This window comes from Lygodium microphyllum, chromosome 19 (assembly GCF_053477565.2).
Source record: "Lygodium microphyllum isolate KBCC chromosome 19, Lygodium_microphyllum_v1.1.10, whole genome shotgun sequence".
Classification (NCBI taxonomy): Eukaryota; Viridiplantae; Streptophyta; class Polypodiopsida; order Schizaeales; family Lygodiaceae; genus Lygodium; species Lygodium microphyllum.
Genome location: NC_141153.1, coordinates 45,058,861 through 45,203,039, shown reverse-complemented (window position 1 = coordinate 45,203,039; position 144,179 = coordinate 45,058,861). Strand labels below are relative to the sequence as shown.

The 144,179-nt window shown below is 41.7% G+C and overlaps 2 protein-coding genes across 3 annotated transcripts; one reads left to right on the top strand and one right to left on the bottom strand.

The window, feature by feature from the left end:
* Positions 1 to 21,672: 21,672 nt before the first annotated feature.
* On the bottom strand, positions 21,673 to 26,316 carry LOC148019813 (microtubule-associated protein TORTIFOLIA1-like). Its single transcript, XM_087700833.1, has 6 exons — positions 25,397 to 26,316; positions 24,968 to 25,159; positions 24,698 to 24,794; positions 23,753 to 24,519; positions 22,505 to 23,521; positions 21,673 to 22,161 (listed from the first exon to the last, which is right to left on the bottom strand). Exons 1-6 carry the CDS (start codon positions 26,138 to 26,140, stop codon positions 21,982 to 21,984), a joined length of 2,997 nt encoding a protein of 998 aa, XP_087556959.1. The 5' UTR covers positions 26,141 to 26,316; the 3' UTR covers positions 21,673 to 21,981.
* A 13,867-nt stretch (positions 26,317 to 40,183) lies between these two features.
* Positions 40,184 to 109,599, top strand: LOC148019812 (WD-40 repeat family protein / notchless protein). Of its 2 annotated transcripts, XM_087699989.1 has the most exons (13): positions 40,185 to 40,427; positions 50,292 to 50,373; positions 50,449 to 50,538; positions 56,013 to 56,138; positions 68,187 to 68,314; positions 104,982 to 105,181; positions 105,864 to 105,927; positions 107,199 to 107,309; positions 107,474 to 107,611; positions 107,707 to 107,849; positions 108,939 to 108,993; positions 109,091 to 109,147; positions 109,226 to 109,599. In XM_087699989.1, the coding sequence occupies exons 1-13, from the start codon at positions 40,284 to 40,286 to the stop codon at positions 109,307 to 109,309; spliced, it is 1,422 nt and encodes a 473-aa protein (XP_087556115.1). In that variant the 5' UTR covers positions 40,185 to 40,283; the 3' UTR covers positions 109,310 to 109,599. The 2 variants fall into 2 exon arrangements, with proteins under 2 accessions (XP_087556116.1, XP_087556115.1); XM_087699990.1 differs by lacking the exons at positions 108,939 to 108,993; positions 109,091 to 109,147; positions 109,226 to 109,599 and adding an exon at positions 108,418 to 108,856 and having other exon boundaries at positions 40,184 to 40,427.
* Positions 109,600 to 144,179: the final 34,580 nt, after the last annotated feature.

Sequence of the window (144,179 nt, the reverse complement as noted above, 5' to 3'; positions counted from 1 at the left end):
TAGCTTGTGACAATTTTGAGTCTATGATCTACAATCAAGGCTATGCATAGCAAGTTTTTCTTGATATCAAGTACACAGAACAAATCTAAAAGCTTTGTAGACTCTCCATTCAATGTCCAAAATGAGATAAATGTAGCTTTTCTACCACTGCTTCCATCTCACAATTGCTTAGTTGTGTCTTCTCTACTAACATGGAATTGAGTCCCTCAAATGTGAGACCCAAACATGGCTTCTTTGGAGGTGTGGAGAAGAAGGCTGAAACTAGAATTAGATGCACCAGTAGCAATGCTGTAGAGTGCGTCCAAGTTTCCTAATTTTTAGGAACTAAAAATAATTAGATTAGGTGGAATTCAGTTGCTAGGGATTCCTTAGGTCTGGTGTTGTAATTGGCTTGGCATTACTCCCAAAACTGTATCTAGGAGATCATATGAGTTCGAGGTGGCACTAATCTTGAACTTCCATCAAATTTGCCTTGTATGAAGGTGAGTGGACAAATTCACAAAGTTTGCATTAGGGTAGCCACATTGTTGCTTCCTCTGCTATTACCACCACTTGTCAACATCACTCTTAGCCCAAGTAGAATGGAGGGTAGGAGAAAATAAAAAGTTTATATTGTACCAAATTGATACAACTAATAGTTTAAGGCTCTATCCACTCGTGCTCTCTTGCGAGCTTTAATGGTGATCTAGATAGGTTTTGGGCAGAGAGTGAGTGTAGAAGGCATGAGTGCTTAATGGCTATGATGTGCTGAAGGGTAGCATTGTCTCTGTATATATCCCTAGAGATTGGTTGGTTGTAGACACATATGAGTGGTTTGCCTTGACTCATCTTCCACACAATCAGAGTGGCTCATTGGCCATTGCCTACATATATTACATATGATGCTCTAAGGAAATGAATATTCACTATACCATAGGCCCAATAACTGATACCCATAGATCCTCATCAAGGGGGCTGTTTATCTCCCTTAGGACCCTCAAATTGAGGCTAGCTTGAGACCCTAGGAATTAGGCACATCCGATAACTTGTTAGTTGGTATAAATCACTATCTTCATCAACTTTTTCACACATGACATATTAGTAAAGTCCACATATGCCATTTCATAACCATATGGTCTACAAGGGTAGACCCCTTCATGTATCTAAATTTAAAACCATACTAAAACGCACTATTCATGGTCTACAAGTATTTGAGAGGTGGTTTGACCTCCAACACCCCCTTCAATGTCTACTTGAAAGGGCATGAGTTGCTCAAGACAACAATGAGTTGATGAAGATGTGAAGCTAACTAATCACTCCCAAGAGACTTGGTAACAATTTCCCTTGTAGAACAATACTTCAACTTAGGAATTCCATCCTCAATAAGCTCCCACACATACTGATATGAAATCACTACAGTAGGCATGAAACAAATGGTCCCAATCACTACTCTAATTGTCCCAGTTCTTGATGATCAATGGAACTTCCCATGTCTCCCAAATTTGTCCTTAGATAAATTGCGTCTTGATTAAGAAGCAAAACATGTTGCCTTGTACTCCGTCAAGATAATGCATATTATGGGTCTTTTCTTGATGTTCCAAGAGAATATTTTTTATGCAAATGAGAAGCAATATAAAATTGATTTTCTAGACTCAATACATCCTCCCCAATATAAATAATAGTTGCATAAGCCCAAAGTAGTCATTTAAAACCTAGAACTTAACTTTCATTGGTCTTTTGAAATATATGCATGCATGATCTATTGTGGTGATTAAGTCATCTCCATATAGATCACCACTTAAAAATTGCAATGTTTCCTAAACATGCAACTTAGCATCAAAAGCACTAAATTGAGTAAACTAAAAACTTTTGAAAATCTATCTATCCTTTGCTACTACACATTTGGGGCCCCTTTTAGCCCTTATAGTGTCTTTCTAAGCCTAGAATCTTGTTTACTTGAATGGGAACCTCAAACTAAGGTGGTGGTCACATATATCTTCTCCTTGAGGTGTCCATTCAAGGATACATATTCATATTTATTTGAAAGATCGACACCTTCTTATGGGCAACGAATGCTAGCCTTGCATGAATAGTGGACATCCTAGCCATGGTTGTAAAGGTCTCTTGAAAATAAAAAACTTTATATGTGAGGAGCCTTTTGTACAAGTTGAGCCTTGTACTTCTCCAAAGACCCAACAGATTAGTACTTGGTCTTCTAAACCTTTTTTGTACCAATCACTTTCCTATTTCTTGTTGATCAACTAGGTCCTAGGTCTGATTTTTTATGATGCTACAATGCTTTGGTTACAAGGAAACTTTCCACTTTGGGTTAATTGTAGCCTCATCAAAATTTAAACTTGTATTATCTTAGCTAGCAAGGCTATATTGACAATGTGTTCAAGAGCTTTCTTTGACCTTCATAGTCCATTGATAGGTGGCTCCTCCTCAATTATAAAAGTTGGATTATTTTCATCAAAGGGCTACTTTGCTTGATTGAGAAGTGGCCTCCCTTGTAGTACATAGTTAGTTGTCTTGGTGGATGAAGTTCATCATTTAAGAGCTCCCCCCCTCCCCCATGGCGCAATCCTCTTTCAAACCCCCTTTATAGGGACTCCAGTGTTTGGTGTAGTAGTAGGTTAAAATAATTCTTTGAAATGTAGAGGACCCTTTGTCCTCTAGCACATGTGGCTACTCTATGAATTGGTACCACATCATGCTTGGCAATCACCTTCTTAGCCTCATAGTTAGACATTGGTAAGCTTTAGATTCTTAGCTATACCAAGAAATACAAGTCTCTAGATTTTGGCTTCTAGTTTGATTATTTTCTCATCTAGAACATGAACATATAAGTCTCACATTCAAATGTCCTAAATATATCAGAGAGGGCTTCTTACCACATGAGGTGTTTTTTCCTTCAATGCCTTAATGTAGTTTTGATTGATGGTGTATATTGTTGTCTTGCTTGCTTCACACGAAAAAAGAATTTAGCAATACTTTTTCCTTTAACATGCACCATTGGTGAGATGTGTAGGTAGTTGCAAGTTGGGCTCGGTGGCATTATCCTTCAAGTAGCCAACAAACTCATTACAAGTGCTCTCTCCTTAACGATCAATATGTAATTTCTTAATCTTCTTGCCACTTTCATTATTCATAAAACTATGCTACAATTTGAAATTTCCAAATACTTCAACCTTATCTTGAAGATACACCCACACATTTCTACTATAGCCATCGATTAAATAGCATAAAACATGAAGATCATCTTAAAGCTTGAGTCATCATCTTGCGATAGAGATGAACATATACAAGCTCTAGAGGAGTCTTTGCTTGATTGTTACTCTATTTTGGAAATGAGTTTCTTTGTTTCTTCACTAGGAAATATAATTCATATGTTAGAAGCATTTTAGTAAAGTTAGGTAAGTGTGCAACAATCCCAAGCTTTGGCATTTCTTTGGGCACAACAAAGTTGATGTGACCAAATCACTCATGCTAGAGCTTACTAATGTCTTTCCCACTAGTAGCTATAAGAGTTGTGATATCATATAGGTTGTCTTGCCCCGCTCATTTATTGAACAAATTACCAGCACCATCAAGAATCTTTGTTAATAAAGGGGGAAGTTAGTTGGGTTTGTTTGATAAGTTAGTGTAGCGTAGTTAGTTAGTTACAATAGTTAGTAGTTATCTAAGTCAATTAAGTAAACAAATAACTCATAAAAATAATAGCAAATAATATTAATTATATAATTTTTCATTAAATAGAAAAAACCTTAAGTTAGTAAGGGAGGAGCCCCCCCTTAAGATCTAGTAAAATTAAATGTTGTCATGCCCACCACATCCCCTCCCTTTTTCTCCTCCTTGTGTAGTCCTCATTAGCATGCCCACCTCCATCCTTGTTTGCATCCTCTTCTTTGTCAACTTCTCCTGTCTCCTTCTTACACCACTCATCCCCCTAATGATCAAGCCACCACACTTAGAATTTAGGGCAGCATTCATGGCAAAGTTGTCTATAGATTGGTTATAGTGGGGTAGTCATAGCTTTGTAAACAAGCAAGCAATGGATCGGTTAAAATGCTTTCCCACAAATTTACAAAAATCCATCAAAATTCAAGTAGTAAGTGGAGATGAGGAAAGTAAGTGGAGATGAGGAAATCAACACCTAAATTTGCTCACATATGCCTTCATATTTGGTTAAAAATTATGTTAAATTGATAGATCTCATGGCCTTGGAATCAAGTCCCATAGATATTTTTTTGGGTTGTGATTGGCTTTTGTAGTTAGGCAAGATCACTATGGACTTTCCTTAGCCTTGTATGGAATTTATGTGAGATGGATAGGTGATACATCGTGAGGGAGTCCAAAATATAGATTTTTAGCTTATAATAGCCAAACATCTCAAAAAGTAGGTCAAGAAGAGGCCCCAAATATTTTTCTTGCATCTCAATAAAGAACATGCATATCATTCCAAGGGTTCAAAGGAAGCCGTTAAAGCATTATTAGGGGAGTACGAGGAGGTATTTCAAGTGCCAACGTCCCTTCCTTTAAAGAGAGTAGTTAACCATCCTATTGAATTTGAACCTAACTCTAAGTTTTGTCATTGATATGTTAAAGCTCTTTGGAAAGTGCTTTTCTTATAATATCCTTAGCACACATCCATTTTCTTTTCTTGTTAAAATAGTCATTACTAATCAATCAATAGAATTGGCTAAGAAAATCAAGGATTGCTAGAAATGAGATTCATATAGCCAAGTTCTTCGCAATATGCCTCACTGGATTTTAAGGGGGAATCTTTCTACTATAGGACCCCTACCTAAGATATGATCAATTGCCACATTAAGTAGTTCTCATTGGCTTGGGGTGATGGGGCTACAACAAAGCTCTAAGAGAGGTGTATCACCATTATTCCAATCTAACAACAAATAGAAGCTTAGAATTAATAAAAAATTATATATCATTTTTTATTTTGGAAATCACAACCAAATTCTAATACTAATTTTGACAAACATTCCTTCACAATAAGTTGACTTTGTCCCATTTTTCCATATAATAATTCAAAAAGTTGTATTATGTTTGTGCTAGCTTTTACATGTAGGTTTTAGTCTATAATTTTTGTTTTTAGGGTCTCACACACGTGTTTGGTTGTGGTGGTGTCATTTGAGTGCCAATGAGAATAATTCCATACTTGCTATTTCCCACCCTCCATTATTTAGACTTCATCATTTGTAATTTGTAGATGGCTACAATAATTTTAAATAAATTTTGATAATAACTTGCCTATTTTTCTCCCCCCCCCCCCCCTGGTGGACATATGGCTCATTTTATAAACATGTTTTACTGTTATATTTGTGGGAAAACTTTTCCTTAATAAAAATGTGTTCCAACCCATTTTTATTGCTCCTAATGAGTTTGTATGGATTCTTACGTTTGAAATCCTTTTATTTTTATTAACATTGATAATCCCTTTTTAAACATAAACGAAATGAAGATTTATTTCTAATAGTACTAGCTACTTTATTAATAAAAATATCTCACATGTATTAATAACTACCTTAAAATTTTTATATTTGGATATACATGATATTATATCTTGTGATAAGAAATAAAAAATATAATTCATTAGTTTTAATTTTGATTATATTTTCTTGAGTTTATCCTTTAATATATTAATTTTAGCATTAATTTTAATAAAAGTATCAATCCTATAATTTTAATTATGAATATGATAAATTTTATAAATCAAAAATTATTTTTAATATTATTACTATCAATAATTCTAAAATATGAATGTTCAAATCAATGTGCTAAGCACAATTTGCATGATGACCTAGGTCCTAAACATCATGAGTTATATTCAGTGACTTGATTCATTATTCATTGTTGATGAAGAACCCAAGATATTGATACATGTGCAAGGGACCATGATAATGCCAAGAAGGAAAGAGAGAAAAGAAGAAATCTGAAGATAAGGTTATGTGTGTGGTAGAACCCTGCATATAGACTTGGGTGTTTGCCTACTTGACCTTCTTTCATATTCATTTCTCTTAAGTGCTTTAGAGTTGTTAACACACAGATGAGAGACCATGTGTAAAGGGGCCCTTTAGTGAAAGTGTGTGCCATGGGTTTACACACCAACAATGACAAATGCTTGGGCTCAAAGGGGGGCCCATTGAATGGTGCCCCCCCCTTTGTTTTGGCCTTCCATAGGGCGAGGGATCTTGCCCACCCTATTTCATCTATCTCCTCCTCCACCAATAGCGTAGATTGTGTAAACGGGAGGCGGGGGGGTATTGAATGCTCCTCCCGCCCTGTTTCGGCCTTCCATAGAGGCGGGGGAGCTCCTATGTCTAAGTTTGTTCGCAGGCCTCTAGGTCGGGTCCCTCCATCTCTCTCACCAATCACCTATAGCGTGTCGGTTCCCTCCCTCTCCTTCCCACTATGAAGTAGCCGTTGTTGACACTGCTGTTGTATAAACATGGTGGGAAGCCATGCATGTGTTTATCTCTCTTGATTAGGTGGGAAGCCATGCTTGTGATTTTTTTTGCATGTTGTTTGTGCAGTCCATCTATGTTGAGCTAATGCATGGCTTCATTTTTTCTGTTTGTAGGTGCTTGTAGGGTGTGATCTCATCTATCACATGTATGCTCTCTCTCTCTCTCTCTCTCTCTCTCTCTCTCTCTCTCTCTCTCTCTCTCTCTCTCTCTCTCTCTCTCTCTCTCTCTCTCTCTCTCTCTCTCTCTCTCTCTCTCTCTCTCTCTCTCTCTCTCTCTCTCTCTCTCTCTCTCTCTCTCTCTCTCTCTCTCTCTCTCTCTCTTACATGCATCATGCATCAATGTTTTGAATCCCTCTAAGGAAAACATCTAAGGCATCCATTTCAGGTAATGTGCTTGCAAGATTTCCATCAATCCCTCTCCATCATGTAGATTTATAAGCTACCTTTTTTAACAGGGTACCCCTTGTCATCTCACATTTGCAGTAGCCCCTATCAAAATTTTGAAAATAACAATAGGAAGTCATTTTGTAATGAATGCAATAGTGAGAATACATGAATTACACTTTTGTTATTCACTGAATTGAGGACATGTAAATATTTGATTTTGGAAGTCTATTTGATTCATATTGAAAGAGCCACCCTGCTTTAACACTAGGTAGATTGCTCTTTGATTTCCCTTCAGCTAATGAATATGTTTCTAATTTTTCATAGCTCAAAGTTCAGTTCGGAATTCATGATGACTATTGAAATTTATCCCCATATCTTTACTTTTGCTACCATCATCATGGGCTGAATTGGACAATATATTTCTATAATTTTTTGAATTTAGGACATGTAATTGATGTAATAAGACTTAAGACCAGATTTTGCCTACTTATTTCAAAATCTAGATTGCCTTCTTGTAGTGGTGCTGCCTTTGCTAGAAGTCTATTTGATTCATATTGAAAGAGCCACCCTGCTTTGATACTAGGTAGATTGCACTTTGATTTCCCTTCAGCTAATGAATACGTTTTTAATTTTTTATCGTTCAAAGTTCAATTCAAAATTCATGGTGACTTAAATTAATTGCTACCACCATCATGGAATGAATTGGATAGTGTTACAAATGTTTCAAAATAGTATGTGTAGGTTTGTGTAGTAGGTTGTCTCTCTTGCATTGGGGTTGTTGGATTGCATGACCAATCCATACATATCTACTTTTCAAGTATTAACCAATCTAAACGTATTGTCCCCCATTTTTTCTCTTGCATTGGGATCAATGGATTGCATGATTGATCCATTAATGAATTGATTAAGGCCCAATTTATAAATTGAATGTTGTCGAATTTGTTGTGCATATATTGATTATACATATCTACTTTTCAAGTATTAACCAATCTAAACGTATTGTCCCCCATTTTTTCTCTTGCATTGGGTTATCTTGCATTGGGGTCAATGGATTGCATGACTGATCCATTAATGAATTGATTAAAGCCCAATCTATAAATTGAATGTTGTCAAATTCATCATGCTTCTATTGATTATACATATATTGATATTGTACAAACGGGTTATGCTTCATTTGATTGTGTCTAGACTAGTCTTGCATGATTTGAATGTGTATACACCGATTATGTATACACTGATTATGTTTAGATTGTCATACATGATTTGAATATGTATACATTGATTATGTATAGATTATCATACATGATTTTGTATAAGCTGATAATGTGCATATTATGATACCTAATTTCAATATGTATACACTAATTATACAATGATTATGTATATAGATTGTCTCATAAAGTTATGCATACACTGATTATGTATAGATTGTCATACACGATTTGAATATGTATACACTGATTATGTATAAACTCATTATGTATAGATTATCATACAAGATTTGGTATAAGCTGATAATGTGTAGATTATGATACTTGATTTGAATATGTATATACACTAAGGCCTTTTTTCATATTGGCTCCTTCCTATTGGCCCGTGGTGTTGGTGGACTTGGGTGGCCACGTTTGGGTGTGTAGTGGCCCTAATTATACAATGATTATGTATATAGAATGCCTCGTAAAGCTATGCGTACTCTTATTATGCATACATTGATATTGTCTAATAAAGTTATACATACACTGATTGTCTCATAAAGCTATGCATACAATGATCTTGTATACAAATTGTCTCATAAAGTTATGCATAAAATTGTTTTAGTTTAAGCATGTTTATTCATGTAGACATTACGATCAATGTTACCAATGCTAGATCTATAGATTGAATTGTTCCAAATTGGTTATGCATACATTGATTATGCATGATTTAAATCCGTGTCTCATAAAGTTATGCATACAATGATCTTGTATATAGATTGTCTCATAAAGTTAAGTAAAGAACAATAATGGATCAGTTATTTAAAGAACAATAAATCTCTTAGTCCATCCACATATTGTAAATAACTATATTGATAAAAAACAAGTGAATGCATGGAGCATAGTAAAGCGCTACAACTCGTTCCTTTGTAATTATTTTCAACTATACTTTCCACATTATAAGCAAATTTTAAAATAATTTCGTTATTTTCATGCGTAAGATGGAGCTGGATGGATTCACAAGAAAGTACTCCCATGGAGGAGTTGCAACAGTTCGTGTCTCAAATGAGCTAGGATGCAATAAGCAGTAATGACGTTATGCACTTTTCAAGCCAAAGTGTGGGTGTTCCAAGCCACATTCCAAGCCATAGTGTGGGTAGTGGTATTCCTCTAAATGTGTTTCCAAACCACCCTCCTTTAATCAATCTTTGTCCTCCTCAATTCACACTGTTCCCACGACCAAGATAGTTAGGTATAGAGGAATCCACAACAATACACAATAATATTATTCTTCATCCAATTCCACATAGTCCTCAACATGGCCCCTTGGCACACCACAACAAGAACCTCAAGCAGTAAGTTCACGTGATGCAATCCAGGACACATGTAACAAGGTTAACATGGTTCAGACCCAAGTACCAATGGTGCCACATTCTGAAAATGCCAACAAACAACGTCCACCATGGTGAACTTCATCGTAGTCTGATGCACCAAAAACTCCTAAACCAAAGAGGGTGTGGAAAGGAAAGAATCAGGGAAGATGCACCCAAGACAAAAGATCATTCAACAACCACAAAAAAACAGTTTTCTCAGTGGAAGGATGCATAGACAATACAACTCATTCACATCCGAGGATCCATGAGTGTAGAGTTCTCAAAGCCATTAAAGCAAGGAGTAGATATATGGTCCAAGGTAGCCACACATTTAGCATTGCTATTTTTGGAGTTCGACAAAGATGGTGAGGCATGCAAAAAACGTTGGGGATGCGTCTATGAGTCATACAGAAAGGATAAGGCCCACAATCCATCACTTACCAATGGTATGATCTTGTGGATGAATATATGTGGAATCGTGCCAGTGTTGTTAGCGATGCACATGCCTCATCTATTGGTGGGTTGTCTTCTCTAGAAGACAACACTACATCGATCTCCAATGATCCAGGTGAGCACACTCAAGAAGACATTGGCTCCAATGAGCCTTCGAAGATCAAGCAAGATCAAATGACTAGCCAACTTCGTTTACACAGTTGGTTGTTCTGGACTTTTGCAATGTACTGGCTGCATCTGGATTGCATGGTATGTACATAAAGTAGCCAACATCACAACAAGTGCAAAAATATACAAATGCATTTCACCTTTGAGGTATACTGTATGTTGTTGGTGCAGTAGATGGTAGTCATATACCCATCATTGCCCCAAGAGAAAACCACAAAGATTATTTTAATAGGAAAGGCTTCCACTCAATTATTATGCAGATCAGTGTGGCAACCAATTGTGTTGCTTGGGACTATGATGTTGGCTAGGCAGGTTCTATGCATGATTGGAATGTTTTTCAATGTTCAAATCTAGGAAAATGATGCACGGACAAAGCTTTGGGACAATATTGTCTACTAGGAGATTGTGCTTAACCTGCATGCTTTTGGATGCTTCCTCCTTTCAAGGGTAGTAAGGATGGATATTGTCTTTGTGAAAGATACTATTGTATGCTCACAAGATATATATGAAACTTTGTTACCTCTTATTAGTGGTATGCCATCATATGTAGTTCCAAATGAGGTAGTTTTTCAACCAATGCATGTTTCTCTTGATAATGTAGATTAGCGTATTTTTGATGCAGAGATGAATGATGCACTTCTTGATGAGAGAGTAGAGATTGAGCAATCTAGTACTATGCTAGAATGGCTTGTGTAAACATTATGTGACAGTAAGTTGGATGCATCCTTGGCTAATCACTCATTTAGCCTCTCATAGTGCGGTGCGAAGTACTTTGTCACATTTACTGATGATTATTCACATAAGGTTTGGGCTTATCCCATAAGGAAAAACCGATGTCTTGGCCGTCTTTCAACGTTGGCTTGATCTCACAAATAATCAGTCTGGGCATAGGCCGAAATGCCTAAGGATCAATAATGGGGGTGAGTACATCTATGCCTTTGAGCAGTTTCGTAACAAGTAGGGTATTAAGCGTTAGTTGATCACCCCTTACACCCCTCCCCAAAATGGTATGGCTGAGCACATGAATAGGACTGTCCAAGAAAGGGTCCCCGTAACATGCTTAGCCAGACTAGCTTACTGCAGCATTTTTGGGCTAAGGCAGTTTAGTAATGTTACATATATCATTAATCAATTTCCTTGTAGTGGTATTAACTTCCAAGTTGCAAAGGAGGCATGGATAGGAAAGCCTTCCTCTTATACTCATTTGCGTGTCTTTGGATGTGAGACATTTTGTCATGTGCCCAAGGACAAATGCAATAAGCTGGATTCTAAAAGTGTGAAATGCATTTTCCTTGGCTATGGAGATGCAGGTGAGATGGGATATCGTCTTTGGGATTCGCAAGCATGAAAAGTGATTCGCAACCATGATGTTGTGTTCCATGATGAAAAAATGCATAGGCAGCTTGAGAAAGTTGATGCGATACATAGGGTTATTTTTCAGGAGGAGCCACCTGCTCCCGTACAACTAGTTGGATAGCCTGCAATAGCAATTGATGCTCATGGCGAGGATGTTAGATAGGATGTTGGACATGCAAGAACACCCTGGATTGAGGCATTCTACTAGAGATAAATGACCTCCTGACCGTTATGAGCCCTCCATAAATTATGTATTGGTTACATATGCCAGAGTTCCTCTCACCTATGATGAGGCTATGCGCAGGGGTGACAATCAGACCTGGGAGAGAGCTATGCAGTCTGAGATTGACTCATTGCATAAGAATCATATATGGAATTTGGTTTTCTTGCCTAGTGACAAGAGGGCTTTGCCTTGCAAGTGGGTTTACAAGCTAAAAAGTACCCTTGGATACCCTAAGCCGACATACAAGGCCAGATTGATTGCAAAGGATTTTAAGCAGGAGAATGGTGTTGACTTTGATGAGATATTCTATCATGTGGTTAAGATGACCACCCTATTCTTAGTCTTAGCTTTGGCTGCACATCTGAACTTGGAATTGTATTAGTTGGATGTCAATACAACTTTCTTACATGGGGACTTGCATGATGCGATATACATGGAGCATCCTAAGGGCTTTGTAGAGCTTGGTAGGGAACACCTAGTGCGCAGATTAAGGAAGAGTCTTTATGGCTTGAAGAAGGAACCTAGGAAATGGTACCACAAATTTGATGCATTCATGCAATCCACAAGGCTACAGCCGTAGTGGTATGGATCCGTATTTGTATACGAAGAAAGTCTGTGATGGTTCATTACTGATTTTGGTACTTTGTGGATAACATGCTTTTAGCAGAGACATGGAAAGCTCATGATGAGTTAGATGCAAGAAGAGCTTTGAGATGAAAGATCTGGGATAAGCCTCTCATATACTTGGTATACACATTGCACGTGACAAGGTCTCAGGGAAGTAAGACTACTCTATCTGCCACATAGAAGGAGTATATTGGATGTCCATTACCTTCTCATGTGAAGGTATCATAGGCCGATTGTCCATAAACAGATGAGCAGAGGACCGAGATGACCAAAATTCTCTATGCATCTGCAGTGGTTAGTCTTATGTATGCTGTGATAGCCACCCGTCCAAATATTGCATTTGCAGTTGGTGTTGTGGCACACATATGGCTACACCTAGCAAGAGGCATTGGGATGCCGCAAAGAGTATCATGAGATACCTGAAGGGAATTGCTGATATGTGCATATGTTATAGTAGCTAGGATACACGAGTCATAGGATACACTGACTCTGACTATGTAGGACATGCAGATAGAACAAAGTCTACTTCTAGCTATGTGTTCACTTTTGCTAGAGGTGCTATTTCATGGATGTCCAGGGTGTAGAAACACATGGCCCTTTCTACTACCAGAGGTCGAGTATATTGTCGCCACTAAGGCTTGCAAGAAGGCCATTTGTTTAGGTCATTTGGTTGTTGACCTTGGTATTGCAGTTGCTATCCCTACACTACATTCGGATTCTATGAGTGCTATCTAATTAGCCAAGAATCTGGTCTTCCATGCGAAGATGAAACACATTGAGGTGAGGTATCACTTCATTCGTGAGGTCATTGTGGACAGGTTTGTTGACCTTGTCAAGATCTCAAAAAGTGACTAGAATCCTATAGACTTACTCACGAAAAGCCTCTCTACAAAGCACTTTGCCTTCCTTAGGAGGTTGATGGGCATTGGATGAGATGACATCTTTCCTCATCCTATTGTATCTATGTATATGTTGTACTGTCTTTTATTTTTCTTTTTTCCACTCCTCACTAAGGTAGATTCACCTTTAAGTGGGAGGTTATTGGGGATAAAGACACCTCTCTCTAGCCGTCTGTGTATTACTACACTGACAGTACCCACATATGTACACTACAGGTGATGGGCACCCATCATTGTCACTTCATTGTTTATTCTTTCAGTGACATTTAAATAAAGGAAAGATAGATTACACATTGTGACTGTTGGAGTTCCCACATTGTGTGTTTCTCTCTCTCTTGCTCTTGCTCCTTCCACCATAGCTCTTGCTCTCACTTGTGCTTCCATTTCAGGGCTCACCTCCCTTCAAGCATTACATAAGAGAGACTCCACTCAAGCTCAACTATATAATCAAATGTGTTGTAGTGCATCAAAGTGTTAAGTAGTGGCTCCCACTTGAACAAAATTTGAATGCCAAATGAGCAAGCAAAGCTCAAAACCTCATGTGAGTGGCATCCATACATCCAAGGTCCAAGTAGTAGACATCAAGACCATGAAACCTAATGTAGTCAGTAAAGCTCTTAGTATAGAATCCAATGAGATAAGTGATAGCCAATGTTATGTATCCAAGCTCCAAGATAGCTCAAGTGCAAGTCAAATGCAAAGTTTAATGTCCATCATAACACACATAACACAACCAAGAATGTAGCATCCATATCAGAATACATCTAACTAATTGTTCATGTATCATCTAATGATAAGATGCATAAAGTGTCTCAAATGAATGCTTGCTATGAGAAATGACAATCAAATTCAATGAGACCGAGATTCAATCTCAACCCAAGAGCATTCAAAAAGCATAGCCAAGTATGTGGCATCAACCATAGACATCAATGTAGCATACAGAGTAGTCAGTAAGCATCAACAAGCAATAGGCATGAAGTTTCTCTAACAAAATAGCATTCAACTGTGCTTATTACATCTTTGAAAACCTCTATACAACTGAGTAAAATGAGTTGTCAAATCAGTCCAATAGCATTCCAAGACATTGACATAGCATCCCCAAATGATAGGCATCAAATAGACATCCTGAGAAGCACAAGTGACCTCTAGACAATGAGTGAAGGGTTGTCCAGAATTGTATTACAATAAACTCTCATAAACTATGAGCTAATGGTTGAATCCAGGAGCTCTAACTGATGCCAAAACTCATGCCAAAGGTTTCGAGTACGATACCAAGTGATTGCCCAAGGCCAGGAGCAATGCCAAGAGCTGAAGATGAGGTGGGATGGATCAAATCTGAGAGGGGAGCTCAATGAAGCTCCGAGACATGCCTAAACTAGTTGGGAAGCAAGTGAACCATAATACATGCCACTTCAAGCTGAGCCATGGCTACCATGAAAACTTTGAATTGTAGGTATTCTCCACAAAGTTGGGGTCCGGGGCTTGAGCTCTCAAGGAATATGGCTCTAATACCAATTGAAGGGAGTGAGCCCTGAAGTGGAAGCACAGAGCATAAGCAAGAGCTATGGTGGAGAGAGAGAGAGAGAGAGAGAGAGAGAGAGAGAGAGTGTGTGTGTGTGTGTGTGTGTGTGTGGGAACTCCAACAATCACAATGTGCGATCCGCCTTCCCTTTATTCAAATATCACTGAAAGAATAAAGAATGAAGTGATCGTAATAGGTGCCCACCACCTGCAAGGTACATATGTGTAGGTAACTAATACATAGTGCGGGCAATGTTAGCGTACGTAATATATGAGTGGCTAGGTACATGCACCTTTACCCCCAATAGGGCAACCATGATGGATTCAGTCAACATTTCTTTATTAGGATGAGAGAGAGCACCTAAATGTCGACATCGTTGAGCTCAACCTATAATTGATTTCCTCTCAAGGATATAACAACCTCAGTGGGGATCTCTTTGCACAACAACATGGTCACATACTCATCAAGGATGGCACGGTTGTGGTACATGGACTCTTAGGCTTGGGCATGGGCCTGGGGCTTATGGGATGGGGGCATTTGGTCATGTGACTCAAGCTTGTGGGACAAGGGCACTTAGGCCTTGAGCTCAGGCTTGTGGAACACTTAGGCTTCAAGCTCAAGCTTGTGGGGCTCGGGCTCATGGGGCTAGGATTGGGCTCGGCCTTGGACTAGGGGTCAGTGGGCTCATGGGGCTAGGATTGGGCTTAGGGTTGGGGATGGGGCTTGGGCTGGGCCTTGGGCTAGGGGTCAATGGGCTCACGGGGCTCGGATTCAGGGTTGGGGATGAGGCTTGGAATCATGGGGCTTAGTGGGCTAGGTAGGCTCATGGGGCTCAGCATGTTGGGGTTCTATCCAGGGACTGCGGTGTTGTTTATGTTCTTTGCAAGTGTCGATGCAGTTTGGTGGGCTCTGTCTTAGACTTGGGCTCTTTTTCTCTACTAGTGATCTCTATAATCGTATATCCCTTTGATGTCTATCGAGGGATCTTGGCCTAGCTCGTCGTTGGCAGGGTAGTAAGAATTTCCCACATGCAATGGCCTGAGATCTCCATAGGATTTAGAAGCCTATTATATTAGAGTCTCAAGTGGCGCAACTTGTCAAAATCTCTAGGCATGACTGTCAACCTATGGAAATGGGTTGTGAGAAAAATATGTCTTAAAGAAATTTGATGAGAAAGTCTTTGGCAATCTCTTGTGAGTGTGAAAATTTCCAAGATGGTCCATAACATGTCTATGGCCCAACGATCACATATTTCCTAGGCCAATCTTTGAAAGGGCAAGTGTGGTATTGCAAGTTGCATTTGTGTCTCTATCTTATGTAGCTTACTAAGCACTGCGTGGTGAGCCTAATATCTTTTGCATCCTCTACGGGAGGGACCTGGGCATGCCATGAACCTTGAAACATAAACCTTAAAGAGTCACCATGGAGCCACAGAGATTGCTACATTATATTTATGGACCGCTTAGTTGTGACCCTCGAAGACAAGGAAAAGGATGAGGGTCACCACTAAGTGATAGAAGTTGTGCTTGGGAAAGGGTTTCCATGAAACCCTTGGTGATGACCCTCAATGACAAGCACACTAGATGAGGATCACCATTAAACGATAGAGACTACCCCTAGGTAAAGGGTCACCACGAGCCACTTGGTGGTGACCATTGAAGACCAAGACATTGAATGAGGATCATCATCAAGCGATGAAGGCTACCTTGTGGAATGGGTTGCCACGAGCTGCTTGGTGGTGGCCATAGAAGATAAGGACACTAGATGAGGGTTACCACTAATAAGCGATAGAGGTTGTCCCTAGGCTAAGGGTTGCCATGGGCCGCTTGGTGGTGTCCATAGAAGACAAGGACACTGGACGAGGGTCACCACCAAGTGATAGAGACTAGTCCCTAGGCAAAGGGCACCCCAAGCTACTTGGTGGTGGCCATCGAAGACCAAAATACTAAACGAGGACCACCACTGAGTGATAGAGGTTTCCATGTGCAAAGAATTGTCCAACAAGCCACTTGGTCGTGACCATAGAAGATAAGGACATCGGATGAGGGTCACCACTGTGCGATAGAGGTTGCTGGGAAAAGGGTAGCCATGGCTGGTTGGTGGTAACCCTCGATGATAAGGACATTGGATGAGGGTTACCATTGAGCAATAGAGGCTACCACTGGGCAAAGGGTAGCCATGAGACGCTTGGTTGTGACCCTCAATGATAAGGACAATAGATGAGGATCACCATTGAGAAATAGAGGTTACCCCTAGGCAAAGGGTTTCCACCAAGAACTGCTTGGTGATGACCATTGAAGATCAGAACACTAGACGAGGGTCACCATGGAGTGATAAAGGCTACCCTTGGGAAAAGGGTAGCCTCAAGGATAATAACACCGAACATGCAATAAATAGATCATGACAAAACAAAACAAGGCTTTATAACATGATTGATACTGTCATCACATAGTTACTTCTTTTGGGGGTGGAATGGAGGGCATGAAAAGTTTAACAAATGGTTGGTAGACTCCTAGCATCAATAGTTTAAATGGGCCCAATGGAGGGTACAAAGGCTCAACAAATGCGTATGGAGTTCATTTTAATGAAAAAGAGGTTAGGGTATGGGGATTAAGGAGGACTAAGTGCTTTTCATTAGTGGATTCAAGGTGAGGGGATTGAGTATCGAGCACTTTTGCATTAATATGAGATATTTTTAAATGATTAAAGTACTTTTTAAAGTGCTCCTTCCATGGAGTGCCATAATTAAAGCATTTTTAATGATGCAAATAATAATTTGTATTAAAAAGTATGAAAGGTATTGCTCCTAGTATAGAAGGCCATTACATTCCATATCATAACATTAGTTAGGAATTTTTACATATAGGGAAATTTGGGATGCATATAGGGGAATCTAGGGTGCTTGTGGGGGAACTAAGAATGGGGGAATCCGAGATGCATATGGAAGAATCCAAGATGCATGTGGGAGAATCCAGGATGGGGAAATTTGGGATTCATATGGGGGAATTCAAGATACACATGGGAGAATTCAAAATGCTCAAGTTGAGGGGGTGCACATCAACTGCATTGCTACTAGTATCATGGGCCAATTGGATTCTAGGTCGGCCTAAAGTTGAGGCAAGAGAAATAGGTACATCATTCCATCTAAAGTTATCATCCGCACAATGTTTGGCGAGTTTATCTTACCAAATCCTATATAATATTTCAAGTCTCTCCCTTCTACTCACTAGTTGAGAAGTCTAGGGTTGGAGTTTTGTACAATTGGTGAAGTTGATTGGCTTCCATGCAAGCAAGGGGCCGGTTATCCATTGCTGAAATTTTCAAATGTAAGGGGGATTGGTGGAGTCGTTAAGGTATCAATATATAAGGGAGACCTACGAAGGCTATCATGCAACGAACCTCCATCTAGAACCTTGGAGCCAGACAATGATTCCTATCAAGATGAGAGAAAGATTACCCTTGATTGGTAAATGATGAGCATAAGAGATTGCTGGGGGGGCATAGGGCAGAGTAACTAAGTCTCATGCTATCTAAAAATCTAATGGTAGTGTATGTGATACTAGTAAAAAAATGGCATATATCATCTCGAACAAGGCATATCATTGACAACTAGGCTTATAAAAATACCAAAGATACCAAAAATAGGAAAAATAGCTATCAAAATTAGGCCTTGGTCTTCACAGGGTAGGGCCAAGAGCTTCAAGGATACAACTGAGAACGACAACCTCTACCATTGCCAATATGGTGGTGTGATGGGAGTAAAAGAGCATGTGGATTAGCCACATGGCGATAAACAAAATGTAATAAAAAGTATTGCAGGTTGATAATCCTAAGCCCCTTCCCCCCATACACACACAAATAAAAAAAGAGAAGAGCCTAGAAAAGTATCCCTTTCATTAATTCTAGATTCCAAAACCTAGGGACTAGTAATGTAGCTAAAAGGGATAATCACATTAATTTCATGGAGGGGCCATTGATTGTACATGTGTATTTTGCACTACCAAGGATTGCTCAAAAAGGGTTTAGGGTTTAAAACTTCAACATATGCTCTCCCTACTACACTCGTGCTCTTCCAATCTCCTTTGATCACACGAGCTCTCTTGATCTCTCTTGTATTTGCTCTTGTCTAGCTCTTGCCTCACCCCTACACTCTCATCATTGCAATAGAGGCACAACAAATCAAGGATCTTTAACCCAATGATGGATGCTAGCTCTTCCCATTAGGTGCCATTCAACAATGCAATAAGTGTAGGCTATTTAAGACTTTATGCTATTTCTAATCAAACTAGATAGCAACTTCATACATTTAGATGCTCATCAAAGGGATGTGTAGTTTTCTAAAGGCGATGCTAAGGTAGGCTTGTTTGGGACCCTCATATGGTGTAAATCCACAATGGGTCACCACCAAGTGAGATGCCTCCACTAAGCAAAGAGTCATCATATTTCTCTCTGATAACCTTGGTGTGGATTGAACCCAAGCTGGCTATAAGAAGTCAGAGAAGCCCCTCTCAATTGTGGAGGGTACCAATATCCAATCATCGAGGCCCTTCTCAAGCTCTTTCTTCCATTTTAGCAACAAGAAGCAAGCCCTATCCATGTACTACTGTTCAACGATGGAGAAAGGCTGATTTCCCCTCTTTCTTCTCTCATGCTGTAAAGAAATCAGTTCTTATCATTGCATAATAGATAATGCATGTGTGTTTGTACATCTTTGCATGATCTTGTGAGAGTGAGAATTACTTCTCCTCACTCTCAGGTTGATTGTAACTGAGCTCTTCCCTAAGGGACTAGGGTTGAGCAGAAATACATTCCTTCGGGGGAGGGGGGGTTTGCCTATCTTCAACCCTCAATCTTGTCTCCATTACTTTTATATTTTCATGGCTGTAATTTTGTGAGTAATTTTCATTTTCAGCTTTAAGTGTTCATTCTCTTTTACCCTCATAATCATATCCCAAAATTCTTTGTCACCATAATTTGACTATCCACCATGGAGCTAATAATTTTGTGAACCACCAAAGTTACAATGGTTAGAGTAATTCTTGTCAAAGGAAGCCTAAGGTCTATCTGGAATGGGTGCTCTAGTGGCAAAGAAACCACCTCCACTTGCATTACGCAAATGGTCATTATCCTTATGTAAAGTCTCACCTACCTTGTAAGTGGCATGGAGAATACTCCCTAGATTATACATTTTTATCTTTAACAATCAACAATATATGATTTTGAGAAGCAAGCTATAACAATAATATTAAGTCTCAATCAATTTACAGTGTGCAATTACTAAAGTAGTAAATTATGCTGTGTTATCAATCAAGGAATAAGGTGTGAGAAGCTAACAACAATATAATCTAGCTCTAATTTGGCAATGTATCTAACACAAAAGTTTCCCATAGACTATGTCGAAGCTACCAATGCCTTAACCAACTTTAAAGAAATCTCACACTTGGCTTTCCCATGGACAAGCTCCATGTTGCCAAACAATGTCGTGCATCATAAAGCCAATATAATATGTGGTAAGAAACTAGATAAAAGTTGGTCAAAAGTGCTTTGAAACTTTCATTTTAGCGAAATTGTAAGCTTTACGATTCTTGTTTGGTACATTTTGCTAGGATTGAAAAGATAATGAGATGAAACATGCATGCATGCAATTGGATATAAATGCATGTTTATCTTCTTAGGACTTGGGATTAACCTTACAAGCCTTATTCTACCATATTGTGAACGTGGAGGAACTAAGGGTATTGTGCAATTGTGTACATGCACTAATAGGTATGTATACACATTGAGTTGCAACTTACAAAGAGTTACCCATTAATAGAGCTTTTGAGTCAAATATTTTGCTTGAAAAGTCAAAAAGCATGGATTCAACTAGAGATTAGATTATGTGGGTTTCCAAAGTTACAATAAGGGGCATTAGGTTTGAAGAGATAATAAGAAGCTTTAATTTTATTTTTTATTTTTTGGGGGAAGAGGGGGGGGGGGGGGAGGCATACACGGGGGCACACACACACACACACAGTCTTCTTCATAGAGTAGAGAATTCATCGCCAAAGTAAAAAGCACTACCAAATGTAGATTAAAACCCTTATACTTTGATTGCTTCAAAATCCATGCCTCCACGACTCCACACACACACACAAAAATATTTCTTGGTTTATCAATCTCTATATAAGATAAAACTCCTTGGTATATACATGTCAATGCATTATGAGTTCAATTCTTCCTCAATTTCTCTATATTTTACTTCTATATCTATGGTAAATTATAAGCAAAATCATGTGTTTTGTTGTATCAAACTATTGTGAGTACTCATCTAGATGTGTAAAAGAGAACAATAATGTATTTTATGTGCTTGAGAACTCACATACCTTGCCACTATTTATGTTTAATTATGCTAATATACATTATATATTTTAATAAGTTTGCTAATGACACGAGGAGAGAATAAGAGAGGAAGTGTCTACCACATGGAAGATGTTAAAATGGGAGAGAAAACATGATACGATCAATCTTATGAGCTTTATTCATGAGCATTCCTTGATCATGGGATGGAGTTTATGGAGCCAAGCATTTTACATCCATCAATAGTGCGCCAGAATGACATCTTTTGTGCACATGTTTAGGCCATCAATTTTTTTCCCCCTTTTTTTTTTTTGTTGGGGGGGGGGGGGGGGGGGGGGTGTTTCATTTGTGGTGATAGTGGATGTGGTGGGTAGGTGGTGTTGTAAGGGGAAGGGGGTTGGGGGAGGATTATACATTCACATTGCATTATAGACACATTAAAGACCCGCGCCTATGCATGTCTAGTATGTAACGCTAGTATTACTAATTGGAGAAATTTGATAAAAAGAGAGTTCAAAATTTTGTTGAAGTTTTATGCTCAAAATATTGTGCTTGTTATATGCATTAGTATGAGCAAATATATGTGAAGACAATTTTTATCTTCTCATTTGGTTCCATTTTTGTAGCAAGTTGCCAAATTAGCAAAACATATTATTAAATGTTGGACTCTAAAATAAGGCATTCCAGTCTAACTTTTGCTTTGAGTTTTACAATCATTTTTAGCTTACAAAAGTGATCTCTTACTAGTTAGCATGAGCAAATCATGGCTCACCTCAGCCACTGCAGATGATTTATGTGTGCTATTAAACATTGATGAGTGTGCCAGGATTCACCATTCGCTTTGATTAACCTTGACCACTGCAATATGTGACTTGTGGCTTCCTCCTTGGGGATTAAGACGTGTAAATTCATGCTTGAGCAGATCTGTATGACTGAAGAGTATGTAGAAACTCAACAACAGATATTTAAATTACCTCAGTCAAGATTTGGCCAAGCCTGTCCCAGAATTGAGCAGAGTTCTTCAACAGAGTTGCCAGACCAACCTTCTGGGACATCCCTGTTGCGTGCATCTTGTACCGACTGGAGGAGATCCCTTCTCACATCTGGTGAAAGATCTAGGCCTTCTGGCCCCATGTCCACAATCAAGTCCACAACCTGAAAGCACAAATAGATACCCTTTGATTAGTTTCCTCATTTTTAAGAGCTTCAAATTTGCAACATGGAACCTTATTGCACAAAGTTTTAGACAAACTCCCACCATTATTCCCACATTGTAAATTATGACAACATCATGAGCTACTGAGAGGGAGGGCTCAGGGACTATATATCTATCTAGGTGCAGTTGGGGGCTGTCGCCCAACTACACTTGCTAGGTATGTGGTGCCTCCCAGACTTCTTGGATTACACTCAAACAATGAGACGATTGAGAATCTGTTTGAGAATCCCACACTTTTCCCCTGAAACATTGTAATGCATGCATAGACTGGTACAATCATACCTGCTGAATCCAGGGTAAGGTGAAGTCAAAAAAGCTTTGCTGTGCCAACACAAGTGCAACAGTATGTAGCATCTCATTTGCTGTGGTGGCAGAAAGCTGACTGAGGACGGGACCGGTTTTGTTCATCAACCTCATGAGCATTAGCTCATCACCACAATCCAACATTTCCTTGTACGCCAAGTCCATGTTCCCTGTCCTGACATAGTCCACAGCACGGCTCCAGAGCCGCAAGTAAGCTCTCTTCTCAGATCGGTCTTCATTCCTACCAAGAGAAGTATTTGTATCAGGAGCCGGAGGAGCTTCTTGCATAGATCCTGATTGCTGGGTTGAGGTTTGCTCGTGGTCAGATATGGTGTTTTGATCAGTTTCAGCATGAACTGTCCCATTTTCTCCAGCTCCCCGTATTGCAGCAAGAGTAGCTTCATCCTTTGCAGCCTGCCACACACTCCTTGCAGAAGGCCCTTCCCCAAGCCTTAGTTTTGGTAAACCAGTGTCCCTATCCCAGACTCTTCTTGTGAACACCATTTTCTGCTCTTCTTTGTTATCTTCTTCCCTTGTCTGAAGAAATAACTCATTGTGGTTCTCATCACTTTCCGGATAGGCATCTATCAAGTGCATTCTGGAAGGGCTTCCTGCTCTTAATGGAAATTCATACAAAGGCCCATTGGGCCATGACTTTTCCTGAGGCACCATTGTAGCAGACGGACTCCAAGACATCATGTGATGGGCATCTCGTGTTCTTACCTTACGTTTAGGTGGCGTGCGAGGTACTACTGAAGGATAGCCATTCATCATTGACATGTTTTCCCTTATGCTAGAGTGCATTATGTAATTGTCAGAAGCAGGGAGTAGATATTTGCTGTCAATCATATTCTGATCATTTTTCCTTCCATAGCCATTCGTCATGAAATCCGATCTCATTTCCAAATCTTGTGCTGCATCTTCCATGACTCTTTCCAGCATTTCAATTCTTGTTTGCAATGCAAGCATACTACTCTTTGAGCTGCCCATGAACTCCTGTGTTCAGAAACAGCCACAAAGATCTCATTTTGTGAATGGGTTTGTCAACCAACTTTTTTTTTTGGGTGGTGCTTAGTATATTAAGTGTTTGTTGTGGTGAAATATTGTCAAAAATAACATATTCGTGCATTACATGATTTAACACTTATGGACCAACCACACTTGCATGAAAAAGAAAAGTCCCAATAAGTTCCACTTAACGAAAGCTGTAGCAACACCATTATTTACCTGAAGCAAGTCTAGGAGATTAGCTTGTTGGAATTCTAATTGAGATATCTGCCTTTGAATTAACAGCCAGTTTATAGTAGACTGACCATCTGATCCTCGGGTCCCATTCATTGAAATGTCTTGTGTAGGGTCAGTAAGATTCCAGTGATTAGTGAGACTTCCATTTGCTTGAAAATGAGATGCCTGCAAGAACAAGCTTCTATTCATACCTTCTCTATCTTCTTGTACATTCTTGTCTGCATTCCATGCAAAATCGCCATCCTGGCTCTTCACATTGTTGTCTACAAAACCTTCAAACTCGTTGAGGAGGTCCTCCTTATTAGGACAATAAGGATTATAAGCTTCATTGTCTTCTTGTAATGAGGTATAATCTAACACATTCTCTGTTTTCTCATGCAAATTCTCTGCTGCAGTTAGCAGCTTCATTTCATCAAGGCCTTTAATATCAGCAGAACCTGCTTCTTCTGTTTTTATACCTATAAATGAGGGAGGGCAGCTGCGAGGGACAGCCACCTCGATGTGCCAGTCATCACAACCAGCTTGTGCTTGAATGTCAAGCTTATTGAAGAAATCTGGGTTTGGTTTCTTCTCAGCCAGCCCTGTTGCACCCCTTTTTTTCAAAATACCAGGAAGCTTTTCAGCCGCAGAATTTGTGTCACGATTGCTCACAACCAATGCTTTAGCTGATGAAGATGATCTATCACTTAAAGGACTTGGACTAGAAGATTCTATATCTAGTAAATCCAACTGCCCTTTGCTGGAAGCCTCTGATCTCCTTGCAAAAACAAGCTGCAGTTGTATAAGAACTGTTGTGATCTTCTTGTACCACAAAAAGTTAAAGGACTAACACTAGTGACCTGGTGTAGAACAAATTTGCTTTGTTCTTATGGTCATCCTTAGAGGGGAGCAACGAAGAACCAGGAATGGAAGAGCTATTAATCTTACCAGGTTTTTGCTGTGTTGATAGGATATCTTTCTCATGTCCTGGGAGAGTTCTCCAAATTTGAATTGCATCTTGTACCAAGTCTCGGACTGGCTTAACCTATCAATGTCAATTTCACCAGAGAGGCAAGAGCAATCTGAATCTAAGAATCGGATTTAACAAGCTAATTGAAGGTGGAGTTTCAGTTGTGTTTGATAACCTTGTCTTAACAAGGTTGTTATGAAAGTTTTTCTTAAACGAATCGAAGTTGAGTTTTGGTTGCGTTTGATAACCTTGTCAAACCTACACGATTCCAAAATCAGGAGTGTCTGCGACTTAAAGTTTGTCAGAGCAGGCCCTAAGCTGGAGGCCATGCGAATAAGAGTTTCTCCTGCTGCCTTGCGGGTTGACCAGTCACTGCTTTCTAGAGCCTCGTGAACACAAGAAACCAAAGGAGCTAACATTTGCTGATTGACAGCCCCAACCTGCCCATCATGCTCCACTTTAACCAGACACTTTCAAGCATCATTTCAATACTCATATAGCATTCTCCTTGTAATTCATGTTGGTTATCGACCAAGTCTCAAACAATAGAACACCATCATCATAACTGTTATCAAGTATGTTATTATTGAAACAAGTCTCTTACAAACAAGTGAAACAATGAAACATTATGAAGGGATCAAAAAACAGGATTAGTTAGTATCCCTAAGACATTTTACCTGTGAAAGGCTAGATATAACGGGAAGCAAGGCAGCTTTGGCAAGAAATGTGGGATTGCTCAGCAGTTTGCAAACACGCTGACAAAGGCGACCCATGCTTCCAGAGTTTGGATTTTGATGGTGATTTTTGGTGCATAGAATCACCCGGGCCAAGCACATAGCTGCACCGTTCTGCACACTCTTATTCTGCTCAGTCAAAGCATCAAACAAAGGTTTGACAAATGCAGTGAGCTCCATGGCATGTGGCTGCACTGCTACTCCTGTTGTACCTGTGCTGCCTTGCTGTCGGGTCCCTCTGTTTACCATACCCAAGCTAAAGACATTCGCAGAAAGCACTCCCATGGTATCAACACAAGCATCACGGACACTCGTGTCTGGATCTTTAAGCCTGCGCACGATGGTGGACACAATTTTTGGCAGGTGAGGCACCAGAAGGCTTCCATGGATGGATGCAAGTGTTCCAAACATCTTAATGCACTCCTTCTTGACAATGCTCTTTTGTTGTGTGTCTGTGTCGTAAATGCAGGAAAGGCACATGGCAATGCCTTCAGGGGACAGGAACTCAACGATTTTCTCAAGGTCATCGACTGCAAGCTGGTGTGTATCTCTGTCGGAGAGCTTGCTGAGAGCAGCAAGGATGCGATGCTTGAGCTCCATGAGCAGCAAATGCGCAGGGGGACCACCACCAGAATAACCCTTGCTGGACGATGATATTCGAGTCCTGAGAGATTTAGTCTGAGCCATGGCTTCAGCAAACAAGCTTGGAAAATCGAACTCTCTTTGAAATTGAGCTTGCCCAAACAAACTCGGAAAATCAATGCCACAGGATGATTGCGGATGACCAAAAGGCTTCTACGAGTGCTTGCATCTGCAGGCCGCATACATGCAGGGACAAAAGGCCTGTCTTGCTGTTGTTGTTGTTGTTGTTGTGGTTGCCAGGCTTGGGATTCTTATTAGCAGCAGGCCATAACAAGAAGCATCGTATGCTGTGACCAACAGGCAGTAGCCATGCGGAAGCAAGCTGTGTTGCTGTTGCAATGGAACGATCGTGTTTGGATTGCTGTTTCTTGCAGTTGCTGCCACGATATCTGCATGTGTGGCTTCGCGTTTGATTTCTTGTGCATGCGTGGCTTGGCGCTCTGAGAGATGGGGAAAACCCTAGAAGAATGTCCTGGATTGGCTTTTGCTTGCATGCAGCGCGGCACATCCTCGATGGATGCAGTCACGCTAGCTCGTATGTATGGTGCCAAGAAGATGCTCTCTCATTCGGTTGGTGGTGGGGCAAGAAACAACCGATGTGAAGGTGGTCAACACACTTGCAACTCCTACACAAGCTACGAGGCACTCCCCCTGCAATAAATAATACTAGGCGCTCCGCGCCTAGACTCGCCCCGGCACCGGAGTGGGCGCGATTTTTGCAGGAGGGGTGGGTGCTGGATGCGTGGCACCCGCCCCCGTGTTCTCTTTTTTTTGTGGGGGAGGTGGGGGACTCCCATGTGGCACCCGCCCCCCACCTCTCTTTAACTAATAGTATAGATAAAACAAATACAATAATACATGTTTGTGTGTGTGTATGTGTGTTAGCTTTTGGACAAGATGTATAATTAATATAATATAAAATATATATAATAATGCATCACTCAAATAATAATAATAATAATACTTATTATATACTAGAAATGAACAAAACCCTATTATTAATATAGGACAATACATTTTATACAATATACTATCTATTATATATAATATTAAACATTTTAATAGTACAATCTCATAAAATATGCATTTTTATGAATGTAATATGTATATGATCATATGTTAGTATGATATGCTTATAATCATATACTGTATGCAATATATATAATAACACAAAAAATTACTTTTGATATAATCAATGATATTTTATAATGCTCATATAAATAACATAGTATTGATACTATATGCATATGATATTTTATATTATTAATATGATAAAATAAATTATTAGTGCAGTGATTGTCACTTTACATTACATATAATAATATGTTATGTATTCTATCTAATTATTTAAATATTATAATAATATTTAAAATATATTAATATACAATAAAGTCATATATATATATATATATGTATATATATATATATATATATGTATGTATATATATATGTATATATATGTATATATATATGTATATATATATATATATACATATATACATATATATATACATATATATCTACATATATATATACATATATACATATATATCTACATATATATATATATATATATATATATATATATATATATATATGTAGATATATATGTATATATGTATATATATATGTAGATATATATGTATATATATATGTATATATGTATATATATATATATATACATATATATATACATATATATATGTATATATATATATATATATACATATATACATATATATCTATATATATATATCTTGTTAATGGTATGCGTATTGTGTGGCCTTGTGTAATCTTTTGTCTAGTGTGTTCGTGCTTTGACACCTCTCTGCAAATGTTTTCAGATGCTACTACCCTATTCATAGTGGATGGTTTTTAGTATTGTAACTTAGGGCTACCATTCTTCATGATTTATGTTGTGTATTAGTTCATGCCCCTATTCTTTCTAGGTGTCTATTGATTCTTCAACATGCTAAAGACTACTAGTTGTTTCCTACATCTCTGTGTTTGGTGCTTGATCATTTTCATGCTCATTTTTATTTGCTAGTTGAAAACATTCTTTATGTGTATATGTTGTTTGATCTTCATGTATATCATGTTGAAATAGAGATGGTTTTATTAGGTAGAAGGGCTTCATTCTAGAGACATAAGCTATTGTTCTTGTTTTTCTCTCTTCATGTTCCAGGAGGTATGTTGTTTTCCTAAGTTGTTTAATCACCTTGTATGGACTTAACCATTGTGCATGAAGGATTCCACAAGGCATTTCTTTGTAATAGGATAATAAACACTTGTTCCCCCTATTGACTATGTCCTTTGTCATTATTTATCTTTTACCTTTGTTGTGCCAGCTTCAAATTCTTCTGAATGTTACTAATCATCAGCGGTTGATCCTATTTTGAATGAAGATACCAATCCATAGCATCTTGTCTTTTAACCTTCAATTTGATTATTTGCAGATCAATTGGTAGTTTGGGATCCCGACCATACATTGCCCAAAAGGGATTGATTTTTGTGAAAGCCTGAACTTTGCCATTTCTACAGGCATGTATTAAATAAGGTGAATACATGTCCACTATTCATGAATTGGATCCATGTACATTGCAATCATTCCCTTGATTGTTCTATTTAAATTTTTTGTCAGGCCATTCATTTTTGGGGGTGGTTATATGGAGAGGTAGATATTTGTTTGATGCCCATGGCTTAACTTATCAATTGCATGACTTAAGAAGTAAATTGTTTTCCAATATTAGAAATATTTTGGTTAGGGAATGAATGACATGTTATGACCTCTTCCATTAAGAAATTAGTTACTTGGTTTGCTATTGCTTGGGGATGGGTTTGGCCTCCACTATCCAACCTCTTAATTCCTTTGTTGGTATCTTATATTCCTAAAATTATGCACAAGCCTATAGGTAGGTGGTTATTGAATTCCTCATTTGTGGTCAATAATATCTAGATCTTAACATCTCCAACACTTTCCTTGTTCCTACATGTCCAAATGAACGATGACTATGATAATAATCCATACAAATATGCCACAATTGCTTTGGTATGTAAATTCTTGGTGATTGGCCTTATTGAATGTAATGTAATGCACCTTTTGGACTATAAATTTCTTTTGATTTGCATGTAGGTTTTGTTACTTGAGATTTTCTAGAATTTTAATTATATTTGGATTAGTACTTTGAGCTATTATTGATTGTTTTATTGATGTAGGTAACTTAGTATGCATGATTCCATGGCATTGGGTGTTTTTTAGTCTTGGTAAACTCCTTCTCAAAGCATTTGCTATCACAATATTACTTCCTTTACAATGTTTAATTTTGAAGTTATATTCTTGTAGTGCTAGGGCCCATCTGAGTAATCTATCTGGTGGGTGCTATTTATTTATCAATTTTGTCAAGGGATGATTGTTAGTCTCCATTGTCACATCTAGTCCATGAAGATAGGGATGAAGTTTGTGACTAACTTTGTGAAACTTTTGCTAATGTAACAAATGGGACGTTGCCATCCTTTTCCTTCTTTCTCTTGCAATAGAATTGCTCCAAGTCCCACATCTAAGGCATCTATCCTCAACAAAAAACACTGTAAAATCATAATATTGTCAAAGAGAAGTTTGGCATATGTGCTCCTTGATTTTATCAAAAGCTTTATCACATTCCATAGTCCATTTGTACTTTTCAAGTCCATTTGTACTTTTCACATTTTTTAGTAGCTTTCTTCTAAGATGCAATCGATGCTACATTAGGTATAAATTTTACTAAAATTAGCATGTGTTATGAAATTATATTCATCAATGTATTTTATTAAAATTTACTATATTAAAAATAATTTGATTTTATTTTTATTATGGATTTTTTTAATTTTTTGCATGATCCATGGCTTATCGCAATAGACACACGTGTGATACTAGTTGCATTATACTAGGCAAATAGATGGAAGAATACTAATGAGTTTTTTGTTGTGGTGAGTTAATTATTAGACTAAGTTATGTGAAATTATTATTTTGGGATGTGCATCTTAATGCTAGAAATTATACGCATAATAGTGTGGAAATATTATTGGAAATCATAAACTACACAATGTGAAAATATTATATTTTGTATGCATCCATAAGTGCAAGGACTTTACAAGCGTACATATGCAATAGATTTATTTTGGATATATTTATTAAAATGTCTTAAATATTGTTTTTGATTATAATGCTATTTAAAATAGGGTGTGTTAGATTTATTTGCACAAAAGTAAGTCATGCAAAAAAAGGAAAAGCAAAATACAAAAAGATGCCTTCAATGTATTTTGAGAATAAAAGCTTAGTTCAAAATTGTAAATACATGCATAGGGAAGGTGCTCACCCATGCATGGGAGGAGATTGCAACCAATCTTGTGTTGTGCAAGTTTTGTAAATTTATCTTCTCTCTGATTGCACCCAATCTTGTGTTGTGCAAGTTTTGTAAATTTATCTTCTCTCTTGTACTTTATTCTCTTTATATTTTCTCTAAATTTTTGTCTATTGTACGATGAAGGCTAGCAACATTGGTATCAGAGCACAGTTGATTAGTGGACGTGTCAACATCGAAGAGGAGGCATCCATCCATTTTGAAGGTTGCTCCATCATCCACATGAATCATCACTTGAATATCCATTGATTGAGGGCTTTGCACAGTGGTTTCTCTACTAAAATTTGGGGTCTCCAAGAGTGTTGCTATTTCCAAGAAGCAAAGGTTGAAAAATACTTATAAAAGACTTAGTAAAGATTTATTTATTCCATACTCCCCAAAACCACTATAGATTGATGCGAAACCATTTTAATAGTGGTCTTGTTCGAGAGTTAGTGGTTTTGACTTCAAAACTAAAGGAAAGTGATCAAAGAATATTGATCTCATCAATCTTTATTGGCAACCACAAAAGCACTTATAAACTTAGCTTGACTGGTAGATATGGATCGCCAATGAATGCATGGCACCATTGTGCCCTAACTATGCTATTTTCTTAATGTTGTATTTGCTAGACCGACACTGTGCTACCTATTTGATAAGGCTTTTAGCTTTATAAGCTAAAACTTATAATCTTTAGAAATTTAAAGCTTCTAAATTATAACAAGCGCCTCTTTACTTTGAAGGGAGGGGGAGCATTTATAAAACCCCTTTCCCATTAAATATCCTTTCTACATTTCCCTCTTGCCTTAGAAAGGCACATTTCCTGCACAAAACTCTTTTTTTTTTTGGCACATAGAAAGATCTTCAATAGTCTCTATTTCTATGCAATGAAGAGTAGATAATATTCAATAACCAAGACCCGATTCACATGCAGTGAATTTATTTATGCGGGCTTTCTAGAAGATTGTTCCTATGCTATGGGATTTATTAAGGGTTATTTTTGTGTATCATATTTATTCTACAATGTCGAGACCTTTAAACATTGATGAAGTAAATATGGAAAAATTGGAATCACCACTTCACCAAAATTTCTTTGCAATAAAAAATTGATCTTTGTCAACATAATTTGAATGCAGTTACAAGGGTACTTCAAGAGTGTGATCATCAACAAGATTCCATGACGCAAGATGAAGATGATTGTATTTCTCAGATTCTAAAAGGCATTTTTGAGATGCAAAAAATCAAGAAGGCTAGAAAATAAGACACAAGTCTTTCCAATTTTCTTAATTTGATGAAAAAAGCATGAATTTTTTAAAAAAACTTAGTCGACTCAATTTGATTATTATTTCAATGAAGAAGCTTTTCCCAAGAAGGACAAAATCAAATGTGCAACTAATTATTTGATGAATAAAGTGTCCCTTTGGTGGAATGTTCTTTACCATAGTATTGACCGGCTGAAGACATGGATTGAACTTTAAGAAAATGTTATAGAATATTTCCTTTTACCTTAGTTTCATCTTCAAACAAGGCCTAATTAGTCAAATTTATATTGGTAAGAAGATGATAATGTGACTATCTATATGCAAAGATTCTGGCAAAGACTTTTGCTATTGTACATGCTCGAGGAACTTTCAAGAGCATGTTGCAACACAAATGAAAATACAATCTTCAATTAGGCATCCAAGCTAAATTGAATTTTCTTAAACCTACTTCCCTTCACCAAGCTATTTCCTATACCCATGATGTTGAGAAAGAATTTCAATCCATTGCTTAGATACTTCATGGTCAACAATCCCATTCATCTTGTCCTTTCAATAACAAGTGCAATCCAAAGAAACCTTTTATGCCCTATCTTCCTAATATTTTTCCACCTAGCAAGTCATCCAACTTCCAACTAAGAATTGGCAATGTGCAAAGATATGTAAAAAAAAAGATACAAACGATAAGGTAAAGTGTCAAATTGCAAATCTCACTATTCAAAATAAAGATGAACGATTTATCGATTAGGATAAGAGCTAGTGATTACATCTAAGAAACCTTATTTCTATTATTTAAGATTTGACATTGTCGCATTGGCGCCAACTTTACTTTTCATCATTGTGGAAAACTTGTACATTTGTCGAGTTCAACTACCACCTAATAATAATCAAAACACGGCCTAATTGCACAATATCAAGGAGGTACTTAAGTACGTTGCTGATTGGACTATTGATACATTGTAGCAAGAAGTCATGTCTGAAAAAAAACCAGGTATGCCTATTTGTTTACATGCTTTATTGAAGATGAAAAGTTTTATGCATGATTTGGATGTGATTATATGGCGATGGTGGTTCTCATGATTTTATTGTGAAGAATTTGGTTATGCATCATGGGATTTCTTCGTGTAAAGACACGGATCCATAGCACTCCGGCTGTAGCCCTGTGATTGCATAAAGGCATCAAACTTATGATACCACTCCCTAGGTGTCTGTTTCAAGCCATAAAGACTTTTCTTTAATTTGCACACTAGGTGGTGCCTGCCAGGTTCTGCAAAGCCCTTAGGCTGCTCCATATAAATCTCATCATGCAAGTCCCCATGTAAGAAAGCCGTCTTGACATCCATTTGGTATAAATCCAAGTCAAGTTGAGCAAACAAAGCCAAGACTAAGCGTAGGGTGGTCATCTTAACCACAGGAGAAAAGACCTCGTCAAAGTCCACACCATGCTCCTGCTTAAAACCCTTTGCTACCAATCTAGCCTTGTATGCCAGCTTGGGGTGTCTAGGGGTACTTTTTAGCTTGTATACCCACTTGCATGGTAAAGCCTTCTTGCCCGTAGGTAAGGAAACCAAATCCAAGCGTCATTCTTATGCAGGGAGTCTATCTCAGACTACATAGCCTTCTCCCAAGAGTGATTGTCACCCCTGGGCATAGCCTCATCATAGGTGAAAGGCTCTCCTGCATCTCTAACCAATACATAATGCATCCAGGGCTGAAATCTATTAGGTGGACGTCTGTCTCTAGTAGACCGTCTCACGGCAAGCTTTGCTGCCTACCCAACTGCCTGTCCAACACCCTGACCATGAGCATCTTCTGCAGCTGTAGGCTGTCCAACTGGCTGTGCGGGAGCTCTCGGCTCCTCCTGAAATATGACCCTGCGGATCTCAACAACTCCCTCAAGCTGCCTATGCATTTTGTCTTCATGGAAGACTACATCATGACTGCAGATGACTTTCTGCGCCGCCTGCAGATCCCACAGACGATAACCCATCTCAACTGCATCCCCATAACCAAGGAAAATGCATTTGACACTCTTGGGGTCCAGCTTACTTCTCTTGACCTTGGGCAGATGGCAAAATGCCTCACATCCAAAGACACGGAGATGCGCATAAGAGGGAGGTTTTCCAGTCCATACCTCCTCTGCAACCTAGAAATCCAAAACAATAGAGGGTGATTTGTTTATGACATGTATAGCTGTACTAACTGCCTTAGCCCAAAAGCTTTGTGGTAGGCCTGTATGGATAAGCATATTGCGTACACGCTCTTGGATTGTTCTATTCATCCGCTCAGCCAAACCATTCTTGGGGGGGGGGGGGTGTAGAGGGCAGTCAACTGACGTTTAATACCCCTCTCATCACATAACTGCTCAAAAGAACGTGAGACATACTCACCCCCATTATCTGTCCTTAGACATTTTAGCCTATACACAGACTGGTTCTCAACCAATGCAAGCCATCTCTGAAACACAGTCAAGACATCGAATTTCAGCTTAATGGGATAAGCCCAAACTTTCCGTGAAAAATCAACTATGAACGTAACAAAATACTTTGCACCATCCATAGACTAACAAGGCATGGGCCCACAGACATCCGAATGTACCAATGCCAAGGGCTCACTCATGTGTGGCCTACCAAACTTCTTCTGCGTAGACCTAGTCTGCCTGCCATAAAGTCAATGCTCACATGAATCAAAACATGCATAATCAAGGGGCGGTAAGTACTGCAAACTAGAAAACATTTTCATTCCCTTCAAAGACATAAGGCCCAAATGGGCATGTCAAAGAGATACATGTGGGATAGAACCCACAGACAAAACATGATCAAGGGAAGAAGCTGATACAATCAAGGGGTAGAGACTGCCAGCCTTGGCACCTCTCGCAATCACAAGTCTGCCATGAGTGATCTTCCATGCAGAGTCTCCAAAACATACATGATATCATGTGTCATCAAGCTATCCAGCTGACATGAGACTGCGTGTTAAAGCAGGTACATGATGTACATCCTGCATAATAAAACTGCTGCCAGAAGGAAACTGCAGCCTAACATCACCAATGCCCATAATATCAAGAGAGTTGTCATCACCCAAGCGTACAGAACCTGAAACAGTACGGTATGAATGAAACCACTCTCGGCAAGGTGTCATATGAAAGGATGCACCTGAGTTCAAGAGCCAACACTGTGCATACATAGAGTGTATCTTTGTCATCTGCGAAGCACTAGAAGAAGCTGCTAGGATATAATCATCATTATCAACATTCTCAGGCTACATAACATTGATCTCTTCAATTTTAACACTGCACTTTGCAGGTACTATGCTGAGATCAGAAGACTTATCCTGCACTTTGTCTTTCCCCTTATCTTTGCGCAATTCATGACATTGTGGTCTAATATGGCCCTTTTTTCCACAATGGTGACAAGTAACATCTGCATTCCTACCACGGGATTTGCTACGTGACTTGCCACGAGACTTGGACTGAGATTTCTGAGAATCCCATCCACGGGCACTACCACTGCCATGCTTTCCATATCCATCATTCCTGCCTCTAACTGTCATAGCATGAGACACACGAGAGGCATCCAAATTCTTACGGTTAACCTATTCGTGCAGAAGAGCACTCTCAACATCAGATAATTTCAAGGTAGCAGTAGAGGCACATAATGAAGTGCGGAATACATCCCATGACTTATTAAGAGTACCAACCAAGAAAAGAGGAGTGACATCCTCTGCAAAAGTGATATCCTGCGAAGTCAAGTTCTTGAGTATAGCATGGAACTGGCTCAAGTGAGCAGACATAGTCACATTCTCCTTCATGCGCAGATCCATAAGCTACTTTGGCCAATAGATCTGACTCGCTGGACTTTTCTTGTCATAGAGATTTTTTATCTTTTCCCACAACTGCCATGCACTCCGTTCTTCCTCAAAGACATTATAGTGAACCTGTTCTGTGAGAGACAATACAATAGTGGACTTGCATAACTCATCAAGCTCAAGCCATTCCTCATCTGGCATAGTTACAGGCGGATGCCCGCTTAACCTCAAAGGTTTGATATGTGATTTTTACACCAATACCTGGTAAATCTGGCTCTTCCAATAAGAGTAATTCGTACCATCAAGCTTAGTGATGTTGAAAATAGCATGATCAGTGGATGAACTCACCATAATGCAGGCTGGAAGACTATAGACAGTTCAAAACTGCTTGTTGTTTACTGCAGAAATGACAAAAAAATCACCAAAATCGAGGAAAAATGGCGAAGAAAGTGGAACCAAAGCTGCTGCCCACCAAGTACTAGTGAAAGTACATCATTTCAGAGTATTTCAGCATGAAAAATCCATGTCAGTCCATACATATATGCTTGCTGTAATAAATTTCAGATTTCAGTAAAAGAGAGCTAACAATGCCAAAATCGGATCCCAGGGCAATCAGATACTGCCAAGACCAAAGTCGGCAGCATGCGGGCTTAGCATAAGCATATGACGGTTGATAAGCATGAATCCAACACCCAAGTATATCATACAAACATCTGCCAGTGAGTAGGCACACCCCCCAGGCAACGGGGCAAAGTGTTCCTGCCACTACCAAAACTTGACACAAGTAGGTGTGAGTTCACAAAGATACAGATCCAAAACTGAGACTTAGCTCATAAGCATACAGTGAACCAGGACATATGATGTATCATCCCAAAAGGTAAGAAGTCCCAAAGTCTCAAGTGTCTATAATTGCTCAATAGCATGTAACGGCTCAATGCATAAAAGTACCACTTGCTCAATGTCTGATAAGCATTCAAGAATGCTCCCACTGGCACAAAAGCTATATGTATGGGCTCAAGAGCTCAAGCCAAGGCAAGACACAGTGCCAATGACATAAGTCCAAGACAATACATCAATAGTACATCCCGAACATGTAGGTAGTAGAGGATCCGTATGTAGCATCCATAAGCATGTAAGACATCAAGTATATCCCAAGATACGACTCTGGCAAGCCAATAAATAGCTCAAGTAAGCTGCGAGAATCCAAGGTCAAGCCAAGACCGAGCTCTAGTAGCAATAGGCTCCAAACAATGTAACTAGCATGTAGTAATGGCATAGGCTAAGCATGTCAAGACTGGCCATACATAAGCAACATACATGCCATAAGTACATCCAAGACGGAGCATCCAAATGCTTTGCAAAGCGAGCTCAAGCTCAACCAACAATCCCGAATCAAAACCAAGCTCTATGTCGAGCCCCAAGTGTCAATACATCACCATATATGTCCGAAACATAGCCCGAAAAGCATAGGCATAAGTATACATGGGTAAAATGACTTCAGCCCAACTGTGTACAGCAGTGATTTACTGTTCAAAACTGAGAATTTCAGCACCAAAATCAGCTCCAAATGTTTGCCAAACAATAGGCATACATTCCCCTAACATCCGGGCATCATCAAACGAGACTAATCGGGCATCAAATGACAATGCCAAACAAGCTGTAGCATCAAATGTCAGTGTAACACTGTCATAAACTACCTGTGGACTGTTATGACAGTCCCAAAACAGTGTTAAATCAGTCCAAATGCTATGCCAACACATCAACCATCAAAACCAAACATCAAAGCATGTTCATATGCCCGAAACGGAGCCTTTCCAAGTGCCAATGGAGGGGCAGAGCTGCTATTGTGATTGTCAATGCTGAAGACACATATGAGAGGGCTACGTGATTCTGCCAACTGTAAATGCTGGTCCTGGGGCTGCAAAAAATGGTGGCCAAGCTTCAGAGGGGTTCGGTTAAAGCCAAGGAAGGCCTCAAACAAGCTCTAGCAAGTCTTATTCATAGGCAAGTGAGATATGAAGCAAGGGAGATTCAATGGTGGCTGCCCCAATCTTGTTTACAGCCTGTGAGACCTGAGAACTAAAGTAAACCCTGAAGAAAATGATCAAATACCTTTGATGTAATGCCCTAAAGGTGCCCAACAATGCCGGGAAGGTGCTCGGGAAGCCGGGGAGTGACGAGAGCTCGAAGGAGTCGGATATGGCTGTCGAGAAGAAGACCCAATGCAAGTAGGGAGTCGATGGGATGTTGAGAATGCCATGAATCAAGCTCAAGAGTCGGAAAGCAAAGCTCTGATACTAGTTGGAAGGGAGCGACGGATCGAAGGTTGGACTCGAGAGCTATGGCGGGAGAGCAAGAGCAAGAAAGGGAGAGACTAGAAATGGGAACTCCAACAGTCACAATGTGTGACCGGGCCTTCCTTTATTCAAACTGTCACTAAAAGAATAAAGAATAAAGTGACGGTGACGGGCGCCCGCCACCTGCAGTGTGCAGTGGCGATGATTGTCAGTGTAGTAATACACGGGCGGCTAGGCAGAGGCGCCTTTACCCCCAACACTTTTCCATGTGGATAATCTTGGCTTAGGTATTATTTTTTCCGCTTGGCACACAAGAACATTGAAATAGCAAGGCTAGGTCCTCTAAAATCTTTGAAATCAGTGTGATTTGAGAGAAATTTGCCACTTGAAAATTTCAAAGTCACGAGCACATGAAGAGGCTTTAAGGTGATAGTTATAGGCTAGTCAACCCTCATTGATTACAGGGTCTTGTTGAGCAGTCGCATCTCGTGTGCTAGGAGATTGAAGCAAGCCCAAATGGTGTCTAGGGGGAGCCACTCGTGGAGCTCAACATTCCATATGTCACCCCAAATTCTAACTCCATCTACATGGAGGGATCTGGCCACTTTTGGAGCTCTATGCATAGGGGCCATGGATGGATGAAAAGCGTGGGGGGAAAGTCATATATTGTATAGTAAGGAAAAATTTATTGCCCTGTTGTTCAGAGAGGACTAATGTGCCTCTCAGAGGATGGATTTCCAAGACCTAACCATGTCATATGCAGCCTTTGATTGGGGAATTCTAATGCTGAGATGTGAACATGAGATGATGTCCTGCTAGTTGGCCTTAGGCCCCAAGCCAGGAGTGGCCATAGATGTTACAAGTCTGCAAAACCAGTACTTTAGGAGCACAGTCCATGGTTGATCTTGATACAATTTTTAAAGCAAGCTTAAAGACATTCTTTTTGGCTTGTCATCCAATGCTTCAAGCCCAACATCACCATCATTTTTGTGAGCAGTGTTGAGGATTTCCCATCCAATATGAGAAGATTTCATCCTATCACTATTAGACCAAATGAATTGTTTGAAGAGCTTCTCAATTTGAAGCCAAGAAGATTTTGAAAAAGCAACAAGGGATGTTGTATAGACAATAGTTGAGGTTAAGATGCTTTTAGTGACAATAATTTTGGCCGTTTGGGAAATGTGAGCTGACAGCCATTTACTAATCTTGCTTCTGAACTTATTAGCAAACCATTCAAACCTTTGCCTAGCCATGATGTTGATGCCAATGGGAGTTCGAAGGTACCTCATGATTTCGCCAGGTTCAACGACTCTGAAACCATATTGATAAATCCATTGAAGGGGATCACCCCATGTGAGGTAGAGGAGCTTGGCCTTGGTGGCATCGATCCTCAAGTTAGAGAGTGTAGCAAACTTTGTGTAAATATGGAGAAGAGCATCCATAGAGTCCTTTTCAGTAGTGAGGCATTGCCATTTGCAAAAACTTGGGCTGACATTTTGTCACCATTAGGAAGGGGAAGCCCTTTAAAGGGCTTGGCTTGGATCTTCATGTCAATTTTGCGTAATAATGGATCAATTACAAGGGCGAAAAGGAGGGGTGATAGGGCACTTGTGTGTAATGGATCTTCTTAAGAGAAAAGGCTTCGATATTACACCATTGACATTGATTGTTGCCAAAGCATTCTTCAAGAGTTTAACAACCATGCTTATAAAGACATGCCAAATTTGAATTCCTTCAACACCCCCAAGTTGAAGGACTTGTTAACTTGGTCATAGGCCTTCTCTAGGTCCATGTTGACCTACACAAAGGCTTGTAAAGACAAAGCATAATGTACTGAAAAGTTTAGATTAATTATTGCATAATCAATGTGCCAACCAAAAACAAAACCATATTACCTTGGATGGACAACTTTAGTGAGCAAATGCTTTACTCTAAGAGCTAGAGTTTTCACAAACACCTTATAAGAGAAGATGGAATGAACATTGCAAAATAGTTTTTGTAGCCTTCAATAAAAAATAGTTGGAAAGAATGTTTAGATTTTATGAAAATAAAACAGCGTCAAAATGGAATGTCAAGTTGGATGCGGGCGGGGGGGGGGGGTAAGGACTCGAAAGGATTGACAATCCTTTTTGTTGTGACGTGGATGTGAGATGGCGGAGAGCTATTGCACCATTTGAACAAAGTGTGCCACATGTCATTTTTTGGTTGGGGGTGGAGAGCTCGTCGCTAACTGCTGGTCCTGTCTGAACCTGCCCTAAATTGCCAGTTGGGAGGTTGCAACACTAAAAATGAGGTGGTGCGACCTAACTGCTAACAAGGTCTTATACTTAACTAGCTCTCTAGATGATAGTTTCTTTCAAGCACTGGTTGGACACCGGTTGGTTGTTAAACCCTGGGAAGGGTTCTACACTGAGAGAGAGAGAGAGAGAGAGAGAGAGAGAGAGAGATGGCGGCGGGCGCACCGGTGGTGAACAACATCATCTGCTTGCTGTCCGACCCTGAAGGCAATCCTCTCGGGAATCCATTAGACATCCCTCAAAATGTCGGCCCGGTCGAGCTGCAGGCTCTCGTCAACAACCTTCTCCAAAGCGTGAGCTTCTCTCGCTTCTGCTGTTCGTTGAATTTCCTCATCTCGTTCATGGCTATGGCAGGGTTTTCCAGGTTCAGGCGTATGCGTGTTGTTTCTTACTCTACAGTACGCATATGGTCTTCTAGCTGCTGTGTCGTGTCTAACTCATCGACTCATTGTTTAGAAGACGTCCAGCAGTGTTTGATTTCAGAGTATGCAAAACGCCTATTAAGCTGTCACCGTCAACCTTGTGTGCTGCTGCCTTTGTAGATTTTCTGTTGTCGACCTTGCATGTGTATATAATTGACAGAGTTCCTGCGTTAAGCAATGGCTTTAGCTGCCTTTCTAGATTAGTCGCCGGGATTTTAACTATTTCCCTTATAAAAGTCATTGAATTGATGACAGAGGTCCTCCGTTAAGCAATGGCTTTAGCTGCCTTTCTAGATTTGTTGCCGGATTTTAACTGTTTCCCTCATAAAAGCCTTTGTAATCCGAAATTTAGATCACCTTATTTGCCACAAGTCTTCAAGAATCCACTACATGTAGGAGTGACGTTGTTAACCTAGCTCAAGAACTTCTCGGCAAACAGAGACATTGAGCAAAGTGTCCTCAAACAGTAGAACTCAGCCATATTCTAACATCTTCTTCGGAAGATTTGAAACTTGTTTGTGGGCCCAACTTGTGTGTTTTTTTTTTTGGCAAAAATAGACGTGTCTAACTATAGTACTCAGAGTGATGCATGGAAGTACATGGTCCTAACAGCGTGGATGGAACAAAAAATTGCTAGAGCAAAACATACACATGGAAGTACCTGACAGCATGGTTGGAGCAAAAAGTGGCTAGATCAAGATATGCGTTGTGAAACATTTGTGGGAGCTTCTAGCGGTGCTGAGAGTCTCTGCTCCTTGCACTTGGGAGAGAGTGAATGATGGAAGACCAGAGCTCACCAAAGACCACATGGTAGCAATGTTCCATAAGTGTCATCTAGCAAGGCTCCCAATGAGCTCCTGAACCTCTCGTTGTGCTGCTAAGGGCTCCAAACTAGTTGTGCAAGGCCTTGAGTCCCACAGGTATGGAAAAAACAAACTCAATGATAAAGATCATATCTTCCATCTTAGCCTCGTAGAGTGAGTACCACTAACCAATCAATAGGAGGGTGCCCATGTGGTGAACCTGAGATTTAGCTTTGTGCCTCTTCACATCAACCAGCATGCCTTGTATGTCCATAGGCACAAGGACTTTTGACTTGTGTATTTTGATCCTTAAGTTGCTTTGCTCCAAACATCTATGAGGTAGATCTGGGAAAGCTCTTCTATGCTACAAGCTCGTCCTCAATCAGTCTTCAGCTGCGATCAGCCATGAACACTCTTAACTATGGATCATCAATTTCTTGAACACCCTAGTTTGCTGACAGGACTCCTCTTTGTTTCTCCTCATGTTAGGCATGAATGGAAGGAGAAGAATATCACGTTTGCTGATCATGATGATTTGCACTGATGCCTTGACCATGACCATGATGCCCTTTGCAGTTCATCATAGTTGCTTTTATCCCTTTCTGGAAAACGTGCAGTTGACACAAAATAAAGCAACCTGACATGTTATTTCTGATGTCAAAGACTCATTATTTTGGTGAGTTTGTCATGTCATTGCAAACAAGTAAAAACTGCTCTACAAACTATTGTGATGATTGGCTTTTTGATTGGTCAACTTGGTACACAAATGATTTGCTGCCATGGCCCATTTCCTTGACCTGCATTGCTACATCTTGGTGGTTGCTGCTTGATGCATGAGCATGTGTATGTGGGTGGTGTCCAAGTGCATCACATTTTCCCTAGAATTGTGGCTGTCCCTGGTCAGATAGCCTCTTGGTAGATCCAAAGCAAAGGCAAAGAGTGGCTAACCCTTGAACTTTAGCAAAATTGAAGTTCCTTCCTCCGTGTACCCTTCTTGTACCCATGAAGCGGCACTTGTTCTGGCACAACCAACTCCTAAAGTCATCCATTAATTCTGGCTTCTCATGCTCTGGTGTTGCTATAGGAACAGGACCATGATATTCCACTAGAGTATTCACATCAATATTGGACGCATCTTCCAATTAGAGGGTAGGTCCAGCGGATAGGTCACATCAGTTAGCTTCTTCATAATGTGACAAGGCTCCTTCTTTGAGGTGCTAGCTCAGGAGAAAACTCCCCAAATTGCTTTAAACACTGCTTTTGGACCTAGAGATAGCACCATTGACCCTTGTGGAAGATCAACTCAGCTTGATGTTAGTCAGCCTCGTTTTGCTGTGCACAGAGTGTGTATAAGAAACATTGTGACACTGAACTTAAAAACACAGAAAGTGAATGCAAGAATGCATCATGTACAATCTTGATACATGGAGTGGCCTTAACGCCTGCATTGAGGTGAGCAATGCTGAGTCAATGATGCTAATCGTAGCTTGGAGATGATTGCACTATTGTGGTTAATCAAGTGGTAGCACTTCTGGATGAGGATGCTATGTGGAGGGAGCAAAACATAGTCCTTTGTGCAGGGGGATGCCGAAGAAGATAATGGGTGATGATGGACAGCAGTAGAGGGTTTTAGGACTGATGGTTGTTATCAAGAGGACTGCTGGGCAGTCACAATGGGAGAAAATGTAAAAGTGCTGATGAAGTCTCTCTGAACAAGTGGCTGCAATCAGTCAATTGCTAGGCAGCTCTTTTGGAGAGGAAAAAACTGAAGTAGATGAAGAAGGGGCCTGCTGCAATCAAATGTATATAGTGATGATGAAATGGTAGCTGTGTAAAGTCATCAGATGCTGGGCGACCAGGTAGGATTGCAAAATGCAGGGTTGGAGATGATGCTGAAGACCATAGGCAGCAGGTGGCCTGTCTGTACACTGAACAGAAGAGCTGAAAGCAGGGTGACAGTTGGGAAGCATTAGGAGGGCAGCAGCATACAGGATTAAATGCAATGTTGGAGAAGCTGCCTGTAGCTGAAGATTCTATTGTACAGGTGGTGGCAGATTGGGCAGCCGCTCCCAACTCTTGGAACAGCTCCATGAACTGAGATGTCCTCTTGTAGGTTCTGGGTTGTTGAGTGGTGAGTAGATGACTAGGCTGATTAGGCATAGGCCTGGTCATTGTACGAGTAGCCTAGTGTGGACACTGGATGGATAGATGCACGGTAAGTAGAGGAGGGGAGTCTTTCGGTTCAAGCGGGCCCTAGAACATGTGATGGTGCACACACAGAGAGGATGGATGCCTAGGGCAATGAGGGGGATATCTAGCATAGACTATCCTAGGAGAGGCAGGTATAGTGTATACAGGTGACATTCCCAATAACAGAGCACTAGGGTGCAAAGTGGCGTGTACTTGTGAATAGCTAATATATAGAACTGAAAAAGGAAATGAACTAGAAGCTGAAACAAAAGATCCTAATCCTATTGTACTCGACTAAGAATTGGACCTAATGTGGATGATGCAAGTGTTGTCTAATCCTAAGCTTCTAATCTTAAGCTATTGAAAGCAAAAGAAATAGAATCTAAATTATTATGAGAAGTGGGAGGGGATGGGAAGAATTTGGGATTGATTAGCACCACCAACATGCTCAATTGAAGGAGTTCACAAGTGATGCAAAATGGGATGGGGGATGGGGAGGAATTGCCATTACTTGTGGCTACATAGTCACATGGAATGGGACATGGGATGAAAAGAAGCTACCTTGAAGTCCAAAATTGGCTGTCACTTCTGATTATTAATTATGTAATTGGTACTCCAGAGCCTCCTCCATGGACATTAAGATATTGATATCACTCATGGTCTCCATGATAACTTGGAACTGGATCCTGCACAATATAAGGAGCAATCGAGAAGGGTTTTGCTTCATATTTATGAAAAGGATTATAAGAACTTGATATCGGGCCTTGCTATGATGAAGATGAGGGTTCCGCAATTAGCCTCAAGGCTTCTAAGGAAGGAGAAGCTTGAGAAGACATGATGGCTTCCCAAGAGTAAGGTGTCTTAGCTATTGTGAATTGGTTGCATGTCACTTGTGTATCTCGCACAAACCAAGCCTTCACAAAAGCCATAGGATACTCTTCAATAGAGCACCGAATTTGTTACTGTATGAAGATATGCTAGGATTCGCACTAACAAAACACAAAATGTATAAACACAATTAGAACACAATAACTTAGACAAAAATGCAAAATGCCAAATAGGGAAGAATGAAGATGAAATTGAAAATGAATAATGTATGCTGAATGAAATAGTTAATGTACTTAATACTCAAAGGTAAGAGCAGCCCAACAATTGATGACTCTTTTGACAGTGAGTTGGGGAGGTGTCAGAGTGTGCCATCCATTGGAGACAAATCTAACCAAGTGCAGTAACCTTGAGTTAGAGCAGATGATGTTGTATGAAAGAGCTGAAAACTCATTTAAAAATTACCTGCTGAAGATGCAAACACAAATCAACCTAATGTAGGTACTGAAAAACTCGAAAATGCAGCAGTTGAATGTATGGATGATGATCTGGGAGTCAATGGGGCCTGATCAGCAGTCGCTAGGAGTAGTCCAACAACTAGGGGCGATGAGAGTTTTAGAGATTCAATCACGGACGTGCATAGGCAGTGTACTGTTCTACAATTAGCACTCTTGGCAGTGTACCGTTCTTGGATATAGGTTGGACCATTCCATGCAGTTCATCAGTTGGTTTCCAGCATTTTTTGCAGTCAGGCAAGCCACACAAGGTGTGTAGGATGCCATTTGGCTTGGGCATTTTTGCACGGCATTTTTTTCTCATCATTGCATTGCTGTGATCTCATTATGCAAGAGTCGGCCAGTTTTAACTGGCTGACCTGATTATTTATATGATTATTTTATTACCCATTTATAGGTTGGCCAGCCTATGGTCATATTCTCTTCTTTTTCAGGTGGAGAGAGAGATTGTTTGATAGAGATATACTTGACAACCCTTATACATATCTGCCTCCTTAATTTAAGTGTTCATTCATTGTAGGTTTTCACATTCTACTCCCTCTCTCTCTCTCTCTCTCCCCCCTCTTTGTGTTCATTCTCTTTCAGTCTGGTCATATGCTTCAGCATTCGTTGCACTTTGACATGGTATTAGAGCAATGTTGAATGGTTGATCGATTGTAAATGGACATGAAAGGGAGATTTCAGCATGACAAAAGTTTGCATTTTCCACATTCGAGGGCGAGCGGGAGGGTTGTGCATCGACACAAGGCTGAGACAAATAGGTGAAGCGGGTGAAAGGAGAAAAGCCGCTGTTTTTTAAAGGTTTTTGCTGTTCGTGAAGGAGAAAAGGTTGCGTTTCAGCCTTTTGGTGAAGATTTTGTGTTTTCATTATCTCCAGTGGTTGAAACAAGTTTGGGATGAGTAGAGGAAGCCCTAGCAAGCTGACTTTTTGGAGTTAAGAGGGGGTTACCTGTGTTTTTGGGTAGGTTATGTAGGTAACAATGTCTTCTGAGCTCAATGTGGAGTTTTAGGCTATTATGGACCATAAGGTCCTCATATTACCGGCTCTTCCTTTACATCAAAAACTCGATGGGGAGAATTACTGCATTTCGCAGATGATGATGCTTGCCATCTTGGAGTCCTATGATCTAGCGGAGCTCGTGATCAAGGCTGTGATGTCTCCAAAATTTCTACTAATGAGAAAGCTCAGTCGGCGAAGTATAGGCCCACTGGGACAAACTTAATACTTGCATCCGATTGTTCCTATTTCTCTCTTGCACTTTGGTTGTGATTGCTCACATTGAGCATTTGATTGTTGCTTGAGAGATATGGTTGGAATTGGATTAGCTGTGCAATTGAATGGTTGTGATGAAGCGGGTGTCTCTGGAGGTAAAGATGCGGACATTGAACCGGTTCAAGTCTGCTTCTATATGAAAGCATGTCAATGAGCTTTGGCAATTGCAGATGTAGATCTAGAATGCAGGAAGGTGATGACCTCTGAGGACACAACGATAACTCTTTCCTCACAATTTCCACAGTGATTTAGTGCATTCTACTCTACCTCGATCACTTCAAGACTGATGGATAAACTTAAGTGGGAGGAGTTGGTTCCGATGGTCTTGGATAAAGAGGAACAAATCAAAGGCTAGAATGCTCCCAAAACGAATGAGAACAACAACAAGAATAAGAAGAAGGACGAAAAGACGAAGCAAGATAAAGCCAAGGAGTCTACTTGTCACATTTGTGGCAAAACAGGTCATTAGAAGAAGAATTGCCTCAACAAGGATATGATGGACACCAAGAAGGAGAAAACTACAAAGGAATAAGGAGTAGTGGCTGTTCCTTCATCGGCCCCCTTTCTCCAGTTGCTGGTGATTGAGGATGCTTCTCCAGTAGCCTCTGATGCAGTGATAATGGTCCCATAGCCTTGTGAGTGGATTGTGGATCGTGATGCTTCCTGCTACATGACTCCTTCTTTAGATGGTATTTCCTGCATGTGTCTTTTGATGCATGGGCAAATTCTCATTAGTGTGATAGCTCTTCCATCCCTATTAAAGGCAAAGGTGATATGCAGTTGATTCTTGATGGGCAAGGTGGTCTTGCCACATTAAAAGTTCTCTATGTGCCAATTGTAGGTCAACGCTTCTTTTAGTGAGCAAGATTTGTGCTCTTGGCTTATGGTTGAGTTTGATAAGGACTCCTTTTGAGTTCTTGATGAAGATTCTCAATAGTTCTTTGTGTAGTCATGAGGAGAATGGAGTCTAGAAAATGTGGACTTCATCAGTCTTTGCTTTTTTACTTCTTTCTTCACAGATTTAGACCGAATTATGGCATGCTTTGTTTGGCCACCTCAACTATGAGTACCTTCAGAAGGTAGGCCGTAGCTCGTAGTCAGCTTGTGCATGGATTGCCAGAGATTGGGGTGAGCCACCTGCCATGTGTGTCTTGCATTCCTGGCAGATAGCATAGAGAAGCAATTGCCAGCAAGGCTTTGCATAAGGCTAAGGAACCCTTGGAGCTTGTTTTGATGGATTTATGTGGACTAATAAGAATGGAGTCCCTTAAGGGGAGTTCATACTTTATGCTAATTGTAATTTGTTGATGATTTTAGTAGGATGACATGGCGTATTTCTTGAAGTTGAAGTCTAAAGCATTCTCACACTTTTTAAGGATTGGTTACTCTTTGAGGATAACAGGTCTAGTAGGAAATTTAAGACCTTGCATTTCAACAAAGGAAGAGAGTTTGTCTCCAACAAGCTAGCTAGGTTTTTTGTAGACATGGCATTCACTAGGAATTTGCCAACACAAACACACCTTAGCAAAATGGCAGATTGGAGTGGAAGAATTGCAGTGTGATTGAGATGGTGTGGACTGAGATGGAGCATCGATAGATACCTTGGTGTCTATGGGCTGAAGTAGTGGCCATTGTTGTCCACATCCTTCAATCAATCCCCTATATCGATTGTGGTTGGTATGATATCTTTTGAGTAGATTGGTCACTCCAGTGAATGGGTAGCTTGTTTGTTTTGTGATGGATTGGATCTAACCATCCCTTCTCATTCTCTTGTATTGTACAATTACTTAACCGACCACCAACCATCTCTTTAAATACCCTTATATTTATCTAAAAGAAAAAAAAAACCACATAGTTCATTGTGGTTCCATCCGCCTTTGTAGGACTTGATAGGCCATTTGGTAGTTGACGAGCGCCCTTTATCCGATGCCTTGTTTTCTTTGGGGTGACTACTTGGATTTCCTTGGTAAGATATCCATTGCTTCTATAGTCTTGGTAGGCCATTGGGTAGCCACTATGTATGCTTTGTCCGATGCCTTGGTTGCTTTGGGGCAGGACGCTTTGGGTAAACTGGGGTTGGCCTTTCTTTCTAGCCCTGTTTTGGGCTTGAGAGGGGGTGTTGAGCTAAGAAATGCATTCCATGCTGATTAGCCTTTTAAACAGCCCCAAAACATGCTTTTTCATTAAACAAAAAATTGGTGCACAGTTTGAGAGAGTTTATGTGAAACCCTAATTTGGTAGGGTTCATCCACAGTTGTAAATAGATAGGTTGCCCCCATTTAGTCTTTATCCCTTCTATGTAGGGTTTTCACAATCACATGAAGATCTTTGCGATCAACCCTCCTTCACATGGCTGTCCAGCTTTTGTGACAGCTACCACCACTTCTGCTGTTGCTCGAGCCCTTGGCGACTGTCCTTCCAATTGCTGCTTGCTGCCTTGCGCTTCCTCCACTCCTGCATTTGACCCTAGACAGCTATCGCTAGCCCTAGTTGACACCTCTTCTGCTGTGTTTGGTAGTTTTAGCCATCACTGACATCCTTGTGCATCTCCACTACTGTCGCCAAGCATTCTACTACGTTCGGTGATTTGCATTTTGGTCTTCTACACCCTCCAACACACTCTGACTGGTGGTTATAGTACTTGGGATTGGTCTTTGGTGGACGTCACAGTCCGACACTCACCACTCCGCTCTTAAGCATTTTGTACACTCTTACATTCATTTACTGCATTGATTTGTTCACTTCAGAGTTCTCCTTCTCTCTCTGTTTGTGTTAGTGTTTTTGTGTTTTGCGTTTTGTGTTTAGGGTTTGAGTTTTGCACATCATTGTTTGTGTGTTTGTGTTTTTGTTGTGGTCATACGCATTGTGTTTCCTTAGTGCAAACCCTAGTAGTTTCTTCACAGGGCGTCCTGTTTTGCTGTAAGCACATTAGTCCACTAGGTTGTGTTGATCTGGGTGGCAGCTAGTTGTTGACAGGGGCTGGAGTAGTCGCAAAGGGGGCTAGAACGATAGTGACAGGAGCTGAACCAAATGCATGTGTGGGCAGCCTTCAAATGGTCATGAGAATAGCTGGTAATGATAGGCAGACAAGATTGCAAAAGGGGTGCAAGCAACCTAGTGCACACTCTATTTATAGCGATGGAATGAACTAAAGTTTAGGATTTTGCTTATGGGACCGTGAAGCACACTTGTGCATTTGAGTTGTGTGGCTGTTTAATGAGCTTAATGAAGGTCTAATGTGTAACTTGCATTTTTTACCTTAACATTCTCAGTGTTCTCACCCATCTATGATCACATTTGGATTTCAGCTGCTTTGTGTATGCTCATGCTTTTGCTTACATGTCTGGTTTAACCAGCTCTTGTAATCTCCTTCGCTTTTCCTTTGTTGTGCTATCTTCTTGGGAACTAAAAGATCTATGGGTTGGTATGTTGTACTTCATATCTTGATCCTTTGGTTCTAGGGTGAAGATACACTTGATTAGGCTTAAAGGAACTTTACACTGCTAGGTTTTATTATTTATACTTGACAAGTAAATGGACTGGTCGCAGAATTTTAAAGTAGATTTTGATTCTAAGAATTGTTTTGAGGCACATGTGGGCTTGGAAGGCTAAGGCGAATTGTTTCATGGATAAGGGCTAGGAAGATAGAGAAGAGCATGATAATATATTGTTTTAAAAAGAACACATGGAGTATGTTTTGAAGTTCCTTGAGTGGGCATGTTGATTATTGCTTTTGTTGGTGGATGGCAACTTGGTGGCATCAAGGACTACTTCCAAACCCTACTAATCATGGCTGGTTTGAAGGAAGTTCATAATCCATGGATGTCATAGCATATCAAGCTTGTATAGGTTTTAGTAAAGATGTGAAATGGGGCCTCAAAGTTTTTTTTAATGAGAGATCATAAGAAACCATTTGTCTGCATCTCCTAGTATGTTACCCCTATTTGTAATCATTTGCACCCTCACAACCTGTGTGTTGTCCATGCATATGTTAATATAATTAATTAGTTTTATTGCGTTTGTATGAACAGCTTACAAATGGCTTGTGAGCTTCTAATTTGATTGATGTATGCTTTTATGTTTGTATTTGATAAGTAGAAAATTTGAATAATAAATAACTTTTTAACAGGAAGAGAAAGTTCCTTATGCATTCTATGTAAACGACCAAGAGCTTGTAGGGCAACTTGGAGCTTACTTGTTGCAAAACAAAGGTTAGCTATTTTTCGAAGTGACATGATGCCTATATTATAACATATTCATGATTTGTACAATTTATGTTTGTATAGTATCGGTTGAACAAGTTGTACGGATTGTATATCAACCGCAAGCAATCTTTCGAGTGCGGCCAGTGACTCGATGCTCCGCTACAATAGCAGGTTGGTTGCTCTATCCTCACTTTCCATTCTCGTCTTTCCTTGTACTTTTATCTTCTGATTTTACGTCAGCAAGTTTGCTCCTAGTTTCTTTTTTACGTAAAACTATTGTACTTTTTAGTTGTATCATGTAGATGGTGAATATGCAAGAGAATTGGAATGCTGTTGTCCATGGCATTCAATATTCAAACTTTACTTGAACATCTTACTTACTTTATATTAGTTAAAGGTCAGGTAAATACTCAACCTTCCCCTGTTAACTTGTGTGTGTGAAGGTGCACTAGGATTCTGTAGAGAAAACATTTAATGTGTATGAACAAGACTAGAACACAGCGAACTGAGACAAATACAAAATGCAACAAAAAGAGAAGTACTTGATGAATAAATGAATGTTGAAAAGAAAATGAATGAAGAAGGTACAGATGTGTGGGTGCTTAAGGAGTAGAGCTGTCCAACAATCACTGTTTGTCTTGAGAGTGGCCGAGGGAGATGCCAGAGAGTGTCGTCCTCCGTAGACAGAACTTGAGTGCAGCAAATCCACCTATCAGCACCTGTGATTTGCAGTTTTCGGAGCCATACACCTGCAGTCAACACCTTTGCTGTTAGAGATCACAGCCTGATCAGGGCCAGCAGGGCAGGTACGGTGGCAGAGTGCAGTCGGACAGGTGTGCAGTCGGACTGCCACGTGGCAGTCCGACCTGTGCAGGCAGTCGGCTGCATTTAATGCAGCCGACGGTATTTCTGGCGCCCTGTTTTGTCCAGATTTTGGCTATAAATAGCCGACATCTTCAGCAGTCTCCCACACTTCTCTGCTCGCAGATTACAGACCGGTGACACGCGCAGATTCCGTCTCTGTTCACAGATTTCAGACAAGAGACAGTGCAGACTGCAGCGGACTTCGAGGTGAACAGCAGGTTGCATCGTCGAGGTGGAGACACGCAGTCCAGCGCACTGTGCCCGTGTATATATCTGCATATCTTTGTATTCAGCACACTTTATACAGCAGATCTTCATCTTCCACTGTCTCTCTCTCTCTTCTCTCTCTGCGTTCTCTCTCTCTCAGTCCTACGCTTCCGCACCGCTGCACTCTGACATGGTATCAGAGCAGTGTTAGAGGGCTGACTGAGCGTAGAATCAACCTGAAGAGGAGTTTCCATCGCGACACAAATTTGCGTTTTTTGCGTTTTTTGCGTTTAAGGGCAGACAGGAGGGCTGCGCCTTGGAACAAGGCTGAAACGAGTGTGGGCGCGCAGGAAAGGAGTCCAGGTGGTGGATTTGCTGCTGTTTACTGCTGTTTGACGCGGAGGAAGTTTGAGTTTTCAGCCTACAAGTGCAGGTTTTGCTTTTTCATCGCCTCCGGCGAGTGAAGAAGGTTCAGGACGCGGAAGAGCCTTAGCAGGCTGAGTTTTCCCAGTCAGAGGGGGCTGCTTTTGCGTTTGTGAAGGCATTACAGGTGAAGATGTCTACAGAGATCGACTTGGAGTTCCAGTCGATTATGGACCGGAAGGTGCCTGTCTTACCGGCTCTTCCTGCAGATCAGAAGCTCGACGACGACGACTACCGCATTTGGCGCGTCATGATGTTGGCCATCCTTGAGTCCTATGATTTGGCGGAGCTGGTACAGGAGATCGACCGGCCCTCGGTAAGAGATGAGTCCAAACTCTCTTCCGATGCTCGTGCGGAGTTGGCCAAGGCTCAGTCTCATTGGGACAAACTGAATGCCAGGATTCGTTCCTTTCTCTTTCTATCATGTACTACAGCCGTGATCGCTCACATCGAGCACTTGACGGTGGCTCGGGAGATATGGCTGGAGCTTGATCAGATGTACAATTGGATGACCCTTATGAAGCGGGTTTCTTTGGAGGTACAGATGCGGACCTTGTCCGTAAACAAGTCTTTTTCGCTGCGGGAGCACATTAACAAGCTAAGGCAGCTTCAGATGCAGGTTCAGAATGCGGGGAAGCCGATTTCCTCCGAAGACATGGCGATCACACTTTTGTCCCAGTTGCCGCCACGATTCGGTACATTTTACTCTGCCCTTATTGCTTCGGGGCGCGAGTCTACTCTTCGGTGGGAAGAGTTGGTTCCTATGGTCTTGGACCAAGAGGAACAGTTAAAGGGACAGAATGCTTCCAAGTCGGAGGCGCTGACAGGTCAAGCCTCTCAGAAGAAGGGGAAGGACCAAAAGAAGAAGAAGGGGGATAACAAGTCCAAGAAGGACAAGGAGAAGGACAAGAACAAAGAATCCACATGCTATATTTGTGGAAAGACTGGCCATTGGAAGAAGGATTGCCCTGACAAAGACAAGAAGGACACCAACAAGAAGGACACCAAGGATTCTGGAGCAGTGGCTGCACCCTCATCAGCTGCATTTCTTCATCTAGCTGTCATTGAGGACGCTTCACCGAATGCTTCTGATGCTGCGATGACGGCTCCCCAGGCTCGAGAGTGGATCGTTGATAGTGGTGCCTTACGGCACATGACTCCTTCATCAGATGGTGTTGCCCAGTTGCGACCCTCGCGTGGGCAGATTCTCATTGGAGACAGCTCTTTAGTGTCTATTGCAGGTCGGGGTAAGATGCAGCTTATTCCCGATGGACGAGGTGGTACCCATACCTCAGAGGTTTTGCATGTACCAGGCTTAGGGTACCATCTCCTTTCAGTTCATAAGATTTGCTCCCTTGGCCTTTTGGTGGAGTTTGACAGTACTACGGTGCGAGTCCTTGATCGTGGATCGAGGAAGGTTCTCTCATCTGGATATGAGGAGAATGGCATTTATAAACTGAAGTCTTCCACCGCCCTCTCTACTCTTCTTCTTACCTCTCAGTCACAGTCAGAACTATGGCATGCTCGGTTTGGTCACTTGAACTATGATTATCTTCGGAGGGCGTCACGTGGACAGCTTGTTCGAGGGTTGCCGGATATAGTGGTGAGCCAGCAGCCATGTGTCTCTTGCATTCGGGGGAAGCAGCATAGGGATGCCATTCCCCACACAGCTTCGCGGCGGTCTACTTCACCGATGGAGCTTGTATCTACGGATCTATGTGGCCCTATGAGGAATGAGTCCTTGCGTGGGAGCTCGTACTTCATGTTGATCGTGGATGACTACAGCAGGATGACATGGGCCTACTTTTTGGCATTAAAGTCAGAAGCTTTCTCACACTTCAAGGATTGGCTTCTCTTTGAGGAGAACCGATCGGGCCGGAAGTTGAAGACCTTGCGATCCGACAAGGGCGGTGAATTTGTTTCTAATGAGTTTGCTCGGTTTTGTGCAGATCAAGGAATTCACCAGGAGTTTGCCAATACCAACACTCCTCAAGAAAATGGCATTCTTGAACGGAAGAACCGCAGTGTGATCGAGATGGCGCGCACCATGATGGAGCACCGACAGACCCCTCAGGTTCTGTGGGCCGAGGCTGTGGCTACTGCCGTCCACATCCTTAATCGATCCCCTACTTCGGCCGTGGAAGGGATGACCGCGTTTGAGGCTTATTTTGGGACGAAGCCAGATGTTTCTTACTTCCGGGTCTTTGGGTGTGATGCCTATGTTCACATTCCCAAGGCTCACCGTGATAAATTTGAAGCACTTCCCGAAAACAGGTATTTGTTGGCTACAGCTCCCAGTCCCAAGGCTATCGATTGTATGATCCCATCAAGCGGGATGTGTACACTAGCCGCGATGTGCGGTTTGTGGAGGTTTCGGCTATATCAACGGGTGAGGAGCATCCCGTTCTTGGAGATCCAGGGGAGAGTTGGGCTCCTTCTACAGTTCCACTGGAGCCCGTGCCTTTTGATTATGATTCTGTTTCTGACACAGAGTTTATTGTTCCACCGGTCACCTCAGAGGAGTTACCACTGGTGGATATTCCAGAGTCTTCTGCTGATGGAGAGAGACGAGGGGAGGTTCGGCCTCCTCCTCGCTGGGCCCGTGACACACTCCGTGATTCAGGGATCGAGGGGGTTCCTGAGGAGTGGGGACCGCAGGATGGTCCGCGGCGGTCACGGCGGCACCAGGCACATTCTATGGAGCTTGTTTGCTCTAACTATTGTTTGATGATTCGTGTTATGTAGGATCAAGAGCCCACCTCCTTGAAGGAGGCTTTACAGTCCGCACCATGGAAGAAAGTTATGGAAGCTGAGTTGGAGGCTATTGAGAGGAATGGCACTTGGTCACTCGTGCCTCGCCCCCCGAATAAGAAGGTGATTGGCGTCAAGTGGGTTTTCAAGACCAAATACCTTAGCGACGGTTCTTTGGATAAGCACAAGGCTCGCCTTGTTGCTAAAGGTTTTGCACAGCGCCCAGGGATTAACTGTCATGATACTTTTGTCCCCACAGCTCGTATGGCGACCATTAGAGCTGTTCTTGCTTTGGCTGGCCATAGGAGATGGCCTGTTTACCAGTTGGATGTGAAGTCGGCCTTCCTCAATGGTGATTTGAAGGAGGAGATCTATGTTGAGCAGCCTCCTGGCTTTGGATCTTCAGATGGGAAAGTCTACAGGTTGAAGAAGGCCTTGTATGGCCTCAAGCAGGCTCCGCGTGCATGGAACGAGAAGATTGATTCGTTCCTCCAGTCTCAGTTGGAATATCGGTGTTCCAAGGCCGATCCGCAGCTTTATGTTCACACTTCCGACGAGGGTTGTGTGCTTTTTGTTTCATATGTTGATGATTTGATTGTCACAGGTGATGATGCACAGCAGGTCCAAGAGACGAAGTCAGCTTTACATCGGACGTTCGAGATGACGGACTTGGGTCTACTCCATTTCTTTTTGGGCCATGAGATTTATCAGTCTCAGAGGGGGATCTTCATCTCTCAACAGAGATATGTTCAGGAGCTCTTGGTGTCTTTTGAGATGGAGGATTGTTGGGCCCTCTGCTGTGGAGCCCATGGATTTCTTTATTGTTCCCTTTGTGAAAAAAAGACCTGCAGACCAATAAAAACTGTCAGCTGCATGGACAATGTGTTAAGGTAGGCCAAGGACGATTGATATACCCAAATACAGGGAATGAGGACAGAGAATGGGGTGGTTTAAAAGTTATTGTATGTGTACATGTATGCATGTATGTATGCACATATGCATACATGTACAGTATCAATATGTATGTTTGTGGGATGTAGGTATCTATACAATGTGTGTATATGCATGCATGCACGTGGATGCATGTAATCCAAATAGAATATATTTTTGAGCCTAATATGGTATCATGTTCAGTTTCCTTTATCTATGTGTTGGAGCAAACCTTTGTGTACTTATAATATCTTGCAATATTTGGTATAGTGATTGTCTTAGATATATGATGTTGTTTAATGCAATGGCTTTAGTTCTGATATTTATGTTGGTGCACGGACTTGATATGGTTTTGCCTTCTAGTTTTTGTTCAAGAACCCATTGCAGCCAAGTAATGTGGGTTTTGACACCTGCAAAATAACTCCATAATGTTTGAAAGGACAAAAAGCATTTTCTTCTCCACTTTGCAGGCCATACTGAGGCGGTATTGTCAGTATCTTTTAGCCCTGATGGGCAACAATTGGCAAGTGGATCAGGCGATACAACAGTGAGGTTTTGGGACTTGAGTACTCAAACTCCTCTCCACACGGCGAAAGGTATGTATGGAGGATTTGGTTGGATTGTTTATGAGTTTTCTATCTTGTTGCATCTCTCTTCTGATAAATTAAAAAAGGTGGTGGCTGTATAGACATCTTCATTGTCATATTTACATAAGCATAGAGTTTTATGGAGCTGGTACATAGGAGACACATTAAGCTAAGTCATAGGTTATAGAAGCTTCCACCTCAAGTCAACAAGTCAGCTTCTTGTCTGATCAACTGTGATGGATACTTGCTTTCATATCTGTCTTGGCTGGAAAAATAGTAGTTTAATGAAATTTAAGGTTGCATGCATAATTAGTTTCTCATTTTTATTCAAGGAGCATAATCTTTGCTTTCTTTGGTGCATTGTGTGATTTCTTCTACAAATTGTGATGCCTGTGAGTAAACATGCTTAGTAGAAAGCTTGTTCTTTGTGCAAAAATGGGAATTTATCAATCATCTCATTCACACTAATCGGATACCAATCCTTTTTAACACTCATCTCATAGAATTGAAGCCAATTCATTATACCTTGACAAAGAAATTATGTGCTCTTCATTGCTAGGCTTCTTTTAGAGTATTTTCATGTCTTAAGTGCTAAAAGTAGAACTGGTTAAATAAGCTGAAAGAGGTATGCTTCTGCTACCACCATCGAGACCATTCTTGGCAAAAGTAGGGGGCATTTTGATTCTCCTAATCAAAACAATCTCAAAGCAGTTCTGTATTGGGCTGAAAGATTTTGGAAAATACTTTGATATATAGGCAGAAAACATGATTCACGGGGATTACTGCACTTGGATAAAAACTCTCAGTAGGTCCATAGTATGAAGGGTGCTCGTAGAAAGTTATTTCTCATTGAAAACTTCAACAGTTTTGATTCTACCATTTGTTAAGTCTTAGAAAGTGTATTTCTTGGTGAAACCTGCTCAACAGCTCTGTTGAATATGATTTGTGGGAAGATAAATTACATGGACAAAAGCTCTCCGTTGATCCAAATAGCCACAATGAATGCTGTTTTGATCTCGTAGAAACTGTGTTTTTTGTTCAAACCTGTCCAAATAACTTTGATTCTACCTTTTGTCAAGTCTTGGAAAGTGTCTGTCTTGTTGAAACCTGTTTGCCATTTTTATTCTACCATTCTTAAAAGTCTCAGAAAATGTTCATGTTCTTATGTGATTTTATTGTGAAGTCACACCCCACTTATGTGCCCCAAAGCCACTTTTGTGCCCAGTTACAAGATTAGTGTTAAATGTTGTCGCAGTTCAAAAATTGCTGTATATGGGGTGCCCGTATTTTTATTGGACAGTATCATGCATATGTTGGCATGCTACTGCTGGGCAGGACTTAATGTTATCTTATGGGGGGTTGATGAGTTTTGGCTTTGGCCCCATAAAAACTAGGGGGACAGCTGTATGTTAATAAAGAAAGGTTATTGTGTACCATTTACAGACTGGGTGGAATATAATTTTTGAAGTGCAGTCTTTAAACAATCAAGCTTCCCTGTGGGGCAGATTGATTACTACTATTGAGGCGCAGAGATTCAAGTCCTGCCTTTGAAGGTTGGGTAATTAAAATGCCTTTTTGTGCAGGAAATATCCGCTGATGACTTTATGTCTGGCCCGCTTTTTTAGGCGCACTCACTGTTTTGCCACTTCTCCTTGGACTTCCACATGGAGTGGTGGTGTAAGCAGCCTTAGCTCATAAAAATTACACTTATTCTGAATGTTGGATATGAATAAGCTTGCAGAAGTACCTTGATATATCTTGTGTATCTTGGGGAAGTCATCCTTTCTAATAATTGTAGTTTGTTGTACATGATTCTCCCAATTTGAAAATTTGGCTCACTCATGAGATTGAAAATAGAAGGATAGTGTTGTGCTCCTTCTTCTCCTTCCTAAGCTTTTCTTCTTTTTCATTTTAAATTCTTGTTCTTAATGCTTTTCTGTTGCTGTTTTGTGGACTGCCACTCCTTTTTACAAGCTACAGTGGACTTGCTATCTTTCTACCAGACAGCCAGGTCAGCGTGTGATGGCAAGCCCAACAATATGTTTTCCACCCTCTGGATTCACATGCATGCTCTAATCTAATTTTAACTGTTCTTAGCATGTAGTGCTTCGCACTAGGGGCTAATTGTTTATAGTCTAAGATGGAGAAAAATCCACTACAGTATGACAGACCAGGCCTTGAATGTTGCACTCGTGATCCCAAACCACCCTAAACCATGGTGATCTTTTGGGTGAGGGCCTCCACCAAATAATCTACCTGTTTGATTCTTACAGGAACACCCTCTGGCTGGCTAACATCTGTCTCTGTCTGGACCACAACAGCATCTACCTGAACCATAGCTATATCGAGTTGGCAAAGTCTTCATGCCACATGGTGATAGTGCATAACTACCAACTAACAACTGGTTTTCTCCACTTTCACCTTCAATTCTCAACACTAGCTTGAATGATTGGAACTGCACCAGTTGGCTCATCAAGAAGTCATGGGCCACCTGTCCATACATAAATGGGTTAGAAGCTCTGCCACCTGCTGCTGCAGTTGAATGTGATAAAGAAGCCCATGTAATGTTCATGTCAACACACGGGTGCAAGTCCTCAGGTGGGCCAACTGGATAGTCAGAATGCAGCCGAGGCATAAAGTCGAATATCTTGACACCTTTGTTGACAAGGCTTGTGCAACAGCTAGCAGAGAGAAGTGAAAGTTAAGTGACCCTGTACAATAACATACGTGCTGGTTGCATCTCCTCAAATACTTGCACACTTTGCATACTTATATCGAGTAAGTATGTTCATGCACTAGGTTGACACCCTGCTTTTAGCTCTTATAACTTGCATGGCCTGATATGGCTGTGATAAACCTAGTACATGAAGACAATGTACATGTAGGACTGCTGCTGAGGCTTTGACAGCTTGGAAATCTAGGGAAACTTACAGGAATTCTCTGGAAATCTTGAGTTTTAATTCAGCAAGATACTAGAAATTTGTGAAAGTCAGCAATGATTGGTTTTGTTCTTACAGTTTCTTCAAAATAGCATGCAATCCTGGCAGCTGACTGTCTGAGTTCTCCCCTTGCATTATAGCAATCAAGGTGCAAAGTGGCATACACTTTTTTTTTTGGCGGAAAAATGTTGTATTACCAATCAAGGTACAAACTGGCTGAACACTATAGCAGAGTGCAGCCTATAAACTTCAAAAGTTCTCATGCAGATGATCATATTGAGGTCTATCCAATGTTTTAGTGACAAGGTTTTCAGAAAAAGATTGGTGCAGAGAGATTTTGAAATAATTGTATCGGTCAAAACAATGGTCTTTAATTCAACCAAGTTGTGGAGTTTCCAAACAGTCAAAGTGTCCAGAAGTGCACCTAGGCAAAAAAAGTAGCATAAGATTTTGATCTACCTAGTATCTGGGAATGAACCAAAAATCCAAACAAGCCCACTGAATTTGAAAGAAGGAAAGCAGAGTCATCTGACAGAAGTAGAGACTCTTTGGATCAGCTCCTACGGTCGAGGACAACTCAAAAATTATATGTGGAGAGGTCTCATTTGAGACGCCACATCTATGACACATAACATAAGCAATCCTTCTGGTGGCAAGTATTGAATCCGAAGGGACAACACCACGCATACATCTCCAAAAGAAGAGATGCTCCTTAAGTGCAAGTCTGGTGGCCTAAAGTTTAGAAAGTCCTTGACACCATGAACAAGAAAATCTGTATGATGCCAATGTGCCTTGGCATGCCCAACTATCCAAGGTTGAGATTGCAATATGACACACATTTGCTTGGCTGTAATGCTATGAAGAGAATAGTTCTTGCCAGTGTATGGAATGCTCTAGTCATGTGATCTGTCTTTAGAGTTGAGATAGGTTCAATCATATATGAATGAGAGTCCAAAGATGCTTGTAATGATGACCCAGAGCATACATTGTTTTAGCTTGAGGGAAGTCATAATGGTACCCTGAGGAGAAAGCACATCCACCACTCTCTGGAATTGCCTCTCAGTGCTAAAAAGTTTAACCTTTCTTGGTTCAGCAACAACCAATGGAGGATTGAAAACTTTGCTCCAATGTAGACTCTTGTTAGGAAGGGAATAACATTCAAACATCAGGCTTGCCAACCCATTTAATACGAGAAAGAGCCCCTTTCCAACCAACAAATAGAGAGTTTTTGGCAATTGCATTCCTGCAGATCATTCCATCAAATTCGTCTCATGCTTGTGGTGGTGCTTAAACTTCAACTTGAGAAAAGAGAGAGGAATGGTAGACAATAGAGCTCTAACTACTATCTGTCGGCTCAACGGGGTGTCATACACTTCTGATATGGCAGCATTTTCCCTGTATTTTATTTACTTTCAAGGAAAAATTTCAGATATTTTTGTCTTTGTTCACAAGCATACTTGAGTTATATATTTCTAATGCTAGTCTGACCTTGTTCAATCCCTAGGGGTTATTTATGGGCCAGTCATTTCACTTGTCACCTCTCCATTCTTCAGTTTCGGGAGTTCAGTCTTGTACTTCAACTCCCAGATTCAGCACAACAGATTTGGGCTTGAGCCCTCTGCCTTTCACTTTCTCAGTCTTCTCTTGTCACGTGAGTATTCAGCATGCACTCCATGCAGGCCATCTGCAGATTGGAGATTCCTACCACGCGGGCAGTTGATTGCATGGGCTCAAAAAGCAGAGATGTGAATAGAATCTCGATGGATTTCTGAACAAAAATCTCTGAGGCATCAAAATCGTAACATATTTCAGGTCGAATTGCCTCCGTGTTTGAATTGTCTTGCAAGAGGAAGATAAAACTTCACCTATGTCTATCAAGTTGGGGGATTTTCAGATTTGGGTTGCACTAAAATCTGAGTGATATGTATATAAAAGAACATCATCTCCTCTTGATGTCCGAGATTCACTCCCATCCCTGTTGTGAGATATTCCCATCCCAATTGGGCTCCCATTCTTGCCTCAATGTCCCATCCCATCCCTGTCTCATCCCTGTTTTCAGGTGTCCCCATCCCAATGGGGTCTCATCTTGTCTCCATGCCTCATCACATCGGACAAGGATAATATGGGTGACTAGTTACTGCAACCTGAGGGGATCATACTTATAAGTTGATAGTTGAACTCATCTTGGAATATTGGATTATTAGATCCATAACCATAGTCCTTCAATGCAAGCCTTTCCACTGGACAATGATGATAGGAGGCCTTGGTACCAGCCGATCCTCCTATGGCTAGAAGGGTCTTAGTGCGCATCGGATGTGCCTTATTGCCTTGAGCATAAAAATCTAAAAGATGGTGTAGAATAAACTATGTGGCCCAGAAGGGAGAGGTGGCACAATGAGTGTTTGGGGGTAGATGCATATACTTTGCCAGGGTAGGGAGCAAAGGTCCATGGTGGCAAGCATCGGTGGAGGTTCCGATGATGCAAGAAGAGGAGCACCCAATGGTTTGTCCATTTGCGTGTGGAAAAGTCATAGCACCGGGTGGGTGGGAGAGAAAGAGAAGGATATCTCTATCTCATAGTGATGCAGTGGAAATGAAGGGGGAAATCAGTAGATGATGCCAAACTCGCAACCTGTTTTCGCCTTCTTTGATGAACCGGGTCTTTAGCTCTCTGAGCTCCTACGCTTTGGTACCATGTCGAAAATAGTGGATATGCTCTCATGCCGTGTTAAAAATAAGTGACAGTGCAGAGAGACAATAGGGCTTGCAGGGTGTAACACAAAGTGTGTACGGCAAGCAGTGAGGGAGAAGAGAAACTCAAAAACACAATAAAAACACGGCAATGATGCACTAAATCATGTTATGAGAAGAAAAGCTGATACAACAGAGCCAAAGCTCAGAAGATAACTGCACTATCCTGTTTAAAATCAGGTGGCAGCACGTGGGAAATCTGTAGAGTGAAGGGAGCAAAATGCAGTCCTCAGGGCAATGGGCTATTGAAGTAATCAATGGAAGGTAAAAGACAGTTGTCGAGGGAGCTGACAGTAGTCCTCTGATGCCGTTAGAGATGTGGAAGATGATCACTAGTCGTTGAGTGAGCGAACCGCAATCCTCTGATGTTGGGGAGTGACTTGGGCAGCAAAACGCAAATCCCAATGTGTCGGAGCTGTCCTATGCAAGGATATCAGCCTAGATGCTGAAGCCAGGTGGATAATGATGATGCCAGATGATGGAGGATGAGCTGGCTTGCAAAAACGCAGGTCTCACCAACCGCTGTGAGAGACAAGTAATGCCAAGTGATGGAGGAGGAGCCAGGCTACAAAAACGCAGGTCCCAACAGCATTTGTAACAAATGAGTGACTCTAGGTGATGGAGGAGGAGCCATGCTACAAAAATGTAGGTCCTAGCAGCCCCTTGAAGGGAAGAGCGCGCAATGGAAGTGCGAGTCAGAAGTGGAGCAGCGGTGTTGAGAGTGAGAGAGAGTGAATGTCAAGATGAGTGTATCCGATTATATGGGTACACAAATGATAAATAATATATTTATATGTAAGGATACATGTTAGGGTACAAAGAAGGGTGTGTTTACACTCATAACTTTACATGGAGACAAAGGGACTTTACTTTACACCCAACAACCTCCCACTTAAAGGCCCGAAGTGGTATCTTTAAGCTAACCAACTCTCACTAATCGGATGCAATGCTCATGTTGAGCCTTTGCAAGACTCTTAGTGAGAACATTTGTAAAGTTAACTTGGGTTTTGATCTTAGTTAGTGTGACAAGACCATCATCCAAGACCTGTTGGATAAAGTGGTACCGAACATCTATGTGTTTGGTAGATGCATGGAACATGGCATTCTTAGCGAGACATACTATAGCTATCACAACCAAGCATTGGAGTATGTGAAGAAAGACCAAAATCCTTGACAAGACGGCCAAGCCAAATAGCTTCCTTAGAAGCTTCTGTGGCCGAAATATTTAGCCTCTATAGTACTTAGTGCCACAATTTTCTGCAACCTTGAACACTAGAAGATAGCCCCATCGGCCAAAGTAAAGACATATCCATTGGTAGATTTCCTAGTGTTAAGATCTCCTGGCTTGTCCAAATCAATGAATCCCTGCAACTCTAGCGTACCCTTTCCATAGCATACGCACTTCTCTTTTGTACATTTTAAGCATGTGAATATACATTGCATGCGTCCTAATGTGGTTTGCCAAGGTTAGACATGAATCTACTAACAACTCCCACTGCATGAGCAATGTGAGGGTGAGTTGCAACCATGGCATACATCAAAGATCCACAAGCTGGTGCATAAGGTATGCAATGCCAAGGTGAGTTGCAACCATGGCATACATCAAAGATCCACAAGTTGGTGCATAAGGTATGCCCTTCATAGCACTAGTAGTTGCATCATCTTTTGGGCAATTAGTTTTGCTAAGCTTTGTATGTGACGGTAAAGGCACACCAAGAGGCTTAGTATCAGCCATATTAAACCTATCAAGTATTTTGCTAATGTATTTGTCCTATGAGAGAAACAACAAGTGATGCGCTCTATCTCTTTTAATGTGCATGCCCAAAATGTGTTCAACTACCCCCAAATCTTTCATTGAGAAGGTTGAACTCAGCTGCCTTTTAAGAGCATTTAAAGTACTCTCATGCTTTCCTACAATTAGCATGTCATCCACATATAAGACTAGTACAATAAGGCTTTCATCATCTTCTTTTTTAGTGTATAAGCAGTGATCTGCATGATTGCATTTAAATCCATGGTTGAGCATAAAGGTAACAAACTTTTTATACCACTGTCTAGCGGCTTGTTTCAGCCCATATAAGCTGAGTTTCAGCTTACAAACCAAATGCTCTTTTCGTGGAATAGCAAAACCTTCGGGTTGTTTCATGTACAACTCTTCATCCAGGTCACCATGAAGAAAAGCGATCTTCACATCTATCTGAGCCAACTCTAAACCCAAGGATGCAATGAGAGCAAATAAAACACGGAGCGTAGTCATCTTTTCCACTGGTAAAAAAACCTCCTAGAAGTCTATGCCTTCATTTTGTGTATGGCCCTTAGCAACTAGACATACGTTGTTCTTGGGCTTTTCATCAATGCATTTCAATTTGTAAATCCATTTATTAGGGATAGCTTTCCTATCCTTGGGCAAAGGTACAAGCTCCCAAGTGTTATTTGCATACAATAACTTTATCTCTTCATGCATAGCAACTCCCATTGTCTCTTGTTTTCACACGACCATGCCTCTCTAAATGTCAGAGGCTCACTCTCATCAGTCATAAAAATGCAATCCAAAGATGGCTGAAACCTCTGTGGCTGCCTTTTGACATGTGCAGACCTTCTTACCCAATCATTTGTATTATCGGGCAATGGGCCTACATCCTTAGGTACGTGCACATCATCATCAGGTTGCTGATATTCATCATTCTCATGTTGCTGTAACCTGTTTTTAGCATGTTCTTCTTGCTGTCCTATTCCATTTTGTGCACTTATTTGCTGCCTATTATCTTCTGGCTGTAGCACAATTGGTTGCTGCTAATTTTTAGTATCAAAATGGACACAATCTTCAGCTAGGGGCTGAAGATTTTGGCTGTAGCACAATGGGTTGCTGCTCATTTTGAGCATAAAAGGGATAGAATCTTCAGCTAAGGGTTGTTGCATGGTGAGCTGTTCATGCTGAAATTTGATATTCTTTTTGTCAAGGTCTCCTCCTTGTGTAGCATGCTTCAGCAACTTTCCCATTAAATACTACATCTCGGCTGCATAATATCATCTTGTGTCCTAAGGAAGCCAAACTCTATAACCCATCTCTCCCTCATCTCCATATCCCATGGAGATGCCCTTGATGGATGTCATGTCTAGTTTGGCCCTTTGATATACAGGTACATGCACAAAGGCACCACAACCAAAGACATGCAAATGGTCTTATGAAGCAAGTTTGCTAGACCAAACCTCTTCAGGAATGCCATTTTCTAATGCATGATTTGGGGAGTGATTACATATATGAACTGCAGTTTTAAGAGCCTCTCCCCAAAATTGCTAGGGGGGATTAGTTGTTGACAACATGCATCAGACACTCTCACAAAGTGTGTGATTATATCTTTCAGCCGCGCCATTCAATGTAGGATTATGAGGGGCTATCAGCTGCCTTTTAATGCCATGCATCTCACAAAACTTTTTGAACTCATCAGAAACATACTCACCCCCTTTATCCGTTCTTATAGCTTTTAACTTAAGTCCTTTCTATGTAGTAACAAAAGTATCCAACACTTCCTTTTTGCTCTTTAACACATATACCTATGAGTTTCTAATGAAATCATAAATGAAAGTGACAAAGTACCTTGCATCCTCATATGAAATAACAAGCATAGTGCACACATCAAAGTGTGTTAAATCAAGAGTATTGGACTTCTTAACGACATCGGAGTAATAAGGAGACTTCACATGTTTTCCATATATGCAATCATTACAAAATTTGAGACCAAATTCTTTTACATCAAATCTCCCTAAAGAGGAGAGAATCTGAAGGCCCTTTTGCTCATATGGCCAAGTCTTTTATGCCAAAGATCAATCTGTGAAGGAATTTTAGCGACAGCCAAGAACTTGCCAGTAAACGCTTTACAATGCAAATAATATAAAGTTTCCTTTTTACTGCCTTTAACAATCAGCATAGATCTCTTGTGGACCTTCCAAGATCCACCACCAAATGTAGTAAAATAGCCTCTTGCATCAAGCTACCCAACTGATAGTAGACTTTCCTTTATGCTAGGTACATATCTGACATCTTGTAAAATCAGCTCTTGGTTGTTTTCAAGAACCAGATGAATGTTACCTACATCCTCTATCTCACATGCATAGTTGTTGCCCAAGTAAACCTTGCCTAGGCAAGTTGTGGTGTATTCAAAAAATGACTCCAAGGAGGAAGTAACATGAGAAGAGGCACCACTGTCCACTATCCATGATTGGGACAGCCCATCATGAGCTGAAAGTAAGGTATCAATTACTTCCTTTTTAGTGATGTGCATATCACCTGTTGTTGCCATAATGTCTACATTGCATGAGGCTGCAACAAGTATCTCCAATGTCAAAGAGCTCTTCAATGACCACACTAGATGCAACATTTGTCTTTGCAACTTCTTTTGAGGGAGAGCTGGTATCATCTTTCTTGTCATCCTTCTTTTTCTTTCCCTCCTGTTTCTTTCTTTCCTACTCTTTCTTGTAATACCGGCACTCGGGCTTTTTATACCTTTTACATCCACACTGATAGCAAGTAACATCTTGCTGTTTGCCCTTGCTTTCACTTCTACTTTTGCCTTTATTTGTTGCATTAACCCTCTTCTTTGATGTACCTCTAAGATGATAAGGTGAACCACTGCTTTCTCCACTGGACTTTGTTCTGATCTCCTAATTGAGAATAGAGCCCGTAACACCATCAAAGGTTAAAGCACTATTGTTGCTAAGTGAAACAACCAAAGCCTCCTAGCTCTCAGGTAAAGTCATTAACAAGAAAATAGCTTTCACGCGCAATGGGAGTGTGAGTCAGAAGTGGAGCAGTAGTGTTAAGAGTGAGAGAGAGTGAATGTCAAGATGAGTGTACCAGATTGCATCGGTATACAAAGGATAAATAATGTATTTATATGTTAGGGTACAAATAAGGGTGTGTTCACACCCGTATAACTTTACATTGATACGAGGGGACTTTACTTTACACCCAACACCTCTGTGATAATTGAGTGATGCCAGGTGATGGAGGAGGAGCCAGGCTGCAAAAACGCAGGTCCCAGCAGTCTTTGTGATAAATGATTGATGAAATCATTGATGCTCGGTGATGTAGAATATTCCTAGAGGCTAGGATGTTGACGCCAAGCTAGAGATGATGACACCAGGCAAGGAGAAGATCTCCACACTTAAAAACGCAGGTGAAGGTGGAGCGTGATGGAAAAGGGTGTTGGTGCTAAGCAAATGATGGTGACACTAGGTGGAAGATGCTCCAAATGCAAGGCTTGATGTTGGAACAAGGCGCCTAAAGCAGAAGAGGAAGGGTGAAGGCAGCCACGAGCCATGAATGGCAATGTCCTCCAGAAGGGGTGTGAGGTCAGTGGAAGGGGCTAGTGAGAGATGGGAAGGGTGTCTGACGACGGAGTGGTAGGAGTGGTGAATGAATGAGGGGATTGCCTATTTATAGGCATAAGCTGTCCAGGGTGGTGCCCCAATGTTTGGGCGGCCATTGAAAAAGTGGCTAAAATGTGGACACTCGCCCTTTTTGGAGCAGTCAATGCGAAACCCTAAAGGGAATGTGTGAACTCAAGTGGTTTCTCAACAACTAGTTACAGGTAGTCGAACCAGCTTTGTTGGGAGGGACACAGCTGTTCCCAATCAGCCATGACTTGCACACAAGCAGGAGGAAATTCAGTGTAAAAAGCTCTGACACCATGTTAAAAACTCGGAGACTGCAGCACACAAGAACAGAGTAAATGAACAACAAATGATATTAGACCAGCTAAAGTGAAGAGTTTGGTATAAGTAAACACCAAGCGCTTTCAAGGTAAGCACCAAAGCACACTCAAGGAAACCATTGAGTGCCAAGACTCTGGAAACAACTCCTAAAAGGCTAGGATGTCTCAATGTCTGCAGAGACTCTGGATCAGGTTAGTTGTGGAAATGACTTGGCAACAGCATTACAATCTAATGCTCCAGTTTGTAAGAGCTAATTGGTTGTAGGAAAGCTATATGTGAACTATATGCTACATGATCAGTTCTTTAAACTGTTTTACTGAGTGTACAACTTCTCGTGCACTATTGCTAGTGCTGGAATATTCAGAATGCTGGTAAGCCTTTCGAAGGGTATGATGGTCTTTCTTACTTTTCTGGCACCTGTGCTTCCTTGGGTCTGCATTCACATGCTACATTGTTGGTGCAATAGCATTGATGAATTCGCTGCTACACCTTGATCATCATGTCTTTGATCGATCTCCACTTCTGACTATAACAATTTGCCACAGCACTGTTGTTCTTCAAAGGCAATAAAGTGATTTCACACAACACCTTCCATTTCAAGAGATTTTTGTGATGAATGGAAACTGATGGTTTTCTGTCTTGTGTTTTTCAGGGCATACAAACTGGGTGCTCTGCATTTGTTGGTCTCCAGATGGGAAACAACTTGCAAGTGGGGACAAGGATGGGCATATATATATTTGGGATCCTCAAGATGGGAAGGCCAGTGGAAATGCCCTGAATGTAAGTTGTGATTTGTAATATACTTCAGTCAAGCTCACCTTTAAATGAATGTATATTAACACAAATGCCAGTAACACAGAGAGAGAGAGAGAGAGAGAGAGAGAGAGAGAGAGAGAGAGAGAGAGAGAGAGAGATGTATATTTTACGAAAAAAAGAGAGAGAGTTGTATAGTATTTGGGTCAAGTTGAACATAAATAAGAATGTGTGATAACATAACAGAAAAGATAATAGGGGGAGAAAATGATGGACTCAACTATTAAATGATCAGCAAATGTTTGAATTTTCAAGTTTCCATGGTGCAAAGGTTTCAGGCATCTGTGTCCAACAATATAATTCTGGAGCAGATCACAGTATGGTAACATGAAACAAGGAACCTGCAGAGTGAATTACAGGCATTATGGTGGTATGACATTAGCAACAGACAGTGATATATGGTATGGCCAAACAAGTAGCAAGTAGAGGAACCTGCAGAGTGAATTACAGGCATTATGGTGAATTACAGGCATTATGGTGATATATGGTATGGCCAAACAAGTAACAAGTAGAGGAACCTGCAGAGTGAATTACAAGCATTATGGTGGTATGATATTAGCAACAGACAGTGATATATGGTATGGCCAAACAAGTAACAAGTAGAGATTGTCTTGGAAAGCCTGAGATTTTATCCTTTAGAGAAAAAAGCTTTTCTCAGGCAAACACAGGTGAACTTGAATGGTGCATTGAAGTGTTGTAGGGGACTATCTTCAGGATGATCAGAGACCCAAGCTGCTCTAGTTTAGTTGCTACATATCAGAATGGATGCTTGATACTCAGGTGTGACAGATACTCTTTCTAGAGTCCATGGAAGCATACAGAGACTAGCAATTCTCAAGACTGTGCCAAGGGGTCTAACTTCGGATTATACTTGTTAGCCCTTGGAGCAAAGATTGTTGAGTAGGTCCTCAAGACAAGCAAACTCCACTAGAGAACCCAAGTTGCCTTCTTTGGATTCCATGGCACAACCTGATTAGTAGCCACACGCAAGGATGTGTGTGTCAATGATCCTCAGGTCCATGGAGTTGATTATGGAGAGCTCTTTAGGTTTTTTGTTATGGTTTTGCAGACCTGAATATCTGGCTGTGTATTATACAAGTACAATAAACAGCCAACAGCATGCTAATAAAGAGAAGCATCAAAAGCTTCTACTGCATCCTCAAGTATAAACCTGCGGCTTGTCTCAATGGGAGTGGGGATAGGCTTGCAGTCTTGCATCTGAAAACACTCAAGAACCTACCCAATGTATTTAGACTGCTGCAAAATAATGCCTTCCTCAACTGCACTAAATTTTATGCCAAGTTAGTAGTGCAAGTACCTAAGATCTTTCACATCAAAAGCATGTGGCAATTCAGCTTTTAAGGCTGAAATATTTGTCTCATGAGCAGGGTTGTCCACGTCCAAGGGATGGGACAACTCGTCCGATCCATCCTATCTTGGTTGGAGCCATCTGACAGTTTTGGCGTCTCATTGCGTGTGCTGCCCCATATGCCAATGGTCACCTTTTTTCTGCACTTTTCTTGCTTCCTTTTCTTTCATTTCTTTCTTCTCTCTCTCTTCTCTTTTCTTTTTCTCTTCTCTTTTTTTTTCTCTCTCACACAAATAGAATATTAAAGTTTGAACTAACAAGTTTAAAAACTCTCTCTCCTTTTCTCACCCTCTCTCACATATACACAATGGCACAATGCAACCATCCTCTCCCATGGGCTACCATTCAAAATTTAAATTTCAAATTTTAAAATCTCTCTCTCACATAGCAACAGATCATGCTATTTTGACATTCATGCTCTCTTGTATACATATGAAACATGAAACACCATGCCTCCCTAGACATCCCAAATACTACTTTACAGAAGACACCTCACACATCTACAGTGGTTCTCTGCAGACCAGTTTACACGATTTGGATTTGAGTAGATCATTGGAAGAGTGTACAAGGGATTTAGCAGAGGCCATACATGGATCAGCCATGTATGCATTCCCACACACCTCGCCCTGAGGTAGACCCACACGATCTATTGCTCCCCAAAATAGTTGGTATGATGATGAGTGTAGAGTCACCTGAGCTCACTTACAGAGAGAAGTGGAGCTAGGCACTCAGACACATCGCCAAGCAAAGGCGTTCTTTAAACGCCTTGCGCGAAAGAAGAAACGAGACTACTTAGTGAAAGCAGAAGCAAAGATATATCAGCTATTTTTGGGGCGGGATAGCAAGAGCGCATGGAAGATGTTTCATGAAAGACAACCCCCCATACAGATTACATCACTAAATGCTTGGCTTGACTATGGGAGACAAGTGTATGACTTGCCATGACAGCCACCTATGCAGCCCCCACAAGCTTGTAGGCCAACATAGTGGTATTTTTTCACATGGAAAATGGTGAGAGATGCAATTTATAGATTACAAAATGGGAGGGCACAGGATGAGGATGGACTAGTAGCATAACATTTCTCACATGCTTGTGACATATTAGCACCCATATTAGCACATATGTTCAATAGAGTAGTATGTGAAGGTTTCCCTATGAGTTGGTCAAACAATACTATAATCCCGCTATTTAAAAGTGGTGATCCCCTGATTCCTAGCAACTATAGGACTATCATGATTGGTTATGCTTTGGCCAAGATATACGGATCTATATTGGAGCATGAACTCAGTGAATGGGCTGAAATGCAAGGCAAGAGAGCACAAGGACAGATAGGTTTCAGAAGAGGATATACCATGCTGGACCACATTCTTACACTTAGAGCCATTATTGAGGAGGGTTGAGCCCGAGACAAGATGATCTATTGTTGCTTTGTAGACTTTTGCAAAGCTTTTCATACAGTGCCTCGTACACGAATCATGTAGAGATCGCAGGACATTGGAGCACCAGAGGGTATAAAACGGGGTGTCTATGCATTATATGAGGCAGTTACAGGTCATGTACGAGCACCTGGGGGGCTATCAGAGAGGATTGATAGTACCATAGGAGTGAAACAAGGATGCCCACTTTCACCCACATTATTTGTTCTATACATAGATGAAGTGTCTGATTACATAGACCAAGGAGGAGGAGTTAGAGCCAGTCTGGCAGGGGTGCTGATACCGATATTATTGTATGCAGATGATATTGTTCTCATTTCAGACTCACCGGAGGGATTGTAGTGCCATCTAGACACTTTGCACATCTTCTGTAGAGACAAAGACCTCATAGTGAACCTTGGGGAGACCAAAACCATGGTTTTCAATACTTAGCAGCATGGGTGACTAGATCTATGTACCAGTTCACATTTGGGGGAGACATATTGGAGTATGTGAGGGAATATGTCTATTTGGGAGTCACCTTCTCTAGCCCACGTTTTTCGTTGAGGGGAGCATCAGAGGCACGTTTAGCACGTGGATACGTAGCACTAGGGGCACTCGAGAGTCAATGTGCTCACATATAGTTCCAGGAGCCCCGCACCAAACTCTGGTTGTTTGACACCCTAGTCACACCTACATTACTATATGGAGGAGAGGTATGGAGTTGCAGCTTGTACCACAGGCATCTTAGCCCACTCACTGATCAGATTGGAGTAGAGAGGGATTATTATGATGGTTGGGATAGCATGGAAAGGCCATTGATCATGATGATAGCACACATGATTAGGAGTAAGCCCTCCACCCATATCCCATTGTCAGAGCAGAGCTAGGGGGAACACCTACAGTTACAGAGGCACTCTTCAGGGCAGTGACCTTTTGGCACAGACTATGGGAACTTCCACGCCATAGATACTCTAGATTGACACTAACATCATCTAGACAACTAGCAGTAGGGGGCGAGAAGAATTGTTGGTTTTCACAGATGGCTATTTGGATGAGCCTACATGGTTTGGATATTGACCGTCTTCCACCTTTGGATTATAGCCTTGACTGCCCTACACTTTCTCTCAGTCGATCAGAGTTGAACCAGGTGATCAGAGCTGATATCTTGAGGATTGAGACAACAAGGACATGGATCCATCTACCACTCCCTCTAGGATGGAGGATGGAGTTCTACAGGAGTCATTTATTGTGTCTCTCTAATGATGGTTTCACTATTCGGCCAGCATATATGGACACCCATCTCTCCCATAGCGTATGGGTTGCTATTAGACAGATTCACACCTCCTCACATAGGCTTTAGATGGAGATAGGGAGATGGAAAAATACCTTAGCAGAGAATAGGGCTTGCCAGCTTTGTGGTCGAGAGCTTGAAACGGAGGAGCACTACATATGCAGATGCACAGTATACTATGACATACGAGGACGGTACCATTGCCTCTTCCGTGATGGATTTGGACCTCTTCATCACCTCATGGAGTACGAGGACTAGAGATACCTAGGTCTTTTCCTCTTGGAGCTCGAGAGGCATTGAACCGCACTACTACAAGACAGGAGGCCAGCTCATCTAGAAGGACACACACACAGAGCAGTGACAGACTTCTTCTACAGAGCCGACCCTACTAACACTACCAGCCTAGTAGAGACAAAGCCACCCCGCCAGACACCTTACAGGCCACACCATGGAGTCACATTGGATAGAGCCATTTCCCTTCGTCGAGCACGACGACCCCATCTACTAGGACCATGTCTGAGAAGGCTACACCAGAGTCGGATAAGAGCCATTATCACGAGACACCGAAGACTCACCACCAGGCATATTATTGAAGCACATAGGAACCGCATCATAGTTGAGATCATGTGCAGATCTTGAGATTAACTACAGCCCATAGTCTCCACCACACTTTTTGTACATGGCTCTATGAGATCTGGTTCTCCTTTCCTTTCCTTTCCTTTCCTTTTCTATCGATGGAACAACACTACACATGGTTCAACCCTAGTATAGTCCCACCGTATAGTTATTTTCAGTATTGTTTCATAGGCCACCCACTTCTTTGTAATGTTATCTTTACCTTACTCATGAGATGACATTAGACATGGATGTACTTTGGATTTTGTCTCATAGGCCACATTGGCCTTATGTAGACGTTAATATATCTTTCTTTCTTTCTTTCTTTCTTTTCTCTCTTTCTCTCTTCTTTCTCTTGCTCTTCCCTCCCAACCCTAAATCCCATAGGACTTTCCCTTTCTATAAAAATCTCTCCCTCTCCTTCATCTCATTCATCCTTTCAAGTTTTCCATCCCTCCCCCTTCCTCCTTTCAAGCTCTCCATCCCTCCTACTCTCTCAAGCTTTCTCCTCCCTTAACTTCTCAACTCTTCCAAGTTTCTCCTCCATTAAGCTCTAGCCTCTCTACTCCCTCAAGCTCTCTACTTCTTCAACCTCTACATCCTTTCCACTTCCTTTTTCAATCATCTCACCCTCCACCCGTGACCCTCTCTCCATACATTATCAATGGTACTCTCCCTTCATGAGTAACCACAATGGATGGAGTGACCACAAAGAAGGGGGGATCATCAACATCCTTGTCTCTTGCTTGCTTGCCACATAGTGTTTATAAGCGGTGGATACTTGGACAAGGGAAAGGAGAATCACGGGCTCCTTTATGTATCAACAGATACGGCAAGCCATCATTAAGGTAATGCTTCTAAATCCATTATTTTGCAATCTCTCTTTTATTTTAACCTCCCAAATTTATTCTATCTTCATTGTGTGTAATCTTATAGGTTGGTCCACAAAATGTGGTGTAAGTTGTCACAGACAAGGCCTCAAATTGTGCATCTATGGGATGGAAACTCGAGGTCCGAGTTCTTGTGGTCTATCGCTCCAAAAAACAATCATATCTAATAAATCAAAGGAGTGGCTTGAAGGGAAGTCCACATCAAGCCAAGTGGAAGTAAAATCCATTCAACGGCTTTGCTTAAAGGAGGAATTTTGGATGGACATGAAAGGCATTGTCATTATTGTCACTTCCATCTACAAGGTGCTTTGCATGACGGACATGCAGAAGACTACTATTGATCTCCTTTATTATCTTATGGTGGATGCGATAGAGGTGATACAATCATCCAACATCTTGGATGGGTAGGCCTTTTTTTCATGGTATTCTTTTTATTTTCTTAAAAAAAAATGATTCATACATCTTTTTAGTTTTAGAATTTATTTTTCACATTTTCTCATCCTCTTTTTTATCACCTCTAAATCTACTTCTAAATCTTTATCCTCTTACACCCATGTAGTGACATCTTGGATGCCACCCCTAAAACAGATGATATTTTCTTCTTGACAAAGAAGAATGGAAGTGGATGAAGTGACCTATCCATGGATTCATAACACTCTTGCATCTTGCCTTTAAAAAACCCTCTCTCTTCATAGATGCCAATGTCTTTGCCGACCGTGGTGCTTTTCTTCCAAAGGCTTTGGCAGAAGAGCACTATGGTGCCTTTCTTCAAGAGCTCATAAATTATAGTGATCAAAGGGGCATTGCTTTTACATCCTGTTGAGCTAAATTATGCATTACTTGCTAATTAGTCTCTTAAACAGTTCCAAAACACACTAAAAAATGCTCTTTTAGAGTAAAACCCTAAAATGGGAAGCGGTTCGAGAGAGTTCAGTGGAAACCCTAAAATGGGGAGTGGTTCGAGAGAGTTCAGTGGAAACCTTAATTTTTGGGGCGCCCTTGCACATCTATAAATAGACAGGTTGCCCCCATTTAGCCTTATTCCGTCTGTGTAGGTTTCTCACTCAACGTGCAGATTTCAGCCATCACCCTCCTCCCACGTGGCTGTCCAGCCCTCGAGACTGCTGCCACTCCATCCGTGTTTGCTTCTGTTGTTGGCGCCTTCACCCATGTTGACGTTAGCTGCTGGCGACATCATCATTTGCTGCAATGTGATCATCCAGTCATCGCCAGCCACATCAGACACTGTTTTAGCCTGCTGTTTACAACACCTGTGCACAGTTTCCAACCTCTGATCGACGATACACTGTTGCATTTTGGTGACCAGCTTGCTGCCATTCACTATTCAGCAGTCCTACACTCCGACTGGTGGTCACAAACTTGGGATCCGTCTCCGGTGGACGTCACACTCCAACATTGCTCTACTCTTAAGCACACTGTACACTCTTACATTCATTTATAGCATTCATTCACTTCAGAGTTGTGTTCTCTCTCTCCCTTCTTCTGTTTGTGTTTGAGTTTCTGTGTTTGAGTTTTGAGTTTTGCATTTAGGGTTTGAGTTTTGCCCTCTGTGTTTGTGTGTGTCTCTTTGTGTTTCAGTCGTGGTCGTACACTCTTGTGTGTCCTCAGTGCAAACCCTAGCAATTTTCTTCACATGGTATCAGAGCCGGTGCTCTTGTAAAGAGTATCTTGCGGATATTGTGGAGAGATAGTCTTTGTGCGAGGCTCACAATATGACTCGTAACCGAATCACAATGTCTCAGACACCTTCTTCTCTAGTTTCTATGATGTCTTATCAGACTTCTCCATCATTGGAGGCCCTAAGACGGCATTATGGACTCGCTGAGGAGGTTGATACTCCACCTTTACCAGATTTCACTAACATGACAGAGGAGGACTTTGAGGAGTACTATCGTAAGAAGTACAGTGATGTTTACACCCCTCCTACCAGTTATGCTACCACATTCGGACCGGTTGGTGAGGCTGGCCACCTCTCTGATCATGGAGGACATACGGCATCAGAACATCTAGCGATCCATCTTCATTACTCAGCCAGGTCCAATGTCAGGTTTGCACAATTCTTTTGTGTTGCATAAATTAAAACCCTTGCTTGTTTTTTCTTTTGAGGTACAGGATCTGGATGGCTTTGCATATGTGAACTTCAATAGTGAGGGCTTATGAAGCAGATAGAATTCAGGTACATCTCTAGCTTCTGTTTCATTTGAGCATATCACACACACTTCTCACTTCTCTCCCATCCCACCCTCTTCTATATCACACCTTGATTACCTCTCATCATCTTTAAAAAACCTTGGATTACACTCCACATCTGCATCACACACCCTAGGGGTTGGATCTTCCATCTATGCCCAAGCACCTTTTCCTTCTCCACCCCATTCTCTACCTCTTTGCACCATGATACTTCATTAGGAGGAATGCCACCCTTTAACACAGTGGCTCTCACCTTTCAGCAAAGGAGAATAATAACTCTTGGGTCGACTGTGATGGGCATCCCCCTCCCTATCCCCAGCTTCATATCTTCCATGACCACTCATACGCAGGGGTTTTCATCCTTAGCTTATGGTGCGTGTTTACACTCTCCTTGGGTTACACCTACGTAGGGATTCTCATCTTCTGATTCCCGTGTTTCCATCTCTTCTCCTTGGGTTCCTCATGTGGCTACCATGCCCATGCCTAGTTAGCACATCCCTACCTATGGATCCACCTTGCACACTACCCGCATGCCTGGTGGGCACTCTGGGGCCCATTTTCAAGTGTACTCCACTCCCCCGTCCTACCCCCACTACACTTTTTCACACTATCCATCTCCGAGCACTAACACTCCTGTTGCAACGGCCAAGAATGCCTTCACGGATAAGACACGTTTTATGCCACAGCCAATGTTGAGCTGATGTAGGGATTGCTTCCTGAGTTTCACTCTTAGTTGCAGCACTTTCCGCTCGCGTCAGAGCGTTGGAGTCACCTTCTCGACCGCTATGCGGCTCGTGATCGTACTCGGTGCATCAATCTTGACTTTGAGCTTCAAGAGTTGTCTATTAAGGAATGGGATGATCTGAAAGTCAAGCTGGCTGAATATAGGCGGTTACTTGCCGAGTTCGCCACTACTGGCTCTCCAAAGGTAGATGATGATCAGGTTACATTCTTCTTGAATAAGTTGCCCGAAAAGTACTTCAATTTCATTCAACACATCATCTCCCAACTTGATTGCTAACCTTCTACGAGTTTGAGTGCCACCTTAATGCATAAGTAGACAATTTGACTCAGAAATTGCAAAATTGGTGCACATTTGCTCGTGAAATTTTGGGGTTTTTTCACATGCCAGTCAACATTTTTTTTAAAAAATTTGATTTAAAAAAAAGTTTCCTTTCCTTACCAGTCGTTCACGCGTACAAGCACAGAATACAAATTTGTGCACATCCGCTCTTGGAAAATTGGGGTTTTTCTCGGATTTGGGGACCTTAATGCATAAGTGGACAATCTGACTTAGAAAGTGCAAAAATCGGTGCACATTTGCCTGTGAAATTTTGGGGTTTTTTCACATTTCAGTGAAATTTGTGCGCACCAGACCCGAGAAATTTAGGGCTTTTGTAGAATTTCATCAATTTGTGCAAGAATTGCTTGGTATATGTGCTTGGGTACTTGAATTGATGCAATCTGAATGGATTATCCTCTAAAAATTTGGGGCTTTTGATCCAAATTGCTGAAAATCAGACTAACAAGACGTTAAAATGCCTTCGCTCTGACAATGGTAGGGAATATGTGTCCAAAGCCTTTCAAGACTTTTGTGACAGCAAAGGGATTAAAAGGGAGCTTACTACTCCTCATAATCCGTCCCAAAATGGTATTGTAGAGTTTATGAATAGGACCATTCAAGACAAGGTCTGTACAATGCTGTCACTTGCTGCTTTACCTCATGGTTGTTGGGCAGAGGCTGTTATGATATCCGTACATTTGATTAATTGGTCACCAAATAGGTCTTTGGGGTCAGGCAAGACACCTTAGTATGCACACTTGAAAGTGTTTGGTTGCGAGGTATTTGTACACATCTGCAAGGAAGAACGCAGCAAACTTGAGCCAAAGTCCTGTAAATGTATTTTCCTAGGATATGGTGATGAACGTGAGATGGGGTATAGATTATGGGATCCCGAGAAAAGAAAAGTTGTATGCAGCAATGATGTCATCTTCGGGGAAGATCACATGCACAAACAGCCCGAAAGAACAGAGGAGGTCAGAAGGGTTGTATTGTAGGAAGATGTACCAATAGGACAACAAAGAATGCCCGTTAGACAGCAGCAAATACCTGCTGTAAATGTCCCTAAAAATATAGGGAATGAAGCTGAAAATCATCAGCAGGATCTTGCCCATGATGTCCCACAAATTCAGCAACAACATGTGCACATGGAACAACCTGAACCAGCTATATAGCATGTTGAACCTGCAGAATAGCAAGCTGTTAATGCAGATTTGCAGGCTGAACAGCTAGCAAATTTTGACCACTGGGTCCGTAGGTTGACCAGAGTGCAAAAACAACCAAATAGATTTGTTCCTAGAGTAAACTATGTGGCTGATTATGTCATGTTGACAGATTGTGGTGAGCGGTCATGCTTCCAAGAATCAATTTGGACAGGCAGAATAGTAAGAAATGACAAAAAGCAATGCTATTAGAAATGGAATCTCTCATGAAGAATGACACTTGGGATTTGGTACATTTACCAAAAGGACAAAAAGTGTTACCCTGCAAACGGGTTTACAAAATGAAAGTCACCTCTAGTTCTTTGCCCAAATACAAGGCACGCTTGGTTGCTAAAGGATACAAGCAAGAACATGGAATTGATTTTGATGAAATGTTTTCTCTTGTAGTCAAAATGACTACTTTGCGAACCATCTTAGGCTTAGTTGCATCTGAGGATATGGAACTCATACACATGGATATAAAAACCGCCTTCTTACATAATGATTTGCATGAGGAAATCTATATGTAGCAGCTTGACGGTTTTGTTGCAAAGGGAAAGGAGCACATGGTATGTAAACTCAACAAAAGTTTGTATGGGCTGAAGCACGAGAATGGTATCACAAATTTGATACATTTATGCAATCTCAGGGATTTTGTCATTCTCAAGTTGATCACTGCTTATATACCAAGAAGGCAGCAGATGACAACCTTATTCTCTTGGTTTTGTATGTGGATGACATGCTAATTGCAGACAAGGATTTTCATGCCTTGGACTCCTTGAAGCAGAGTCTACACAATAGCATTGATATGAAAGATCTTGGTGATGTAAAGCACATTCTTGGCATGCGTATATTTGGAGATAGATCAAAGGGTCTGCTTTATCTATCACATCAGGAGTATATTACGAAAGTTCTGCAGTGTTTCAATATGGAGGGGGAGAAAGCTATTAGTGTACCATTGCCTCCATATGTGAAACTTAGTACAGATGAGAGTCCTACATCAGATGATGGAAAGGCTGAAATGGCCAAGATACCCTATGCTTCAGCTGTTGATAGCTTGCATTTGTGGTGGGAGTGATTAGCAGATACATGACATATCCTGGCAAAAAGCATTGGGAAGTAGTGAAGGGTATCATGAGATACCTTAAGGGCACAAAGGATTTGTGTATCTGCTTTGGTAAGTAGAAGTCATCTGTTGTCAGTTTCACGGATGCAGGCTATGCTGGCCATCCTGACTGCAAGAAGTCCACTTCAGGATATGTGTTCATGTTCACAGGAGGAGCAATCTCTTGGATATCTAGGCTGCAAAAGTGTATTGCATTGTCTACTATAGAGGCAGAATATGTGGCTGCTACAGAGGCATGCAAAGAGGCTTTATGGCTTTTACGTCTGGTGAGAGAGCTTGGGATTATAGAGGCTTCTATCCTCCACTGCGACAGTCAAAGTGCTATCATGCTAGCACGGAATCTTGTCTTTTATGCAAAGACAAAACACATACACATGAAGTATCACTTTATCAGGGATGTACTTGACAACAAAGGTATTGAGCTTGTCAAGATACGTATAGATAATAACCCTACAAACCTTCTTACGAAGGGTCTTCCAGCCAAGCGGTTTGCTCATTGCCGCCAGATGATGAGGGTTGGATAGTATATGTGTCTTTCAGTTTTGTATATGCATAGACTTAGTTCATTCTTTCCTCTCTCTTTAGGCACGTTGTTGTTGGGAATAAAGGCTCACCGTGCCTTTTACCGTATTTGGGTGTGAACGTACCCTTAACTTGTTATACTTTATATATATATTCTAAACCTAAAAGTGGTACACTAGTTTTTTGTACCAAACAACTAGTGTCGTGCTCACTCTCTTACTTTACTGCTCTCAACTCTTTGCATCTTCACTCTCAGCTCAGAGAATCTGCACAATAGCTTCAAATTGGTTGACAAGTATCTTTGAAGTAGACATTATGACAGCTTGGAATCACTTGAATTCCAAAGACTGCAAGAACTTGGATCAGTATAATAAGAAGTTTTGGGATGCATTGCTGTTAGTTACTTCTTATCGCACAGTACCCCTCCATGAGCAAGTGGAGAAGTATATTTGTAGTTTGCCAAAGGCTACCTGGGATTTTTGCATTAAGTCCATTTGTTCCAGCATGTCTTAGCTTATAGAAACTGCTATTACAGCCGACACATTGCTGTGTGGAAAGGATGTAGGATTCCACGATGATGATGCCAAGTCACATGTCAAAGAGACAAAGGTTGAGAAAAAGGGCAAAGATGAAAATCAGGGAAGGTCTGAAAATAGGGCTAGAAAGAGAAACAAATCGTAGAGAACGAGTGGGAAAAGTGATGCACTCGTAAGGAGCTGATGGCTGTAAATAAATGTTATATTTGTGAACAAGAAGGGCATATGGCACATAGCTGTCCTAATAAAAGTAGCAAGCTGAAAAGGATGATAATAAGGGAAAGAAAGGCAAAACCATTGTTGGTTTAGTGCTTAATGTAGTGGCAGATTAACCTAATCAAGATAGTACTGAACTTTACAAGACATGGGGCAAAATCAGAGATCAGTATGCATTGATTTTTCTTGATCCCAGGGCACGGTTAAATTTCATCTCTCTTGATATGGCAGCCCGTTTAGGCATCAAAGAGGATGAGAAGTATGGCCCATGGGTGAGATTAGTATGGCATGCAAGGACATGTAGAGCTGGTCACTCCTATCATTGGAAAGCTTCGTTTGCACATTCAAAGTTATGTGGACAGTGAAGAGTTATTTATTGCTCCATTGGAAGGATGTGATGTCTTGGTTGGTATGCCTTGGTGTCATCGTATGCATGCAGTGATTGATACTCGTGATAAGATTGTGACCCTTTTCCATAGAGGCAAAGTTCATACTTTGGATGTAAAATTGAAAGGTGAATATGTCCTTGTTGTATTTGCTTCTGTTGCTTCCAAAGTAATGAAAAATCATCTTTCACCTTACTTAGTTTTCACTAACGATAAAAGTGATAATGGAAATGTTGGGAATGTGACTACTTTGGATAAAGATCGCATCTCATTTTTGCAAATGTATGTTGATTGCTTTTCTCAGTCACTTCTAGGACACTTGCCACCTGAAAAGCCTGAGTTGGTGGTAGAGGGTGGTAAGAAAGTACCCCCCTATTTTGCACACAAAAGATAAGATCTTTGAGGCTGATTGGTATGTGGAAAGACAGGATGCAGCTTATCAGAAGGTTAAGTATGTACTTCAAAGATCACAGGATGAGCAAAAGAGAGTAGCTGATCGTCATAGGCGTGCTTTGCACTTTGCAGAGGGCGATTATGTATTGCTGTGATTTGAAAAGGCACCGCTGAAAAAGACGAAGGGCAAACCACATGATTAAGTAAATGTTGCACATGTGAGGTGCAACTAGAGTTAGAGTAAATTTAGGAGCCCAAGACCCGAGAAAATCACGGGATGTCAAAGGCAAAATTTGCTATAAGTTATGTTGCAGAGGTACTTGCTGGTATCTGGTGTTAATTGTTAGCCTAGGTCATTCATTTAGCCATAAGTGTCAGTTGGTGACACTAGAGATGTGGCATTTAATGATACCTAACACCGACCTAATGGTCAAAGATGACATAGAGAGACTCGGGAGTAGAAGATGCCTAGCCAATTTATTTATTGACTAGTCAGATTATTTTTCAAGGCGTCAAAATAATTATTAGATTAATTTTCAATAATTAAAAACTGAAAATTAATATTTAATGATGGATAATGTTGGAAAAACCATTTGGGAAGGGTGCCACTTGGTAAACTTGCCCATACAGGCTGGTAAAAGGCTGAAGAAGAGGAAAAACGAGATCATTCTTGGAGTAGCAAATGTGGGAGAGCTGTGAGCAACCATGGCCAGTCTATTTTCAGCCATTGCAGCCAGCCTGAGTGAGTTTTGAGGAGGCGATTGGAGATCCGGATCCTCCACAGTTGGGCAATTGCATGGAGGTACAAGGTGATAACTAATGTGGATGTCTCAGCTGTAGGCTACAACATTTAATGCTGTTGTGGCAGGGCACCAACCGCATTTAATTGATTTTCAGTCATTCTTCGCGACAAAACTCTGAATTTTCTCTCTCTACAGCTTTCTCTCCCATCTCCTAGCCATTTCACAACCTTGCTCCAAAGATCTCAGCATTTGGACCCTTGGAGGCTGAGAAATTGCAAAATTATCTGTTGTAAACCCTAATTTACCGCAGAAATTAGGGCTTAGCAACAGCCTTGGGAAGCGTGTTAGAAATTGGAAGCTCCAAGACTTGGATTTTTCAATGCTGAAGGTAAATTTCAGCTAAATTCAAGTGGAGGACTAGCCAGCCATTGAATTTGGGGCATTTTCTTTGTCTATGAAGTGGGTGAAGGCCAATTAAGTGCTCAAATCAAGGGTCAAAATAGATTGAAGACTTGTTGGTCACTTTGGAGAGCAAGGGGAGTTTGGATTGCGAAGGTGATCGGGAGAATCCCATTGTAAATCAACTTCTTCTTCAAAAAAGATAAAGACATACCGAAAGGGGCGCCAATTTTGGGGCCAATCGAGTGTGCATTGTCCAAGATTACTAGGTAAATTTGTATTTTCAGATTTGCATTTATTGTTTGCTGCTGTAATTAAGTTGTAATCAGGGATTTACCACCCATTTATGGAAGGAAGGTTGGTTTTAGCTGCCCCCTTCTGTATGTTGTCACTTGCATCAGAAGGACCTTGGGCTGCTGTCACTTGCTGCTGCAGGGCTCCAAATTGCTGTCACTTTTTGTAGGATTGGTTGATGGTGGCTGCAAATCACATTAGCAACATCTCCTTGCTCTCTAAGAGCCTTCTTCTCTCTCACAATGGTTAGAATAGACTCCACGAGCCCCTAAAAACGTTTTTTTCATTTGCATGGGCAAGTTTTGCCAAGTGATAGCCTTTTAATTTCATTTTTCAACATTATTCAGCTTATTAAATTAGTTTTCAGAATATTATTAATTTTACTAGCCAAGAATTAAATTGGCTAGGCCAGTTTGTCTTTCAAGTATCCTTGAATAGTTATTAGCCTTTAGACTAGCATTAAATAATTAATTAATGCCTATTCTCTAATATCACCACCGACATTAGTGGCATACGAAACATTATTTGCACATACAATCAATCCCCTCTTTTATACATTTATATACGGTACAAAGAAGTCACGAAAGGATATTATGTGTTTAGAAGCGCATAGTCAAAATACCATGTGTTACAATTTTTAGCAGTTGAAAGACCATGCTCATGTAAAGAAGGATCTTACAAACAATGCACAACAAAGGCATAAGATTGACCAATATCCAAGCTTGCCAAATGTGCGGTTGCATTGTTTACATTTGCTAAATTTTTAGCAACACTCATGCTCGATTGTTTCTTCTTGTCGCTTGCCATTCTCTTTTTGCATTCTTCGATAATATGCCCTTTTTTCCTACAATAATTGCACCTCTTTTTCTTAGCACTATCATCCTTGGTGCTTGATGAGTCCGTAGAGGAAGCTATTTTGTCTTTTCCTTTGAGGTTTGAGGGCTACTATGACTTCCCTTTGTTGCGATGGCTAGGTATAAATTCTTGATTATCTATACTTATATTAGAGTGATTTAGCGTTGATTGCTATTCTTGCAACAATAGTGATATCAATGCATCAAATGTGTAAGCATTAGCATCTCTCTTTGCTAGTAAATAGAGTGTAGTGGCAAAACTTTGATAAGCATCAAGTAGATAAGGCAAGACGTAGATAGAAGAGATGCATCAGGAATGATTTCATCCATATTAGCAAGCTACTTCGTAATTCCTTGACACATGTGATATACGTATCCATAGAATCGTCCTCTATCATATGCTCCATCTCAAGTTCCTTACTCAAAAAGGACACGAGTCTCATTGCGTACCCAATTATCCCAAGCATTCTTGGCCGTTGTGTTATGCAAAAAGGCTCACGAGTCTCATTGCATACCCAATACAACGAAGCAAGCTTATCCCAAGCATCCTTGACCATCGTGCATGACCGAATATGCGGGATAACCTATCTCTTGCATGATAGTGCAATCAAAGCATAAGCTTGGGTATCACGTCATCCCATTTCAACTGATTTGCTGCGGGAGGTGCAAGAGGAGCTGGAGCTGAAGACCCACTGGTGATTGTTGATGAGCTACAAGAACTTGTGGCATTTTGTGTAGTAGGGCTTGTAGGCCTAGCTTCTAAATGTTCATGTTGTTTGTGCTCGTCTTTAGGCTTTTTGGACAGCACCTCAGTCAGCTATAGTAGCTCCATTGATTACTTTTGGTCACTCAAGCAAGCATTGGGCATTGTTTGGCCCCCTCCCTGACATCGGTAATCACCGTTGAGCATTGGTTTTGAGCTCATATGCTTGAGACATTCACTATTTGAACAGGGCAGCATGATTTGAATCGTTACTCTTACTTAGTCGGTTGTACATTTGACAGTTCTCTTTTATTCCTCCTGAGAGCTACTACATGCATGATATCTATGCTTACTAGATGTATGGTTTATTGACACATTGAGGTGTGACAGATCTTGGTATTGATTGTATGCATCTTCATTGCTAGTTGCTTTTGTATATCCTGTTTGTTGCCAGATATATCTAGTAGTGGAAGCTTGGCTTTTCTTTCTCGATTGCTCACCGTTGGTCTTGGATTCATTGCTGGATTCATTATAGCAATACTGTAATTGCAGGTTCATGCACTATTTATGAGAGTAGATGCTTTGATTTGACAATTTATTATTGGTAGTTTATGGACAGCCCTACGTCTTGGTATTTTCTTGCGTTTAGACTTTGTCTTGGATGTGATTTGGTGCTGATTTATAGTTGTTTGCAGCAACCCATTTTCTTGTACTGTGCTTTCATTCATTGCCATGATGGTTGGTGGATCAAATGATAGTGCTATCTTTAACATTGACAAATTGGATTGCCATTGAGACATGAGGGTGTCAAGCTCGAACGCTTTGATGTGCGGCAGATTGAGCTGAATTGGATGAGTTATGTAAATCTACAATCATTTGTCACTCTCTAAGTACCATGCACAGTTGACGAGCGTGGCAGTCGACGTGACGGGAGTCACACAGCCGGATTAGGCGCCATTAGACCTGATGGGTCAATGGACCCGTGATTCCGTGGGTTTTCTTTTTTTCTTTGTAAAAACCAATATTTTTCTTCAAAATCCTTTTTTGAAACTCCTTCCTCTAAACAAAGGTCACGCGCTGAAGGCACAAAACTTAGATTTGTGCAAATCTACTCTTGGAAATTCGGGGCTTTTTCCAGATTTTGTGCCAAACACATGTGTCAGTGACTCCTGATCTATAAATTGCAAACATTGAGTGCACGGGTCTTAAAATTTTTGGGGATTTACAAATGCAAGTGAAATTTTTTGCTTGTTTGAGCCAATTTCTTGGAAATTGTGCACTCTTGGACCTCAAAATTTGGGGCTTTTGCAGAAATTGTGAAATTTCTGCAACATTAGCCCGTAGTTAATGCTCATGAAGATGTATTGATGCAATTGGAGCAGATTCACTGCAGAAAATTTGGGGCTTTTCACATTGGTGATGTATTTTGAGTCAATTTGAGACTGGACAACGAAATTTGCAGCGGATTCACTACTGAGTGGGAGTCTTTTTGAGTTTTGGATGCTTCAAATGTTGAAAAAGGGTAGCTTCTCTTAGTACATGTATTGCTGAATACTCACTATGCAGTGAAACAGTGGTAAATACATCATTTGGGAATTTTGGTGATGTATTATTGAAGTGGGAGTTGTATTTAATGCAAATCAGTTTTGATTCATGCATATACTGTAATCAATACTTGAGACTTAAATTGTAGCTAAACATCTGCTTCTTGGACACCTTGGAAGTACAAGAGTGTGTACTTGCTGTTACAATTCAGCAACATTGCTATTGGCTGAAAGCATTCAGCCCTTTATTGTAGTTGTGTATTGTTGAAGATGACTGGTAGTGCATCTACATCTGACACAAAGAATCTCTTTGAGATTCGTAAATTCAATGGCATTGGTTTTGATCTTTGGAAAGATCGTATACAGGTTATACTCTTTCTAAGAGATTGTGATGATGCTTTAGCAGAACATAAGCCTGTTGCTTTGTCAGATGAGAATTGGGATAAAATGAATAAAAAGGCCATTACTTACATTAAAATGGCTGTCACAGATGATATCTTGGTTGATATAAAGAGGCTTTATACTGCCTATGTAGTTTGGGAGAAACTCATGGCTACTTATGAGAATACAACTCCTGTCAATCAATTACATCTTATGCGGAAGTTGGTAAACTTGAAGCTTGATGAGTCCAAGCCTGTCTCAGAGCATTTGAATGCTTTCACTGGTATTTTGAGTCAGTTATAGGATCAGGTTTGCCAGCTTTTGATCCTAAATTGAGGGCTATCTTCTTGTTCATGAGCTTGCCTGATTCATGAGAAGCATTGGTTGTGCCGTTGAGCAATAATCCCAACTTGACATTTGATGGTGTGTGTGGTTCTATTCTCAATGAAAAGATTAGACGCAAGGCAAGTGGGGAAAACAGTGGATCAACCTACAATGTAAGAGGAAGAACTGAAAAAATTAATAATGCTATAAATAAAAACAAAAATCGCAGCAAAAGCAAGGAAAAACAGTAAGATGTAACTTGTTATGAATGTGGTCACAAAGGGCATAAAAAGCCCAATTGCAAGTACTTTAAAAAGAAACAAGAACGCAAGAAGCAGGCTAATGCAAAAGGCAAAAAGAATGACAAGGATAGCAGCTCTACCCCTAAAGAGACAGAAAAAGTAAATGTGGTATCTAGTGTTGTTATTGAGGAAATAGAAGATGATAAAGATGCCAAGACGTGATAGATACTTTATTGTCAGCTCATGATGGTTTGCCACAATTGTGGATTGTTGATAGCAGTGCTTCTTTTCATGTAACTCCATCTCTAGAGTGTTTTTCTACTTATGCAGAAGGTAAACTTGGAAAAGTCTACCTTAGCAACAATCATGCATGTGATATTGAAGGAATGGGCACCATACACCTAGCTCTAGAAAATGGTCAGGAATTGATTCTTTATGATGTTAGGTATACTTTCTGTTGGGCAGCTAGACAACAAAGGTTACTTCACTACTTTTGGTGGTGGTATGTGGAAAATATAGAAAAGGATCTATGCTAGTCACTAGAGTTGGTAAAAAGGGGACTCTGTATTATCTCTATTGCAAGGCACTTCCTGGAAAGTTTGTTGCAGTTGCTGAAGTACAGCCACACATAGAGTTATGGCATAAGCGTCTTCGACACATGAGCCAAAAGGGTTTGCATGCACTTTCTTCACTTGGAAGAGTTGATGTGAGAAACTCAAATCTTGACTTTGGTGATGATTGTGTTCTTGGTAAACATGTGAAGAGTCCATACTCTCATGGAGCCTCTAGGAAGGCATGTATCTTGGATTTAGTCCATTCTGATGTTTGCACTATGCCAATAAAAACTCATAGTGGTTTTTGCTATTTTGTGTCTTTTATTGATGACCATTCTAGGAAGCTATGGGTCTACTTGCTTAAGCAGAAAAGTGAGGCATTGGATACTTTTAAAAGGTTTTATGCATTGGTTAATACTCAAAAGGATTTAAAGTTCAAATGCATAAGAACATATAATGGGGGAGAGTATGTATCTAAAGAATTTAATAAGTTTTGTGATGTCAATGGGATTAAAAGAGAGCTTACAGCTCCTTACAATCCATCATCTAATGGTGTGGTTGAGCGAATGAATTGCACATTATATGAGAAGATTCGGTGCATGTTATCCATAGCTAATCTCTCACAATCGTTTTGAAGAGAGGTACTTAAAACCGTGGTGCATATTTGCAACTGATCTCCACATCGTGCACTTGAAAGTGGCATCCTTGAAGACGTTTGGTCTAGCAAACTTGCTTCATATGACCACTTAAGGATCTTTGGCTACAAATGCTATGTACATGTATCTATTGATAGCAAAACCAAACTTGACATGAAATCTCATAGAGGCATCTTCATGGGTTATGGAGATGAAGGTGACATGGGCTATAGAGTTTGGGTTCCAAGCATGAAAAAGGTGCTACGCAGCCGGGATGTGGTATTTAATGAGTCAAAGTTGCTGAAAAATGTCCAATCTAATGAGTCAGACAAAAAGAAAGTTAAATTTCGGCATGATCAGTTACTTGAGCAGTCATCAGCCATTGAAGATTCAGCTCATTTTGATGTTGATTATGACAATTAGCGTTTCATTATTGAGCCAAATGAAAATGGGCAGCAAGGGGATGCTGAATATCAGCTTGAGTACCAAAATCAATATGCTGAAAATGAATTACAGCAGCCTGAAATTGTATTAGGACAACCTGAACATGCAGTTCAACAGCCAAATAATGAGGTCATTGACATTCCCTTGGATGTGGATCCGTTACTTGATAACACAAATCATTGGGTAAGAAGGTCTACATGTGTCAAAAGACCTATACAAAGATTCGATCTTTCTTTGGATTGCATTTTGCTCATAGATGAAGGTGAGCCTCTTACGTATAAAGAGGCCTTAGCATGTGAATTAAAGAAAAAGTGGGAGCTAGTTATGCAGGAAGAAATGAAGTCATTGTATTAGAATGATACTGGGGATTTGGTTACATTGCCCAAGGATAGGAAAGCCATTCCTAACAAATGGGTCTATAAAATCAAACGTGTGGATGGCAAACCCAAATACAAAGCCAAACTTGTGGCTAAGGGCTATACACAAAAGGAGGGCATTGATTTTCAAGAAGTGTTTTCTCATGTTGTCAAAATGATCACTCTTCGAGTGTTATTTGCTATTGTAGCATCTATGGATCTTGAACTTGATCAGATGGATATTAGAACTATATTTCTGTATGGTGATCTGGAAGAAGAGCTGTACATAAAACAACCTGAAGGCTTTGTTATACATGGAAAGGAGCATTTGGTATGTAAGCTTAAGAGAAGCTTGTATGGTTTGAAATAGGCTCCTAGACAATGGTATAAAAAGTTTGATGCCTTCATGCTCTCACATGGATTTAAAAGGAGAAGTGCAGATCACTGCTTATATATTAAGAAGGTTGATGATGGAAGCCTTATTATACTTGTGCTTTATGGGGATGAAATGCTTATTGTTGGTAAGTATAAAAGCCAGATTAATGTATTGAAAAGATAGCTGAATTCGGCCTTTTCCATGAAGGATTTGGGTGCAGTTGAACATATTTTGGGCATGCGTGTAACACGAGATAGAGAGCAACAACTCTTATTTCTCTCACAAGAAAAGTACATCAGCAAAGTACTTGATCGTTTTTCTATGGCTGATGCTAAGCCTCTTGGTGTACCTTTTCCACCTTATCTTAAGCTTAGCAAAGCAGATTGCCCAAAAGATGATAAGGCAGCCAATACTATGAAGGGTGTTCCTTATGCTTCAGCTTGTGGTTCACTCATATATGCTATGGTTGCCACTAGACCCGACAATTGCTTATGCTGTGGGAGAGTTGTAAGCAGGTTCATGTCAAATCCTGGCAAAGCACATTGGGAAGGAGTGAAATGTATCTTACGGTATCTTAAGGGCACACTAGGAAAATGGCCAATCAGCCAGCATAATACTGGTGCCAAAATTCAGGCCAGCCAACATAGAACACCTCTGGCATTAAATCTGAAATGCCCACACACAAACTTTGACACCCTTTTGAGATGTACTTTGCTAATAGAAAAATGTCAAGTTTTTGACGAAAATGGTCAAGCTTTTCTTTCTCCCATTGCATGCAAAAATCCCATGCTGATTTTTAATGATTTAAATAATTATGGGTTAACCCTAAGTTTCAGTTGGCTGAATTGAAAGGCTGCCCCAAACTTCAAATTTAAGTGGCCTTGCTCAAACAAACTTTAATAGGAAGGTCAAAAACCACTCTTTTGGCCCTAAATTGAAAGTTTCACATTTAGCTTTAGTTTACTAATTTCCAAGGTCTTGATCATGTCCAACATTGTTATGCCTCCAGCCTGGGTAAGTTCACATGCTTGTTATAGTATTTGTGGAGGATCTTGCAGCATGGCATGCCTTTGTATTTATACAAAATGTCTAGAATTCAAGCGGTTGAACTATGCATTCCACAACTATTGACAATAACATTGACATATCATGCTAGTGAAAACAATAGCATGGATATATTGAGTGTCTTTTCTATAATGTGGATAACAAGCCCAACAAGGCAAACATCAAAACCACTTGTCATAGTGTCAAGTACAGAAGCACGTCTTTCTTTATGCTCGGAACAAATAATACATCCTTGAAAGTGACACTATTCAGCTTTTTTAATGCGGCGAGGGTACGTTAGATTCACACGGGTATTGTGATGCAGACATGGCAAGTAACTTGGATACTCGCAAGTCTACTAGTGGGCACATCTTTACCTTGACTGGTGGGGCGGTTTCTTGGTGCTCTAGATTGCAAAAAATAGTAGCACTCTACACCATTGAGGCTGAATATATTTCAGCCACATTGAAGCTTCAAAAGAAGCAGTTTGGCTTGGTCGTTTGGTCAAGGATTTTGGGCTGCCCACCAAAACACATGTACTTAGATGTGATAGCCAGAGCGCTATATGCTTGGCTAAGAATACCATGTTTCATGCACACACCAAATATATTGATGTTCGGTATCATTTTATTAGACAGGTTCTAGATGATGGTCTAGTCACCCTGACTAAGATCAAATCATAGGATAACCTTGCAGATGTTCTCACTAAAAGTCTTGCAAAATCTCAATATGAGCATTGTATTAGACTTATGGGAGTTGGTTAAAGGTTTGCTTCGGACCTTTAAGTGGAAGGTTGTTGGGTGTAAAGGCCCTTTACGCTCTCCCGTATATATATTACTTCACATACATGAATTCACCCTAGCGGGTGTAAGCGTACCGTACCCTAAGTATAAATACATTCTTTTATTCTTTGTGTGTAGCATACTGGTACATACCTATCCGTCGACTCACTCTCTCTCTATCTCACTGTTCAACATTGTTCAGTTCTGGATCATTGAGCACCTCGATTAATGCGCCTGCTCTCTGTTCTCTCTCTCTATCTACTTCCGCCGCTTTAACTCTCAAGTTGAAGCCGCTTATGGACCTTTATATGAAGGAGGGGACTTCCATGTCCACCCACTTAAATGAGTTTTATTCCATTTTTAACCATTTGTCTTCACGGGGGATTGACTTTAAGTAGTAACTTTCACCATTGTTCTTGCTAGTTACATTGCTTAAATCATGGGACACATTCCGTATTGCTATGTGTGCAAACATGCTTGTAGATGGACTTAAATTGTAGGATGTAGAGGATGCATTATCGAATGAAGAAGTTAACACAAATAATGTTGATGCTTTCAGCAAATCTCATGCTTTGATAGTTAGAGGTAGTAATGCTAAGAGCAATAATAACCACCATGGGAGAGATGATGATTATATACTTGTAGCTTCCTCTCTTGATGTTTCATAGTTGAATGATGCCTCATCTACCTATGCTCAGTACTGGTTGATTAATTTAGGGGCTTCATTTTATGTTATTCCTTATCAAGAGTGGTTTCACTCCTACACAACATGGACGGATCCGTCATATTGAGTAATGACTAGGCATTGGATATTGTTGGTATTGGAGATGTATAGCTGCTGTTTGCTTCAGGCGGCATCTTTACTTTGCATGATGTACGACATATTTCGGCTTTGATCAAAAGCTTATTCTCTATTGGACTATTGGATGATGCAGGTTACTTTGTATCTTTTGGTGATTCCTCATGGAAGATTGATCGGGGAATCTTATCTTGGTATGCAATGCCAAGTTTGGCACTCTTTATCCCTTAACTTGTATCTAGGTCTATCGATCATGTTTTGGCAGTGATTGCAATACCACATGTATCATTATGGTATCATATTCTTGGGCATATGTCATGAAAGGGAATAAAAATGCTTACCTATTTGGAGTATCTTTTGCTCCTTGATTATCAATGGTCTGATTCTTATGATCATTGTCTTTATGACAGTAGACACGTAGTTCGCATAAGAAGTTTAGTATTACGTATATGAATGAGCTTCTAGAGGCCTCTTGTTCATTTTGATGTTTATGGATCTATACCTTGTTAGTTGTTAGATGGTGCAAAGTATTTCATTACTTTCATTGATGATTATTCACATAAGGTCTTGGCATACCCCATAAAGTAGAAATGGAAAGTATTGGCTACATTTTAGCATTGGCTTGCTTTTGTTGAGAACCGATTTAGGATAGATTGAAATGCCTGCGATCTGACAATGGTGGTGAATATATATCTAAAGCCTTTGAGCAATTTTCTCACAAGAGGGGAATTAAGCGTCATTTGACCACCCCGTACACCCTACCCTAGAATGGTATGGTTGAGCGCATGAATAGGACAATTCAAGAGAGAGTTAGTAGTACGCTTAGCCAAGTAATACTACCGTAGCACTTTTGGGCTGAGGTAGCTACTACTCACATACATTTGATTAATCGATCCCCAAGCATTGCTTTTAACTATTAGGTTGCTGAGGAGGTATGGTTTGGAAAACCTCCATCATATGCTCATTTGCGTGTCTTTGGCTAGGAGGCTTTCTACCATGTTCCCAAGGACAAGCGTAGTAAGTTGGGTCCTTAGTCAATGAAATGCATCTTTCTTGGTTATGCGGATGCAAGTGAGATGGGCTATTGCCTAAGGGATTCGTAGGCTCGGAAGGTTATTCGCAACCATGATATTGTTTTCCATAGCATCAATAAAGAAATTTCAGCCAAAAGGTCTCCAATGTGTGCAAATGTCGATGTAGAGGGTATAATTGGCCTCAATGTTAGCAAGTTTGGGAAAATTTCGCAAAAGTTCGAAATTTAATCGGAGGAATTTGGTGAAATTGGAGCTCAATTGGGAAAAGCCCCAAAGTTTGAGCAATTTTTGAGCACTAAGTGCAAAATCCCCAAAGTTTTGGTGAGATTTGGGGTTTTTAGGCAAAGGTACCAAAATTCTAGAAGAAATTTGGTGGAAATTTGGATTTGCCACAAAATCACCAAATTTTATGCTCCACATGGGCACTATGCACGAATAGGAGCAATTTCAAGGGATTAATGCTGATTAAGGCTTGAGGCTGATTATTTTAATGTAGAATAATGTTGAGGAGAAGCAAACATTGATGAATCTGAGCTTGCGTGACATGGTGCACGCTGCTGGCTGTGTGTGTGATTCTAGGCAACAAGCATGAATCAAGCAATAGGCGGGAGACATGAATCAGGAGATAGGCAAGGCATAGAGTACGCTGGCCTTTCGTTGGGACAGGTGTGCAGATGTTATAGTGCGTGTGTAGGTACAACGTGACCCACACTGGCCGAGACACAGTAGAGTTCAGCTGCTGCTGCTAGGCGATGACCAGGGCGAGCAGAAATGCAGTGGTTTGGGGCAGAGGTAGGAGACTTAGTGGATTGAAGGGGTGAACTGAACATGGCATATAGACTGAGAAGAAGGAGAGCACCTAAACTGAGGGTCAACGGTAGTTGTGGCGGGGTGTGAGCAAGGTGGTGGCTGAGAAGAGGTACAGCTCTAATACCACTGTTAGGTTAGGGTTCAGCAATACATGCACACTCTCACAATGAACAACAAGAGAGAGTAGAGTGCTAGAAGATCACATCCATTATGTGAGAATGAATGAAAGTAAAATCTCTAAGATACTAAGTACCACACCCACTAATGGGTGTTCACATGGGAAAAACTCCTCCAGCTAGAAGGTAAAAAGTGCTCATGAGATAAGGGAGTGCTCGCATCCAAACTAAAGAGGAAGACAATAAGTGTAACATAATTTAACTCACTCTATTTTTTTCAAGGGAGAAGAGTCTTGTTGTCATTCCTTTGGGGCTCCTATTTGGGCTGTAGAGGGGATGCTAAGCTATTAAAAAGTAGGCCAGCACCATGGCTGCACCATGGTTGATGTGGTGGTGGTAGAGGAGGAGGGAGGTGGGTAGGAGCTGGATTGAAGAGGAGCTGGGCTGAGTAGGAGCCTAGAGGGGGCCTAGAGAGAGTGGCAGAAGGGAAGGTCGGTGGGAAGGAGGGCAAGGTAAGGAAGAGGCAGTGTAGAAAACACTAGACTCCAGGGAAAGGTTAGGGAAGTAGGAAGGGAAAGGAGGCAATTAGATGAACAATAATGAGAGGGAGATTGAAGGTGGATAGGATGAGAAGGGCACGGATCTTCATGAGAGAGGAGCTGTGTGCAACAACTATGATTGATGTTGTTCAAGTTTCTAGAGTCAGAAATGATTGTCAATGATTTTAGTAAACCTTTAATGTAGGTGTAGCTCAATTGCAAGAAGTGCCCTTGACTTCTTCAAGAAGTGTGTTACGAGTTACTAGTTTTAAGGGAATAGTGTAAAAGACAATTGGAGAGTTAGTGGGGGAGAACGCATAAGGTAAAGTTAGCAACCACTTAGTGGGTCGAGGGGCAAAGAAGGGGGACTTGTACTGGCTTTTATTGTCAACATTGCCTTACTTTGTTTGTGATTATACATTTTATAGCATACCATTTAACAAATGAATCTTCATCCTTTAGGCATATAGTAGAGACAAACATAGCCAACTATATAGTGGGTTGAAGGGAGACGATAGTATGTACCAGTTTAAGTTGCTTGGAGTTATGGTTCTTGTCATAATTGTTAGGTACGAAATATATGATACGGTACGGTATGATAAAATACGGTACTAAATGGTACCTTATGGTTTTATAAGGTATGGTACAATATTAGTATGAAAAAAAAAACATGATTTAAAAAAATCATAAATCATAAAATGATAGAATATATGTTTAAAGTGGAAATAACCATTTCATTATAAAATAAGATGAATACATGAGGGTGACCATCGTTGCTGCATGGGTTGCGCAAAACATGCAATACAACTATAATCTAGTATATCATAGTGGCATCATGCATGTGGATACAATGATAGTAGATACAAAAAAAGAGAGAGACCTATGTATCTATGATGAGGCATCATCATCATCAGAACCATCTAAGTGCTCATCAAGAGAGTCTGAAGATGACTCCTTGGCATCGGATGATGAGACACATCCATACTCATCCTCAGTGATGAGGTTACCACCATCATCAAACGATGGCTCCCTAGGTGGTGGCTGTGTAGGCAAGGGGGGGGAGGGGGGATCTCATCATGAGACACAGGATGTGAGCTACTAGAGCCTCGTCTTACATGTGTGTAAGCCATTCGAACCACCCCTTCTCAATATTGGAAGTCGTCGAATGACCATGCCCCTGCTACCACCTACTCAAACCCCTCGCCCACGAGTACGCTGACTACGAGTGTCACAAGTATCTACTACTATAAGCTCTCTATAGAGCTTTGCAAAAATCTCCTCCTCCTCTTTATTTACCTCCTGATGTACACTCAGAAGAGTATTGCCCGTCAGCTTGAATGTATCAACATTCACCTACACAATGCACGTAAGATTATAAATGCTAAAGTATAAATTTGTGAAGTATAAACTTCAAAGTTCAAAGTTTAAAACGACAAATTTTAAATTTTATGTTTAAGTGTTTAAACTTTACTTGCTTTGGACTACCTATACTCATCACAACCCTCATCATGTGTAAGTTAGTGCGGCAATAGGCGAGCCGCTCTAATTTTCGTGTGCCTAGTTGTCCACGTCCGACGAACGGGTCAACTCATCCAATCCGTCCTGTCCAGTATGACATATCTGATCACGTCCGATGGAAACTGTCCGACTGTTTCAAGTGCCTGTTTGTGATCATTTGGGGTCACTTTTGGTGTAAATTGTAGGTGTTGTTTAGGCTTATACTCTCTCCCTTTCTTTCACTCTCTAATTTCAAATTCAAATTTCAAGCTCAACTTTTAAGCTCTCTATTCTCAAACTCTCTCTCCTCAAGCTCTCTAACCCCTTCCTCAAGCTCTCCTTTACCATATCTCCACCCGCCCTCCACTTTCAAGCTCTCCATCAGCCATTCTCTCTATCCTCAAGCTCTTAATATGTAAACTTCTAGTATAAAGTCTCTAAATGTTTAAAGTGTATTACTTTGAGTTCCAACATTCAGTTTAGGTATTAAATTTATATGTACAATTTTTTTCATCGAACGTAGATCCAAGATTTATTAGTTTGATTAGTATCGTACTAGTATCAGACAGTTCTAATCAGACTCCGTCGGACATGACAACCCTGGTCGTGTGCTAAGCCAATTGTGAATCTTTGTGTGAATGACAGAATAGACACTCCAGCTTCTCTCACATGCACCTGAAGAGCAATCTTGGGCAAGGACCCTCATGGCTAAGGGCTGAAGGGTCTCCAATGCACATTCAAAGTTTTGCCACCAAAGTAAAGGCTTCACATGTGACTCTCTTCTCTAACAAGTGGGAGAAGCAAAAGCTACATGCCCTCTTTGATTTGCATACCATTTTAGCTTCTCTAGCATTGCATTGTGGTCATCCACAAGGACCACATGAGTCGAATAAGCAAGTTGGTTCGAACGGAACTCTCTATCATCCACAGATGTGCCAATGTGGCAAAATCATGGATGGGCTTATGTATCCATGTCCATCTCCTCTCTGCTAAAACATGTGCACGTTGTGTCTCTGTGATCACTGTACAAGCGCGTGCCACCAATGCCGCTACAAGCACATGCCTCCACCAATGTTGCTCTAAAGAAGTGAACGAGTAGGCTCATGGTGGACCCCTCGTAATCACTCATACGCAATACCTTATAAAAGGGAGTCACAACAATGACAACAGCTCGAACTTATTGCCAAAATTGCTCATTAAGGCACAAGCGCTGTATGGCTTTGGCCTCTTGTGTCTCATGCTCATGCCACTCATTCCATAGAGTGAACACCACTGTCTGCAAGGCGGACCGCATCTCATAAAGGCTCTCTAGTAAATAACCACATGTAAGCAAAGCGAGTTGAAGAAGGCTTCTTCAACTCCAGTGTGCTACGCTTACGATACATCGCAAGCACCTTTACCTTTATTGTGAAAAAGGTAACAACTGATGTAGCTTTGAGGACCACCCTCTTCACCCACTTGAGCTTCCCAATGTTTTCCATGAGCAACTCCAAACAATGACTAGCACATGGAGTCCACACAATCGTGGGAAACTCAGCCTCAAGCAAACGGCCCATGCACTAACAATTCGATGCATTGTTGGTAACAACTTGTACCACATTCGAGGGGCCCACCTACAACCACAATTTACAAATTACAAGTATACTAACAATACTTAGAGGTTAGGGAGAGAAAGAGAGAGTTGAGCCTTTCAAGTTTCAACTTTCAAGATTCAAGAATGAAGAGAGATGGGGGTTGGGGCCCGGGCGGAAAGAGAGAATTGAGAGATGTTAGAGTGAAATTAGAATAGGGAGATAGATAGTTATGCATAAATCAATTATCATAATGAAAGAAAGTGAAATAAATTTGAAAGGCAATGTATACTTCAATGATAGCTTATCGAATGTGACAATAGATAAATGGGCTTGTCGTTTTCCTTCCCCTTTTGTTGGTATCTATGGCCCACAAAAAGTAAGTGTTGAGTGGACATGAGACGAGTATGTTGATGATGCCCCATTTCTTACAATCACTCCATATGTTGGTGAGAATGGAGCAACCATATTTTATCCATGCGTCCTGAATAGGATCAAGGGCTCTATCAATCCTCTCCTCCTCTTCATCAATCTTTTTCGTCCTCATGTTGTTGTATGTGACACTAGTCCATCTTTCACATGGACCCACATTGGCAATAGCTTTTACCATCTTCTTCCATTGCTCTTACTTTATGACATTGAATGCAAGATTGCACTCAATCACCGTGCGTGCGATTTCAATGTCCGCAAGTCGTCGCCTTTCTCTAAGAAAGGCAACTGATCCACGTACATGACCGGGAGCTTGAGAGAGTGGATTGTCTCTCTAGTGCCGCATGAGTCTCCACTCTGTCTTTTACTGGAGCCAAATGCGGATGTGGAGTTCCCACCACCAATGGTAGAGGCCTCTCTTGCATTGGTTGAAGATACACCCACATTCGATACTTCCTCGTTAGTAGGCATAGGAGTTGGCGCTGATAAGCCATTTCCTCCTCTTGTGGATCCCCCTCTCATCTTGGCGAGAATCTCGTCCGCGATGTTTTGAGGGATCTCCTTGCAATATGGAGCAACTTGTCTCCCCATCTTGGAAAGATGTTGGAGAAGCCCAGTTGCACCATTTGTATAGCGCTTCCTCCAATACTTGCATGTCGAATGGTGGGAGTTGGATTTCTTTGTGTTCCTTTGTACATGGGTCACATGCAAATTGAAGGCCTCTTACTTTTCACGAGTCATGGTGTCGATGACAGATGAAGAGAGAGAGAGAGAGAGAGAGAGAGAGAGAGAGAGAGAGAGAGAGAGAGAGAGAAGAAAACGTCTACGAAAGGCCAAATTGGCCTACGAGACGAAAACGTTACATACAAAATGTCTGGGAAACTTTCCAGGTCCTAGCAAAGCTACCATCTAATGCTATGATAAACTAATTGAGTAGGTATAAAATGATATATAGGCAGGGTACAATTTATATGTGTTTCAAGTATGGTGTGGAATGGCTCATCGAGCTTGGTCATTCTAAAATGTCCCGCATGGGTCTATCTAACATCGAGAGGCTGAATTGGCAGGGCACTCTGGTGGCGGCGTAGTATCCCTTGTATCCTCAGCATGTGTCTCTTGTGGGGGTGGGGGCCGGTTGGCTGTGGGCGCCAAGCTTTGCTTCTTGCTGTGGCTATGGCTAGGGTGGTCCCCCACGGCTAGGAGGTCAGTGGGGCTGGTGGGGGCTCAAGGGTGGGGATGGTAGTTGGCTCTTGGTAGAATTCTGTGAGCAGGTGTTGGGCGGCTCCCTGTCTCTGCTCCGAGGCCCGAAGGAGGTGGTCTTTATGGCGCGTATTTCGAGCAGGAAGAGCCCAAGGCATCTCTGGTCCTTGAAATCCATCACTCTAGAGAGTGGTCCGAATCCTTCTCTAAATAGGCAGTGGAAGCGTCCTAGTATGCTGGGCACCTACAGATATAGTGTTCTTCTGTCTTCGGCTCGAGCTGGCAGATTTGGCAGATCCGATCTTCTAGGGGGAGGGGATGGGCCCCGTATCTACCTGACTCCACTCGTAGCTGGTGTGAAGATGTATGGATCTATCTGATGGCGCTTCTGACTCCATGGGACAAGTGTGTGTTGCATAGCAGCTAAGAAACACATTTCTTTGAATTTGAAACTTACGAAACGTTTCTAAGAGTAAAAAACGCAGGTGTTTTTTTTTTTTGGTGAGTTGGAATCCAAAACATGATTTTTTTGATAAAAACTATTGGGCAATGTTAAGCATGATGATGATGATGTGTAATGACTTGTGAGGGCTCAAGATTTTAAACAAGAGATTGATTTTTTTGTGATTTTGTTTAGTTATTGGACTTTGTCAATCTAGTATCTATTCTTGTTTTGAGATTTGAATATTATACGACTTTAGACTCATTTATGAGTTATTTATGATATATTACGATTCATTATCGATTTTGACATTTTGTCAGTTTGTTTTGAAATGAGAATCACGATATTGTAACTTGACTAAGTCCATATTATAGATAGGCTATGTACATGTTAATTTCAATTTTCTTTGTATGATATGTATGAATCATAATGTTTGATTTCTAAATCATAGTATAGCTTGTTCAAAGACTAACTTTGACATAAGTGACAAGTCAATAATGGATCATGGATATGTAACGTATAATGTATTATTCTCAATTGACTCTATTATCACTCAAGCTCAATTAGCCATTTTTTGTTTAAGAGAGAGTTCCATAGAGGTTTAGAACCTCTTTCCCCAGTCAAAACTATTAAAAATCCCTATACCCACGTTTCTTATTTTACCCCCTCATGAAAGAAACTTACGAAACACGTTTCTGACGTTTCGTTTCTAAACGTTTCTGGCTGCTATGGTGTGTCGATGTAGCTTGGGCGGGTAATGAAGCCATCCAGAGATATGTCCAGGAAGTGCTCTTGGTAGAAAGCCTTCTTTGTCCCTAGGGCTTTTGTAGGAGTCATCCATGTCTTGGCCGTGTGTAGCTGAATGATGTCCATTTTGATGATACTGTTTGCCTCCTCCCAGTTGAGCTCCAGGTGGGGGCAATCTAGACTGTATTGTAGTGGGGGGAGGTGGTCCATGTGTAGGCCATGTGGCCGTAGCTAGGTCTCTATTGGGCATACCAGCATTCAATGTCCCCTTGTAGTACTAGCTGTTTGGACAACTCCAACGCGAGTCTGGGGTACCAATGCCGGGGTAAGTCTCATAGTTAGTGCAAGAAGGCCACTATTTGGAAGAGGGCCTCAGCTACGATGGGCGGTTCCCCCATCTTTGCTCTAATGATCTCGTGTGGCACAGAGGGCTTTGCTCAGGATCATCTGTGAGATCATAAGTACCAGGGGTCTCTCCATCTGCTCCCATCCCTCATAGGTGGCCTCCTCCTGAGGCAGTGGTTGGTCCTGTGTGGTCCTTCTCGTGTGGTAGAGACTAGATCCCCATATGGGAGCGCCGTAAAAGAGTGCTGGTGTGACTAGAGTGTCAAATAGTCAGAGCTTTGTATGGGGCTATTGGAATTGTATGTGGGCGCATTGGTTCTCCATGGATCCGAGGGCTGCATAGTCTCGTGTCAATCTATCTTCTATTGCCTTTCTCAAAGTGAATCTCGGTCCTAAAAATGTAATCCCGAGATAGACGTATCTTTAGCCCACTTGCATGGTTCCCCTGCCGTATATGAAGGGGGTACTGACCGTCGAATCCATTGGGTTGAAGTGTTGAACACCATGACCTTGGTCTTCCCCAGGTTCATGGTGAGGTCTTTATCCTAGTAAAAGGCCCGTAGTGCCTCCAATTGGCGCTGTAGCTCTTCAGGCGTGCTGGAGATGAGAACTGTGTCATCCGCATATGGTAAGATGGGTATCAGTATCCCTCCTAGGCTAGATCCCTCCCAATCTATCCTTGTACTTTGATATCTCATCAATGTAGAGACCAAATAAAGTAGGTGAGAGTGGGCATCCCTATTTAACTCCAATGGTGCTTGTTATCTCCTTTGAGAGCTCCCCTGGTATTCAGACTCGGCCCGTGACCAATTCATGTAGTGACAGTATCCCCCAATGCATTTCTGGCAGGACCTCCAATTCTTGTAGTCTCTACATGAGCCTGGCTCGTGGTACCGTGTCGAAGGTGTGCACTACCCTCCTCTATAATGGCTCTAAGTGTGAGGATATGGTCAAGAGTGGAGTAACCCCCTCCTGAACCCTGCTTGTCCAGTCGCCCAATGCTGGTGTTGCTCCACCCACTTGCTCAACTCATGGTCCAAGATGGATCCATAGAGCTTGGCTAGTACATGGCCAACCATGATTGTTCAGTAGTTCGTGGGGGCCATGGGATCTCCAGCCTTCAGGGTAGGTATTATGGTGTTGGCTGACCAGCTGGCAAGGAAGCCCTCACATAAGGTTCTATTGAACATGTGGGCTAGAAGGGGTGTAAGTACATCCCAGGCATAGGTCAGGTGCTCTGCTACTAAGCCTTCATGGTCCTGGGCTCGGCCATTCTGTAGTCTATCAACGGTGTCCCGAACTTGCTCCGTGCTAAAGGATGTAGATGACTCGGGTCTGCTCCCTGGTGGTCGACGAGGCAAAAGGGGCTACTGGGGTATTCGGTACAGTGAGGTTGCATATGCATGCCATGTGTCCGGGGAGATAATGGGTGTCTGAGCACGGGGCTCTTGGAATGCCTTTCATGCCTCCTTGTTAACCTGTCCCAAGAATAGCTGGTAGAATTCGCGTTCTACTTTGGATAGGTAGGCCTGTTTCTTCCTTCGTACGAGGTGATGGAAGATCAGGCGTGCTTGTTTGTGCGTGTGTACTCCCCGTGCTTCGTCCTGTTGAAGACGAAGCTGGGTTTCCCTGCACTCTGCGTCGTACTAGCTATTCTGTGGGACATTCTTGTCCGGAGGGGAGGGACGGGGGGATGTGTGGGGGGAAGTACTTGGTCGCCAAGGTGTGGAGTTTTCCCGCCAGTTGTGTTGTGATCTCCTCCAAGGGTGAGTAGGGGTTCATTTCCTGCAGGCTCCAATAGAGGTGGTTGGAATAAGCGCTCGCAGTTAACTTGGTGAAGTGGTACCTGGGGAATCTTGGGAGGATGCTTGCTGAGGGGGTTGGGTCATATCTATAGGTGATGCCAAACTATAGGTAGGCATGGTTGGCGGCCACTGCAAGCGGGCGGGGTGATATTCTGAAGGATTGGATGTCAGGGATAAGTGATAGGGGTCCGAGTATGTAATCCACTGTGCTTGCTCCCAGTTTCTGTGTAGGTGCTCTTGGTGCCCCTCGTTTGTTGCAATTAGCCGCATGCTTATGTGGAAAGCATGTGAGGGCATCCGATCCCGGCCATCTGTCCAGCCCATTGAGAATGGCTAATCCGTACGCGCCCCCTAGCGGCAGTAGGTGGTCGCCATACTCGGTGCATTCAGCTGTATCTTGTGATGTACGGTTGAGCTCTATCTCCTCTGGTGCTATCTCTTTGTATATGCGGTCTTCGCTCTCGAAGAAGGGAGTATCTCTCTGTGTTGTGCGGGCATTGAAGTCTCTAATCAACATGATATCCCCCAAGTTGGAGTAGTTCATGATGTCCTCGTACAGTGGTAGGTATGGTGACTCCCCCTTCTGTGGTGCATATGGGGAGTGTGCTGGGGGGAAGTAGCGCACCGCCATGTAGATGTCTCAAGGGCGATCTGTGTGTATCCGGATCTACATGAGCCGGGCCTCCTCATCTTTCCGCATGACTTGTACCATGGGCTGTAACTCCTCCCTGTACAACACTGCGCTCTTCCGGACCCTCGGGTCCCTCCGTTTGTTCGAGCTCTAGGGCGGCATGCCATCTCCCATTTGTATCCCCTCGCTTCAGATAGGTGTGTGCCTGGGCTCTGGTGGGTTTTTGTGTATAGGATGATATCCTTGTCGGTGAAGGTCTCTTGGAATAGTCTTGCGTCTGTCTTCATAGCTCCGTTGCAGTTCCATACTGCAAACCTTAGGTGGGTCTCATAGGCCGCGCCCCGTCATTGGTGTTTATCTGTGATGATGACACGGCCGTCTCGGTATATTGCCCATTTCCCCGCTTTGCGTGCATCCAAGATTTGTGGCATGCATTCCTTATGGTGTGCCACGTGTGCGGGTGTGAGGTCATCCTCCAAATAGACCTTTTCCCCTTTTAGCGCTGTTCTTTTAGAGAGGAAGACTCGTCGGGATTCCAAGTTGGCGAATTTGAGGACGAGAGGTCGGCTTTTGGTGAGGTCTTTCCCTATGCGACATGCGTTCTCCACTATTGTGGGGTCCTCAACTCCCAGCTTTTCATATATCTTCTTGGCATTTAGAGAGAGAGAGAGAGAGAGATGCTTGAGTCTTGAGTCTTGAAACTTGAAAGTTGAAATAGAGGGAGAGGCCCGAGGGTTGGGGTAAAGTTGAAAGAGTAAGAGTGAGAAAGAAAAGAAAGAAAGAAAGTTATATTAACGTCTACAACAGGCCAAGTTGGCCTATGAGACCAAAATGTTGCATACAAAATGTCTGGGAGATTTCAAAAGTCCCAGTGAAGCTAACGTTTATGCTATGTTGAACTAAATTGAGTAGGTACAAAATGATATCTAGACTAGATACAATCTAGAGGTACTCCCAGTGCGGTGTGGAATGGCAAACGCTTTGACAAGGTGTAGGAAAGGGGGGATGGGAGATGAGAATGACAAATCACAAGTCAATTCAAGATCCAAGAGAGGAAGATGAGAATGGAAAATGCTTCCTGAATTGGTGTGGAAGCATGGAGGAGAGGAGCACCTTTTGTAGATGAGAGAAGGGTCAAACAGTCAAAGAGGGCTGCCAGCTAGATGGAATCCAAGGAGGGCTTTTTTTTGTGTGTGTGGGGGGGGGGGGGGGGGGGGGGGGTAGCTGGAAAAGGGGGTGAGATGAGGTATCCAAGGTTTCTCACCCCCCCAAAAGTGTCATGCAGGCAGAATGGGTTAAAACTTAAAGCGCAGACGGAACGCGGGAGGACACGCAGATGTGATGGCCAGAAACGGCCCGTTTTATTGTACGGATACGTATGGTACGGATTGTGTGTTACGATCAGTACCATACGACATACGGAGACAACTATGGTTCTTGTTCCTGCCTTTTAGATTCTAGTAGCTTGTATTGCATGACCTGACCTTGCTGTCATTAAATGTTTTGTAATGTACCATTTGACAATGAATCTTCATGCTATAGAGAAATATTTGAAATTAAGTATGCTGTTGCTGTTAACTGCTTTTATGTAAAAGAGAGCTATCATCTATGGCTAACTTGTCTAAAGTCAGAATAAAGGAGATTCTTGAGGTGACTTCAAGCTGTATGGCATTTATGGTGAAAGGCTCTCTTAGATCTTTCTGTTAAACATTAGTTGAAATTTGCAGCATAAATATGTGTAGGATTTAATGGATGCAGGGCCATAAAAAGTGGATCACATCCCTCAGTTGGGAGCCTTCACATTTGCAGTCTCCGAACCGCCATTTTGCAAGTGCAAGCAAAGATGGTGATGTGCGTATTTGGGACACTGTCACACGCAAGTGTACACTATGTCTAACTGGACACGCTCTTGCAGTAACCTGTGTAAAGTGGAGTGGAGAAGGCTTAATTTATTCAAGGTAGTTACTCGTCTATGCTATTGTGACATGGGACAGGTGCAGAGATTTCCATTCAAAATTCATGATTCCATGGAATTGTTTGGGTTCACTACAACACAGATCTAATGAGGCCACATAGCTCTAAGTCTGCTGAATGAGCCAGTTTCTGTCAATCTGTGAAGGACTCGATCTGTTGCTATGTCTGATACAATTTCTTTCTTTCTTGCTTGTCCTGCATTGGTTGCTTTTTCGCCCACATTTCTGTTCTGTTATTGTGATTATGTGTGGTAGAGAATATTCTCAGACAAGTCGTATCATATCAGCAAAGAAGTTATGATTTATTTTTTGTTTGTGTTTAACCACTGCTACGTCCAAAAGGTGGCAGAAGGAAAAATGTAGTTCGAAAAAGCTCTCAGATGGCTGTTGTTTGTGCCAGTTGGTTAGGCAACTAACTCCACAAGTAGATTAACTAATTTAGTCTTGCTTTTTGCATGTGTTTACATAACTGTTTATCCTGTAGTACTGGATGCTGTTTCCCTTGTAAGTGCTATTTCTAGAGAATTTTTCTGTCAGTTTCTTTTGTTTACATGTTGAGTGAATGGAACCTTTTGAATATTTCTAATTGTGTTTTCAAAATTATTTTTGAATTGCAGTCTCAATAACCAACAAAGAACTAAGGTTGTTTGTTTTCTCACCATAACAGTTCCCAGGACTGTACTATCAAGGTCTGGGAGACCACTCATGGGAAGCTTGTTCGTGAACTAAAGGTGCAAATGCTTTTAGACATAGGCTCGAAATCTTTCCTTGATGTGCTTCATGTCATGGAATTTGGGAGTTGCTTAGGCTGTTTATTACCAACAATAATTTACTTGTCAAGTTGTACTTGGTTGATAAGTTTGTTTCATGTTGTCGAGATTTATAATGCTTGAGACCCCGCTTTTAAAAATGCAACTTGCAAAAGTTGGTTCCATTGTTCAAGTTTGAGAAGTACAAGCCTAACTCTTGTGTTACCGCATTTGGTTTGGGCCATCTGATGTTTTAGCTGAGCAATCATAATAAATATGTTAACAGAGACGAGGATCATATCAAGCAGGTAGTACTAATACTAGAACAAACTGGAGCAAGTGTGCAAAATGTTACTTTTCTTTAAGTCTTATAGGGGGAGATGGCTAGTCGTTGTAAGCTAGGGAATACAATGGCCCTGAGCCTTCAACCAGTATCCAAAACATAATTGCCAAATTGAAAGCTAAGGGATACAATGAGTATGCAACTAGCTCATGAAGCCTATTGGAGATTGGAGCAGGAGTCGTATCAATTATCCTTGGGGCTAAGTTGGGGCAGGACTGTAAGTAGGCATGGAGGCTGCCCTTCCAGGGCATCTGCCCCTATGCCATGAGCCACAATCCCTCTTCTAGAGACCTGGCATAACTATGCAAGGACTGGAAGCAACCAGGAGGGTTGATGAGCACTGGCTTACGAGCGATCTGTCTTGTATCAGCAATTCAGCTCAACCATGGATGGAAGGACCGTGGCTGTGGAGCTCCCAATTCAGCTCCCTGCAACCCTCTAGTGTGGATCTTAGCAACTACCACCAAAAAGAAAATGAAGTTTTTGTATGCTACTCTCAATGTCTGTGACTCAGTATGCCTAGCCTCTGAATAGGTAAAGAAGCATTAATATTGCATATGGAAAAAAGAGAAGATTATATTTTTTTCACACAGGTAGAGATTGAACAGGCATTCATTATGCACATGTTTTATTACAAGTGTCTTGTAACTGGAGATCATCATACTCATGCATTAAAAATTATATGTGTTGTCCTGACCACAAGCATGCAATACAAAGCACATAGAGAGTGTGATTGAACTAAAGGGGAAGCAAATGATTGCATTGTTTGGAAATACTTGACACCTGAGCTATGCATATGGTTCTTTCTGTAAATTGTGGCTTGTATTTTGATTTCTAACTCAGTTTGTGTTTAAGAATTATTGTTTAGTGGAAGGACTTGCTAATTTTGAATTTTGTGTGATGGCTGCAGGGTCATGGGCATTGGGTTAACACATTAGCTTTGAGTACAGAGTATGTTCTACGGACTGGACCTCATGACTATAGATATAAGCAATTCAACTCAGCTGATGAGATGAAGGAAGTAGGATCCTCGCACATTTTTAATCTTCTGCATTCTTTTGGAACCAATGTGTCTTTTTAGGAGTTTAGAGTTCTCAGTATCTGAAATGCTTCATACATAGTCTTTGCAATTTGTAGGCTGGTATGTGAAAATGTTGATGGTTTTGCCACCACAATTTTTCTCAGGCTGCTTTGGCTCGTTACACTGCAGCTAAGAAGGAGTCTCCAGAGAGGCTTGTCTCTGGCTCTGATGATTTTACCATGTTTCTGTGGGAACCTTCTGCTAGCAAGCATCCTAAAGCCCGTATGACAGGGCATCAACAGGTAGGCCTATTTTTTTCCTTATTGGGTTGTTACAATCTCATTCTACACTCAATTTTTACATGCTTATTCTTAAAATGGGGTTTTCCTAATGTCAGCTTGTTAATCATGTATACTTCTCACCCGATGGCCGATGGATTGCAAGTGCCTCATTTGACAAGTCTGTGAAGATCTGGAATGGTTATACAGGAGAATTTGTCGCCACCTTTCGTGGACATGTTGGACCTGTTTATCAAATAAGGTTTGTTACAATTTCTTGATTTGATTATGGCATACAGCGTGACAGCCTTGTATTAAGTTTTTCACAAGTACATGCTCGCTGCCATTTTGATCCCTTTCTGGTTTTTACCGTGTTTCTGCCCTGGCAACCTAGTAGACTAATTTTGTAAAACTTTAGAAACACTGATTCTCAGAGGAGGCAAGGGAATTATTGTTCAGCCTGCTAGGTGATGGAGAGACCCACACAAAGGAGTCTCTGTTGGCTGTGAAAACAGTTTCCCTCTAGTTCAGGATCCAGTTTGCAAATGATAGAACACCACAACAGGCAACATTTTACTGAAGACAATCATCATGCCATTTTGGAAAAGCTGACCATCCTCTTGTGTTTCTTCATGCCATCTATCAGGGAGGCCTCCTAAATGTGCATGGATTGCAATCTTCTTTGCAATGTAGCTTCATTAATTACTGAAATGATAGTGCCCATCATACCTTGCTTGTCTGCCTCCTTGCTTCGATCTCCTTCTGTACCTCCTCCTGCACTTTGGTTGTCATTTCCTTGGCTTCATCTTCAACCTTCTTATTAGCTGCAGCCACCTCTGTTACCAGCTTTCCATCTAGCTGCACCAGGTGCATAAGGACTTTGGCAAGTGAGTCTTTCAAAACCACATTCTTTGCTTCCAAGTTGCAAAATGTAGGTTTTGATTTGGCTTGGGTGGTGATGCCAAGTTTGTTGGGAAAGTCTTTGGGTACATCTCACCGTTAGGGCATGGGCTTCAAGTCTAACCCACACACTTAGGTGCAACCCTTGCACTAAAGGGGGAGGTGATGAGAAAGACAAGAAAATGCTCCAAGCTTGAGGTTTTGAAAGGGACTGCCACTGAAGACTGTCAGTGAAAAAACACAGACTGCTGTTGAAAGTGGAGCCACTGTGAATAGAGTTTGCTTGAGAGCTGCTTGGCTGAGCTGTGATGATCGGGAAGGCTGACCTCTGATGCCTGTGATTTGGGGAGGGCCCCAGTTGAGAGAGAGAGAGAGAGAGAGAGAGAGAGAGAGAGAGGGGGGGGGGAGGGAGGGAGAGAGCACTTTTGCCTAATTTCTGTACATTATACAGTTGGTCAGCAGACAGTAGACTACTTCTTAGTGGGAGTAAGGATTCTACTCTGAAGGTAATTTCTTTTAACTGCTTAGTCGGGCAGCAAAAGAGAGTTGTGTATTTATGACTCTGGTGACTTTGTACTTAACATGTTCTGTGCTTGCCTGTAGATTTGGGACATGAAAACACGAAAGCTACGTGAGGATCTTCCTGGTCACGCTGATGAGGTCAGAATTTCAAACATATAACTTGCTGTAAGAGTAAAACTGCATTCCTTCTCAGCTGATTAGTATGTTTATTTTCAGGTATTTTCTGTTGATTGGAGTCCTGATGGTCAGAAGGTTGCTTCAGGAGGAAAAGATAGGGTTCTGAAGCTTTGGATGGGATAAAGAATATATATATCAAATTTGTCAAATACTTAACGGCTTTCTTGTACAGTTAGCTGAAATTTGCCACTTGCATATTACTGTTTCTTCAACTTGCCTTCTGATATAAGAGGGAGAGCAGTGTCCATCAAATCTGGTCAAACATTCCTTGTTTCCCTAACAACATTCGAGCTCCCATTACTGTTAAGACTTTGGTAAGATGTGCAGGGTTACATGCTCCCTCTCACATTCCTAAGAACAAGCTCTGGAGATGTATGTTTACATACAAACAAAAGAAGTGCGCATGCACACAATCTCTCTCTCTCTCTCTCTCTCTCTCTCTCGCGCTCGTGTGTGTGTGTGTGTGTGTGTGTGTGTGTGTGTGTGTGTGTGTTTAAATATGATTGTAATTACAAAAACTTGGACAATCAAGAAACCACGAGGAAATCATTGCAAAGAATGCAAATGATATGTACATGTGCACACTAAATTGTAGTTGTCTTTTTTTTCTGGTTTTTTGGAAAGTGATTGTTAAATAGCAGAAGCTTATTTCATAATTTTGCAGCTTATGTCAAGCTGGAAAGTAGTTATAGCTAATGAATGTTTATGAATAAACAAGTAGTCTTATACATATATGCTTGTGCAATGTACTTCACATACATTATATGGATACACAAATGTATTGCAATTGCAATTGTTTTGTTGCTTTGGTAAGAGCATTCCAGTGCATTCTAGCTCATACCCTAAAAGTGATATCTCACTTGAATCTGCATATTGCCTTTTCAAGTTGTGGCCTCAAATGATGCCAGTGGTCTTACATACACTTGTTTATTTTTCCAAGAACGCACAACAAAGATTTAAGCTGTCTAGATTTACAGGCCAGTCAAAGATTGTCAGGTCATCTGACAGTTGTATTTTTACTCTTATTGAGTATGAACAATTGAGTAATTAGAAGTTGAGGATTCACAAGCCCTTATTGATAACTTTGCAAATGTTGTTTATCACATGATACAATGTAAGCATTTTTAACTAAGAAAACCAACAAGATCTGCAAGCTTAAATATCAAGCATTTTGGTGGTGGTGGTGTTGTATCTTTGAGCTTATTATCAAGGGGGACCATTCTTGTGGAGGACCAATGTTCGAGAAATGAAGATCAGCCATGGTTTGCATGGGAAGATTTATTGGAGTTATGCCTAATGACTTGTAAGGTGTAGCCTTGTATATGATAATGAAGCAAGCCCTTATGGATGTTTAGACTTTTGTTGAGTGAAGTACCAATTAGATCAACTCAACAATTTGAAGATATCAGCCAAGGTTTGTAAGGGTCACATGAAGGTATTAATGCAATTGTTCAAGTTTTGACATTGTGCTTATATAGTGCGGTTTTATGTATCAATTTTTACCAGCCATACGTGCATCCACATTTAAAAACCTAGAAATTGGATATTTGAAAGCATTTTTAGAGAGCCTTCTAAAGGGGAACACTACATACCCTTCCATGTTTTTAGACATGGATTATAATAGACAAAAATTCAAGGACCATTGCATGCGGAAGTTGGACTGATTGAACAACAGAAGCTTCATTCATGATCAGGTGGTTGGGTATTTTAGGTTGGGATGATGTAACCTCATCACTTACACGGTACTCTTTCTTGTTGCCATTATGATATGCATGAGAAATACTTTTGCTTGTTGAATGTCCTCTTGTTACTTTCACATCTAGTGTACATTTTCTTTTGTTCATGAAGAGTGACTACTTTAGCTAATTTGCCTTTCTAGGACATGAAGGTTGAGCTCACAACTTTACCCATGTCGTTGTTGTTTTAAAGTTTTTTGTCTGGTTGAATATATATTATTTGGTCCTTCCTACATCTTACTAAGATTTTAGGATTACATCTATGACCATCCAAAACCATTTAGCTATCAAATGAGTACCAATGCATTCTTGAACTTGTTGGTACAATAGGATAACACCATTACTAATGCGAAGTGAGTTGGTAAGTAGATTTAGTGGATAGCATAACCCTTGGATTGTGTGGTTTAGAGAGGTTTAGTATGCATTTACAAACTAGTGGAACAACTTGAGATGATTTTGCATCAAGCGTCGTGGTTGAACATTTAGGGTTGTCTAACATAGATTTTGGTGATTTGAGTGGTATTGTGTTTCACCTACATTTGTTGATGTGATCTACCTTGAGTTGCTTGAAGTTTAGGATAATGTTGAATGCGTTTATATAGGTGTTATACTTGCATGTGTTAATTGTCATAGCCTCCAATATCTATACTGGAGAGTTTGAGTAAATTCTTTAAGAGTAAACAATGGTGGGATGCAGAGTCAATGGATAGAGAGAGCAAGAGGGTGAGAGAGAACAAGAGCACATGAAGTTTTTTGGATACTCAATTACCTTGATTCTTCATTATCTTTAAGTATATAGTGTATATATGTGCAAAGGAAACTTTGCCTAGCCTCTTAGCCATTGGCCTCTATCTTAACAGAATGTAGCCTCAAGGGAATATAGCAAGTGAAGATACTATCCAATTCCCATCTAGACTTTGCAACCTTGTGCAAAGCACTTGATAGATGAACTCACAACAAGATCTACAGGGTTGTTATTTGTGTGAATCCTAACAAGCTTAATGTGCTTGCTCTCAAGCATCTCCTTGATTAAGTGATACTTCATCTCAATATGCTTTGTTTTTGCATAGAAGACGAGATTATATGTGAACTAGATAGCAATGTGTTACAATGCAAAATGGATACCTCCTATAGTCCAAATCTCCTACTAGACAAGTAAGCCATGTAGCTTCTTTACATGGCTCAGTAGCTAGCAACATTGTCATCTTAGTGGTAGACCAAGCCATACATAGCTACGATGTAGAAATCCATGAGAGCACCTCTTGTGAATGTAAAAAAAAATCCTATTGTAGACTTCTTAAAGTCTATACTTCTTGTTAAAGTAGCATGTGTATCCAAGGACAATTTCCTTTCAAAGCAAGTGCACATAGCTTTTGTATCCTTCCAAGTATCCAATGATACTCCATAGAGCTTTCCAATGTTTTTTGCCATGGTTTTTCGTAAACCTTTCAACCATTCCCATTGCATAAGCAATGTTTGGATATGTAGCTACCATAGTATACATGAGGCTACCGATTGTGAATACATAAGATAACTTAGCTTTTTTAACCTTCTATTCATTTGACTTAGAGATGTCATCTTGGCTTACTTTTGAATATGGAGAGGCTGTAGCAACGATAACTGTTAAAATATTGAGGATGCATGCTAAGGAGGATCACTGATGAGCAAATAGACAATCATAATGAGACATAACCATTGACAAAGAAGAACAACTGATATTATTCAAGCATAATGCAAGTGCAATTGATGAGAATGACTGATAGAATGAGTGTGGGGATGTGTGTCTTTTATAGGATTATATTAGGTGGTATTGGTAGGTGGAGAAAGGTGGAAAGTGACTATGGTATTCACCAACTATGGTTTTAATAAACCATGCATACATGACCTAGTCTAAGGCTTTATTTCCAATGTGTTTCTTTGCCTTGTTTGTTTCTTACACATAGGCTATGGTGGATGTGATTGCACATTTTTTAACACCCTTCCTCAATCACAACCAAGAAAGACACCGAGTATATAGAGGTTGTCACGAGTAGAACCTTGCTAAGTCTAGACATGGAAAAAACCAACCATACAAAGCTAGAGGCTGTTACAAGGCCTCACTAAGTGTGTAGAGGTTGTAGTGTGCAGAGGTTACATGAGGAGTATAGGAGCTTATGGTGGGAACATTAGGCAAGTCCACATTTTAAACTTAAAAAAGTCTATCACAAAATGAGCTACAAAAGAGGGATTGATGAGTTTTATCCTTTTGCTCTTGGGGTTTTTCTTCTTCTTCTTCTTCTTATTCTTCTTCATTGTTGTCTTCATCTTCTTTGACTGTAGCAAGATATGCTCTTTGAGACCTTTTCTTAGCATAGCAAAATTTCTCAATATGCCTAGTTTTCTAACAAAAGTCCTAGACTATGCTCTTCTTCCCTTTCACATAGAGGAGTTGTTGGTCTCCTCTTGGGATGCTTGTTTCTCCCTTGTTCTTGATCTTCTTTTCCTCTTCCAGGAGAGAGGCTTTGATATCCACAAGCTTTGGCATTGGCATGTTGATTAATGTGGTAGACACATTATCAAACTCAGGTGGAAGACTCTTGAGAAACACTCCAATGCAAATGATCCATCTTCAAGTTGATTTCTGCAAGTCGTCAATAAGATTTCCATATAATTCAAATGAGTTGCAAGTGAGATATTACTTTGCATGTCAAGCCTAAAAAATTCAATCAGCAAGCCATATTTGGAGGATTTTGAATGAGCTCCAAACATGGTTTCTAATTGATCCCATGTCGCGTGAGAGGTTTCATAATCATCAACATGATGAATGTAGTTGTCATCAAGTTTGAGTTGATAATAGCTTGGGCCTTATCATCATTTTTATCGCATACGACTAAAAGTGCAGCTTTCCTTGGTTTCTTCTCTTGACCACTTGTGATTGATCACAAGCCTTTCTTCATTAGAATCAGTTTGATCCTAGTTTGCCATATATGGAATCTAACACTGTTGAATCGAGTTGTCGGTGAGTCATTGCCCATGTTGAGATTGCAAGATCAACAACAAATCACCTCCAAAAAATTCAACTTTTAGTTGAGCACAAGTGCCAAGAAGCACTAGGTGATTAATATCAAGAGATACTAGGTGATTAGTATGCCCTTTGAACTCGGAGTATTCAACGTCTTGCAAGCCTTCCCCTCCTTGATTTGATGCTGGAGTAGCACAAAAAAACTCAGATTTGATCAAAGGCAAAGCTGATTGTGTTAGATAATATAAGTGCTAAAAGCACTATATGAGTGTCAATGGACATTGTGCTTGTATTGAAATGCTTACAAATCTTGTCAAGATCTCCCCTCCTTGCTAGTAAATCACTTGAATGCTTATTGAGAAGACTGAGTGCTAGGGTAGATTAGAGAGTCAGCGACTTGATTTGAGCCAAAGGAGTGAGAGAAAAAAGTGAAGCATGAGCTTGAAGCTTGATAGCTATGGCTGCCCTCTTTAGGGTTTTGACAGGCGACTGATATTTTGTTTACAGTTAATCGAGGAATGAGCCATTTGACACAAAACTTAATGAGAAAGAAGCTCAAGTGTCACAAGCTTCAAAAGCCCTATGTCATTCGTCAACATCATTGCGCGTATAGGTTGAATGGGTTGAACAAACAAAGAAGGCGCAGAAAATGGCATCAACTGAGTAAAGGCGCAATGTTGGAGAGTAGAACCATCAATGTTGGGTTTTGAAGTAATGAGCAAGAGCGCCATGAGTCAGGAAAGAGTTCTTCAAGAGAGTGCAAGAGCTGATAATGCCACGAAAGAGAGATTCAAGTCCTCCAATGAAGGTGGCTGGCTATGGACATAGGCGAGAGATTCATGGAAAAGTGGAGGGAGCCAGAAATTCAAATTGGAATGACCCAATCAGTGGCCTAATGTCTCATTAACTTGAAACCCGCTTTGATACCATGTTAAAATATTGAGGACGCATGCTAAGGAGGATCAGTGATTAGCAAATAGACAATCATAATGAGACATAACCATTGACAAAGAAGAACAACTGATATTATCCAAGCATAATGCAAGTACAACTGATGAGAATGATTAATAGAATGAGTGTGGGGATGAGTGCCTTTTATAGGCTTATAGTAGGTGGTATTGGTAGGTGGAGAAAGGTGGAAAGTGACTATGGTATTCACCAATTGTGGTTTTAATAAACCATGCATACATGACCTAGTCTAAGGCTTTATTTGCAATGTGTTTCTCTGCCTTGTTTGTTCCTTACACAGAGGCTATGGTGGATGTGATTGCACATTTCTCAACAATAACCTTCCCCCTCTCCATATTGAAATACTTAAGTACTTTGCCAATGTATTGTTTTGAGATAGAATGAGAAGTTTTTTCAATTTGTCATTGTTAATTCTCATACCAAGAATCTCTCATGCATTCCATAAATGCTTCATATTCCCTTGGAGCTTAGTTAAGTCCATATAAGCTTACATACCAACGACTCTTTGCCTTGTACAAAACCTTTTGGTTGTTGCATGTAGATATCATCATGCAAGAAAGTTGTCTTAACATTCAATTTAGACAAGCTCCATGTCTTCCTTGAAAACCAATCCAAGCACTATTGTCAAGAATATCTCATCATAGATCTAAGAAAAATGCATTTTCATGAATTAGGATCAAGTTTGTTCCTCTTGTTCTTGGAAATATGCATCAAGGTCTCACTTATAAACATATGTAAGTGGTCATACGAGGGTTTTTTGTTAGACTAAAGCCTCTTCAAGATCTTACCATCTAATGGCTTGCTAAGTGATCTATTGATCAAGAGAATGACTATCTTAATAGCATTTGCCCAGAATCCATAAGACTTGCATTAGATTGTTGGATATGGAGCTCACGTGTGTGACCACTAGGCTATGGCTAATGGAACTCCATGGAGAGAGAGAGAGAGAGAGAGAGAGAGAGAGAGAGAGAGAGAGAGAGAGAGAGAGAGAGAGAGAGAGAGAGAGAGAGAGAGAGAGAGAGAGAGAGCTCTTGCAAGTACACACAAACTAAAAGATAGATTGATAAAAATAAGTGAGATGTGTAGGAATAAAAGTACAAGTGATAGGGCCTAAATATTTAGTTTGAGATGTACACCTATACCTTTGACCCTTATTAAAACTAAATGGTGTAAAAATTAGTCACACATAAACACACACTTTTACATATAATATTGTGTTTCCACATGGGGATAAATGAATCTAACAAATCTCCCCTTTAAGTCACGAGTGGCAAAATTCATGATACAAAAAATGGAAAAAGGAAAATTGAAGGTCTTATCTCAAGAGACAATGTCTAATCCCATACAATGATTCTAGAAAGGAGATACATAAGTGAGAAGATGCACCATGAGAAAGATCATAACAAGGTATACTAGCAAACTCACGAACCCAATGTAAGACATGGTTCAAAGGTGCATGTGCATGGCTCACAGACTGATCAAAAGCTAGCGTGGCTCAAAAACACAAGGCATGTGACCATAAGTTAAATACATGGGTATAGCTTTCAAGTTTGATTGAGAGGTCACGTGGGAAGTGGTTACAATGCCCCCTTAGATATAACTCCTTTGTGAATCCAAAGCAAAGAAAATAAAAGGAAATACAACTCATTTTGGATTAAAAGCTGGGCAGAGGAAACCACACAATTTGGAAAGGTCTTAGCACATGCATGTACATGGCTAGTGTCTAGTTCTGATTAGCTAATTTTTAAACTTTTGGAAAAGTTTTTATTGTTGCTTATTTAATTTTGAAATATTATTTTTATCTTTAAAAATTATCAAGATAAAAATCCCCCCCTCGATATTGATGTCGAGGATACTATTATCAGTGTCAATGGCTTGTGATGGTGTTGCCAAGCACTAGATGCTTGGCAAGTCAATTTTTAACCAATGTCACAAGCAAGTGCCCCAACGGTCTTTAACATGTTGTTTGAGGCCTTCATTCAATGGAAAATGGATCCAAGAAAAAATACCCAATTTTGGCAATGAAATTTTAAGAAATTTGGATTAAATTTTTGAAATGTCCCAAGTGTGTGAACTGATCCTATCTAGGAAAGGTTTTAGGTTTGAATGAATTAAGGTTCAATTAAAATTTTGAAATGTCCCAAGTGTGTGAATTGATCCTATCTAGGAAAGGTTTTAGGTTTGAATGAATTCAGGTTCAATTAAAATTTTGAAATGTCCCAAGTGTGTGAACTGATTCTATCTAGGAAAGGTTTTAGGTTTGAATAAATTAAGGTTCAATTAAAAACCTTATCTTACACATGAGCCACGTGGATGATGGGTGGAGTGAGTCAATGCCTTGATGATGAAGCTACAAGAGGGATGACGATTGGCACAAATGATGCATTAGACGTTGGTCAAGTGATGCACCTCAAATAGGACAAGACAAATATCAAATGTGAAGGCAGGGCGAGTATGCCACATTTTCCCAATCTTGTGAAACGTAAGACGTCACTTGGCAAGAGATGCATAACCCACAATAGGAGCTAGGCACAATGGCGGAAGAGCAGCATGATTGGCGGGAGCAAGATAGTTATGTGCTTTTTTAAATAAGGTAAATAATAGTCACATTAAGTGCCGCCCCATTAAATATTGATGACTTGGCTTGCAAGTGTAGGTATCGATGATGAGACATGAGACATGACTTGGTGTGCCATGGTATGTCTAATGGCAAGTGATCGGGTAGGGAGCACACAAGTTTGATGGATCGTGGGACAAGGTATTTCTTCTTCTCACTAGTTTTGGGCAACAGCATGGCTTATATTGGTAAAGGCAGTGACAATTGGGTACTAGGCTGTGGGCCAAATGCCCTTCAGGCTGACATACGGAACCGAGGCTATCCTGCCTTTAGAATTGTTTATCCCTAGCTTGAGGATAGCGGTGCAGGAGCGTTGGGAAGGGAAAGAGGCTTGGACTAACCATCTTATCAAGTTGGAACGCCTCACTGAAACTAGGCTCATCGCCATCCATGCTCTAATTTGTAAAAAGGCGTGATGAAAGATGTGGTTTGACAAACATGTCACACAATGTGATTTTGACCAGGGCGACCTTGTGTTGTTGTACTCTGTGAAGGGCCATAAGCAGAAAATGAAGTTCCGAGGGTTAGGACCTTTTAGAGTGAGTGCCATCAGTAGGACAGGCAATGTCGAACTTGAAACACTGGAAGGCGAGGGCATAGGCTTTTTCAATGGCAGTCACATGAAGAAGTACTACCTTCCCACACATCCTTTACATGAGCCCCCTATGATAGAGACCTCTGTCAATGTTTGCGTCGCAACCATCACCGAGATAGAGGATGATGAGGAAGCTGTTGCTCCAGCTTATTTACGAATCACGGCCACAGCCCAAAAGACACATTCTTTTGATGCTTTGATCGATGAGGGAGCTAACTTCAATATCCTAACCCATGCTCATTGGACCCTCATTGGTGAACTCCAATTACAGCCAACTAACGCTAAACTTAGCCCATTAGGGGGCGAATCCTATGCACTCCTTGGGAAGTGGAAAGTCATTGTCTCTATTGAGTCTGAAAGTTTGCCAATCATCTTCTATGTGTTGCCCAACACGAAGAAGGCAGGCAAGGTGTCGCTCCTAGGGGGCACTTTCAAAAAACAAACCCATCATTACGTCGATTACGACCTGCAGAGTATCCACTTGCCATAGGAAATGTGTGCGTCGTGACAACTTTCAGCAAGGGCAGTGCAGGTCCTCCAAGACTGCCACTCCACCAATAGAGAAGACCATGCCTAAGGCTAAGGAGGGGATCGTGATGTGTCACACCCCACTCAGCCCACAAAACACCACCCCACCAACAAACCCACTCCTATGGTTAAGAAACCTACATTTCAATGGGTACCTAAACATCAAGGCAAGCCTTCCCACAATAAGCAAACGCGACCCTGCAGACCTAGGAACTCTCATGCAAAGCCTAGAAAGCAGCCTACACGCCAAAGCCGTAAATGCACCCTTAAGCCGCGATGGGTCCCCATAACCCTATTACGTGCTCAAGGATACTATGAGGGCAACAACTGGATCAGGGTGCCCAAGAAATCAATCCTTAAGAACAAACCCCTTACACAGCTTATGGTCACACCTGCTTCAAGCAGCGTATTCCCTAAACAACCAGCCATACCTAAGACCCAAGCTGTCAAATCTATGACAACCAGAAAGGCTGAAGCCCCAAAACCTAAGCCCATTTATCGGCCAAAGCCGCAACCCGTTGGCTCTAAACCATCCACTACTGATGCCAGAGAAAAGTCTCTAGAGACTTGACTAATCAATCTCGTGCAGCCTGAACCCACTATGTCTCTCGAGATCTCACAAACCCATCAACTTACGCAACAGCTAGATGCCCCGCAATCATCTAATGTGACCAACTCTTGCATGCTCAAAGCAGCTCACGAGGAAGGTTGCACATCTTCCAAGATGTAGGATACACAACTAACCTCCCAAGCAGATGCTCATCCCAAGGAGCAATCTGGCGGAACATCATCGTTAATGCATCCATCTAGTTTTGTTCCACCGTAGCCACCAACAAGTCTTAGGCCTTCATATGAGCGACACTCATTTCTTACTTTGGCCAAGGACCTTGCTGCCAATTCAGGTGATGACTTGGTTACTTACATTAAAATGCTAGACAGCACATTCACGACCTTACCCCGAAGTTATGAGCAGCTAGACCTTGGCCTTCTTGATGAGCCACTTGCTTCTGAAGTCTGTGCTTTACCATGCACTTGGAAAGAGTATGAGCTCATGACCATCAAATTCCCCAAGGTTGCAGCTGAGCTTATCACTAGCGGTGAAGTCTCAAAGGAGCAAGCAATCATCGGCAGGATGCTGACCTCATACCGAAAGCCTGTCGACTCTGCACCAATCCAAGAGCTTGAAGAGCTCGTGAGTCTTGCAAACTCTACCTCTTCATTCTTATAGCAATAGTACACCTTACACCTCCAATGGGAGCCAAAAGGTTGCCATATTATGACAAATGTCGAGCAAAGATGCGCAGTCAAAGTTGTAGAATATGACCCCACGTGCGTAACAAACTGCTTGACGACCATTTATTGGCCCATCCTTACATCGACCAAGTCCTTACAGAAGAATATCTACACGTTCCTAGCTGCCTCAAATTTGGCGATGTGCTACACGATGTCCTAACATATATCACGCAAGCATGCATTAGACCGCATGAACTTGACCGTCATGCCCAATTGGAATACAACCCAAATTTCTACCAGTGGGGCTGTTGTCAAATTAAACACACCACACTGTGCTTTAATGCCCTTGCCTCGTCCTATTCAATCCTAGGAAGGATTTTCATCTTTCCACGAGGGGGAGGGGGTAAGTTGATCAAGAAAACATAAACAAAGGAAAAACATAATGAAGAGTTGAACTACGCATAAAAACTTAAGAGCAAAGCGCACTTGGAAAATTCATGTCTTTTCTTTCAATTTGTTATTTCTCAAATTTCACGTTCTCGTGCATCTTTTCTAATTGTTCAATTATTTCATAATGCCATAATTCAGTCTTGCCTACCCCATCAATACTAATTATGGGTACTGTTGCATGGCAGGTACCCACAATGGCAGGACAGGAAAAAGGTAGTAAGCTTTTGTTCACGGAATAAGAACAAGACAAGTATGGGATAGGTGTGGAGACACAAGGATTTAATCAGTTCACCTTCAATCACACTCTAAACCTGGATGAAGCCATCCTAGAGGAGCCAGCATTAAAGTAGCCGGTGGACAAGTGTACTCTTCGGAAGTATGTGGAGAAAGTGGGACAAGCGGTGGATTATAGTGCTTGCATAGAGTTCCTGAGGAGTTTTGATGCCATTAGGAACTATGGCACAGTGACAGTAAGAAGAGGGGATGTTGCCCACCAGGTGGAGGTACCGCTTAACGCTGAAGTGGTGGAGAAGGCCCTTGGCTTGGCCCCCAAGGCTGTGAAGCATCATAAAAGAGATGTATATGCCATGCTGGGGATGAACAGGAGTGAGGTGCACACTGTGGATGGAGTAAGTTTGGCAGACATCCCAAACTCGAAAGTAAAGATGCAAGCAAAGACGGTCCACGCCCTCTTCTCAGGACAGAGATACAATGCTTTGATGAACAGGATCAGTGTCCCAACATTGGAAGGCATAGCGGCAGGTTCCCCTGAGGAAGTGGATTGGAATGGATTCGTCATAAAGACCATTGAGACAACAACAAAGACCCTTGCTACGAGTGCAGCAACAACTAGAGGAGAGTCCCCAGCCTTTACAACGAGATCAGCCTGCAAGAAGTCATCTATCAAGGCTTCTACCATCAGATACGATGGTGTAATGATAGCCATTATTCACGAGGCCACCAAGGAAGCAGGGAGAATTGAAGAGATAGTAGCACCCTCCTAGCCATTGCACCGTGAAGAAGACAGATCCAGTGAACGCACCATTAGTGACAGAGAAGAGCCCGAGGCACCATCCACTCAAGCCGAAGCCAGGGCACAAGGAAAGGCGAAGACTGCCAAGATCCAAAAACTGAAGAAGGAAAAGTTAAGCAAGGAAGAGAAAGCTGAGTTGAAAAGAGCACAAGAAGAGTCCAAGAGAATGGAGAAGGAACGAAGGAGAAAAGAAGAGGAAGAAATTGAAAGGATCAGAGAAGAGTCAAGAAGAGCCGAGGAGGAGAGGAAGAGAAGAGCTGAAGATGAAGCTAAAGAAATGAGAAGGAAGGAAACTATGGATTTGGCAAAGGCAACTCACACATCCGTGGAAGAGAACCATGGAGGGGGAGAGATGAGCCCACTGAGCCTGCATCATGAGGCTGGAGTTGGTGGCAGTGTAGAAACAACCCCGGTGGTTGCAGGAAAGAGCAAGGCCCCACTACACCCCCTCCCCTCTTCCCTTGTGCCACTCCCAACTGAAACCACACCCACCACGACACAGGAGTCGATGCCAGCTATGGACATGGCTCAATTAATGGCAATGATACAACTCCTGGCTAACAAAATGGTGGAGATTGCCCTCGAAGCAGGAACAAAGAGACCAGCCACAACAGATGCAGAATCACGGCAAGACCCTAAGTGGCAGAAGTTGGAAGCATCAACCACTACAACCCCTCTCACAGTGTCACCAATAGTAAACTATGACACATATGTGGCTGAACTCCTCACTCAGTTGAGCAAGGCCAGAGAGGAAAAGACGTTGCAAAGGAAACCTCGGCAACTTTGAGGCTCAATGTGTTCAAGCAAGCCGCAAATCATCAAAAAGAGCTTAAGGCCCTAAAAGAGCAGTTGGATGCCAAGACCAAGAAAGCTCAAGAGAATGGGGATCATTTGAGGTGAAGATTGGAGGAGGAAGAACAAGATGTACTAGCTCATCTAAAGAGTCAGAAAATGTTAATTCAACAGTATGATGAGCTAATGGAAAGGATCACTTGCTTGGAGAAGCAAGGACAGGAAGAAAGCCAGGAGTCGGAAGAGCAACGTCAAGAGCAAGAGGACGCCGTGCCATTCCGGCTGTGGTATGAAATAGAGGAGCAAGGAAGACTAGAAAGAGAGATCCACATCCTAGAGCAAGAAAGGCAGGATGCCACAAGAAGAAGCACACAGGAGCTGAAAGATGACTTGGAAAATACAAAAAGAGATGTGAAAGCTCTCATGGCTATGGCAATAAGAGAAAGAAGACTGCATTTTACAAAGTTAGAAAGCCGTGAGCAGATTCGGAAAGAAGTGTCAAAGAGATTCATAGAGGCACAACTATAGTTTACCATTGTGGAAGAAGGAAGGAAAACAGAAGAAGAGCGGTTGAACCACCACAATAAGGAGAAGACGCAAATGCTAGACTTAGTAAATGAGTAGTAACAGGTGGTAGTGATGTTGTCTCGAGAAATGAAGGAGGGAAGGAAAAAGATGGAAGAGAAGGCACGGCAATGGGAGCGGCACAACTTCGAAAGAGTACATGGACTAACAGAATGCCTGGTAGCGAGTGAATGCGAAAGAGTGTCCGCGGAATCAAGAGCAGAGACTATCGAAGTGCGCTCAGACACTTAGAGACAAGCCTTCTTGAGCACGGTATTGAATGTCACCCAAGTTGAAGGTGAGGACTCAATGGAAAGGATAAAGAGGAAGTTAGAATTGACATCTCGTGCCTTGAGATACGGCCTTCAAGAACACACCCTTCCAACCGGCACATGTATTACTACAGCACAACAATACAGTCACCTACAACAAGTCGGCCTTCCCGTTGACAAGCTCAGGGAACTAGGGTTTGAAGGACAAGTGCAACAACCACCACCTGAAGACCAATCGGCAGTAGAGCAAGCCACAGAAGAGGGGCTGGACTTTGAGCAAGAATTCGAGGAAGAACATCACAAAGAGCCCAGTCCGCCCCTGCTTGGATTTCCACCGAAAGAGCTAGAAGGGGCACAAATTCCTAAACACATGGTAGCAGCTTGAAGAAGAAGGCTAGAGATTGCAGGGCAAGCCCAGAGGAGAGCAAGAGTACAGCCACAACAACTCCTTGAAGAGCCCATACCGATAAATGAGGATCCCAATCCCGTCAACTGGTCTCAGGAGTTGACTATATGGCGATAGCATGAGTCCTAGACATGACCATTTGAGCTGTCCTTTTCTTATCCACGAGCCTTGGATCATGTTCTACCCCTAGATATGGTGGCATGAATCAACAGAATGGCTAATGACCTCATCAACAGATGGATAGAGGAGAGAAACATTTTAGTTACTAGATGGAGGTAGGAACCAACAGATTATTGGTAGGACAAGGTGAACTAGGTTCCCAAGACCGTCCAAGGCTACGAGGCGCAGTCGAAGTGGAGGAGGAGGATTTGGGATACCAACTTTGATGCGTGGACTGCTTTCTGTAGCTCATTTCCTAAAGAGCAGAGCAATCCCATCTACATGCCTTACCCCCGCAGTCATGGAGTCGACCATGACAGGAACCTGCATGGGCCCCTTGACTTTCCAACAATATACAATGTCAATGCACGGACTCCCAAGGGATGCTTGGTTTTTAGATTAGAGGATATCCTTCCATCCATCAACCGCTTCCTCGAGGATTTCTCCTCATGTCCAGACCCGGCATTTATAGTAACCTGTAATTACCTTAGGCTCATTAAGTTCTTGCTTAAGCAAAAGCCTGCAGCTGAGGAAGCCCACCTTCCCCCGCTCTTTTTTTATATCAACTTAGGCATCAATAGTCATGCCATGGTTAGACTCATGATGAGGGCAACCTTACTTCCCTCCTTCTGCTCAGAAATCCTAGAGGACATGAGCGATGCCCGCTTCATGAGGTGTAACCATCCCTTTTTGTCATCAACACCTCTGAAGGTAAGAGCTAGCATCAAAGAATATTGGTAAAGCCATGCACCAAAAAAAAAGAGAAAACAAAAAAGAGAGAGAGAAAGAAAGAGAAAAAAGAAAAAGAAAAAAGGCCAGTACCAGGAATGAAAAGAAAGAGGCACTAGAGGACAAAAATATGCAAGAAAGAGAAAAGCAAAGGTTTGAGCTCCCCATGAAACATCTTGAGTGCCACATTCACTGCACCTAGGGTTTCCACCTAGCCCCTTCCCCACCTCATCCTTAGGACACATCAAGGGCAGGACTATCATACCTGTCACCCTAAGCTCTACACCGCACCCATGATGATGCACGAACTGGGTCCTCAAGTGTGGGACAACACTGTGGGCTTGCCCAAGGTTCGATCCAACTCCCAGTTCCACCGCCATGTGCACTGCACGCACCACGGAGAGGCAAACACACCCCTTAGGAAGTGCACAACTTTGCCTTGCAGGTTAAGATCGGACCGTATCAAGGAGAAATCACATCAACCAATGGATCGGCCCCAACACCATTTTCAATTTCAAGGGCAAATCTTTGTCAAGACAAAGTAGATCTTTGTCAAGACACCTTTCCGGAGGGACCCAATTCAATACCATTTTCAATTTCAAGGATGAACCCTTGAACAACATCCTCGACAAGGGCATGTATACAAACTCAAAAGACCACCCGGCCACCAACACTACCACCTTCCAAGCTACCACCCATCAGTGCCATGGGACTAGCACTCGGCTAGGAGGGGGGTAATGTTTACTGCAACACCAACAATAGGAAAAAAGCGGGCAAGCATGGAGAAGGCGCCCAAAAGAATATTAAGTTTGGAAAAAATCCAAAATCATGGGAACAACCGCCGAAAGTCCAAGGCACAGCCGCCGAAGTTTGGAGGAGTTAAAAGAAAGAAAGTGCACCTTTAAATGCAAAGGCGCTCTCAAATCCTTGTAAAAGAGCACCAAGCTCCCTCCTGTGCATATTGTAAACTTAGAAGGGCGATAGGACTAGCTAGGAAGTGAAAGAATGGAGAAAAAGGGCCTAGGCCATGGCCAACCATGTAAAAATTGAGGATGACCTCCCGTGAGAAGTAGGGCATGTATATAAACTTGAAAAGTAAATGAGAAGCTCATTATTGTGTGTGGCAAAAAGCTTCTTCTTCTTCTTCTCTTCTTCTTGCCTTCTTGCTTGTGCTTGAGAGAGGGAGTGAGTGAGTGTGAGGGAGTGAGGGAGTGAGTGCGTGGGAGTGAGGGACCGAAGAGAATAAGATCCGCATCTCCTCTCTTCATCTTTTTCTCTTCTCTACTCTTCTCTTGTCTCGCACAGCTATGGAGGATGAAGCTTGTTGGAGAGGGATTGAGGTTGCTTGAGCTTGCCTCAAGGATCGTAGAGCTACCGGCATGCATGGGAGAGGAGGGTACTCAATTGGGCATCAAGATAAGCTCACTACACCCCATAGGTGTAGGAAGGGTGCATCGGCTATGTGAGAGGTAGCCATGGCCACTCGGCTTGAAACACTTGGCCAATAAGTGGTCTGTAGGTCTCGGGGGTTGAGCTTGTAGCTCTCTTCATTTTGGTAACACAAGAGATCTTGAATTACTTGCTATCAATGTGTTGAGCTTGGTCATATACAAGCCAATGGTCTTGTTTACTTGTTGCTGACCACTAAGGCTACCACCACCAAACTTCATCATATTGAGGAGATATTGGATTATGCTTGATATTTGATAATAAATTATTTGCAATAAGACATAGCTATCAAAGACAAGCCATTGTCAAGTACTTCTATTCCTCTACATACTTTACTTCACATGAAAGGATTTGTCAAAGATTGAGAAGTTAGTTTTTTGCATGATGATGGAAATTCACATGATTTCTTCATAATGGGGCATGGGAAATAACGGGTTTAGAAATCACCATGGATTTATATGTGGGGAAACACAAAATTTCTTAGTACCACAATTAAAATATTTTGATATCATTCTAGGTATGCCTTTCAAATATCAATAACATTGATTATCACACTTATATCAATACTTTTGAGTATCAAGGACAAACTAGAGCTCTAACAAGTGACGTAGAACTTGAAATGTCCCCTCTAATTAGCCACTCTTAGGCCAAAAGAGCACTCTAAAAATAAAATAAGACATGCATGGTTTTCCTTCACAAAGTAGAGTCACTTGATTCATTCACTATTACTCATGTACAACAACACTTTCTAGGTTCATTCAAAGATTACTTTGTAGAAGATTATCCTCCACCTTGTCACACCATCCCAAGGAGACTTTAATTATAAGATAGAAAATTTTCCAAGTGTTTCTCCTCCTCACAAAGCTTCCTACATGTAGCCCATTCCATTGAAAAGATATTCAATGACAGGTCATTACACTCCTTGATTAAAAGTTTTCTTGACTACCAACATTTTGTGATTGTATATTTTGATGATGTTCATTCTTTCATACTCAAATAAAATACCTTAGTCATACTATTTCAATTTGAAAGGTGAGAAGAATCAAAGCTTGCACGGGAGAGCTATGGCGGGAGAGCAAGAGTAAGAGAGAGAGAGAGAGAGAGAGAGAGAGAGAGAGAGAGAGAGAGAGAGAGAGAGAGAGAGAGAGAGAGAGAGAGAGAGAGAGAGAGAGAGAGAGAGAGAGAGAGAGAGAGAGAGAGACTCACAATGTGGGAACTCCAATAGTCACAATGTGTGACCAACCTTCCCTTTATTCATCTGTCACTAAAAGAATAAAGAATAAAGAATAAAGTGACGGTGATGGGAACCTGTCGCCTGCAATGTGCAAGCGCGGGTACTTTCAATATAGTAATACACGGGCGTCTAGGCGAAGGCACCTTTACCCCCAACAACCTCCCACTTAAAGGTGAATCTGCCCCAGTGAGGAGTGAAAAAGAGAAAGAAAAAGACAATACAACATATACACATGTACAATAGGATGAGGAAAGACGTCATCTCATCCCACACCCATCGATCTCCTAAGAAAGGCAAAGCACTCCGTAGAGAGGCTTTTGGTAAGCAGATTTGTAGGATTCTGGTTAGTCGAGATCTTGACAAGGTCAACATACTTTTCCTCAACGACCCCACGTATGAAATGATACCTCGCCTCAATGTATTTTGTCTTCGCATGGAAGACCGGATTCTTGGCTAATTGAATAGCACTCATAGAATCCGAATGCAGTGTAGGAATAGCATTAATACCAAGGTCATGAACCAAACGGCCTAACCATATGGCCTCCTTGCAAGGCTCAGTGGTTGCAACATACTCAGACTCAATGGTGTAAAGAGCCATACGCTTCTGCACCCTGGATATCCAAGAGGCAGCACCTCTAGCATATGTGAATACATAGCCAGAAGTGGACTTCCTACTATCTGGATGTCCTACATAATCAGAGTCAGTGTACCCCACGATTCATGTATCCTGGATGCCATAGCATATGCATATATCTACATTTCCCTTTAGATACCTCATGATACCCTTCACGGCATCCCAATGCTTCTTGCCAGGTGTAGCCATATAGCATGCCACAACACCAACTGCAAAGGAAATATGTGGCCAAGTGGCTATCATGGCATATATAAGACTACCCACTGCAAATGCATAGGGAATCTTGGCCATCTCGGCCCTCTCCTCATCTGTCTGCGAACAATTGACCTATGATACATTCATATAAGAAGGCAATGGATAGCCAATAGGCTTCAGTCCTGCACGCGAAAGTGCTCAAGGACTTTATGAATGTACTCCCTCTATGACAAGTAGAGGAGTCCCTGATGCCTATTGCATCTAATGTGCATACCAAGTATGTGAGAGGCCTGTCATCCCAGATCCTTCATCTCAAATCTCTTCTTGAGCTGAGCCTTAAGAGCATCTAGCTCATCATGAGCTTTCCCTGCTAATAGTATGTCATCCACATAGAGTACCAAAATAAGCAAAGATCCATCATGGGATTTCTTCGTGTACAAGCACGGATCCACAGCACTACGGTTGTAGCCATGTGACTACATAACGACATTGAACTTATGATACCCTTCTCTAGGTGTCTGCTTCAAGCCATAAAGACTTTTCTTCAACTTGCACATTAGGTGCTCCCTGCCAGGCTCTGTAAAGCCCTTAGGCTACTCCATGTAAACCTCATCATGCAAATCCCCATGTAAGAAAGTCGTCTTGACATTCATTTGGGACAAGTCCAAGTCAAGTTGTGCAACCAAAGCCAAGACTAAGCGCAAGGTGGTCATCTTAACCACGGGAGAGAAGACCTCATCAAAGTTAACACCATGCTCTTCCTTAAAACCCTTTGCTACCAATCTAGCCTTGTATGCCGACTTGGGGTGTCCAGGGGTACTTTTTAGCTTGTACACCCACTTGCATGACAGAGCCTTCTTGCCAACAGGCAAGAAAACCAAATCCCAAATCATATTCTTATGCAAGGAGTCTATCTCAGGCTACATAGCCCTCTCCCAAAAATGATTGTCACCCCTATGCATAGCCTCATCATAGGTGAGAGACTCTCCTGCATCTGTAAGCAAGACATAGTGCATGGAGGGCTCAAATCTGTCAGGTGGGCATCTATCTCTAGTAGAGCGCCACATTGCAGGCTCTACTACATGCCCAACATTCTATCCAATACCCTGGCCATGACCATCTGCTACTGTTGCAAGCTATCCAGGTGGCTGTACGGGAGCATGTGGCTCCTTCTAAAATATAACCCTGCGTATCTCCATGACTCTCTCAGGCTGCCTATGCATCTTGTCTTCATGGGAGACTACATCATGGCTACGAATGACTTTTCACGCATGTGGATCCCATAGAAAGTAACCCATCTCTCCTGCATCTTCATAACCAAGGAATATGCATTTAACACTCTTAGGATCTAGCTTGTTGCGCTTGTCCCTGGGCACATAGCAGAATGACTCACATCCAAAGACATGTAAATACGCATAAGAGGGAGGCTTTCTTGTCCATACCTCCTCTACAACATGAAAATCAATGCCACTACACGATGATCTATTAATGATATGCATGGCAGTCGTAACTTCCTCAACCCAAAAGTGTTGGGGTAGGCCTGCATGGCTGAGCATACTGTGAACCCTTTCCTGGATGGTCCTATTCATCTGCTCAACCATACCATTCTAAGGAGGGGTGTAAGGGCGGTCAACTAATGCTTAATACTCCTCTCATCACATAAGTGCTCAAAAGCACATGACACATATTCACCCCCATTATCTCTCCTAAGACATTTCAGCCTATGCCCAGACTAGTTTTCTGCCAAAGCAAGCCATCTTTGAAAAACTGCCAAGACATCAAACTTCTACTTTATATGATAAGCCCATACCTTACATGAAAAATCATCTATGAAGGTAACTTTGCACTACCCAAATACTGACAGGGCATGGGCCCACATACATCAAAATGTACCAAAGCCAATGGCTCACTCATGCATGACATACCAGACTTCTTATGCGTAAACCTAGTCTGCCTGCCATAAAAACAATGATCACAAGAATCAAAATGAAAATAGTCAAGGGGTGGTAAGTACTCCAACCAAAAAGCATTTTCATTCCCTTAACGGACATGTGCCCCAAACGGGCATGCCAAAGAGATACATGAGGTAAAGACCCCACAGACAAAACATGATCAACTGTAGATCCTGAAAGAACTAAGGGGTAGAGATTGCCAACCTTGGCACCTCTTGTAAGCACAAGCCTGCCACGAGTAATCTTCCATGCAAAGTCTCCAAAACATACATGATATTCTGTGTCATCAAGTTGTCCAACAGACATGAGTGATGACCAGGAAATCTGTGCAAATAAAGGCACAAAAATGTGCTCAACATGGAAACATCCTTTGCAAATTGACACTTTGCTTTTGTACTCTTTTGTCAAAAATTCAAATATGAAGCAATGTAAAATGTGTAGTCCAAAAGAGACACACTATAAAATATTCCTAGGAAAAGGAAAGGTCAAATCCTTTTGTCTTATGCTAAAAATTGAAGGGTCTTTTAGACCTTAGCCAATGTATGAAAATTTGAATTTTATAATTCAAGAAAGGAAAAGGAGGTGGTTGCAGCCGTGGGATTTGGGGAGGTGGGAGGTTGAGGTGGTTACACACTCTCTCTTCCTTTATCTTCTCTTGTCACGGTTCATTTCTTCCTCTCTCTCATTTTGGCACAACACTTGCCTTCTTGTTCTTGTTTCCCTCTCTTGTGCTTTCATTGCAAGATCTTATGGAGAGTGAGGAAGAGGAAGAGGGTGAGGATGGAAGAATTTCTCTCAATTTCTTGTGTGCCTTTCATTTGTGTGTTTGGAGAGCATGGTTCTTGGTGAGAAAGAAGAGGTTTCTTGCAGGTTTTCATGGCTAGCAAATGTATTTGCAGCCTCTCTTGGCCGGTTCGTGGTTCTCATGGTGCCATGGCAGGGTGCTCTTCATTTGGTGCACTGGCCGGGAAAGAGGTGGCTATGAAGTTTGCAAGAGCTTCAAAGGGTTCACGATCAGATTTGGGTCATGGAAAGCTTTATTTCTTGGCTGTATGCTCAAGAAGGAAAGATGGGTTTTGTAAAATCAAGAAGAAGAATGCTTTATCAATGAGAAGATGGAGAAGAAGATGGTTGCTACATTCATTTTTCTGCTACTTATTCCTCCACCAAAGGTCGCTGTTGCAGCCTCCCATTCTTTCTTCCACCCCCAACCTCCACTCCGCCTCCTCCCACCTTTCCCCCCCCGTTGCCATCTTCTCCATCTTAATTTCCTTTTGCCCCATCCCCCCTGGCTCCTTGTTGCTCGGCTTCTTGGTATCGCTATTGCCCCAAACTCCACCATCTCCCATCTTTTCCTCCTCCCCTTTCTCTTCCCGCTCCTCCGTCTTTTCCACCTCCCTTGTCTCCCTCCTACCTAGCTACTCGGCTGCCTCTATAGGCTTTGTCGCAGTCTCCGTCCCTGCCCAACTACCTCCATATACTCTAGTCTTGCTAAGTTATACGTAGGTGATTAAAGGAGAAAGAAAACTGGACGTGAAAGAAGAAGGCGACCCATTACACGGCATTAATCCAGCTAGACGTCGATTGGTCTGCTCCTGCGCCTGCCTAGGCAATGATGGTACCCCTGCCACAGCAGTCTGAACTCTCTGGGAACACCCACACAAACAGCAGTAGCAGCAGCATCGGCCGATAATTACTCCTGCCCCCGTGTTTCATTCTTTCGGTGCTCTCACGTCAATTACACAGGCCTGCCAGTGAACTATTGCCTACTGCCGAAGCTTTTTCTATCCATTCAACAGTAGCAAAATTCACAATCTCATCCTCCACACACGCATCATCCTATTCTCCTTTCATCTCATCAACGTGGCATCACCAATTATTCAACCTTATCCCATCATTTTGTTCGTTAACTTCTTTTACTTTTTATAAAAGAAAAAGCAAGGGACTTCAATCTACAATAGGGCCATTCTTGCTTAAAGCTCATTCATATGCAATGTTTGTTCTCACACGAGCTTTTCCACCAAGTTATATTCTCCTCCAATACACATAAAAGAATTACAATACATTTTTTGTTTTCTCTCAATTTTGTTTCATTTTGTTGTTTTATCTTTAATAAGATCTTCCTTGCCTTTTCCTTTTCACAATATATAATTCGGGTGGGAGAACTCCATTGTGATATTCTTAGTGAGGGTGTACTTCATTTATATATATTTTTTTCGGGTTTTCCTATGTGCTTCATTGGTGGTTATCTTTCATTCTAACTTAAGTGTGATGTTGCTCTTGTGCACAAATTGCTGAAAATCCCTATCTTTTGAGTATTTGCTTGAAGTTTTATTTGGCATGCTTTTAACCCTAGGCTTCAACGTCCTAGTTGTGTGTGTATTTTTGTGATTATTTTCCTTTCCTATCCAATGACAATTCAAAGACAATGAAGAAAAGAAATGAAGATTGAAGAAAGATGATGAAGATTTTTCCAAGAGCTGATTGTGGTTCTTCTTCAAGTTTGTTCGCGGGGACGCTTCACACTTAAGTGTGGGAGGAAATGATGACCAGGAAATCTGTGCAAATAAAGGCACAAAAATGTGCTCAACATGGAAACATCCTTTGCAAATTGACACTTTGCTTTTGTACTCTTTTGTCAAAAATTCAAATATGAAGCAATGTAAAATGTGTAGTCCAAAAGAGACACACTATAAAATATTCCTAGGAAAAGGAAAGGTCAAATCCTTTTGTCTTATGCTAAAAATTGAAGGGTCTTTTAGACCTTAGCCAATGTATGAAAATTTGAATTTTATAATTCAAGAAAGGAAAAGGAGGTGGTTGCAGCCGTGGGATTTGGGGAGGTGGGAGGTTGAGGTGGTTACACACTCTCTCTTCCTTTATCTTCTCTTGTCACGGTTCATTTCTTCCTCTCTCTCATTTTGGCACAACACTTGCCTTCTTGTTCTTGTTTCCCTCTCTTGTGCTTTCATTGCAAGATCTTATGGAGAGTGAGGAAGAGGAAGAGGGTGAGGATGGAAGAATTTCTCTCAATTTCTTGTGTGCCTTTCATTTGTGTGTTTGGAGAGCATGGTTCTTGGTGAGAAAGAAGAGGTTTCTTGCAGGTTTTCATGGCTAGCAAATGTATTTGCAGCCTCTCTTGGCCGGTTCGTGGTTCTCATGGTGCCATGGCAGGGTGCTCTTCAATGAGACTGCGTGTCAATCCAAGTACATGACATACATCGTGCATAACAAAACTGTTGCCAAAAGGAAACTATAGCCTAACATCACCAATGCCGACAATCTCAAAAGGCCTATCATCACCCAAGCGCACAGAACCCGAAACAGAATGATATGAATGGAACCACTCTCAGCAAGGTGTCACATGAAAGAACACACTTGAGTCCAAGAGTCAACACTGTGCATACATAGAGTGTATCTTTGTCATCTGCAAAGCACTAGATGAAGCTAGTGCAAGGATATAATCCTCATCATTATCCTCGGGCTGCATAACATTGATCTCTTCAATTTTAACGCTTGACTTAGTAGGTATTATGCTGCAATAAGAAGACTTTTCCTGCACTTTCTCTTTTCCCTTGTCTTTGCATCTTTCATTGTGCAATTCATGACATTGTGACTTTCTTCCCACAATGATGACAAGTCAGATTTGGATTTCTCCCATGAGACTTACTGTGTGACTTGCCACGCGACTTGGAGTGAGATTTCTGTGAATCCCATCCACATCCATTACCATGGTCATTCTTTGCATTTCCATCATGTTGGCCTCTAATTGTCAAAGCATGAGACACATGAGAGGCATCCAAATTCTTATGGTTTATCTCTTCCTATAGAAGAGAGCTCTCAACATCAGATAGCTTCAAAGTAGTGGCAAAAGCACATAAGGCAATGTGGAATACATCCCAGGACTCATTAAGAGTTCCAAGCAAGAACAATAGAGTGACATCCTCTTTGAAATCAATACCCTGTGAAATGAAGTTCTTAAGAATAGCATGAAACTGGCTTAGATGAGCTGACATGGTCACATTTTTCTTTCATGCAGAGATCCATAAGCTGTTTCAGCCAATACATTTGACTTGCAGGACTTTGCTTGTCATAGAGGTTCTTGATCTTATCCCAAAGCTATCAAGCACTCTGTGCTTCCTCAACCACATTGTAATGCACCTGCTCAATGAGAGACAAGATGAGGATGGAATTGCATAACTCATCAAGTTCCATCCATGAAAGGTGAGAAGGATCGAAGCTTGCACTTGAGAGCTATGGTGGGAGAGCAAGAGCAAAAAAGAGAGAGACAAGAAATGGGAACCTCAACAGTCACAATGTGTGACTGGGCCTTCCTTTATTCAAACTGTCACTAAAAGAATAAAGAATAAAGTGATGGTGATGGGCGCCCGCCACCTGCAGACTGTGCAGTGGTAGTGACTGTCAATGTAGTAGTACATGGGCGACTAGACGGAGGAGCCTTTACCCCCAACAACCTCCCACTTAAAGGTAAATCTGCCCTAGTGAGGAGTGAAAAGAAAAATAAAAAGACAATACAGCATGTACACATGTACAATAGAATGAGGAAAGACGTCATCTCATCCCATGCCCATCAACCTCCTGAGGAAGGCAAAGCACTCTGTAGAGAGGCTTTTCATGAGCAAATCTGTAGGATTCTAGTCAGTCGAGATCTTGACAAGATCAACAGACTTGTCCTCAATGACCCCACGTATAAAGTGATACCTCACCTCAATGTGTTTCGTCTTCGCATGGAAGATTGGATTCTTGGCTAACTGAATAGCACTCATAGAATCCGAATGCAGTGTAGGGATAGCATCAATACCAAGGTCAGCAACCAAACGACCCAACCAAATGGCCTCCTTGCAAGCCTCAGGTCTTTTCTCATGTCGTTAAGATGACCACCTTGCGCTTAGTCTTGGCTTTGGTTGCTCAACTTGACTTGGATTTATACCAGATGGATGTCAAGATGGCTTTTTTACATGGGGACTTGCATGATGAGATTTATATGCAGCAGCCTAAGGGCTTTGCAGAACCTGGCAGGAAGCACCTAGTGTGCAAATTGAAGAAAAGTCTTTATGGCTTGAAACATGCACCTAGGGAGTGGTATCATACATTTGATGCCTTTTTCAGTCACAGGGCTACAACAGGAGTGCTATGGATCCCTGTCTTTACACGAAGAAAGCCTGTGATGGTTCTTTATTATTTTTGGTACTCTATGTGGATGATATGCTGATAGAAGGGCAAGCTTATGATGAGCTAGATGCTCTTAAGGCTCAGCTCAAGAAGAGCTTTGAGATGAAAGATCTGGGACAGGCCTCTCACATACTTGGTATGCGCATTAAACGCGACAAGCATCAGGGACTTCTCTACTTGTCACAGAGGGAGTATATTCGTAAAGTCCTTAAGCGCTTCCGCATGCAGGACGTAAAGCTTATTGGCTATCCATTGCCTTCTTATGTGAAGGTATCACAGGCTGATTGTCCGCAGAGACAGATGAGCAGAGGGCCGAAATGGCCAAGATTCGCTATGCATTTGCAGTGGGCAGTCTTATGTATGCCATGATAGCCACTCGTCCAGATATTGCCTTTGCAGTTGGTGTTGTGGCACGCTATATGGCTACACCTGGCAAGAAGCATTAGGATGCCGTGAAGGGTATCATGAGGTACTTGAAGGGCCCTACAGATATGTGCATATTCTATGGCAACCAGAATAGGGGAGTCATGGGGTACACTGACTCTGATTATGCAGGACATGCAGATAGTAGGAAGTCCACTTCCGGGTATGTATTCACCTATGCTGGAGGTGCTATTTCTTGGATGTCTAGGGTGCAGAAATGCACAACCCTTTCTACTTCAAAGTCCACACCATGCTCCTGCTTAAAACCCTTTGCTACCAATCTAGCCTTGTATGCCAGCTTGGGGTGTCCAGGGGTACTTTTCAGCTTGTACACCCACTTGCATGGCAAAGCCTTCTTGCCCTGAGGCAAGGAAACCAAATCCCAAGTCTCATTCTTATGCAACGAGTCTATCTCAGACTCCATAGCCCTCTCCTAGGAGTGACTGTCACCCCTGCACATAGCCTCATCATAAGTGAAAGGCTCTCCTGCATCTGTAACCAAGACATAATGCATCGGGGTTGAAATCGATCAGGTGGACATCTGTCTCTAGTAGACCGTCTCACGGAAGGCTCTGTTGCCTGCCCAACTGCCTGTCCAACACCCTGACCATCTAGTGGACGTCTGTCTCTAGTAGACCGTCTCACGGCAGGCTGTGTTGCCTGCCCAACTACATGTCCAACACCCTGACCATGAGCATCTCCTGCAGCTGTAGGCTGTCCAACTGGCTGTGCGGGAGCTCTCGGCTCCTCCTAAAATATTATCCTACGGATCTCAACAACTCTCTCAGGCTACCTATGCATCTTATCTTCATGGAATACTACATCATGAGTGCGAATGACTTTCCGTGCCTTCGGATCCCATAGACGGTAACCCATCTCGCCTGCATCCCCATAACCAAGAAAAATGCATTTGACACTCTTAGGATCCAGCTTACTTCTCTTGTCCCTGGGCACATGGAAAAATACCTCACATCCAAAGACACGAAGATGCGCATAAGAGGGAGGTTTTTCAGTCCATACCTCCTCTGCAACCTGGAAATCCAAACCACTAGAAGGTGATCTGTTTATGACATGCACAGTTATACTGACTGCCTCAGCCCAAAAGCTCTGTGGTAGGCCTGCATGGCTAAGCATACTGCGTACACACTCCTGGATAGTTGTATTCATCCGCTCAACCAAACTATTCTAGGGGGGGCTATAGGGAGCGGTCAACTGATTCTTAATACCCCTCTCATCACATAACTGCTCAAAAGCACGTGAGACATACTCACCCCCATTATCTACCCTTAGGCATTTGAGCCTATACCCAGACTGGTTCTCAACCAACGCAAGCCATCTCTGAAACACAGTCAAGACATCGGATTTCAGCTTAATGGGATAAGCCCAAACTTTCTGTGAAAAATCATCTATAAAAGTAACAAAATACTTTGCACCACCCATAGACTGGCAAGGCATGGGCCCACAAACATCCGAATGTACCAATGCCAAGGGCTCACTCATGCGTGGCCTACCAGACTTCTTATGCGTAGACCTAGTCTGCCTGCCATAAAGACAATGCTCACATGAATCAAAACATGCATAATCAAGGGGCGGTAAGTACTGCAAACTAGAAAGCATTTTCATTCCCTTCAAAGACATATGGCCCAAATAGGCATGCCAAAGAGATACATGTGGGATAGAACCCATAGAAAAAACATGATCAAGGGAAGAAGCGGATACAATCAAGGGATAGAGGCTGCCAGCCTTGGCACCTCTCACAATCACAAGTCTGCCACGAGTGATCTTCTATGTAGAGTCTCCAAAAGATACATGATAACCTGCATCATCAAGCTATCCAACTGACATGAGACTACGCATCAAAGCATGTACATGACATACATCCTGCATAACAAAACTATTGCCAAAAGGAAACTGCAGCCTAACATCACCAATGCCCACAATATCAAGAGAGCTGTCATCACCCAAGCGCACAGAGCCCGAAACAGTACGGTATGAATGAAACCACTCTCGGCAAGGTGTCACATGAAAGGACGCACCTGAGTCCAAGAGCCAACACTATGCATACATAGAGTGTATCTCTGTCATCTACAAAGCACTAGAAGAAGTTGCAAGGATATAATCATCATCATTAACATCCTCAGGCTGCATAACATTGATCTCTTCAATTTTAACACTGGACTTTGCAGGCACTATGCTGCGATCAGAAGACTTATCTTGCACTTTGTCTTTCCCCTTATCTTTGCGCCTTTCATTGCCCAGTTCATGGCATTGTGACCTAATATGGCCCTTTTTCCCACAATGGTGACAAGTGACATCTACATTCCTGCCACAGGATTTAATACACGACTTCCCACGAGACTTGGATCGAGATTTCTGAGAATCCCATCCACGGCCACTGCCACTGCCATGCTTTCCATATCCATCATTCCTGCCTCTAACTGTCATAGCATGTGACACACGAGAAGCATCCAAATTCTTACGGTTAACCTCTTCCTGTAGAAGAGCACTCTCAACATCAAATAATTTCAAGGTAGCAGTAGAGGCACATAATGTAGTGCGAAATACATCCCATGACTCATTAAGAGTACTAAGCAAGAAAAGAGGAGTGACATCCTCTACAAAGGTGATGTCCTACGAAATCAAGTTCTTGAGTATAGCATGGAACTGGCTCAAGTGAGCAGACATAGTCACATTCTCCTTCATGCGCAAATCCATAAGCTGCTTCAGCCAATACATCTGACTCGCTGGACTTTTCTTGTCATAGAAATTCTTGATTTTATCCCACAACTGACATGCACTCTATTCTTCCTCAAATACATTGTAATGAACCTGTTCTGTGAGAGATAATACAATAGTGGACTTGCATAACTCATCAAGCTCAAGCCATTCCTCATCTGGCATAGTTGCAGGTGGATGCCCGCTCAACCTCAAAGGTTTGATCTGCGATTTCTGCACCAACACCTGCTAAATCTGGCTCTTTCAATAGAATAATTCGTACCATCAAGCTTAATGATGTTGAAAATTGCATGATCCATGGACCAACTTTCCATAATGCAGGCTGGAAGACTACAGACAGTTTAAAACTGCTTGCTATTTACTGCAGAAAATGACCAAAAAATCACCAAAAATCGAGAGAAAATGGCAAGAAAAGTGTAACCAAAGCTGCTGCCCACCAAGTACTAGTGAAAGTACATCATTTCAGAATATTTTAGCATGAAAAATCCATGTTAGTCCGGAGTTATATGCTTGCTATAATAATTGACCAGCAGGGTACTGTGAGAGTCAAGTGCTGACCAAATCACTACACCAAGTCAATAAATGACAGCCAAGACATGACCAGCCATAAACGGGCTTAAATCAGCACCAAAAAGTCATCAAGACCCTGAGCAAACACCCAAACATGTCACCAAAGCATCTGTTAGTGAGTAGGCATATCCCCTGGACAATAGGGCAAAGTATACATAACACTAGCAAGACCTGACACCAGTAGATGTATGCTCACAAGAGTGCAAAGCCCAAGCTTAGGTCAAAAGCAACTCCAAGATATCAATGCATGAACCATGCAACATGTAAGTGTAAGAGATCCCAAAGTCTCAAGTATCTGCAAAATGCTCAAATAGCATAAACCTCCTGGTCAATGTCAGTCAAGCATACAAGATGCTCCCACTGGCTCAAAAGGCGGATAAACGAGCTCAAGAGCTCAAACAAACCAATTCAAAGTACCAAAGACAGGTAACAAAGACAATGCCTCAATAGCATCCCAAGAGCATGACGGCTACAAAGCAACTGTAGGTAGCATCCATGAGCAAGACGTACATCCCAATAAAGATCTATGACAACCAAAATGACATCCAATACAAAATTTCGGAATAGAAAATGAGAATCCAAGCCAAGTCTTCAGAGAGCACTAAAGCTCAACAAATACATGGTAAATTGTGCCAAGACAAATGCATCAAGCCGTAGGTGTCGAGTAAGCATGTACCCAAGAAGCATATAACTGTCAAAGCACTGACCATTGTCAAGCATAGACCGATGTCAATAAGTGTGGGCTGAAATAAGCTTAAGCTTCCAAAAGCATCCGGATCCAATAACAAGCTCGAAGTCGTCCCTCGATGATCAATACATCATAGCATAACCCAAGACATACACCCGGAATCAATAGGCATATGTCAAAGCATGAAAGATAGCTTCTGCCCAAGAGTATTCAGCATGCATTTACTATTATAGACTGAGTATTTCCAGCCCCACAATCAGGCCAAAATCATAGCATTACATGTAGCTTCAATCCCCAAGTCAATCAGGATGCAATAGGCATCAAATCGGTTATGTAGTCATGCCCAAACAAACATAGGCATAAACTGTGAATGTAACACTAGCATCAAATGTCTGTGGACTCTTTATAATAGTCCTGAAACACTATTTTCAGCCACCAACCAATGCCTAATCTCAAAGGATCAATGCCAAGTATCAATACATGTGCAAGAAGCCCGGAATGTAGCCCGAACAAGTGCTGAATGCCAAGCTGGAGCTGGAGCTGAAGTGGCTGAATGGTGGCTATCCAAAAAACAGGCGCAGATTTGTGTGTTGTTGCTGCTGCTCCTACTGGTCCACATGGCACATCTGGAGAGGTTGGAGGGCTCAAACATGAGCCAAAGAGGCTTGGGAACAAGCCTCTAGCAGCCCACAACCAGTGGCAAGGAGATATGAAGGTTGGAAGCTTCAATGGTGTGGCTACCTTGTTTGCCTAGACCTGTGGACTAAAATAAAACTCTGAAATAATGAAGCAATACCTCAATGTCAATGCCCTGATGGTGCCTCAGTAAGCCGGGAAGAAGCTCGAGAAGCCGGGGAGTGATGGGAGCTTAAGAGAATGAGCTATGGCTACCGAGAAGGAGACCCAATGCAAGCGGGGAGTCGATGGGAAGCTAAGAATGCCACGAGCCAAGCTCAAGAGTCGGGAAGCCATGCTTTGATACCAGTTGAAAGGTGAGAAGGATTGAAGCTTGCACTCGAGAGCTATGGCGGGAGAGCAAGAGCAAGAAAGAGAGAGACAATAATGGGAACTCCAACAATCACAATGTGTGACCGGGCCTTCCTTTATTCAAACTGTCACTAAAAGAATAAAGAATAAAGTGACACTGATGGGCGCCCACCACCTACAGTGTGCAGTGGCGGTGACTGTCAGTGTAGTAATACACAGGCGGCTAGGGCCTTTACCCCCAACAATCCATTCGTCATTAGTCATAGTTTCAGGCTACTCTCCACTCAACCTTAGTGGCTTTATATGTGATTTCTGCACCAATACCTGCCAAACTTGGCTCTTCCAATAGGCATAATTCGTACCATCATCAAGCTTAGTGATGTTGAAGATAGCACTGTCAGTGGAAGAAGATGCCATACTGCAAGCTAAAACAGTGTAGACAATTCAAAACTGCTTGCTATAAACTACAGAAGATGACCAAAAAACCACCAAAACCAAGGCAAAATGGTGAGAAATGAGTATTTAACAATGTTTCCCATCAAGTATCATCAAAAGTACATCAAACCAAGATGGTTCAGTATGAAAATTACATCACAATTCGGAGATATATGCTTGTTGTAATAATTTGCAGTAGTAAAGAATGAGAGCTGACAGTAGGCAAAAACAATATTCCAAGTCAACCACTGACTGTCAATACAAAACCAGCATCAAGCAAGCATAAACAAGCATGTAACAATCAAACAAACATGAGCCAAACACCCAAGCATGTCAGATAAAGTCTGTCAATAAAGTCGGTACATCCCCCAATCAACAAGAAAAAATGTACATACCACTGCCAAGACCTGACACAAGTCAGTATCTGCTTAGTGAATACAAAGCTGAATCAGTCCAAGTACATCTATACAGACCAAGGTATATCAACCATACATCATCCATGAGGAGATCCCAATCTCAAAGATCCAAAAGCTTAGTATGCATAACCCGCACTGCTCAATGTCTGATAAGTGTACAAAGACGCTTCCACTAGCACAAAAGTTATAAGTGTCAAGCAAATAAGCTCAAACAAAGCATGTAAGAGCACCAGTGATGAAATATCCAAGATCATTGTGGGAGCTTTCACTCAACCGCCAAGACCCACGGACCACTTATTGTTTCAAGCGTTCCAAGCGAGCTCTAATGGCTATCTCTCACCTAGCCGACGCGCCGTCGATCCTACGAGTGTAGTGAGCTTACCTTGACGCCCGATCGAGTATCCTCCTCTCTCTTGCACTCCGGTAGCTCCACGATCCTAGATGCTAGCTCAAGCATCCTCAAGCCTCCTCCATCTCCAAGCTCCATCCTCCATAGCCGCGCGCGCAAGACAAGAGAAGAGAAGAGAAGAGAAGAGAAGAGAAGAAGAGGGGAGGAGATGGTGAAGAGCTTCACCCTCTTGATCCCTCACTCACACACACTCTCACTCCCTCACACTCTCATGCTCCCTCTCTCAAGAGCACACACAAGCAAGAAGGGGAGAAGAAGAGAGGAAGAAGAAGACCAGTTTTGCCACACACCAAAGAATGAGCTCCTCATTCACTTTTCAACTTTATATACAAAACCCTACTTCCCTTTTGGGCGGTCATCCCCTTTTCCCCTTTTTACATGGCCGGTCATAGCCTAGGCCCTGTTTTCCATTGTCCTTTTATCTTCCTAGCTTCCTTTTCACCGCCCTTCTACATTTACAAATTGCACGGGTGAGAGCCCGGCGCTCTTTTACAAGATCTTTTACAAGATTTTAGGGTGCGCCTTTGATTCAAAAATGCGCCTTTCCCTTTTTGTGTTTGCCTTAGACTTTTAAGATTGTCCTTGTGCTTTTGGCCTTTTCTCCTTTTCTTTCTTCAGTCGGGCTACCTTTTTTCTGCCTTTGCCCTGCGTCTTTTCCACTTTCTTTTGCGTTCTTTCCACTTTCTTTTGCGTCTTCGTGTTGGGGTTAACATTACCCCCTCCTAGACGAGTGCCAGTCCCATGGCACTCATTGTCGTAGGTAGCAGGTGGTAGCATGCACCGAAGACATGGGTGACAAGGATGCCTGGGGTTCTGCCTAGGACGATTCTTTCTGGGCTTGTCGGGTGATGAGGGGGGGCAATCAGGGTTGGGCGTTGATGAAGAACGAATGACACTTTCGTTGTGGTCTTCAACACCTGCAATTGAAAACCTCTCAGGTGGTCTCTCCCTAAGGGTAGTGCTAGGTCTTCTCTATTGTGCACAAGACATATTTTGATTAGTTTGGGAGACAGGTCGAACTCTAAGCAAGCTGAGAGTATTGTCCTGCACTTGAGGACCCAAACTGTGAATATAGTTTAGTGTAGGCATTATGTGAGTGCTTGTGCATACTTAGATATTACTTAGTTAGAAGACTTGTCGGCGTGGTTCCTTGTAGAGCAAGGGGCTAAGTTGATGAAAAAATGTGTTAATGAAGAGGTGGAGTACACTTGTGAAGATTGCTGGAGACGTCATTATGGGCTTTCCATTGTTGTCGAAGCCTTGCTTACCTCGGTGGTTAGAAGGGCATTGAGATGAGTGCAAAGGAGTATCATGGGCGAGGCGATCACCCTAGGTAGGTCCTGGGCTTGATGTGCCCTTAACAGGTGTGGGGAATGTATGGATTTTTTTTTATTTTTTATTTTTTTTTGTCACGATGAGGCGTGTACATGGAGGCAGCGGTACAAGGGCATAACAGGAGTTTCTCCCAAGAGCAAGGCATATTGCGCACGTCTGTTGCAAAGGGTTCTGCTAATAGTCCCAAGTCCAGGCGGTCATAGCTGAGGGCCAGTGCAACAAAGGTGGCATCGAGATGTTTGATGCAGTCCACCACATCATCTCCAGTGTCCTCTGCGAGGTCAGCGGCCAGCGTTAGGAATGACTTCCGTTCATAGGAGGGCTTAAGGCCGGCGGGTGGTTGGGGTTTGCTGGAGCTGGAGGTTGTGACAGTACAGAGCTACAGCTGGGGGCCCGTTTGAGTCGGCACCCTGGGCGTTGGTTGGATAGATGGGTCGGGTTTGATCTTAGGGGCTATGCTGCTGCAGTCAGCTAGGCTGCTGAGCGGCGGGTTGGGTTGGTTGGATGATGCCACTTGTGGTGATGGCCGTTGTTTGGGCCGTTGGGCATGTGCGACGCTCGTGGGTTGACACGCAGAGGAGTCGGATGAGTGGGGTGAGCCCTGCGATTCGTGGTCTTGAGGTATCGAGGGACAAGGACTTGAGGTCGACGGAGAACTAGAGCGTGTGACAGTTGGGATTTTAGGGATCCACAGCGAGGCATTCCCCTCATAGTAGCCTTGTGCACGCAGGAGGACTTTAGGGACCCACATTTGTTTAATCACGCGGCACTTGCGACGATGGCGTCTTGGTTTCCTAGGTTTAGATTTGTAGGTCTTCCGCGGACATGCACGTCTAGTTCTAGGCAGTTCTCGAGGCTTCTTAGGTACCCATTGCAAGTGAGTCTGTTGGGATTTTGCTTTGGGTGCAGCGGGCCGCGGTGCATGGGGATCTGGGTGTGGTAGATATGCATGGCCCCCCTCTTTAGTCCTAGCTGCAGTTGTTTCTATCGGTGGCCCTGTGAGCGGTGATGGGGTTACGAGGCCCTTGCTGAAAGTCGTGACAATAGGCACGTTCCTGATCGTTAAATGGATGCGTTGCGACTCATAATCAACATTGCAGCGGGTCTGCTTTTTAAAAGTTCGCCCGAGCAATGACTTTGTGCTTGCATCCATGGCATTTGGTAAGACGTAAAACAGCATGGGGATAGTTTCAGACTCGATAGAAACGGCGACTCGGCATGTGCCGAGGATCAGGTAGGATTGAGCCCCGTAT

Bases quoted from the DNA above. Each gene is read 5' to 3' on its own strand.
- LOC148019813 (XM_087700833.1), bottom strand. From the start codon at position 26,140: ATGGCTCAGACTAAATCTCTCAGGACTCGAATATCATCGTCCAGCAAG. The intron at 24,520-24,697 runs GTAAGATTAATA...CAAGGAGATCAG, and splicing joins ATCAACACAGCAAAAACCTG to AGGCTTCCAGCAAAGGGCAG. The intron at 23,522-23,752 runs GTAAATAATGGT...TTCTGAACACAG, and splicing joins ATCTCCTAGACTTGCTTCAG to GAGTTCATGGGCAGCTCAAA.
- LOC148019812 (XM_087699989.1), top strand. From the start codon at position 40,284: ATGGCGGCGGGCGCACCGGTGGTGAACAACATCATCTGCTTGCTGTCC. The intron at 50,539-56,012 runs GTTGGTTGCTCT...TCCACTTTGCAG, and splicing joins ATGCTCCGCTACAATAGCAG to GCCATACTGAGGCGGTATTG. The intron at 68,315-104,981 runs GTAAGTTGTGAT...TAATGGATGCAG, and splicing joins CCAGTGGAAATGCCCTGAAT to GGCCATAAAAAGTGGATCAC.